At 38.3% G+C, this 111,416-nt stretch overlaps 1 protein-coding gene across 1 annotated transcript; it reads right to left on the bottom strand.

Moving 5' to 3' along the window:
- Nucleotides 1-1,046: 1,046 nt before the first annotated feature.
- UBE3C (ubiquitin protein ligase E3C) lies at nucleotides 1,047-75,660 on the bottom strand. Its single transcript, XM_027715500.2, has 23 exons — nucleotides 75,595-75,660; nucleotides 65,512-65,565; nucleotides 63,333-63,407; nucleotides 62,489-62,635; nucleotides 61,617-61,732; nucleotides 60,009-60,166; nucleotides 57,762-57,915; nucleotides 56,752-56,972; nucleotides 56,322-56,476; nucleotides 54,118-54,305; nucleotides 46,952-47,038; nucleotides 46,153-46,310; nucleotides 45,352-45,584; nucleotides 40,172-40,276; nucleotides 39,022-39,109; nucleotides 35,477-35,574; nucleotides 32,107-32,239; nucleotides 30,661-30,908; nucleotides 17,429-17,641; nucleotides 8,834-9,022; nucleotides 8,667-8,733; nucleotides 7,691-7,821; nucleotides 1,047-4,924 (listed from the first exon to the last, which is right to left on the bottom strand). Exons 1-23 carry the CDS (start codon nucleotides 75,658-75,660, stop codon nucleotides 4,754-4,756), a joined length of 3,255 nt encoding a protein of 1,084 aa, XP_027571301.1. The 3' UTR covers nucleotides 1,047-4,753.
- Between the last annotated feature and the right edge of the window lie 35,756 nt (nucleotides 75,661-111,416).

Raw genomic sequence — 111,416 nt, forward strand, 5'->3', positions numbered from 1 at the left:
AGCAGAGGGGTTGGACGAGGTGATCTCCAGACATTCCTGCTGACTGCAACCATTCTGTTCTTCGAAATGGATTTAACTGGTATATTTTCATAATCACTTTTTGCCTCGTGTTATCTCTCTACACTTGTGAGAAACTTAATGAGCTTTCCAGACTATCAGATACATACTGAAAGACAGGCAAGACACCTGGGCATTTGTTTTCTATTAATGCTACAAGTTATGAGATGCCCCACACGATGAGTTTTCTGTAATTTTACGTTAATCACATTTTAGTGGCAGGTAAGCTGAAGTATTTATGCTGCTATTTCTAAGTATTAAAAAACAAACACGCACAATATTAACTTTATAAATACTACAGTGGAACTAAAAGCGTATTTAGCAATGAAAATAAATAAGCAAAAGGAAGCAGAAAATTGTAATTATCAAAGGAGACAAAAAAATTAAACTGCACCTTCAGAGGAGCCCACATATGTGCTAAAATTCCAGAAGAAGCTGAAAGAGATGTTTTTGTACGTGTTTACTGACAGAGCAGCGTTCTTCACTATGAATTATAGCTTCTCAGGGTTTTTATCCATGGTGTTTTGTTCTAAGAAGTCTCTTCAAAGCACATCAAGTGATGTTAGTTAGCTCTGCTGTTTGAAAGACACACTGAAACAAAGCCAAACCTGAGAGCTGCAGCTTGGCTGACAGAGTGGGAACTTCACAGCTCAAAAACTGAAGGTACAAATCATTCTGAAGCAGTAGAATCATAGGACAGTTTAGGTTGTAAAAGACCTCTGAGATCATCGAGTCCAACCAGTAACCCAGCACTGCCAAGCCCACCACCAAACCATGTCCCTGAGTGCCACATCTACATGTCTTTTAAATCCCTCCAGGGATGGTGACTCCACCACTGCCCTGGGCAGCCTGTTCCAACAGTAGTAACTTCCAGATCAACGAGCAGTTAATATCAGCCTCTTTTGGAACCTATTCAGTATCATCAATCTTTAAAAAGAAAATGCCCAATTTTACTGTAAAAAACGAAAGAAAAGAGTGTTTCTGCAGAGTTTCAAGAAAACTCAAATTATTTTATTCACAAAAGCATAAGTCCATAAAAATATAGATATCCTGATCAGTTTTACAGACCATGTTCATTTCTTCTCTCCTTCACTGACAGGCAAAGCATTATGAAAAAAAAAGTAACAAGCATTTACATCACAAACCATTATTAACACAGAGTCATGTATATGAGCAAATGTTGTAGAGTTTTTGCATATAATTATAAATACAAAAAAATCACAGATCCAACAAAATATTCTTCTATTGTTTTTTCCTTTTATTTTCTGTGCTGTACTATTTTTCAGTGGTGAAAAGAGTATGTGCTGTCTCACTGGCATTTAACAAACAGTTTTTGGTATAAACTGAAATTTATGACCTCACTGCACTCAAAGTGTCTTCTTTGAATTCCATACCACGTTATAGCATCAAATTAGGATGTTTGTGCTATATTATTCAAGTGGTACAAAAAAACTGTCCACATTGCTACTAATAGCATCAGGAAGCTCTTCTTTTTTTTAAATTATGGAGCAGCCCACACAAAAATAACTGAAGATATCCTCACTGTTCAAATCAAACTTCTGTCAGCTCAGTGTTTACACAAGAAACTGGAGGAAAATCTTTCCTCTTTTGTAGATATACAAATGCTCCCTAGAAATCATGAAAGAGTTTTATGAAATTTATGCAAGTTTGGCTTTCGGGACAATGATGGAAGACAACTGAGATTAAGGAACAAGGCCAATCATTTATGTTGTGGTTTGCTGTGTTGTTTTTGTTTTTTTTTTTAATCCAGCTAATAGGACTAAACCCCTATCTGGAAAAATTTTCATTGAGATAAACAGACCAACTGCTAATTTTATTTCTTTATTCCATTTTTAATGCCTGTTAATTCTGTAGAGATGAAAAATTTGTGACCTCTTCCATCATACAGACCTCGACAAAAATGTTTTTAGAACAGGTTACAAAATTATAACCCCAAATTTATTTGAAAACAAAAAGCAATCATAAAATGCTGTCATTTTTCCAAAAACAAGTACTGAACTAGGAGGACGAAACACTGTAGTACAGAAATTTACTGTAAGGGTTATCTTGTACAGAAACCAACCCCAAACCCATAATTATTACTGCCATAACTCTTATGGTCAAATCTACAAGAATATTTCAGGTTACTTGCATGGTGTTTACTGCCTCTGCCTACCTAAACTCTAGGAGCATCACAACTGGGAGACAGTTTGCTCTTCTTCTGAAAAACAGAAAATCCAGTTTCACATAGAAACAATTCTCGCTGTATAAGTGCTGTGAGAGATCATTTCAACCCTCCAGCTCCTCGGGACATGACTAACTACACGCCTATGTTACTTCTCATACCTTGCTCCTTAAAATATCCAGCAACAGATCATGGAAAAGCAGGAACTTGTGCTTCGTCCTGACTCTCTGAAAACAGCTGGCAGAAGTGTAAGCACTGGTTGCCAAAGGAAAGCTCCCCACTCCTCTCACTGCAGTCTGAGGGAGGTGAAGCTGTTGCAGCACAGACTTCCAGCCCTGCAGAATGAAATCTGGGCTACAACTGTTCTCAGTGACCTGCCAGTGTCAGAATTTCACACTTACTGTACAGAATATACAAACAAGGTCACCGAGTGCTACATACCAAAGAAATAAAATGTCGGAGTATTTTCAGCCAACTCAAGTTCTCTAGGGAAGTTTTCTGCAGCTCTGTGATTCCTGCAGTTACACCTCTCTGCAGCTCACACTTCCCCCCCCAGCCTGAACTCCCTGTGGAACCCACTGCTTCCCTGGTCACAGACAGGAATAGTGTGCACTGTCTCCTTTTGAAAAGCAGAAAGCAAACGTTACCAGGACTTGGCATGACTCCAATACAATCTTCAAAATACAAATATTTAATAGAAAAATTTAATTTAATTTTACAAAATACAGATACAACACTACCCAATGTAGCAAAATAATGGAACTGAAAAATAATTTTAAAATATTTAAAGCATTAGGTTCTAAAATAAATAATGCTATCTAAAAGAAGTGTTCAGGTTTTGCAATTAGGAGGAGGCAGTTCCACTATTACTGATCTCTTTTTCAACTTCTTTACAAGTTCCATAATTTATGTAGAAAAATATACAAGAAAAGAATTTGGGATAAAGAATAGGTTGGGTATGTAATACTTAACATAAATAAAAAGCCTAAAGCAAAACCAAAAAGAAAACCAATTGTTTTATTTCTGTACATCAAGACTACAAATAGTATTTTAACACTTCATTTATTACCCAAATTAAGAAATTATACATTTTTATATGGTTACTAGTAAACATCTTAAAAGCACTCAGTTTTCCCACATTTAAAAGGATATTGCTGGTTACTGCTTATTAATTAGGAAATCCAGCAGAGTTTCCAGTAACAGCAAAATATTTTTTTGCATAAGAGATGAATACAAATTTGATTGTAATTTTTGATGATTTAAAATATAAAACTAAAGTTCAGAGGGATGCAGTTATGAATCTTACAGTCTGAACTATAATTCTTTTTTTAAATTGACTGCAGGTTGCATATGAAACCCTACGATGTGCCTACTACTAGAGGATCAGCTCCTTCCATATGAAAGCAATTTTTCCCCCAGATATCAAATTTTATTAAGCAGCATATTCCCACTTACTTTTCACAGTAGAAATACTACAGGGAGATGGATATAAAGGCTTTTTAATCACAAAAAAAAAAAATTAATTTGATTAGTTCTACGGCACAGATATGGTATTTAAGATGGAAATAAATGATAGGGAAAAGGAATGTGAACACCACAGGCTTCAAATATAAAAGATAAAGCCTGATAACTTTGGTTCAAATAATTTTAATAACTGTTACACGTATATTTTTCCAAAGTGATGATTTTTGTTTGTACTGTGTATGCAATAGGAGTCTGATTCATTTGAAATAAACCAACCAACCAAAAAACCTGTACGGGCGCAAAAGACAGAAACAGGACAGAGAAAACCTGGACACTCACATTCATTCAGAACAGTGTCCAAGTGGTAATGATGCAGCCAGGCTGCCAGGGCACTGCTGACTCATATCCAATTTTCCACGGACAAGGACCCCCAGGTCCCTTTCCACAGCTGGTCTCCAGCCCCTCATTCCCCAGTCTATACACACAACCACTTGGTGATTGCCCATCTCTCTATCACTTGTAAACGATTCCACAATGCAAGTAAAGATGTTAGGTTACCAGTAATGAGTATTTTCATCCTCAGTTCTGGGATATCTGCAAACATCTGCTTCCCTTCTATCTAAAAGATTAATTGCAGGATGTTAGCCCTGTCTCATCCCAATGCACTGCACGGTATGCAACTTTATTGCCAGTTTGTAATATTATTTATGTTTGAACAGCACAAAGCCAAAGCTTCATCTTTGGTTAATTTCACTGAGATGTCACTGTTCTTTAAATGTGCTCTTTCTTCACATAAACACAGAAATCAGCCACACTGCACACGGCATTCATTGTTTTGAATCATAAAGCGGTGTCAACATAATATTCAGTAATGAAAGCTAAGAAATCGTGTTTAGAAATGAAACCTATTTGAGGGCATTTGATAAGACACAAGAGCTGCAGAAATCTAGATAGAATTCCCTTAAAACTGCTTGGGTATGGGTGCTGCTTATAGAGTAGGCACTGGTTAGTTCCTCTGCAGATCATCCAAATAAGCATCAGTTCGACTCAGCTTAATTCAAATCCAGCAGCACATTCAATGGCATAAAGAAGTTTGCTTCTCATCAGATTCTCATCATAAAACTCAGGAAGCTTCAGCAAGTTCATGCAGGTACTGGCAGTAGGTAGCCTGTCTAAATCAGATCCTCCATTGTGAATGCAAAATGCAGGATATAACTCCTGGAAAATGCAACAACAACAAAAAAAACATATCAAAAAAAGATATACAAGCCGAAACCTACTCTGTAGTAGCTGGCACACATTTCTAGGAAGTAAATCACTAGATTAACACCTGTCACAATTACATACTCAAATAGCGTTTTCTTTCATTCCTGGTAGCACCAAAACCACTCTTGAATTATGTAGTACCTCGCTCTACCTTGTCCCCACCAAGATCCACTGATTTGCAAAACATAAGGCAATTTATTTGGCTCTAAGGAGAATATAATGATTTGTTATTGTTCATACAGTCTATCATACACATCTACAATGCCACAAAAAAAATAACACAGATATGCAGAGTGAGTCCATAATGATATAACCTTGTCCAATCCTGATTATTCTTCTGATGTGATAACACACTTTAAAATATTTTGTATGTAATATTTCATTGTTTTAATAATATCCCTTTTTTTTCTTCTGAGGAGTATAGTAAAAAAAAAATATTTATTTTTTACCTCTAAAGCACTGCTTTTGCTGGCAAGACAGTATTCGTCTTATCAAATGCCTGCCTGAGGTAAAAAAGTTCTGATTTTAGAAACTGGAGAAAAATTCCAGCTCCAAAGGCAAAAGGTCAATGAGATTCTAACCTAAATTACTGTTCAAATGGAGGCCTTAAAAGTATTTCACGGCTAAAATGCTGCATTTTTAGTGTTCCTTTCAAAATGCTAATTGAATTCCCCTACTTTAGCTTTAAAAATGGAAAAATGGAGTTCTAAATTGAAATGTCATGCCAAGGGCACCATTTGTTGCATAATTAAATACTATACAGCGGGAAAATGCAATAGTTTGGAAGTGAAAAGTATCATCAATTTATTATGTGACCTGATTGGAACTTAACAATTTTCAACCACGCTTTAATGATTTTTTTTTTTGTCCGTAACAATGACATTTTTTAAACTTATTAAACTTTGATTAGCTTTAGTAAATGTTATTCTGAACCTGACTCTGGCAGTGAAAGTTTAAAATTTTAAAATGATGCATAGCTAGACTGTGCTATCTATAAGCTATGAATGTTAAGACATTTCCTTATCTTAAATTAACATGTACTAACTTGAAGAAAACATGCCAGTTCCACAATATAAAGCATACAGAAGATTTCAGAGTGATAACCCAGAAATTGTGTTTCCCTCAGAAAAACACAGGACAAATATATTACAAGAGTGCAAACAAATTCTGAAGATCATCTACCATCAACATATATATGTTCAGTTATTTGGCCAGTAATACTCAGCACTCCTGTGGCTTCACACTCTTCACCTTCAAAGCATTAAACGACACACTGTCACAGGCTAACAGGACATTACTGCTGATGACAATACCAGTTACCCACTTCCTTTTCTGGCAAACGCTTCCTGCAAGCCCCTGGTTTGGTGGTAAATCCCTGTTAACGAGATACTACTGCAGTCAGTTCCATTTTTTCCTAGCCAAATCTGTTAAAAAGTCAGTTCGTGGCCTATCTCCCAAGTGCACACACAAACTTCAGCTTTCCACATTTAGCTGTGTCACCGTCAGCCTTAACATTTTTAGACTTTTGATTCATTTCCTCCATCTCTTCAAATGTCACACTGGCTACCTCAAAGCTGGGTACCTACATCTGCATTTCCTCCTCTCCCCTTGTAATTGAAGAGGATGACAACAAATGGAGACTTCTGTTTAACTGGTTTCCACACAGCTGTTTCCCAGTTCTCCCTCACACAACTGATGTGCACTGTTCTATCTTGGTCTCATCCTACAGTTTTCTAATTGTCCTTCCTGCTGTCCCGTTCATTGCTAGAGTCCTGTACAGTGATATTCACATGGTCTTGGGGAGTTTAGGAGAAATGCTTGCAGGCTTTTAAATAATCAGTCACGTAAATCAGTCAACGAATACCCTAGATAGGATTCACATGATTAAGCAGCCATCTCCATTGTCTCCATATCCAAATCCATGGATGCTCTTTACTGTTATTGGGTATCTAGTTAGTATGTTTTGTGGAGTCTAAGATGATGCATTTCATCCTGAAGTTGACACATGGAGCAGTCAGACAAATTGCCAACTAAAAGTGCCAGTTCCTCTCCTAGGTGTGTCTATAAAAGGAGTGTAGCTGAGCTATAGATTACAGATATTGAAGATGGAGGATATCTTGCCATCCTATGGTAACACCACCACACAGCACTGAATGCTCCCACATTTCAGAGGAAATGAAGTCCACGACTGGTTTTTAACCAGAATTTTGCAGTGCAGTGAAACTCATGGGTAGAATATCCCCAGAATTTAGTTTCAAAATGTCTTCACCTTGCCTTGGCCTCTCTTTAGTTTTATCAGCAGTAGACAAAAAGTTTTCTTCATACTTAAGCTTCCCTGTAAATAGCAATCTGGAGATAGCAGTAAAATATTTATCTACAAAGGGTACTGAGCTGTGACCTAAAAGCAGGTAAATGTGAATGAGAAGAAAACATAATACATGTCCTGCTTCAAACGGTTAATTTACGTGGTTCAAATTTAACAGCTGCTTTTATATCCTCATTTCTCTTTTGCCTGACTTAAAAACACTATTCTTAACTCAACCTGTTCCTTGAAACTGGTAGCAATTCTGCTTCTGCACAGAAACATGAAATGGCAGCAAGGGCCTTCAATGACACACAGCAAATGCTCTGTATCTGTAGATTCCTACAGATGAGAAAAGCTTGGATCAACATCTGCAGCATTTACAGAAACTTGCTAGGCAGCCAGAGGACATGTACCTTAAATCCCAGAAGAGGGGGTCGAGAGCAGCTTGTTACAAATTTGAGTAGTTTGCGTTTCTCTTCATCAGTGAAGCTTTCAACAACTCTCCAGAATATTTTAATTACAGGATGGTCTGCTGTGTAGCCACCTACAATGAGAGGTAAATGATTTACAGGCAGAATAGTTTTATATAACAAATAAATTCTTCAGGAAAACCTAGCATAAATCCTGAAAAGTTTGGGGAAAATACTGTAACCAGTAGGCTGATATTGCTAATTTCCAGTATCTACAGATCTCTGATCACTGCATTTTCAGTTTCATTGCTTATCTATGGCTACTGTATCCCTCAGCTTCTTAACAGAAGTTTTCTTCATTGAATCATATTTTGAATTCATTTAGTTTAGCATTTAGCTAATAACTCCAGATTACTCCAAGAGTGTGCAAAATCTGCAAGACCCAGGATGTTACTGAATGAATCAACTTACCTTGAGGAAAGCTCAGATGTGAATCGATGATTTTAGTAGCTACTTTTTGATTACATTCATGATAAATGCAGGGAAAGAATGAAGTAAGATACCTTGCATTTCTCACAAGGAAAAAATATGAGCTCTCTCTTCAGACTGTCTGAGAAATGGTAAGTATCTGAATGTGGTAATAAGAAACAACAATCCCAAAGTCATTTGCAGACTTATTTTCAGATCAACCAGACACAATCATTGACTACCATTAATTTAGAAAAGGAACACACTCTATTCACTCTAAAATTGCATTTAAGTGAGTGAATAAAATAAACTACATCTCTATTTCCCAGCATTTATAAAACTGGATTGTAAATTTAACCAATCTTCTGAAATTCAGGCCTGTCCACAGAGTTTGGCCACAGGTAACAAGAATGACCCTATAACTTTTTCTTAAAAGCTACGGTAAAAAGCAAGTTTATTTATTCCCAAGTCAGTCATAATACATGTTTTTATATAAGCAAAACATGCTTACCTGAATAATTTGTGAAAGATTTAAGATCATCCAAACTAATAGGAACCTGGGCACCAGAAGTCAGAACCTAACAGAGAAGGAAATTAGACCATTACATTACAGGCGAAAAAAACCAGGATTTATTTCTGTTTAAAGCAGTTGTTTTCCGCAGTTTTAAGCAGAAGTACCTGTATTTCCTGCTGATCAAACATTCGAAGCCACTCAAGATTCACGACATTGGCCAGTCCCTGACGGAAAGCCAGGCAGTGCTGCCGGATTTGTTTGTTTAACCTGTAGTCTGCCACCAGGTGGATGTAGGCGATGCGGTTGGCGCTGGTAACGGGAATGTCTTTTCCACCTGGCTTCAGCTCCACCACCTACAAACACAGCAACTTTAATTCTGTGTGCTGGAACCATAAAACTGAACTGCAAAACATTCTAGTAAGTCATGTGTATATTTGAGGTCGACTAGAATATACTCCATGAGAGGAGCCCCGAAGAAAAGATACAAGGACTCCCTGAAACAACATCTCAGCCTTGGCCATATTGATCACCATAACTGGTCTACTCTGGCCTCAAATCGGGAGGCCTGGAGACACACCATCTATAACGCAGCTGTCTCCTTTGAGAACACACGCAGGATCACCCTCGAGGAAAAAAGGCAACGCAGAAAGAACCGTGTATTGCAGAATACACCATCTAAGGAGTCTTTCTGCTGTGCCTTTTGCAATCGGATTTGTCTGTCACGTATTGGCCTCATAAGCCACCAGCGTGCCTGCAGCAAATGTGGATAGAGCCTTCCCAAATCTTCGTTCGCGAAGCCCAGCCATGATGATGAGAATATACTCAAGAATATTCACCTCAAAACAGGATAAAAGATGACGAGTTATGAAGGTTGGGCTTTGTTTCTGTTTACTCCTAAGAGCACATTCTATGGAATCCGGTTTTTAGACCTAGACCTTCAGCTGCCAATGCAGCTGATCACATGGCCCCATGTTTTATCACCAGAAAGCAGATTTAGCACAGTCAGAGCTCTATAATAGGAACAGTGTGTAATACTAAATTCACCACTCCAAGTCAGACAGAAACTGAGGTGAAAATATGCCCCTTGGTCATCTCACCCCAGCTTCACTGATGCCACCTAGTGCCCTGGAAGAAAGAGCAGCCTGTATAAGCACAGAGCTCACACACAGCATTCTCCTTCCCGTTGGATTAGGGTAGCTGTGTGGCACTGGCTGGATTCTTCTCTAACTGTTTCATGCTGGTGGATTCTGCAGGGTCACATTATGGTAAAAGCAATGTCCACTGAGTCAAAATTTAGATTCTGATACAAGCCTGATTTACAGAATGCTCAGCATTCACAACTCCTACTGCTGAAAATCTAAACTACACATGCTCTGTACATTCAGCAAAAGTAAAAAAGAAGCAAACAAATTTCTTTTTCTACTGAGAAGTTTAACTTTTGTCCTTCAAGTATGCCAAGGGACCTCAGAATGGAAGAGTCTTTAAAGAAAAGCCCCCAAACCAAAGATACTGTAATTGCATTAAGATCAAAGGATCAAGGGTAGTTGTTATTAAAACACTATAGGCCTTTGCATATTCTAGTCTTTACTGCATGAGGTTAATTTGGTGAAGTAGCAGCCCAATTGGAAGGGATTAATAGAGTACTAACAGGAGAATTAAAAAACCTGAAAAGCTGAGATACTGTCACCTTCTGAACTCTTCCAGAAATCATTTGTTTTTCTACACTCTGGAGTAACTTTTTTAAAACTGTGCATTTCAGTCTGTGATAATGATGACATCTTTAGAGCACAGGAACCAAACACATGAATAGCTCCTTTGGTAGCATGATACCTAGTAATGTGAGCTGTTCTAGTGCTAAGCAAAATGTGCAAAATGGTAAGATTAAAAATTCATAGTGCTTTTGAGCATTCAGATTTTTACTTGATTCATAGTTCTTTAAGGAGAAAGAGACCATTAAGACCTGTGAATTCTGACCTCCCAGGTAACACAGGCCAGAGGATTCTGTCTAGAGATTCCTGTATTTAACTTCATAAATCCATAGATGAGTTAGAGCACATTTTTTAGAGATAGGCAGTCCTGTGATGGAGTATCTACCACCTTCTTTGATAAGCTACCACAACCTGAATTACAAAAGGTGTTAAAAATATATCTTACTTCCCACTTTAATCCTTGGACTGCAAACTTCTTGCTTTTCTTAATGCCTACAGTAAAACACCTCATCCATACTCCACCATCTCTGTGTGCAGGTTGTACTGACTATGCTTATACCCTACTCCTGAAAGAATTAAGTAAAAGGAAGGTGTCAGTTTAGCTGTCACTGTTTCATACCCTGTACACATCAGCTTGGTCCCTTCTGAGTGAGTCCCCTTCAGCAAGAACCAGGGACACAAGAGGCAGGAGTGCTCTCCCTGCAAGCCAGCTGGCCACTCCAGGGGTCCAGGCCAGTGTCTGGGGCCACTGACGGGCCTGAGGGTGAGGGTATTTTTGCTGGTGAAGTCCACAAGGAGAATTATTATAAGTATGGGACTTGTTCCATACCACAGTGGAAACAGCTGATGAGATGGGGCCCTGCTTTCTCCTCTGCTACTGCAGGCAACAATGCAGTCTAGAAATGTACTGTGTTTCATCCCACGGCAGTAATTTTACTATCACTGGAATTTCAGTACTGTCCTATAGCTTAACCAGCTCCTTCCTTCCTCCTCAATTACATCCATGATGTATTACTGATGGGCAGCAACGTCATTAATCTTCCCAGAGACTTTTTTACCGAACTAAAGTAAGCTAGGTTTCTTTGATTTCCTCCTATAAAATACCCTTTTACAAAGTCTAACAAGATCAGAAAGCTTTCTCTTACTTATTCAATTCTTGTCCTCTTCACCTTTACAGTATCAGAGCTACCAATGATGTTCCACATGAACAAATCAGTGTGAGACCTCAACGCCACTAATACTTTGCTTTCTGCCCACTTACAAACCTTCTCTACTTGTTTTGCAAACTGCAGAATTCCTTGTTCTTTTGACACTACTGTACCCAATACAATCCCTCTCTCTGAGGTATGGACACACTGAATTGGGCCATATTAAAGTATATTTGTATCACCTAACTCATCAAGCTTCTCTTAAGAGTAGGAACATCAACAACAGACTGACTAATAAATATTACTAACATTTGCAAATAATAATGTCTGTAAGCTCAGTATTTACACAAAAATATGCTTGAACTAGCCTCTTTCCTAAAACAGCAAAAGGGAACTACTGGCAGGGTGATTTAGAAAACTGTTGTATTTTAAGATTCAACCCAGAACTAAGTGAAGTAAAACATCTGACCTTCCCTGCAGGTCAGCAAACACAAACAGGACATAGATTAATTTAAATTTGCATTGTAACAGCATTAGCTCCACAGTGCTCTAGGGATGTCAGGAAAGTTGTATTCATTCTGTAATAAAAGCTATTCTCTCCCTATAATGCTCTTCCTGAAATAAGAGAAAAAAAGTGTTGTACTCTTTCTGACCACTAGTTTTAGAAAACAAGACAAAGGGTGTTCTTTTTTAACAAATCCTATTATTCCTTTTATTTTTATATTTTTAATTAGCAAACCTTGATTTCTGATCCAACACTTCCGTACTCCCCTTCCTCCCCACAGCCCTGCATTGCCACAAGGAAGAGTACAGCACTCAGTTAACTGCATTTCCTGGGGTTTTCCAGTGATCTGACCATCCTTTTCAGAGTTTGTCAATGTGAGATTAATTTTACAACTGTTTTGTCAAAGTATCATCCAAGACTGAGACAAAAGGGATAATGCAGCAAGAATAATAAATATAGTCTGCCATAAAGGCTAAGAGGGATGTAAAACAGAAGACAGAAGACAGTAACACTGGGTGGGAGTAAAGCTACAGGAAATGTCGATGCAGTTCACGTTCCAGTCATTCAATGTTCCGTGGTGTTTTAAAGGAACTACTGCACAATACTGCACAATTCCCACTTAATTGTAAAAGTCAGGAATGATTGTTGAAGAGTTTCTTTTCAAAAAGCCACAGCACAACTTAATACATCTTAAAAGCTTTATCAGCTTATATCTTCACTTTTATCCATCCAATTTTCGCCACTAGATGGTGCAAGGCAATAAATAACACAGGTTACACGGGGCAGCCCAGACTAGAAACCTACAGACTTGTGTCATCACTTTAGTTTCTATTTCGTAGATCTAGAGTTTAAACAAACACACAAAAAAACCAGAAGCATTTTAACTTGGTTCATTATCAAAATCTCACTTATTAAAGGCAATCAAACCATACACATAATTTAGACAAGTATTCAGACCATTCAGACAATACCAGATAACTGAATTTGAAGCCCTACTCACAAAGTATGTCTTCAAATTGAAAAGTCACGTATTTTCAAAAATCTGCATTTTTTAGTACTGTGGACAGAAGTATTGCATCAGGCCTCTGACTGAAGGTGAGATACACTCCGAACAACAGTTGCCTGCACTTTGGATTTTCTTGGCTATGAATTCAATTATATGTTTCTGCAGGTACACACAGTAAAAATGTAATCAACTTATATTTATATTCTTATTTAGGAAAACCACCACAGTTTGTGTAAAAAAAAAAAGGTAAATCTCTGTTTTAGATATGACTGTAGTTCAAGTGAACAGTTCAGACAATCATTTTGAGTTATTATATCTGCTATTTTGAACATTATCATAATAATGAATGAAATACACACCAAAAATCAGCAAAACAGTAAATAACATGTTTGTCAAACAGAATTCAGGGGATTTGCCTTCTGACAAATCTGTCACAAAAAGCAGAATTGCAATGTGATGATGGGCAGAAAAAGGCAAGTCTCTGTTGGCAGACAAACTTTAAGCTTGCGGCTGCTGACACAGATCTGTCAGCTGTAGCTGCTTCCCAATCCAACAGACAAAAATGGAATATTTAGAGGACAAAGTAGGAAATGCTTCAGGAAAAAATATTTTTTCCTGTCATCTAAGTATTCTTTCCTTGTGCATGAAGACACTAGACATGTATCTCTTCACACAATCATAGAACCTCTAGTGCAATTTTACAAAGCTCTCTTACACAGTCAAGAACTCCTACAAACTTGTTGTCTGGACAGATGAAAATATTGTATCTTTTTTTCTTGGGCTCTGATCACTTTTTTTCCTATCACCTCTAAAGTTTCTTCCCCATTCTGAAAATAAGCCAATAAAGGTGGTTTTTTCCTTTCATTCCCTGTCATCTGCTTTCCAGATGTTCAGGCAGGAGATCCAGGTAGGAGATTGCATATCAGTGTCTAAGAATGCATTTGCTGTAAGTGTTATGAATCTGAGAAGGATCAGGCTTTGCTTCTGAAAAACCTCCAAAATAATTCATCTAAGCTGCTGTATCCTGTTACAGAGGTTGCCAAGACAGAAACTTTCAGAACTATTTTTAAGACTTTAAAATTTTCTCTCAAAGAAATTTAAAGGCAAAGAACTCCCCTTTACTGAGTCAGCATATTTTCAGTGACAGCAATGGCATTCACGCCTGTTTAAAAAGCCCAAGAAGGTGTCCCAACACCAACTTCCATAAGATATGGATTTCATAGGAACTGCTGCCATGTATATCATAGTGCTTTCCTGTGGATTTGTGCTTTTCCACTTTATTTATAGTCTTCTGATCACACTCAGCTTCCGATCCATGTAATCTCAGGAATCAATGCTGGAGAAGACTTGCTGGAGTACAGCATCTAACGTTTCTGAGGGGAGAGGAATGCACACTCGCAACCTCCTCTCTTCCCCTGGACAGCCACAAAACTCACCCTCCTCTCACTCAGAGAAAGGGAGGGTGAGAGGTCTGAAAAGAGAAGGTATTTTCTTGAATTTGTTAACCTTATTCTTATTGCAGACCTTTTATAACCATTTTATTACCATCTAATGTACAAGATAAAGGGAAAAATTAAATCAATATACATTGCTACTTGAAGGCACCTGACATCCTTTTGAGACTTTTTTACTGGCCACCATTTTATGCAGGAGACCCAGGCAGTTGAAATGTATGTTGGTATCACTGCATTAGATAGTTCTTTATCAAAAGCCAAAGCTATTTGGGGTTGGAAGATAAGGTTGATGGCATAGCTCCCCTAATTAGCAGGTCTAATGTGCAAATTATTAAGTACCTTTTTCAACTTCTGGTGAATGCACTTTGACAATAGTTTAATGGGATCTAAAAGCGCATTACAGGATTGGAATCAATACACTGATAATAGAATTTCTACCTTCTACTACTGACAGAGGCAATAGAGCCCCTTTTGAATGTGTCTTTCATTGCAGATAATGCTTTTGTGCCACAGTTGGTGGATGGACACTGCCACGAGGACAGCTATTTACAATGATAGATTTATGATGCATTTATTGGGCACTAATTTATTAAACACTAAAGTGGTTGTTTAGCTGAAAACTACACATAATGTACATTCAACATAAGGACTGCAAATTAAGCTCTTTTCCTAAAGTGAATTAGCCTTACCTTGGCACAATCAATTAGTATGCAGTGGTTACAAGTCAAATAGCAGACAAAATGTATTTACCCATATGAGGTTTATTAAGGTAATGAAATGAAGTATAAGAAGTAACTTCTTGTATCGAAAGGCAGCAGACAGTGACAAGAAGCAGGGTTCTGTTGAACTACACAAACATGCAGCCAGTGCCATAGAAAGATGGTTATACTTCATGGGTACAGTGTTCTCTCTCCAAGTATAAATACAGCAAATCAGCACCAGAATATTTATATTAACTTACATTTCATTTAGTAGCTCAGTAACTTACTATTATATTTAATCTTCCTTTTAAAATTATGCCAAAAAATTACAAATCAAAAGTCTTGATAATATGCCATAGCCGTCAGAGAATTTTAACAAACAAACTGGGCTTCTTGGCAAGAATGCACTTTTTACAACTTTTTGTTGCAGTAGGTAGATCTTGCAATATCTTTTAACTTGGATCTCCCCTTATGTTATTTCTGACCTATTTCCCTTTCCTATGTCCTTTTATTGAGGTAGGTTCTAACTTGTGTGGCTAATTTTTGAGGACATACTGAGTAGATGTATAAAGTATGGAAACCAAAACCCCTCCAGAAAATATTTGCTACTTTTAATTTTTTATTAGATACTAAACTGGACTACTACTAACTGTGACCAACAAAGCTATTATTTTAAGTGCAGTTAAACAAATGGCTTTAGAATTTTGACTTTCCCCTCCTTGAAAATCCCAGGTTATACTGGAAACTACCACCTCGTGTGCTTTGCAACCCAGAACCCAAACCTGGGTACTGCAGACCTCAGTACCAGTCACTTAAAGCACAGGGTACAGCAGAGCAGGTGCTTTAACAATGTGCTTTTTGGTGCATTTGTTGTACATGTCTTTCTCTCAAGTTTTTGAGTGTTTCTCTAAAGACAGAGCAGGTCAGATGGTTTCATATAGGGAGTGTAATCCACGGGAGAAAAGTACATATGTCATATGTTTACTGTTAAACATTACTTATATCAGGCAATTGTTGACTCTCCCCTGTAGTACACTGCAGGAACCCCAAATCTGAGATACTATTGTAAAACTTAATGCAATCCAGGTATTAGGATCTTCCAAAATGACAGAAAATGGATGACAGAAGAGTAAAATGAAGTCCAAGCCTGATGCTGTTCAAGAAGAAGTCTTGGCAGCAGAGAATTCAACCTAACAACTTCCAGGACTAGTTACTGCATCTCAGTGGTGCTGCTGCATCACAGAAGTTCTCAACTTCCCTGACCAAAGGGAAACCCCAGAGAACTGCTTAACTCCTTCTAGAGTCTCTGCTTCTTCCTCAAGAGAGGAGGCTCAGTTCATCACTGCTGCACATCACAGTGTGGTCAAGTTTACTTTTTTGAGCCAATTATGTACCATAATCCAGTATAAATAGACCATAAGTAGTACACCATTTTAAATCCTCAAAAATTAAAGAGCAAGCATGACAAAACGCTTTACCTAAGGAGGTTAACTGCATTAGCACATAAAGACAGGCTATTAAAGCTCTAGTGACATTTATTTCCTACTAAGAGTGTAAGTGATCTTTAGCACACACAACAGAGCAAACAAAAGCCATAATCAAATTATTCAGTACAATTGTATTAAAAAAATATCATACTTAAGCACCTAACTAACTGCTTTTTAGAAGCACTGAACACCGTTTATCCCCTCTGACTTATCAGGTGTCTCAACACTTTAAAAAAAGAGAGGTGTAAAAAGAAAAATTAAGGTCGGTCAAACTTCAGGCTCTCTACCTTGAAAATTACAGATAAAGGAGACAATGCTTATCTCACAATAAAGGATCATTTCTATAATTAGTATTTAAAACCATTTTGACGGCTAACTCCAACTCCAAAACCAGGCAGTACTTCTATGGTTTACATATCATCTAACTTTTGCAATTATTTCAAGTGCCATTGAAGAACCAACATAAAATATTTTGTTCAAGAAATTATCTCAGGCAATAGAACTTTGTATGTATGACTGTTATAAAATAATCACTGTAGTTTACCACAAGACTTTTAAGTCATCATCAAGTTATTTTTTTCAGTACATGGTTAGTTACTGTCTACTCCAAATCTTGAGTCAGAATCACAGCACCTTTAACAGTTGTTTTTTATCACATTTAAATTAAAAAATTAATTACCAAGGGTAGTAATGATTCATCAGTCATACATACATACACAAAAGAAATAAAAATTGAGAGCCATTCTTACCTGTGCTTCTCCAAGGTCATTATTCACCACAGTGAAGTTTAGTCCAAGTTCTTCCACATCCCCCTCGTAGCTCTTGAGAAAAAGCAAATTTTTGTACATTTCTGGATCTAATGAAGCTAAATGATGAATATCAACATCAGCACTTGTCCCAAGCAATTTTGAGAGGAAAAAACTAGCAAATGGCAACTCCACCAGCATATTTTCATAAAGAGCCTGAAAAAGAAAGCAATTAAAAAGCAGATCAGATTTTACTGTTGTACATGCAGGAATTCTGAAGGCTACTGTCTATTTCTTAACTTTTCTGTAATTCCTTCTTAATGTGGTGCCTGAGTAGGTTCTTCTGGTATGGGAATAGCCCAGATATTGCATGAATTTAAGAATATTCACTCAAAGTTTGAAATGTGTATATTCTTGTGAAACACTAAGGCCCCAAATCTCACAAATTAATTATGTGGTGATTTAAAATGTAAGGTCACTGCTTATCTGTCATTAATCTTCTTGTCCAAATCACAGAGATTGGCAAGAAAAGCAAAGTTTGCTAAAGGACAATGCAACTGAATCAAGAATGTCTCACAAAAAAAGTTAACATCTTTACTTCCATCAGCATCATCACAAGCAATATTTTTCCATTCATATAAATTGCTACATGTGGGATAGTCATCCCCTTAAAAATAACTCTGCAAACCGAGTACATTTTAAACTAATCCAAACTGTTACACAGATTCACTGCTGCACATTTTTGGTGCAATCAAACATGTCAAAATCAAAAACATGTCAAAATCAAAAAAATTTTGGCACAATCAAACCACCCCTCATTTCCAAGCCGAGAGCTTACCAGCTATGACTGTATCATACATCTAACCCTTTCTACACCTGACACTGCTACACCTGTCAAAAGATTACTGAACTAAAATTGCACCTGACCCAAATATGAAGCACTCATGAAAAATGTATTTTTATTGTAAACTGAACGTATCCCCAAGAATTTTCAAAAATGCACAGAACTCCAGCAATACCACTCTCAGTTCATCTACTGTATGAGCACATTTTGATGTCATGCAAAGCAGCTTTGCAGGTTTTTCATTAAGTCAGTAACAACTTCCTGACTGGAAGGAAAAAGTTCTTATGGCAGCTCTCAAAAGAAGGAGAGATGGAAACTTCAGAGCTATTCTGAATAAAGAACCATTGCTTTAAAAAATCCCAAAATACTCCCAGCACATGCCCTCTGTCCACAGCCATTCCCATTGTCCAGTCTGTTTGCCACATCGGCATCTCTCCCAAGGACAACCAAATCTTTACAGATCATTGCAATCACTGACAGGCTGATCAGAAAAGGCAACCCCAGCACAACATCACTGTAACATCACTGTTCTTCCCCTTTTCACTCTCCAAGAGCAGCGTTTTGGCATTACTTAATTCCTCCATAATTTACTGCAAACTTAGAAAATGAAGCACAATGGGGGGGGGGAAAGGAAAAAAGAATAAATGTAGCTCTAATCGCTCAATGATATTCCAACAAAGACGTTAAGAAAAATATACACAATTCCTTAAACTTTTGAAAGAACATTTCTATGAGGTGAGTTAGACCTTGCAAAAGAATTAAGAATAACGAGTTCAAAGCCAAAGGGTGCATTATATTTAGAGCCATATGATTTATTCAAGGTGTAGAAGTCGAAATCCTCATTTGTATAGTTGACTTTAAAAGCAAACTAGAGGGATAAATCATTAATTTGCAATGTATAAGGTCAGTGTTTGCTGTTCCTGCATTAGTAACAATAAAGCTATTGTAATTCCTTAAATATATCAAAGCTACCCGAATTTAAAATGGAATTCCATCTATGACTCATAAAATGTAAATGCAGAGGTGTAATTTTTTACACAAGGCAGGTTTAAGCCTTTAGAGCATTTAATATACAAGGACTAATAAATGATAGCACTAAAAACTATGATCACATCAGCTAAATGGATTATAAATTAAATTTCCATAATGTATGCAACTGAAATACAAATGTAGACATAAATCAAGGTATTTTCTAAACACAGGTTAATTACACAAATTCAAAACCTGTCTATTTTTTATGCAAAACAATCCACTTAGCATTTTTCAAACTGGTCTTAAGTCTTCACCACTTGCAACACTTGATCCTAGAAGCCTATCAATAATTCCTTGTCAGGAAAAGCAGCAATAGGTATATTGAAGAAACTTGTATGTTATTTTTCAAGTGTCTGTCTTTTATGAGTGTTTATTGCTAGAAATTGTGCCAAAATGATTTGAAATAAAAAGGATTAATTATGGTAGAAGCTTTTTAATATAAGTGAGTGCAGCTGCAATGCAATTAATGCAAATTGTGACGCTATCAGGAAAATAAATGTGAACAACATCACTGGCTATTTCTGTTTGCTGCCAAATAACTTCAGTAATTTACTACATTAAGAATCAATAAAAAAATAATGCATTTCAAATGCATCACTATTAATCTTCAGGTAGTTCCAAAGTGAACATTTATAACTTCATCTAAAAACTATATAAAGCATTTTTAAATAAACTAAATTGTACAGTTTGAGAATAACTTTAATTACTCCTCCTCTTAGCTAAGTGATTGCAATATTCAAAATAAAGTATTTTTGGAAAGAAGACAAACAGTAGTGTTTTAATTAGTTTGAAAGTCAAGCTGTTCTAACAAAGTTTAATAAAAAATGCACTGAAACTCTGGTAAATAAAGTCACAACAAACTTTGGTTTTCCAATTTACCTTCAAAGAGGTAAATTCCACCATTACAGCTCCAGCAGTGTGTACAGATGCTAAGAAATGCTGTGTACAACATAACTAAATAAACTGGAACTTTGTTTCCAGATTTCATCTAACTTTCCTTTTTCTCAGTCAGCATAAATTGATCAAACTACCTGTTGTTGCAGAAAGATGCGATTCCACCCCTTCCTGCCAGAGCAATGAAAACAATCAGGTTTTGCTGATTCACCTGGGCTTGTTTGCAAGTAGAGGTTGTACAGTAGAGGCTACAGGATCATTATAACATGCTGAATTAGTTCAAAATTTGCAGATTATTTGTGTTGTGCTTTGTTTGGGCTGTTGGGTTTGGGGTTCACAAAGTGGGGTGGCTGTTGATGGACACACATGGGACAGTATTTGAAGTTGAGCTTGCTTTCAAATCCAGTCAGAGTTTGCTTTCAATCAAGTCAGATCCAACTCATAGCCACAGCTGAAACTGGGTAGGAAAAGCAAGATCATTTGTTCACCACGAGCACAAACCTGGAGCAGCCAGCTGCTCATGGAAGTCCACCCTGATGGGTATTTTTCTCACTGAAGGTAATCCAACAGCCCAAAGGGAGATTTCAACTCCTTCCTTCTTTCTCCTTAGTGAACTGCCTTGGGGCAGTTACCTAAGTTACCCTATTTTAAGCTTAGGGGTTTTTGCCTGCTGAACTCCCAGAACTGCCTTTCTGCAACATCAACATAAAGGAGGCAGGAGCCCAGCACCAGTGACAGGCAAGGGAATGGTGACCACCAGAGAGGTACCAGCAGTCAGATTAATTAGCTGCAATATGAAACTGCATCTTTAGAATATGCTTACACATGTATGTAGTGGGTTGACCCTGGGCAGATACCAGGTACCCACTAAAGCCGCTCTCTCACTCTCCCTCTGCTCTTCCTCTGGCTGGAATTTCTTCTCTGCAACAACCTTCTATTCTTAAATATGTTATCACAGAGGCGTTACTATTATTGGCTCCACAGGACAGTAGAAGCTTCTAGCAGATTCTGAGAGAAGCCCCCCCTGTAGCCCCCCCACTACCAAAACCCAGCCACAGAAACCCACTAGAATGTACTTTAATACAATATAAGCTCGTGCTCTTCCCACAAAAGTTGTCCTCTGTTTTCCTCCCACAGCCAATGAGTAACAACACTGGTAGAAGAAACCGGCTTGCTCTTGGAGAGAGATGTCTTCTGTTTGCCTCATGAGAACTTCCTGTTCATACACTGCTCCAAGAGATCAAAGCCAGCAAACTGAACCAATTTATACTTTAGAACTAATCTCTTCTCAAACTTCAAGTACTCTCACCCTTTGGCCAGTTTCCTTTAACTCTGATGGGACTGATGCCATTCTATGATGGATTCTCTGAGAGTTCATGTTCCCAACTTTCCTCTCTGATGAGCCCCTGACTTGACTTCACTGTCTCTATCCTCAAGTCCCATAAACTGCAAGTGACTCACATAAGGCAAAAAATCCAAGCAGGAAGTCATGAAAGGAGCCATTGGTGGTCAAATATGGCATTAGACTTCTAGTTTCTAACGTTTAGATGTGGGGTCAACACAAACACCTTAATAGAGCCTATACAGAATTCTGCCTCCCTGAAAGGCTGGGATATTAGCATTCCAGCTGGACAGAAGTGCCACATTCCCAGGAGCTAAAAGGTTATGCCTGATGAAAACGACAACCAGGATTCCCCAGCACTATTTCAAACTCATGTAGGTTAGGGATGCTCTTTACACAAAGTTATGACATCTCTAGAAAACTAATAAAATAACTTAAAAGATTCTGAAACAACAAAACAAAAAAATCTGGTTTTAGGAAACAACCTATTTTTAGTACTCCTCACCCCTGTCTTCTCCCAGTTATGTCAACCCTTTTTTATTTTCTTACGATATGGTTAAAATAAGCTTTTTTCTGGTCAGAAGGCCAAGAGTAATTATTTCATTATGGAAAAAGCAGTATTCAGTAAAAGGAACTTCATACACCTCTCTCCCCCTTTGTGTGTGAGTGCCTGCAGAATATTAAAAATAATATTCTGCACACCAGAATATTAAAAATAAGCAAAATAGCAGAAAGCCTACTGTGGTTAATAGGCTTTCACTTCACATACTGTTTGAAGCCTATTAATTCCCTTCTAAATAATCTTGGCTACCCGGGATTACAGTACATTTGGACTGTAACTGATTGCAGCATGGTCTGGCTACAGAAGCCTTTACTCAGTTCAGTGACAAATCACAACGTGGGCATCTACAGTGATGAAAAACACAATGTTCAGATACTTATCAATATACTGAATGCATTCATTGAACATCTGTGATGTGGAGGAACAAGGAATGGTTCTTTAAGGCAAGCACCTTTCAGAACCCAGGTATGCCATCAGCTGTAATATATTATGGAATGAGGATCTGGGCTGGAAGGACAGCTGTATCCAGGACATAGGGAGAAAGTGACAGTTCTCTGGTCAAGGAGGACTTCTTATTTCAACATAATAAGAATAATGCCTGACTGGGACTATACATGGTAACTATCATGATATCATTTAAGTACTACATAGTCACATAAGGTTCAGGTATGACCCCAAGATTTAGGAAATGGCTCTTCAGAACGAAAGGATTTCATGCCACGTTTTAAATTTGGACAAAATTTAAGCTACTCCAGTCATTTCAGCCACATGAGCATTACAACACGCTGAATAAGGTTCAAATTGTGTAAACAAATTGACAGCTGAACTAGCTAAATCTCCCTTCCTGTGAGGCAGCTTTAGTGACTTTACTTAACTTTCAGGTCTACAATTAATTCTCTTCATTTATTATTTCTACTAAAATCTTTCTTAAGAAAAATAATCAGTCCTTACTCCTACTTTCCATTAATCCTTTACAACCCAGAACTGTATTTTACAACATAAACAATGCTAAAGTCATATGCCTAGAAAGATGCACGGCTTTTGGGCTGAGGCAGTAAGTGACTGAGCTTAAATTCAATTATTTCCATAATCAGCCCCAAAGACCATAACCTCTTCTATTTCAGTAATTTTAAACACTTACTATTAAATAATACTTAGCACTTACAGAGTGCAATAGATCTTCAAAGTTGTACAGAACCGTTAATAAAAATGATCGAAAAATAGCAAAACCATTAGAACTTCCTTCTACCTTATTATTTATACCCTAGAAATATCACACAAAGCCTTTGGGGACAGCAAAGCCTTTTCAACACTAATGAAAAAGATAAAACTAAAAATTTAACTTACATTAAAATTAACATGTACTCATATTTTTGAAGCATTTTTAAAGCCAGCATTTAGAATTTTATAGGTAAAATAATTTCTTAGAAATATGCTTAATAATGTGCTTTAAAGTGAGCAAAACCAAAATTATATTGTTCCCAATGCCAATATGGTAAAATAAAACTAATTCTCTCAGGTGTGTGTCACAATGCAATGTTTGGGAACTTTAAGTCACTGTTTTCAGCTCCCTGAGCTTTCCAGTAGCAGTCAGTCAGATGTATTTTTATCACCATATTAATAGGAAATTTGGTACATTATCCTCCCTATATCACTGCAAAAATTCACAGCTCACTTTTTGTTCAAATACTGGATGCCTTTTCTGTCTTTAAAAAAGTAGGAGTCCCAAACTCTGCAGCCAGATGTCTGTAATTTGGCTTCTGAGAGCTTTATTCATAGCCCCTGCAGCAGTGCCAATAGCATCAGATTTCAAAATAATTTTTTAAGAACAGAAAAAAGCCTTTTTTAAGTTGCTTTTACTTCAGATTCCCCACTCACTGGGAATTTGAAGGTCACCAAGTACAAGTTCATGGAAGTTCCAGAGATCTGGGGGTTGCAAGACTCAGGTGTGAAGGACCTGCTGTCAAATCTGCTGCAGTCGGTGCAAATCCCTGAAAGGCCTGGCAGGCGTGTGACAAGTACAGAACAAACTCCTAAATGACTCTTAAACACACCTGCAGAAAAATGTAAGGATTCATTTCCAAAGGCTCCACTGGAGCATATGAAGTGTAATGACCTTGAGTTAATTTTTAATTTAAAAATAGAAAGTCACGCCAGTATTTTTATTCTAAGAATTTAGGACATATTTAATTACAGTAATGTTTATTACCTAGAGAGTGCTTCAGACATGCCAGTGTTTGCTGAAAACCACCATTTCATCAGCTTGATACTTTCTTTCTGTTTTAATAAGAACAGTTATCTCTGTAACTTATGCCATATAAATGATATAAATTGCTATCGATGTCGTTTGGGGGGTTTTAAGGGATGGGAAAGGGAAGGACTATAGATACCTGGGGATGCTCTGGATAACTGATAGTTATCATTCAGTACTGAAGTTCCAGTAAAGGCTTAATAGATTTTCCTTGCCTCAAATTTAAACATAATTTAGGAAGAACTGAAGATAAAAGGAAGACATCTCCTCCTTATTTAAGTTTAATCTTCTGAAATACTAAAACACTTACTACTCTATAACTAACCTCTGGATATGCTTTTAAGATAAATCTGTATTTTAATAGCAGTGAAACTAGTCATTTTTAAAGACAGTTCAAACAGAATTAAGAATTTCAGTAAATATTCCAAACTTAATTGATTGAAATGGATTTAGGTGTTCCCAAGTGTGAAAAAAGATCAGGATACCATTACCACACACTCTAACTGTTTATTTATTCCCTGTCTAGGAACCTGATTTAGAGGCAATAAAATGCAATCAGTACACAAACCAGAAGCAGGAATCATCTGCTAATGGAACTTTTAATTGAGGAGTGACCACTGACATGAGGTAATTCTTTCCATACAGAACTCCTTGCAGAGACCTCTATGCACTTTATCACGGTAAACAATCACTAACATATGCATTAAAGAAAATTTAAATACATTATGACCCAATAAATATCACAATCCATCAATACACACTTTTCCTTCCTAAAGATTTAGAGTTAAAATACCACATTTCAGCAGTCTTTTAGCGCTAGACATATATTTACAAGGTTAGTACTAACATAGCTATTTGTAATCAAAAGATAATTGGTTATTTTAAATGCACCAGTACACAAAGGAATTGTCAAGCTGAATAACTGTGTCAGAAAACAGATTCAGATTAGTTTCCATCTGCATTCATAAATCATTAAATAACTTCCCTAAGGTATCAATTTTGCTCTCTCGCTCTTGTGTTTCTGCACGCAGTGTATAACTAAAGGACCATGCCAGTTCACATGGCAAATTCCTGCTTTGATTCCATTTCAGATGATTCAGGATTTTCCGAGACAAATGATCATCAGCTAACTTGCTTTTAAGCAAAATGCTGAGTCTATGAAATCATGTGCAGGGTAACTGAAATTAATAAAACAAAGAGTTTATACCAATTACCTCCTCTTTGCATCAGAATCACCAATTTCATACCTACCTTTCTAGGTACTAGTAGTATCAATTGTGGCTGCAGCACAAATCAATTGTGTACTGATCTAAGCCAAGCCAAAGTGGATTTAATTAAGTGGACAGTAAGAAAAGGGAAAGAGACTAAATATCATAAGGAAAAAAATCCCCATCCTTCAACAGTCAGAGAAGAAGTAGCAGTGAAGTGCTCAATACACCATCCTATCAAATACTCAAGTACACAAAACCCAGTGCTTGTTGTACAGTTTTCTTGCTATGTTGTCAGAAACATTCCCTTTAAAGTTTTAACTCCACAACTGCATCCTACTGATAATTTAAGAGTTTAGGATCTGATCCAGATCCTGCTGTGAAAAGACTCCCACTGACTCAGTCCATCTTAGATAAGGCCCAAGAATGATTAAGAACTACTTTTGTTTATCAGGAAAACAGATTCTACAGACACTGCTAGTGCTACAATTGTACCTCCCAGACAGGCATAATATCTTGCACCACAAACAAGCTATCACAGCTCTATTTAAAGTTACAAACAGGAACCATAAGGCATGCTCTCTAAGACACAGAAAAATAATCTAACCAATAATTAGGTCCCACATCTACTTCTAGGGTAATAAAATCTGTATTTGATATGCTATTACTCTTCAAAAGTTTAATTTTACCAAAGGACCTATTTTATAACTCGTTTTTTCAATTACATGTGTTTAACAACATTTAGATATGTGCACAGAACAGTCTGTTGTATCTTAAATCAGTATAGTAACCTATAAAAAAGTCATACGAAAATAAACAACTTAGACCTTCATCAATATAATATCCACCAGGCCATGGAAATTACTGACCTCCTATATACCATTAAATATTAATGATCAAAGACTAAACCTAGACTGTCTGATCTATCCATCATCAAAATAATGCTAAAATTCAAAATAAACACATCACTTTTTCTCAGTCTTTACTGCTTCTTCTACAAACATTCTTTATTTGGGTCCACAAAGGAAGAACTCAGTTCAAAACAACTCAAAAGACATTTTGTTCTCCATACTGCTTTCCCAACTGTTTAAGACAAAAGCTGGGGTTTGGCAAAATAAATTTAAATCTTTTCAGAAAACCTTAGTGTGCTCTCAGGACTGCATGTTCTATTGCTTAGAAAAGAGGATTTAGCACTGTATTTCAAAAAATAGATGTTCTTCAGCAACAGGAACGTGTGACTCACACGTGCTGTTCAATATGCTGGAATAAGAGAGTTAGAGATGGTAGAATTCAGTATAACCAAAGATGCTGAGTGCATTAAACAAAAATCTCTAGTGTCAGAAAAAGTCGCTCTGTTTAAGATGCAAAGACAGTCACTGCAAAACAAAATAAATGCAAGAACTAGTAGGTTTATGTCAAAAAGGAAGAAGAGGAAACCATAAAAATTATCATACTAATCTATGAATTTCCTGCCTTATTCTTAAACTAATGCTGATACTTCAAGAAATTGAAGCAAATTATCTTAAAAATTAGCTGCTTGATGTCAAAGAATTCCAAACACAAAGAATGTCCTTTTCCACAACATCTGTCACAGTAGCATCGTTGAATAAATGCAAATGTAAACTGAAAATGGGGAAAGATAATACAGTATATACAACACTGAGTTTAGGTCTAAATGTGGTGAAGTTCAGATGTTAATTCTCTGTCACTGTTCTACCAACCACTCTTTCCATGTTTGCAGCAGACCACTCAAGAATCAGTATGGAGAAAATCCTCATTTAATATTCCCAGGTGCTGCTTCCAAATTTCCTTGCTCTGGCTATGCTGCTTGAAATTTTGGCAGCCTGTCAAAATAGCAACTTTTGTGTTCTCCTGAGCCAAGTCCACTACGTTGCCAAACCTGCAGCAGGAAAGTCTGCGCACGGAAAGAGTTTCAGGGCTGCCAGAACAACTACTGCATGTGGAAAGGAAGTTAAACCACATCAGGTGCCTCCCCACAGCCCAGAACTACCTTGTAACAGAGGAAAAGGATTAGAACGTCCAGACCATCCATTCTTCTGGAAGACCACATGGGACAACAAGACTGTACTTTCCAGAGAGGACAAAAAAGAGAATTTGGGGCTAGAACTCCTCTGCCTGAGTGTTCCTGAGAGCCCAAAACACCTCTGGCTCTCAAGCAAAGCCTGGACTCTGGGAGTCACTGCTGTGCTTCCAGTGGGCACCAGTGAGAGGTTCAAGTTTCCAGCACCTCCGGTGGTGGGAGACTGTTACCAGGAGGGTGCTTGGTAAGCTGAGCTTTTACTTTTAAGGAAGAGAAAGGAAAAGGCTTAAAAGGCACCAATGCTAAGATAATATTTACATTTCAGAGTAAAGTCACTGAAAGTTGAGAAAGGTAAACTTTGGAAGTGTTTGAGTAGCTGTTGTTTAAGCAAACTCATTTCTGCTTCTTTTTTTAAGAATGATTTCAGACAACATGTGCAATTACACGATCACATGGTATTACTTCTACAAGACCTCATTCAGTGACTATAAAAGTTTCATGAACAAGCCATGCAGTTTACACACAGATTTTAACTTCTTCACTAACTACAAAAATACACCCCTAAATAGTCAATAATTTATCTAGGGTTAAAATAATTAACATGTTTTTGATACACTGTCTTTAAAGGTAAGTTTTAAATTTTCAGATGTTTCTACTTCTGAACTGACTAATTAACAGAGAAGATGCCAAGCTGTTAGAAACTTCCTGATAAGAAGAAAAACTGAATTGGATGTAACTCTATGGTACTGAAAGCTAAATGCATTTGGATATTACGATGAAATGGTTACCAAGAGACACATAAATTCTATAAATTATTATATTTTAATGTATTTGTTTTCTGATAATATTGAAGCTTCTTAGGTGAGAGTTTCTGGTGGCAGCACTCTTTACATACTGGTTTCCACAAATAAGAAATTGCTGTGGATGCCTGATTGCTTCCTTTGCATTATATCTATTTTGTTTACAAAGGGGCTTTTAATAATCCACTATTGCTTTCAAATAACTCTGTGCAAAGCATTAAATGGACACATTTTTGAAAACGGATGAGTGAGTATTCAATAACCTAACCAAGATCACAATACTGGCAGGTTTTGAATAGTATGGTCGTGCCTTATCTTTCTGTTTAATTCATTAAGTCTCTAAATACACTACTAAAAAGGTGTCTGTGCATCTGGATAGGAGTAATTATTAAGTAACACTGTCAGTTCTTACCTTACCTAAACATACTGCAAAATCAAAAACAATTTATGCTTTCAAAATGTTAAATAGTAGATCCTTGGATTTTAAAAAGACAAAAGTAAAACTATACTTGTAGCATTTTGTGAGATAAAACACATGTTGCAACTTCTGTCTCTATAGGATTATTTGAAATTCAATTACAGAAGGCAATGTGTTGTTTTGACAGAGGAAACTGAAGATACAAAACTACAGTCTTTTTTTAAATATTGTTTCAAGCCTTGCCTATCAGTTGATCCCTGCCCCATTCATAGATATACACAAAACATTTTTGTGGTGAAGTAACTTCCTTACAATACCACAGTATTTCCTTCCCCACTCCAAAAATGTATACATTCAGAAAGAACATAAAGACTTGGATATGTAACATGGGTCATAATTACAAACTATTGTATTAGTACTGAATCCATCTGCCATCAAGAGCAGGAACATCATTCAAAGGCTATTTCATCGAAAAGGCTGATTTGAAATTTCCACTCTTTAGGAAGTTTGGATATGGCAGTAGCTGGGATATGGCAGTAGCTGGGATATGGCAGTAGCTGGGATATGGCAGTAGCTGGGATATGGCAGTAGCTGGGATATGGCAGTAGCTGGGATATGGCAGTAGCTGGGATATGGCAGTAGCTGGGATATGGCAGTAGCTGGGATATGGCAGTAGCTGGGATATGGCAGTAGCTGGGATATGGCAGTAGCTGGGATATGGCAGTAGCTGGGATATGGCAGTAGCTGGGATATGGCAGTAGCTGGGATATGGCAGTAGCTGGGATGCAGTAGCTGGGATATGGCCTAAAGTAGCGGATATGGCGAAATCAGTTGACTGGCAACTCTCAAGAACAGCACTGTTTCAACAACTCAGGTTTGCCAACAACATCCTCTTAAATCACTTCCAGCTACACTACAAAGACATCCAACTGCATGTTAAATCTCACTGCAAGTGAGCAGGATTTTACCCTCCAAAATAATTCAGGCAGATAAATGGGACTTTTACATCTAAAATACCTTCAGTTTTAGATAGCTAAGTAACAGTCACTGTTGTTTTCTTCTTTTTCTGAAATGGAATTTGTATTCCAAATTTTGTTTCACATTACAAAAATTATTTCAAGGGCTTAGAATGAAATAGCATCAGTACTAAACCCGACCATAAAAGAAAATTGAATGTAATTGATGTCTGCAATGGTTTCTCACTTTTTGTCCTTCCCCCTTTAATTTTTCATCTAGCTCAACAAGTATCTATTAGCCTTCGAACATTCACATCACCAAAATATCAAGCATTAAAACTCAAGAAACATGCAAAAGGTACTAAACCCCAAACACATTAAGTGAAAATTAATTTGCATGTGGCTCTTAAGTATGGCAAATGCTGATGGCAGATTTTAAATGCTAGCTAGAATTCTACACTTTATACAATTAGAAACTTTTTAAAATATTACTGTCATATATTCCAAATGATGAAAACGTAACAGTAGTCATATTCCAAAAAGGTCTAGGTTAAAAATCACCATAAGCAGAGTAGACCTGATGCCTTCAATCAACTTAACTTTAATCAACAGGATATACACAGAAGCAAACATATGCACACTTTGCTCAACTGGCAGTCAGGATATAGCAAACCCTCTGTACTTCTCAAGTATGTAACTTATTAAAAGGAACAGAAATGTAGGTGATATATAGATATAATGTTCAGACACAACATCTCAAAGTTACTTTTCCTCAAGACTAGGAAAACCATTATTTTTTTCTTGTCTACCTGAATCCAAATAGAAAAAAACATTACTGAATAATTTCAGTACTGCTATAGCTTTATATTCTACACCACTGTTTTTACCTTTCCAAGCATTCTTCCAAGAAAGTAGTAATGTCGGGCATATGAGTCTCCAACGAGCATCTGTGCAGCAGGATTAGGGTAAAGAAGTCCCTCATTGGTGGTCTTAAAAAATCCCTGGTTAGGGTTAAATCCTGATTTGAGTAGTTCATTCAGAAATTCTCTGAAAATCCCACCACCATCAATCCCAGCTTCATCAAGACCATGGGCATTAAGTAAATGAACACGGATGCGCTTTTTTAGGTCAGGTTCTGCAGAGAAAGGAGAGAGACAAACTCAGATGCAACCATCTGCTTCAATTTTGTCTGGATAAAAACACATGTAACTACACATACAAACATATCTAATGTTATATTAAAAACTGAACTAGTACATAGTAGCAAAAGTCCATTACTGGCTTGAATTTTGGAATATCCAGTTTGTGAAACTCATTTTGTAGACAGGGTCTTGCTTTAAGAGTCATTGAAAGAAGAAGTGGAAAGACACTAGACAGAGGAAGAAAAAAAATCCTACAAGATACTTGAAAAAGGCCCAAGAATAATTTGAAAATTCTGTTTGTGAGTGCAAGATTCAGCTTCCTCCTGCCTGAAGGAGCCACCAATAAGCACTGCATTCCCATTGATTCTACAGAGCCCTGGCTCTGTGTGAGTACACACTGGACAGCACTGTATATACAGACTCAAGGAACCATTAAGGTTGGAAAAGACCTTGAAGATCATGAAGTCCAACCATCAACCTACCATCACCACCACCACGACTGCCACTAAACCATGTCCCTAAGTGCCATATCCACATATTTTCTGAACACTTCCAGAGATGGTGACTCCACCACTTCCCAGGTCAGCCTGTTCCAACGCTTTACACCCCCTTCTGTGGTGACTTTTCCTAATATCCAATCTAAACATCCCCTGGCATAACTTGAGGCCATTTCCTCTTGCCCTATCACTTCTTCCCCAGGAGAAGAGACAGACCCCCACCAGGCTACAACCTCCTGTCAGGGAGTTGCAGACAGTGATACAGTCCCCCCTGAGCCTCCTCTTCTCCAGACTAAACATCCCAGCTCCCTCAGCCGCTCCTGCTCAGATTTGTGCTCCAGACCCTTCACCAGCTCTGTTGTACCTCACAAATCCTGTTCAGTCCATACGTATATGCTGGCAAAGATCACCAAAGCAGAAAATATCTAATGAACTACACAGATAAATATACAAAGTACAGTTATTTGCACAAGTAAATGGGAAGAAAAGCCCCATAAGAGTAGGTTGGAAAAAGAATGAGACTGCAATAATCAGAAATTACTTATGTAAAAATGAGGAAATGTAGCTGTTTACGAACTTTCACACCTCAGAGTAGATATACCCATAACATACTAGTCAAGTAAGCAAATATGTAACTACAAGGTAAGAATAGTCATGTGTTATAAACAAGTCGATATCTTAATTGTAAACCTACCATTCTCAGGAGAAAGTTTATCATAAGCATCTTCATAAATATAATTTCTTCTGATAGTGACATTAATTCCATCCAAAAATGGCCCATCTCCTTGAACTTCTTGTTTATCAGCATAGATTAGTCTTTGAAAAATCTGTTGAAACGGGTGAAAAGAGCAATCATGTCATTGTGCAGATCTAAATATTCAATGAGAGATGGTTATTCACTACTGTTACTGTCCTTTGAGCTGCCTCTGGAAATCACTTTCAAGTGATTTGTCTTCTCTCTCACTGAGCTGCAGAAACTTAATACAGAGCAATGACCAAGGGGAGGGAAGAAGACGGGACAGATATGCAAAAAATTTCTTTGTGCTAAGATATCATCCTCAGTTCTTTTTACATAAAGAGGTTCATCTACAGACATTGTGCCAGTGATTCCAGTTTTCTCTCCCTAACTTTCAGAGTTCTGAAATGTAAAGTATTCAAAAATAAAGGGAAAAAGTCACATGCGTATTTTGCACACACAGAGCTTATCCTCAATACTAGTAGATAATTTTTTGTTGCCATTTGCAATGCTTAGGATCATTCCCAGTAATAAGAAATAAGGTATCAGTTCCCCTCTCACAGGCAGTGAACAAATAATTCAAAGCAAAAATCACGGATAGCACTGCCACATTAAAAAAAGAACCAGAGCATCAGACCAACCAAAAAAAATTATGCCAAGTGAAGTACAAATTGAATTTCACATTGTCCCTCTTCGAGTCTTCACAACAAGAACTTGTTCACCTGAAGAGTACCTGTAGTTGACTGTGCTTCTGTGCCAAGATGTAGCACAGGAGGGGGTTATCTAATGTATAATAATATTCCCTCCATTCAGGGAGTGTATGTTTACTGTATTCTCTCTTGGCACCACTACCATACTCAATAAATAGTCTAGTACATTTACCAAGGGATGTAATCTCCCAATAACATCTCAGACAGTTTTTAAACTAAGAAGATAAGGTGAGAGTCTGCAGGGATGTTTCAAACCAACAAATTTACCATGAAAGAGGAAATCTGACCACAGCAGACAAAACTGCTGTAAGGTTCCAAATCTACTGTTTCTATGGGCAATTGCTGTCGGTAGAGAAGATGCTCTCCAACTAGGAAGATTATAATATAGACAAAGCCAGATTCTTCCCTAAGGTACACAGAAGGAAGACAAGAGAAAACAGTCCTAAGCTGCAGAAAGAGAAACAATTAATGGATGTAAAGAAAAAAGTTCATAGTAAGAGTGATTAAGTATTGGAAGAGGTTACATGAGAGTTTGTGAAATCTCCATCTTTGGAAAGAGTCAAAACTCATCTGGACAAATCCTTGCACACCCTGATCCAACTCTGAAGTTATTCCTCTATGAGGAAGGATGTGGGCTAGAGCACCTCCAGAGGTTCCTGCTGACCAAAAGTTGTCTCATTTTACAACATGAACACACGTAGCCACAGGCACCTTCTTTCTATGTACAGGACATGAGAATATGCTCACCACCACTCTCCTTCCTGAAGCATGACTAGATACAGTTGTTACCCAACTCTAGATGGAAAGAATCCCTTGGAGATTTATCTCATAGCAAAACTCTTCTTGGTACTGAGTCTGACTGCTACATAACCCAGGGTTCATGCAGATGTTAGTTCTGAAAACAAGAACCTTAATGTATAACTGAAGCATTTACAACGATTTTTCATTTACAATGAAAAGTAAGCAATGCTGCCTGAAGCACCCAACACAGGAATTAACATCACCATAGGCAAGCTGACCAAAGTATGGCTTAAGTAGATGAGAACCAATGCACTTGATACAAATTGGATTCATTACCTCCCACAGGCAAATATTATACTGAAAGGCACAATCTCAATGTGCCTTAAGGCTAAAGAGGATAATATACCCTGGGGTCAGAAGGCTGAAGAGCCCACCATGAAACTGGACTCTGTAATTGCTTGTAGGAGTATCTGTTATCTGGTAATTCAAGGTAAAAATCTCATGAAGAAGTCAGAAAATGAAAGGACATATGGAACACTCCCCACACACAAACAGCATTGAGCTGTATTACCACATTAAATTACAGAGTAATAAATGGCAACTGATTAAAAGAAAAAAAAAACTTATTATGGTCTTGATGTGGTGTTTTCTTCCCTTACTGGAAGCTGCTTTGTAGAGGCAGTGGGAGACTCCAAAGGAATGTTGACTCCTCCTATGACACAAAAAGGACCATCCATATTTGGTCCACAATACAGTATAAGAGGATCTTCTCTTTGAACTATGAAAGTTCAGTCTATCCTTCTCTCCAAGCTCTGATGCAATGGTTAGTTCAGTTTTTGTGATAAAACCACACAAGGTTCTATTGCACCAGAGAAAGTTTTATGCATTCCAGAAACAATATATGTGCATCTCAACACAGCTCTGAGACATCCAGAGGCTGCAGGCAATGACTAAGTCATGGCATAGAAATTCCTGCCTGAGGTCACTTCCAATTGTTTCCCTGTAATCCTAGAGCAATACTACCAGACAGTATTAAGATGTTTGTTGGATAAACTGTTTCGTAGAAGCCTGGAAAAATCACTCATTTTCTACCAAAGTTGTCACTGTCTTTTTTGAAAAATACCGACTGGCTTTCCCTATGGAATTATTCTTCATTCCCTTGATGGTGTCTTGAAACTTAATGTTTCCAAGACAATTCAGGGAGCAATTTTTAAACAATTGATACTGTTGACAACAAAACCACTTAAAATGTGCATAACAGAGTAAAAGCTTTAAAAATACTTATGAGGCAAAAAGAAATACATAGTAGAACTAACAATTACATGTATAAAAATCTAAAAAACATCCAAAAGCAAATCCAATCAACCAAGTACAAGAATCTTGCAAGTTTTAAGCTACATAGTCTACTGAAGTTCAGCTACTCAGCTACGAATGCAGGAACTTAATTTCTAGGCATTATTTTTCCTGACTGAACATGCATTATCTCATTCTGAGCAAACCCACCCATCGCTCAAAAGCCTCCAGTTGTGACCTTGCCATCTGTTCCTTACGGACACACAACTGGTCAGTGCTCTGCAGCCACAAGAGGGTGCAATCACGTAGGTCAGTCATGGAACTGAGCATGCAAACTGCTGCTGCTATCTCCAATACATGTTTCTAATTCTAATGTAATTATTACAAAGGGCAATGTAACTAGTAAAATAAGAGGAAAGTTATTAAATGTTCAGTTGCTGTGAGCACTGAAGAAAAACAGTACAGACTGCCATAATCCTCTGCAGGGGATTGATCCAATTCCTACTTCACTGAGTGCTCTTTTTACACTTACTCAAAACAAAAAGCTAAAAAACAAATTGCATATTAAATTAGAAATTAGGTACCTTTACTCTTTCTTCAAAAGGAACTACAAAAGGTAGCTCTGTCAGAATTGCAAGTTGTCGTTCTTCAGATACAGACAGAGGTGCTGGTTCCAAACCCACTTAAAACAGAAATAATAATTTTAAAAATTTTGGAAAGAACATTTTTTAAACAGTTTATTTTGTATCATGTGACTCAATCTACTTTGTATAAAAATATATACATTAAAATAGTTTATTTACTACTTAGTCATACAAAGCCTTACCTTTCTTTAAACATTAGTTGCTACAGGCAAACTGAAATATAAGTAGTGAAAACACACAAAATGCATATAAAAATAAGTACTTCTGTATCTCTTTAGTTTATTCTTAAAAAAAAAAAAATCAATCTTCTTATTCCTGACATTTTAGATTTTGAATTAAGAAAAAAATACATGATAGAAGACAATTAGGAAGCTGTAATGATTTAGAATTCTCATTGCAGGAATACACAATATTCCCATCCTGATGATCAATACAGTTTAAAGTTATTGTGCTTTCAACTACATCATCTAGATTCAATCAAGTCATTTTAGGCAAAAAAACTAAGAATTAACCCAAATCTCATGAAACGAACAGAAAGCATTTACTGCAATGAGTTTTCTCTCCCAAGGTCACAGTGATCATATTAAATCCTAGTCACAGCAGAAATAGTGAAAACATCATCAAGAAACTGCATGATGTATTTAAGAAAAAAATACTAGAGAAGAATTCAAGAAGCCACAGCAGAGAGACTCACTCACACGTAGTTCCCAAGCTACTGTGCACCTCCTCTGAACCTTCTCATACCCACAGAGGATGTTTTTAGGAAACAACTCAAGTTTGGGTGATGCAGTGTAGAAATTATAATCCTGTTTTAACTTCATGGGAGGAAACTCAGCTGCTGAGCACATATCTGGCCATGAATTAATTAACTGCAGTCAGTATTATTCTCTGACTAGAAACTGTGGTTAAAGGTCCACCTAGGCTTCAGTCTACAGAGGAAACAACACCCAGTGTTGTTTCATTTTCCCCCTTAATAACCACCTTTCTGAAAAAAGACTCCAGAGTCTAGACTATTCATAGACCATATTACAAAATAAGTAAATGTTCTGTGTGTACTACCCAGTCTGCAAGTTCATGATGACAGTTGTAAGTTTTTTCCTTTGGCTCCTACCAGTGGTGACAAGCATCTTGCTGCCCTTCCGTAAGTGGACACCATCTTAATGTTCTTTTGGCTTTTTGTTTTTTTAACTCCTCAAAGCACTTTAAGTAGTGATATTTTAAGCACCAATTTAATAGGACATGACTCAAAATATCACTATACTTGATGTATATTCATTTGGGTCAGATTTCAACATTGCAACCCGATGGAATTTCTGATAAAATGCTTATCTGTGATTACCCTTAGTTTACTTAGTAAACATTTTTAATTAAAGCCAATGTATGCAGCCTATTAAGCTAACAGTTAAAAGCACTTTAAATAAAAAGTGCATGTACAGCAAAGGTAAACTACTACATGACTTCGGCAGTTCAATTATTTCAGTCAATTAGTCAATTTTATCTGCATTTCTCCATCACAGCTTCTTTCTTTAAAGAGAAATATGGGATGGAGTCATCAATACAGAGGGCATTTAGAGCTCACGAGTCTGCCATTTAAGTAAATGAAAAAGTACAAATAAACATGACCATATGTGATTCAGCAGTACTTTCATGCTAATTGGCTTTAACCCATATGGAGTCAAGAGGAATTAAACAAGTCCTGCACATTGTTACCTGCTTGTTTTCACACATTTATGTTGATTGCACTTTTTTTTTTAGCCTGATTTCATATGAAAATGAGGTTTACATGAACACACCGTGTCTGTCATCTTTCTTCACCATCTTGCCTCCAGCACATCTTTTGAGCTAATCAGCTGAACTTTAACTTTGACAGAGAATGGGATATTCAAAACCACTAAGCATTGTGAACATTTTCAACTGGACAGAGAAGAGAAATTCCTTTAGTGACCTGAATGCAGAAACAGCAAGGAGAGCTCTATTCAGTGTGTCAGCTTGTCTGACAGCCAGCCAGGAAAATGAGGGCGTGCAGCTGCTCCACTCCAAGCACAGCATGTGTATTCCTTATCCACCAACTGCCCAGAGCAAGGCAACTAACAAAATGGAGGGAACTGATGCTATTTTGGGAAAGAAGACAAGCGAGAGAGCTAAAGACACTGTATATATGAGGGGAAGGAGACTAGTAGCAGGAGAATGTGGAAGTATTAAGTGTGGAACAGGTCTGACAGTGGAGAACATCAAGACAGTATATGCAGCTGTCAAGAGTCACACAGGTCACTGGAAGAAACACGGATTGCTGATTGGAGTCTGTAAGGTACACAGAACACAGGCCTGCTGAAGCCTGGCTATTTTTGCTGAAACCACCTGCTTTTAACTCTTCATATTATCAATCAATTAAAATAGGTGATTTCCAAAGAAAGACACCAAACTGAAAAAATTTACTATTCAAAATTCTGAGGAATAATTACACCGGACTAACCAGTTGTTATCTGGCAACTACACTAATAAAGTAATCAAAGGAAACTTTTACCATCATAGCTACTCAAAAAAAAAGTATCATTATAAGAAGCCCTTAGGTTTCAACCTTGGACAAAGCTTTTCATTCTGTACAACTCTATAGCAGCATTCAAAGGCTGCAGTCCTCTCTACATGATCTACTGTATATGGCTAAGCTAACTCGAGCAGATTACATCATCTTGAAAGAGAGTATGGGCTCTTGCAGATAGATCATTTTGCTGCTTAAAGGACCCATTTTTAATTCATTATTAAACCTGCACAAGCATTAGTGATTTAATGATTATTTTACCTGAGCACAGCAAGGTAAAATTCTAGTATAGTGTACCTAAAAAGCTCAAAGAAACAGACTGTCTACATGAGAAAACATATTGGCACAACTAAGTTAGTGTAAATTTATCCTGATTGCTAAGTTTGTCCAATTCTCTCATCTTTCTCTAGAAGTATTCCACAAACCCCAGATATTTTGAATAATTCAGGGGGCTAGGTTTCTTATCTAATTAGAGACAATATTTATAAATAGTAATTAACATTTACCATGTTAAGCTTGTTACAGTTTAACACATAATGAAGATGCTTCTTTATAGTAAACAGTAAAAGCAAAACCTCAATTCTTTACATCTTCAGCAACTGCACTAATTTTCTATCTTATGCAATTGCATTTTATACATACTAATAGATATATTTTTAAAACATATTGTTTGTCCACCTCATCATTTCCCCTCATCCAGGCCAGCAGAAGCTTAGGTAAAGCTGTTATTAAATAACATTAATTATTCTAAAGACATACCCACGTGTATACAAATACACTCTTTTTTAAAATATGTGAAACAAAATTATGAAAGACTGCCTTGCTTTTGGCTACCAAGACTTTAATACAAAATACTCAACAGAGCTCTAGAAGAGGTAGATTTTCTTTGCAAAAGGCAAACTTATTTTGACTTAGCAAAGCAAAAATTGCATAGACAGTATCTTACCATCCAAAGTAGATTGCAGTGGTCCTATTCTTCCCATTCTTCTGACTCTCCAGACATGTCTGGCTGATGGCACATACAGCTGTGTAACCTAATAAATTAGCAGTATTTAACAGTTAAATATTATGTAATTACACATTATAAACTACTATTACATAGTAAATATATATAGCTGTGACATCCAAAAGCATGTCTGAATGCTTAAATATCTTCATTTCTAATTATTCCTCCTTATACTTGTATCTTAAAGCTGAGTTGCAAAATTAACAACAGTATAATATAATATAAAGTCCACCTATTTTTTTAAAAAACATTAAGTTTTGGTATTTAAGATACTAGAGAAGCTGAGTTTGAATTTTGAGATGTCAAAAAAATTCTGTTTACTTTGTACTGAGAATCAGGTTAGCACCAGAGTTCAAGAGTACTACTACTTTCCCTAAGGTGTGTAAGCACTATTTCCTACAAATTATAAAGAACACAGAGAAATGGGGATCTTAAACACAAGCCAAGCAAATGTGCAACCATAAAAAATAAACAGAAAAGTTCACTTTTAGCTATTCCATGCAAAGCTTCCAACTGTTAAGCCATCTAATGTGCAAGGTAATCTGAGGTGCAACTTGACTCCTAAACTCCAGGTTTTCGATGATTCAAAGGATGCACTTGCACTTTCATATCAGCTTTTTCTTTTGCACTCACATACACACTTTTTAAGCCCAATGTAATTTTTTTAAAAAGTTCTTAGAAAAAAAGTCATTTCAAGGTACAGAAAATGCTAATGAATTTTCTTTTATTTTGGAAGAGAATTTGGAGGGTGTTTTCCCCACTACAGAGCAGTCCTTTTATTTAGCATTCTTACTATGAGAAAATGCAATAAAATGCCACCAGATTTTCAATTCTTCTCTGTTACAAATGCAAATTGCTTACACCATTGCATTGTAGAGCAAGTTTTTCTTTATGGATTGGAAATGTGATTTAACGTAAAAGTTTCTTAACAGATCCAAGACTTTTATATTAGAGAAAAGCAACATTACTCCAGGTTTTAAACCACACAATCTGTTCAACATCAACATCAGTGATACTGTCAGGAATCAAACCCTCTACCACTGAAACTTTGGCACCTGTAAGGCTTTGTGGAAAAGGACGTGGCTCTTACCTTATCTGCTTTAATGTTTTCTTGTTCTGAGAGCCAGTGATTTGGTGGGCAGAAATTTCTCCTCGTATCTCTAGATTTCAACATTTTCACTAAGTTTGTGATGACCTAGGAGTCAGAAACACATCCATTACATTTAGCAATGTGAATGAAATTATACAGTCCACAAGCAGAGTAACATATGAAAATGTTACTTATTTTTAACTTACAAAAACTTGCTCTTAGACTTAACACCTTAGAATGCAAGTAAGTAATCATGGTTCACTTGTAAGTCATCAAAAAGAAAATGGCTTATTAAAGCCTCATTCAAAAAACTAATAACCACAACTTAGTAAGACTGCACACCTAAATGTTGCATGCCAGTTCAGGGAAACCTAAACAAATCATTACTAACATTAAATCACTTATTTAAAAACAATAACTTATACCATGTTCCTTTTTTTTTTTTTTCTGATATATGTTTTCAGTAATTAAATGTGTGAATAGATATATATTTTGGAAGAGAGAACTATACAGCTATCTTTCCTACCGTTCACTCCAAAACAAGAAATTCTGAACAATTTGGCTGATTTTTAGGTTTTCTTTGTCTACATGGAGAGAGATTCTTGATTTTTTTTTTAGGGAAAATGCTCCACAGAAGAAAAGAACTTCTGCTTCTGTCTCAAGACAAAGGTCACATCGATCCTTCCACATTAGGCAAATCTGAGGGATCAACTAATAAACAGTGAGTATTTCTGCCCACAGTCAATAAATTTGACTAACTAACCAGTAGAATGATGTGATGCTCTTCTCAATGGCCAAACTGTACAAAAGCAAACATCAACTTCAGAAAGGAGAGAAGGCAGAAACATTCAACTGCCAATAAAACATTAACAGCAAAAGTTACCTCTCTAAAGTAGATGAAAAATGAACTACTACTGGTGCTGCATTAACAAAATAAAGCATTTCCAGCTAAAGGTGTCTTGGAGTAGTCCAAGGAATTTGCTGATGACGTCACCTCACCACACACTGAGGTGATTAGCTGTGTGAAAAAACAAGTGCTGATATTCTTAAGGGTAAAGCTCTACATATGAAAATACACTGCAGGTTCTCTTCTTGTCAATGAATAGCTTTTTAGCATTTTCAAAGCTGGCTAAGAGAAATAAATATCATCTCACCCAGAAGCAACTAACAATTTATCAAATGAACTGTACCCTCCAAGTTCTTGTCTCTATTGAAGCAGATCCCAGCGTGACTAGCTCAGTTGTTTACACTGCACAGTAAATCCTACCACAAGATAGCTAAAGGGTTCAACATACCAGATTCTGAAAGTAAAGTCACTTCTGAAAAGGGCCCAGCCCAAATATGCCTGAAAGCAGACTGCAAGATGACCATTTCCACAAAAAAGGATGGCTACCGAATGGTCTTCTGGTGATTACCATAAGAAGTCCTAAAAATAGGTGTGAGGTGGCTTGTTGTAATTTTAATTTAATATGCACATGTATAGTGTATTATTGTAATGTTATTTTCAAACAAAAATGTGTTAGGTAGTAGCCCCTTAGTGTGTTAGTAAATTAGTAAGGCCTTTCCCAAAAGAAGGTACAAGCATTTACCTGAAAACCACCTAGTGACAGCAGTTTAACAAATTTTGGTTATCAGCTGAACCACAGGAGGTGATGATGCACACACCTGCACTTCTCCCAACCACAAGCACATTAGCTGAAACCACTATGTTTAATTCATTTTTATTCATAAGAAATTCAAATTATAAAAGGCAATTCTGTTACTGTTATAACCATACAGCCAGGAAATGAGAAAACTGAGCAGATAATTGGTTTATTCATATCTTTCTAACAAAACTGGGTGGCTGAGAAAAATAGTTATCATGGTCACTAGGGTGTCTTTGCAATTTTAGTATTTTCTTGGCAGTTTCCTCCAATCCCAGACCAAAAATAAAAATAAGTACAGATACCAAGCTAACAAGTACTCCACCTCAAGCACAACTGCCATACTTGGTTGCATATGTATGGGGTGGCATACCTGCTGTCCAAAGCTGAACCACATCAGGCCAACACTACATAAACCATAATTAAGTGGAATCAATAGAATATTAAATTACTAGCCTAAAAAGACATTATCACTGCCACAATGAACAGCCCTCTGTTTTGCAACTTGTAAGTACAGCACTTGAAAAATTAATAGAAAAAAGTGTACACAAAGCTTTTCTGAAATGATCTTGTTAAAAGATAGTGGGCAGGTGTCAAGAGTAATAGAGTTTAATGGGCCTTCTAAAGGATTCTGTGTCTAGATGCTACACAACAGACCTTTTAACATTCAGTTTTTAGAGTAACATCTTGAATGAAGACAGAACAAAGAATGCTATTAAGGGAATTGTCTGATTACACAGGAATTTTCATCACCTTGCCCTTATAAAATTCAGTGCAGGTCAGATGACTAACTGAAACTCTGTGGTCTCATTACCATTTTAAGTACAATAAACATTTTTAAAAAGGAAAATAAAATCAGAAAAGACTATCCATGTGAAGACTACATGAATAAAGTATTTTACAAGCAGCTAGAGAAATCCTAAAGGAAGCTGAATCAAATTAGGTGAGATTGGAGCTACTCCTGCAGAATGCATGGGAACTGAGAACACTTGTTACCTCAACTCAGGACTCCTTTGTAAGAAATTTCTGAAGTATGTATTCTATTGAAAGGGAAGATGCAATGCAATAAATAATATAAAATGGGGATTTCTTTCTAATAGTGCCAAGTGCAAGTAACATTTAAACTAAAATTCAGCAAAATTAGCAACTTGATTTCATAGGATTAACTCAAGATAGTGAAATAATTACTTTATTTGACAAAATTCATTTTCATGTACTCTTATAACTTAGGCTTCTCTATGGAATCTGTAACAATTGACTACACCACTCATTATTACATAAAGCCAAAAATACGGGATTCTTCTGAATGAAGACATTTGCCCATGTAAATCTTACCAATGACCTCCAGTTTGTTAGCAAATATGCACATTATTGTCAGCAGCCTCCCTGTTATCAGATTTACATTAACCTTGCAGAAGTAAAGCCTATATTTGTGTGTACACATGTGTGAACATATATAAATATATATGAATATATATATTTCATTAATTTCATATGTACACGTATGTATTTCATGAGACACCAGAGGCATGGAAAATACACAAAACAAGTGTGGGGAATTAAAAGAAAAAAGGAAAAAAAGAAATTAAAAGCACAGATAAAGAAGGGATGTGCCTTTTTGTCTGCAGGCAGCTTGCAAAAGCTTTAGCAAAGATAAATTTAATATATTTTATATATATACATATTTGACATAATGCAAAAGAAAGAAAAAGTATTTTCTACTTAAATTTATAATGCAATACTTTAGCTTTGTTTTAATGATTTGGAAGAAGGTATTTCTGCCTGCTTATGGCAAGAAGCTGTTTTGAGGCTGCCCTCAGGAACGACTCTGTGCTATGTACAGTAGCACATGAGATTAACTTTAGCCGTGTTCAATTTTTATCTGTAATGTTTCTGAAGAAGTAAACAAGGGAAGCTCTGCTACCAGCTTCTTTCGTGGGTAGAAAAGACATATCTTCAAGATTTACATTTCTAATTCAGCTAATGGAAGGCAACCCTGGCTCCTGAAAACAGTAAAAGTACACCAGGTTTAGACAGTTCCACTACAAGTTTAATTCCTGACTGCCAAAGTGGGACAGAATAACTCAGGATTTTACATCTTCCTGGATCACAGCACAATATGATCCAATTCACCTGAAATCTGTGCAGCCTACACAAAGATTGATTAACAAATTAAAGCAAACAAATAGAAGATGGCATGATATGAACTGCATACATGAAAATACCCCTGTCATGCCATCTTTCTTAGAAAAGTAGACACATTGAGGTTTTCACTTGTGACCTTTAAATCGAAAGTTTATTTGCAATTTAAAGACAAGTAATTAAATTAAATTGTGCAAACATATATTAGATCAATCTGTGCAAATTACAAATTCAGTGGTGCATTAGGACTGTATTCAATGCAATCAAAACATTATCAGTTACTCTCACTGCTATTAATGCTTATGCTCATAAGTGAAATGTGTTGTAAAATCAGGCAGAATAGGCTGGATAGAGGCTATCTTAGACTTGTAGAATGAATAAGCATTCCTTAATTAGCCCATCAGGTTAAGTGCAAGCCTTAATGGGCCTTTCCTAAAGTCTAGCATGACATCTTTCTCCAAACATGGCCAAGAAGAAAGTTCCATTAGCAATATTAATACAAGCTTAGTTGATCATTTTCATTCAATTAACTTCTTTCAATTAAATAGATAGCTTGACAAAAGTAGTGATAAAAGACCTGAAGGGACAGCTGATGACTCGAACTGAACATTAGTGTGCGAGAGGTCACCAGTATTAAACAGACTGTAAATCTAGCATTCAATTTGGAAAATGCATTTCTTCTGCTCCCACTTCTTTAATGAGCAATTTTAGCTGACTGGATGTGTTTGCTGCAGAATTTTCATGACGAGTCAAGCACTCCTTTTTTTTTCAGCAACAGTTATATTAGGGGTTTTTTTTCTGCCAACGTTTTCAGCTTCTCTTAACTCATGTATTAGGTAGGATGCCATGGATAAAACCAGCAGAAATATATTGGTAGGTATCCAGAAAAAACATACATTAAGTTCACATTTTCTAAGCCAGATTCACCTTCCCGTTAATATTCCGGCAAATCCAAAAGGAGTAGTATCAACACATTTTAGTAGAACACCAACCAAACCAATACAGCATGGTAGCAAATTAGTGAAGTCTCTAATACAGAAGTTCCTCAGCAATCATAAGATTCTCTTAGAATTTCACACCTACATAAAATTATGATGACATGCTTAAGTACCTTGCTGAATGGGAGCCCAAGTTAAACCCCATATTTTATATAGTAACTTTTTTATAAACAAGATCAGCAAGAAAATTAAGAGTTGTCAGAAGAAAAAAAATGTGTTAGTTATCACAATTAAGTTACTCAAAGTTTAGCATATATGCCAAACAGCAACCTTCCCAAATCCATACTCCTTGTTACAACAGCATTAAAATTAGAGAGAAAAAAACAAGAAATCTCCTACCTTTGGCAGAAGCCTGAAAACTGTATCTAAGTACATTCTGAAAATTGACACAATTTACCTTGAATAACTGAATCCATCTTTTCTGCTCCGTCTGGATACATTGCTGCATTTCTGTATTTTTTGTTACTCCAACACTTCTAAATGCTGCAATATATTCCTCACGGACCTCTGGCTTTGTTTCTGGGTAAGCCAACTTTATGATTCCTAGACATGCATCTCGAAGGCAGCGTGATAATATTACAAGCTCTTCTAGTGTAAAAGGCATCATTGATGATTGTCTTTGACCTACAGCTACATAAAACACAAGTTTAAGTTTCCTTAATTGACTTTCTCTTAATTATTGCATTATTTTAAAACAACACTTATTTCATTGTAACTTTAATATTCACACACAAAACCTAAAGGCAGAGAAAAGAAACATCACCCAAAAACAGAATCAGTAAACATTTATAAAGAAGATCAAGTCTTGGAACTCTTTGCAGTCACAATTATTTTAATTACAATATCCTCTTGTTCTCTTTTGTGATTCCTGCTGTGTTAAATTTACACATTAGATTACACGTTGAGTCCAGAAGAAGTTCACTCTCTTCACTAACTCATTAAAAATTATCATGATTAATAACTTCCATATCAGACCCTGTAAAGCTACAGTTCCCGATGTGCAGACCATCAATTTTTTTCTATTTTTTCTAAATGCAATCACCATGAAAGCCAGCTGACAGCTGAGTGCTCAGGGGACCATCAGCAAGTCAGCCCAGGAGAGCCTTCCTCAGATGTCAGCAAATCACTGCCCAGGGAACTCCAGCCTTACATTAAAACATTTTGCAAAGCAGTGCTATTTAGGAGGCTTGAAACTCACCTTCTATTGGATCACCAAAGAATTCGTTATCATGAATAGAAATGAGTGAATGACTAAACAAAGAACTGAACAGGTAGAAGAGAGGGATAATTCGGCTGGAGTCTTCTAAAGACATTGGAGAGCCTCTTGAAATCACTTGGAGGAGTGGCACCATAGACCTTAAAATATAAAATGCAATATAAAAGAGCTGTTTAATTAAATATGCTAAAAAATATTACCTTCAGCATTCTAGTAAAACAACATGGTAGTGGCTCCTACAGCAAAACAACAACAGTGCTTCCCAATAAATACCTATTTCCAATCCTTGCAAAATGAGCTTACTCTTTGCAAGTTCTTGTCACTGAAATCTCAGTGTCTCCATGATGGATAAACTTTGGCATTATCTGCTACAGACTGCAGACACTTTTGAGACACAAAGCAAGGAGAGTAACTGGTCTGCATGTGAGCACTGAATACATCTGCAGGTCCAATGCCTCAGCTCCTGGGAACATGTTTCTGCCACCACCAATTTCTGGACAAGTCAAAATACGCAAAATAAAATTTGCACGCTTGGGATGAAGGACTTGGGGCTTTGGTGTTGGTTACACTGATGCTAGTAAGCACTTCAAAAACTACAAAATACTCAACTTATTTTAAATAAGTATTTTCTTTATTTATAACTGTCCAATTTCCAAGATTTTGCTCTGTTTTATGAAATCATAGGAGGTAAGTAATCATACCTCTAACTGTCCCATTCCCTTTTCACTAGATATGCTCTATTTTAACAAAGACTCAGTTTCAGAAATGGCACAATACATACCCTGTAATCATTCGTGTAGTCATTGAAGATATCAAATACCAAAGATGCCTCAGGAATCTGGCATTAAAGGCTAAACTATAAAGAAGCCTGCAAGAGGAAGTTCAAATAAATTGTGTCTTCCAAAACACCGTATTCACAAAACACAATGCTTCTGTAAGAACTTTTCTGTCAAGCATTTTTCAAAAAATTAACAATTTAAATTTATTTTTTCAAGATGAAAGTTCTTATTCTGATCAAATCTGGTGAAAGCCCCAAAAGCTGAAAACCAAGCATATAAATCCTTACACTTAAAATACACAGCTTTCCATTAGTTCAGCAACAAACTATGCAATATGAACCCAAGTATGCAGTCTCCTGCAGAATTCAACACACGTTAATAAAAATAATATATACTCTTGAGCTATTTATCTGGGACTTTTCTAATTCTAATACAGAAAATCACACCAAACTAGTTAGCTGATCACTTCTGTGGTTCTTCTAACATTAACAAACAGCAACTTTTGCAAAAGGTAGATTAAAATATCTTAATTTATGTCAGAACTATTGATTTAAAATTATGCAGCAATTTTACTGATATACTCTGCTTGGCAGATAGAAATAGAACAACATAATGGAACAATGTCTGCCAGGACAGCTACACCTACACTAATCCATCTGTAGACAGAAAATGGTTTATACACCTGTAAAAATAAATGTGTAAGTTCACCAGTAAGTTATACACAGGACTGACTTGACCATATTATGTCAGACATGATTACAGCACGATAAACTTTTTTTTAAAAAATGAGAAAGAAAAAGCTTCCTGGAGTGAAAAACTCTCCCCCAGCTGATTTTTTTCCCCTTGTAGGAAGTAACATATGAGACAAAATCATTTGAAACAATGCCTTCTAGGAAACCAAACAGGATTCCACTGACTAAACAGGCATTTTTTGGGTATTGAAGAACAACATTCAGTTAGTTATTCTAAATTCTACTTTCCTAGGTCTCCTAATTATTATTAGAATAAATAAAGGAAAACAGATACTGAGATCCATGTCTCCTCTCAGTGGTCAGTAGCTTTTTAACATCAAAATTCTCTGTGACCAAACACAGAAGAAGTAGGAGGCTGGAAAATGGGAGTGGAGAGGGGAGACCACCTGCCTGAAAACACAATATTTATTATGGACCAGGTGGATAAATCAAAATTTGCCAGATGGCAAAAGGAAAGGAAGCACACATTTCATTAAGGAAAAAAGTAAAATATCAATAAAGACTTAAAAACATTCGAGAACGAATGAATTGCCACTTAAACCAAAGACATCAAATAAAAACCCAAACAAACACACAAGAAAACCTCCATCCCACTCACAAACTGCACAGTGCCACATGCCCCTGGGTCCTCACTCACTGCCTTTCCACAAGCACAGCCTCTCTCCTGCATCCCCCCAGCCGGTCCCTTCATGGCGCTCCCAAATCCAGCCCCACAGAAAGGAACTGTGCGAGGGTCAGGGAACATGAGGAAGGGCAGAACTCCTCGCTGAACTGAAAGGATTATTTCACAGGGACAGGGAGTTCTGGAAGTAGAATGGGGACATGTAGAAGAAGGGAAAATGAAACACCAGCAACCTCTGCTTTGCAGGGCGTCCCTCGGAATTTTAAATGCACTGCTCAGGACCTTCAGAAAGAGCTGGAGCTTCATATAATGGCAGAAAAGCTGCACGTTGGTGAGTACTACAAAGTTTGAGACAAATGTGAAGCAACTGCAGCTAATGCCAGTTTAAGATAAGTTTTATTGTAAAATGAAGTTCTATTTTAATTATGTGGAATTGGTGAAAAAATTCAACCCGAATTTGATACATGGGAATTTTACTTCCTTCTAAAGTCACATTATTTTGACATTTGGGTGAAAATTATGCATTTTCATGTAAGGAAGGGCTTATTACACCTAGCTAATTTAAAATAAGGATTTGTATTTTAACGTTTAAATATCTGAATGATAGCTCAGATGTCTTGGTTTCCAAAATGAGAAATTTCCTCAGTGACCTTTAGTTTTCAGCCTCATATTTGAAATGAAAAGTGATTTGGCACAGTGCCATCAGGTCTCATACGGTTTCCAAGTGGAAACTTGTTAATTTGACAATCATCCCTGGAAATTATGTAATAGTTTTAGCAGAAATGAACAAACATTATGGACACTGAACCTATCATAATGTAATTCATTTTTTCATTCTAGCAATATTCAGCAATAATGAAGGGGAAAAAAGGACAAACCTTAACACCTTATAATAATAACCTTTGCCTAAGTTTTAGCCATTTTTATTCCATATCTGCAGACAGCCAATTGCAGCAACTGCTCTATTTCATGGCCTGATTCCAGAAATGCTGAATGTATTTAACTTTCACATTTCCCTTTCCTGAAAATCTGGTTAAATACAAAAATGCAAATTTGGTAGAAGATGGTATCATACAGCCTATTTTGTTAAGATGAAGCAGATGAATTCATAGGTTCTAAAGTTTCAATTCTGAATTTTCTGTACTGTGACCAGAAAATAAACATGAAGCTGCAAATTAAACCCAGAAATGGTGAATTGGGCCTTGTGTTACAAAAGTTTTGCATCACTAGATTCACCTGAAATATAATCCATTGCAAAAGTAAAGATGGTAGAAAAAAACTGCTACCTTCCCACTCCAAGTACAGAAATTGGCTTTCAAAGTTGAAGATAACAATTGTAACAACAACAACAAAAAAAAAGCAAATCAAAAAACCAAACAAAAAAAGAAACCCACCACAAAATGCAAGGATGACTTTGAAAAATTTGAAGAAATTGGCTGTACCAAAGTTTCAAAATTTTTGGCTTCACACTGGGGGGGGGCGACAAACAAACAAACAAACCAAACCTGAATAAAACCCCAAAACATTAATTAAAAAGTAAAAAATAAACATTTGAGAATTAAAATAGGTCAAAATCCACCTTACTTGGTCTTTTCCCTTGGCAGAGAAAAACGAGCACCTGCTTAAAAACAGCCTTTCCAGGTAGAACTACGTTAACATAACACAGTGCAACAATTCCTGATAAACTGCAGAACATTACAGTTCTCATATATCCTGAAGACAAAGCCCTCTCAATCCACAAAGTTTAGAGATCGGTTAATATAAAACTTGAATGTCCATAGAGTCTTGATCACCTTTTCTTTTGAAGAAAAAAATCACCCCCACAAAAAAAAAATAAAAATAAGAAAGTTCAGACAATATTTCTTTTTATGTACATTTTTATAATCTAACTCAGGGGGTTAATTTTCAATATTTGTACTATTCTAAAAATAAACCAAGTGGCTAAAGTTTAAATCCCTCCCATTTGGGGGTTTTGTATTTTCTTGAAAATCTCACTGAATGTCACCAACTTCTTTATTATGACATCATTAAACATGTTTTCTGTAACGGACTCATTAACAGATTTTCTGTAAAGTCCAATACTAAGATTTAGCACTGTCATTTGGGAGAAGAACCATTTTTCTGCTACCAGAAAGGATAAACTCCTTTCAAGTGAAAAAATGCACACTGCCTCAGCCACAGGCTATGACCGAGTTAAATTCAATCCAGTGATTTCTGTTAAGTATCAATTTTAATCATACCAAATCAAATTATCTGCTCCCAAAAGTAAGTACATAATGATCATTTATTTAGAACCTTGTTTCTCTCTCTAGGTATCTAATTGTCCACAAAGGCCACATGATTTATGTGTACTTGCCAGAACAGAATTCTGGGCACCTTTGGTTTAAAAAAAGTGTCAAATTCCTCCTGTGCAATGGGACAGATTAAATGACCCATTAAGCTTAATTTAGCTGAGGCACCACTACAAGTTAATTAGTTAAAGGCAAAATTTTCAGTCTGGGTCATAAATTGGGCCCAGTTTCCCACTGAGACCATTTAAGTTAATGAAGAGAATACACCAGAATGAGAGGAGCTCACACAGCCTGTGACAGGTCACTGCTGCCCCGGCAGCGGATTTTGCCACTCCAGAACTACGAGTACAAGGAAGCAGCAAAGCCATCCTTAAACAAACCACCCTGCTCTTCAGGCTGCTTTATGCTTCAGCCTCACTTCTTACTGGACCAAGGACGTAGAGCAACGCTTAAAAAAATAAGTTAAAACTTCATATACAATGATTCTGGTTTTAAGAAAAACACAACACAGGGTCAGAACATTCCCTAAAGAATTACTCCAATAGCTTCATGTAAAGCCTAAATCTCAGCACACATATGAAGACAGGCTGCTCAGATTACACCAGAATGTCATTTTCCAAACAATTTTGAACTGCAGGTTTGAGATTAGCAATGTTGTATTAATTAAATAGTAGTGACACACAGTCAGTATGAAACTGCTGAACCCAGATTAGCGATCACTCAGGGGCACTGATCAGACTGACAGCGACTCATGTCCCAGTACAAGCACAGCTTCCATCACTATTTAATATTCAGCTGTGATGACTTGAAGTCTAAAGTATTACATTACACCCCTAAATCTCTTGCAGAAATAGAATTTACTATTTATTTAAAGTATATTTTGATGAAAAAATGCCTTGCAGGTCTCTCTATAATGTATAACTACGCTCCAAGACTCAAGTTTTTTCTTTTTAGTAACTGTACTCAATAATATCTATCAACTTTACAGTGAAAAGACAAAAGCTCTGTCCCTCTGAAAACAAGGACAATTCCTAATGACCTCTCTACAATCAGGATTTTATTCTACACCTCTCATCTGTGTTACTGAACACAAGCTATAGTTTGGTTATTTCTATAATGTGACCTTTTTCTTTAACTGGGCTTGACTGTGTATTTCCAGAACCTATTCAGAATTTCTGACAACTAACCAAAAGAAATGTGTTTTTACAGTTATCCATCTCCGGATCCCACTGCCCCCTGTAGAGAGTCACAAATGCACTTCACAGGCTCGCTCCTTTCAAAACTACACTGTACTTTTGGGTACCTTGGTCTGTTCTCTCTTGGTCTCTGCTGCAAAATCAAGGAAATACTGATTTAATTCAACACCTATGTTCCTAAGACTATACTGTACAATATCATCAATCACCCAAATCACAGATGTACTGAGAAGTCACAAGAAAAAAAGCATTCAGCTTTAACAGAGTGACAAAAGTCTATATTATGAGTTTCTTTTGTTCAAGAAGGGAAAAAACCTCAGACCTATCAAAAGAATGCAGAGACTGTTGTTTTCTTCCTTCCAAAGCCTGTGTTAATCTTAGCCTAATCTTCTTTACAGTTATTGAAAAGTGATTTCCCATTATTATTACTCTCTTTATTTAGCATGTCATTTTGCAGATTTGCAGCCTTTATGTTTTTAATTATCATTGTTTTCTATCACAGTTGTAAATGCTGTTAAATAAACAGATAGAGTAACAACTCTATCTTTTAAACCATTTGACCCAGCCTGTTTTCAAACAGAAAGTAAAAGAGCATTATGGAGCTCTTAGATGATATTAAAAGTAATTTGAAATAAATTATTTCTACTTAACTATTTCTACATGGTTTAATTAAACTGCTATGCATTACTCTGCATATTAAGTAATTTAAAAGTTAGTTTCAAAACAAGTGCAGCATCTTTTAAAAGTCTATCATTAAATTTGATAAAATTATTGGACAATTAAAAAAAATCATCAGGCAATTAAAAAAGTGGAAATTAATGGCAAAAAGTCTTTTAATTGTCTTTTGAAACACTACAATATTTAGTATCTTTAAAACAAGCATCAAATGTCTAGAATAGCTGCTTAGTAACCTAGACTAGGTCTAATATGCACTGAGAATAGGACAAAAGATTGACACCTCCTGAAATGACAATCCCTGGAAAACCCAACACTTATGGCTGACTTAGAACTAGTAACTAAATATCTACTTCAATTTATCAAATATCTGTATGAATTTAACTTCATTTTGTCCATGGAGGTAATTCCACTGGTATCACTGACACAAATCTTAGTATCTCTACCACTTATTTCTAAAATTCACCTATTTGAGAGCTATTCAAAAGTTAAAAATTTTAAATTACTTTCCAATAGAAGATGTTAAGAAGAGGCTTTCATAACTCCTGAAAGTATCCAATGTTTTAAATAGCTTTTTATCACAAATAACTGCAAATACCCAATATGGCTTCTCAGGAAATAGATGCCATACTCATACAATTAAAGTTCTGTGACTTCTTTATTCATTAAACACCCTTTTCCACACAGTCCACCAGCAAACCTCAAGTCAAAGCAGTGATGCATTTAAGCTCAGTAATTACTATCCAAGGCAATGTACTACGTGCAACAATAAAGCAGGCACACTAATTCAAGTAGTGCTATGATCTCCAGGTCTCACATCCTGCTCTAATGCAATTAGTCTACAAAGAACTAATTACCCTAATCGAGCAATCACAGTTTCACTGACATCTTACTTCCTCTAACAGCTATAAACACCACTGGGCTAAGATAGCACCTAATTAGTTTTCTGTATCACTGTTTACAATGCAGTTTGAATTATATTTACAACATTCCCTAAATACTTACTTTACTACCAGCAACTACATACTTACTCAAAACTACTTACACCAGAACAGTGTTAATACTCATGCGGCTCAGGCTGATAATAAAAAGGTGAAAAATCTCCCATTGTTCTGACATTTGTGGTTTGCAATCTTTGTAAAAGAATACAAGTGAACATGTCCTTTATCTCCATCTCAGGTGCCAAAGCCCTTTCCAAACTACAATGGTTTTCAATAGCTAGGAACTATTTTAATTTGTAGCAAGATATTTTGGCTATAAAGAGCTAAGAGAACAAGTTGGTTTCAGTGCTCAGCGAGATAGAGACTGTGGAATTCACAGCACTGAATGTTTTAAAAACAAGCTACACCAATTTCTACTAGAATTACACTCAACACTGCCTCTGACAAGGGAACAGATAACATCCTTCCAAGAATCTTGAGAGGGCACAATGAACAACGAGAAAAATAAGAAACAAAGACTCCACTCTTTGGTTTGTGGAGAATTAAGATTTAAATTCCAAAAATCTAATTTATTTCAGCTGGCCGTAAAAGAAAACACAGAAAAAGCCCCACAAGGTATTTAAAACAAGTCTATCTAATAAAACTAATTTCAGATGTATTACAGTTCAAGATCACTATTATTTACACTTGCCTGACTTTTGGCACCATCATTCGGTGTTGCACCATTAGTGTGTGGCAGATTGATGCCATCAGGGTAAAGACCTCCTCACTCGCTGAGTCTCTCCAAACCATATTCAGCAGAGTGTTTGTCTGCTGCTTCGTATCCAATTTCTTTAGACACTCCTCAGTTATGTACTGAACTGATATTCTCCCATCACCCTACAAACACATCAAAGAAAGGTTTGCTTTTAATTTTTTTTTAGTGATCAAGTATCCTCTTTTTGATAAAAAAAATAATACTTCTAAATTTTACTAGAACATGAAGTTTTCTTGTACAGTAAATACAATGGAATCACACATGTATATCCCATTCTTAAAAGTATCAGACCCAAGAGCCATGTTAAACCCCCAGGCAGGCAACTGATGGGTTGTGGTATCCATCTTTCACTTAAGCCACTGGAAATACTGCCTTTAATGTAAGTATGTTCTGTAACACTTGGGTACAATAAGGAAAAATCATTTACTGGCATAAAATATGTGAATAATCATCTCTTCCCACTGATATCAGTTAGCATTGGACATGAAATCCAGAAATGGATGTTGACTGTAAATTCCTTTACAAACAGTATTTCACTTTCATAATCCATGGGTTAACAAACAGCAACAAACTTCAGCATGGTCAACACATGTCTGGGTAGGGCCAGAAGTGTGCCAAAAGGAATGTTTTCTGTTGGCATAGAGTTGAGTCAAGCTCAACATTTTCTTTTCCTTATTTCCTATCTTTATCTTGCCCCCAACTGAGTAAAGTAGTCTGGCTTCTTGAAAGACTCAAGTTAACCAATTATAAATTTTTAAGAAAGAGGGGTTCCCCACCCACCCATCTTTTTTTTCCTAAGACAAGCATGCATGAAAATACAGAATACATAAAAAATTCACAGGAGAAGCATGCAAAAACATATTGCAATAAATAGTATTATTTATTCAAAGTACTCCTTAGAGCAGACATTTTTCTAATTTACAAATTAGTGTAAGTTATCTGCAAAGAGAAATTTATGCTTTGTTTTTACCTAATCAGCTCTTAAACATTACAAATCTCTAAGCCACGAGTAGAATCTACCAATATTTACATTGCATACAGAGTGTGTATCTGGCAAATTAAGTATTTTATTCACTCTCTCATGGTAAAGATTTTGGGGTATCAATAACACATGGCATCTAAAAACTCACAGCTAACAGGCTGCAAGTGTTCCCCACAGCACAGCTGTTCCTTAGAGGTTACTCTCAAAATCAATGTCTTAAAAATGCTGCATCTTTCAAAAATGTACATCACCTTCCATGAAATGTAAGTGGGCATTACAGGAACAGTATCTTTTAGAAGAGCTGGTATGCTTTTGCTTTCAACACATAACCAAGAAGCCTTAGAATGCCTGAGACAAAAATCCAGAATTCTCAGCTTATTGTAGGGAAGCAAAATAATTTCAATTGTTTTTTTTTAATGAATCCTAAATATGATGAAATTTTACATACCCTACAAGGAAAGCCTGCACATTGCCCAAGTCCTTTGAAAGGCAGCATCTTCTGAAAGATTGTTGAATCTACATCTAACTTTGGTTGTTCAAAGCCCTGACACAATTATTAGGAGGTTAAAGTTAGAACAGATTTATTCTACTGCAGGAAGTTTAAACTACAGTGAAAAAGTTCTATTTATAGCACAGTCTCTATACATTATTACACAAAGCAGGTGTTTCCCCTTTGAGGGCTTTTGAGTTAGTGGATATACACAGAGTTAATTCCACAGGGTAAAGCCTATAGTTGAACTTGTATTTCCAAGAGAAAAAAAAAAAGGAAGAAAATACTAAGTTGGAATATCAGGTTTGTGTGCTTCCTGATATCTTAGCATCATCATGGAATTAAAGAATAGGCAGAGTAAAAATTCTCTGTAAAATACAAATTTAAAGAAGGTAAGTTTAAACCTTTATTTTTTAAATAAAATTCTGTCCTTCAGCACACACACTATCTCTAGTTTAAGACCTCTTATTATAGTAAAGGATTTGTTTTTAATGTAAGCAACAAGTTTCATTTGCTTACAGTGAACAGTCATCTATTTTTAAGGAGAAAACATGTTCCCTTCTACACATAGCTAGAAAAATACAGGACTTAAGAGTGATCATGTTTTTGCCTATCTGTGCTACTGCCATAACACAAATTCTTTCAAAGAAATTTTGTACTGCTTACTGGCGTGGTTGTCATTTTACTGATCTCTTCATCCTCATCTTCAGAATCACTGTTTGCATCCTGACAGTTTGTACCAGCAGCAGACACAGGCAGCTGAGAGAGAAAAGTTTGGAGTACCCTCAAATACACAAGAAGTCCTTCCTCTGAAAGGGATCCTACAGCATGTACATTGAAAGAAAAGATCATCAGCCAGATCACACCAAACTATAAAACATGTTTTACCAGAAATACCTCACCAAAACAAGTTATGCCAAATCTTATCAAATCAGTGCATTTTTTACCGAAAAAGGTAAGAATAGAAATAAAACAGATCTCTCCAACACTTTTCCCCACGAGATGTCCTTTTTACTTGGTAATGAACCATGTCATAGAAATGCATGACATATTAACTCCAATATGAAACAATCAACTGGCCACTCAGTCTGCTCACCCAAATATGTTTCTCCAACTGTTAACACAAAGTAGAAAAGCCATGGGGCTTGATCACTTCGTCTTGAACATCCACTTTCTGTTAATAATAGTGCATTCAGAAAGAGTTCATAAGGGAAAATGGTCTGCACGTCAGCAAGCGCTGGAATGATGAAATGGAATATCTGATCTGTAAAAGGTGCTGCCAGAAACTCCTCTGTGAAGGCTGCAAAAATCTGCTGCCTGAAAAGAAGAAAAATTGTTGTTATGGAAAACATAGGCAAAATTTCCCACAATGATACACAGGGAATAATAGATCAATTTGCAAGTCTGCACACATCCACCAAGAAGGCTGCAAAGGTGTGCTCCATTAATCCTGACCTAGTACACCAAATTTCTCAGATTTCTCAAAAATTAGCTCCTTACACTAAATCCTTTTCCTGATGATCTTACATGTAATTTTACCCCCTAAATGAACTCACAAAAACCTATTATGACATTATACACATTGTTTATAATATCAAAAAAAAATCTAAAAAGTGCAATTAATCTTTACACAAATTTCTACTTTAACACAAAACACTACTGTACGTGATACAACCTGAGTTTGATTTCTGTTCTCTCTGCCTACATACCTGACTCTTTCTGCTTGTAACCTGACTTAGTTATTTCTCTCCATAAACCTCAGCTCAACTGTCACAAAGTTCCTTTTAACTCTAAAATTCTTTTCACCTGCCCTTAGCTGCATCTCTGCTCTCATCTAAGCTTTTCCACACCTGTGTTCCTAATGTATCAAGATACCTGCTATTCTCTGTGCTGTTTATTGTAGCATCAGCATTTTACTGCCTTTTTCTTAAACACACCTGAAACTACATTGTTTCACTGATGTACAGCATTACCAAAAAATCATCACTATTGCAAATAAATCAACAAACTGCACTGAAAGAATGGCTAGACACTCAACAACAACAAACCAGGCACCTCTGACTACAGCAAATAAGTACAGAAATATCTAATATGATCTTTATTTACCTTGCACCTTCTGGACAGGAGCTATATGTAAAGTGCAATGGCTTCAGAACATTCTCCAGAAGTATTTTTGCAATAGGGACACGAGAAACATCAGAATACTCAATACTCGAGGGAAGCTTATTGTTAATTAACAAATAAAGCGACTTGTAGTAGCCTGCAAGCAAGAAAAATCACTTTTAAAACACAGTATTAGTTTTCTACTTTTCCATATAAAACAACTTAAAATTAACTTGAAAAACACTTTACAATTCATTGTATGAAGCTTGACTTAGGAAGACATTTTAGAATAGTCTAAGTCATATTCACATAATTAACGGGCTATATCAGCAACCTCTTTGGAAATACCCCATTATAAAATCATTCATAGAGATCAACATTCAGAGTCACTTTGATTTTCAAAGACCAATGAACTCTTGCTGATGAAATGAATAATTTGATTTTTTTAAAATAATGACCTATGAAAAAGATGTTCTCTTCTCCTTTAAGTGACTGTAGTCATATTCTATCCTTCCACTCTTCCAGAAATGACAGATTTTCCCCTCTACTCCGAAGCATGACTGCATCATACAAGCAAGAGTCCTGCTGGCAGAATGTCTCAATTCTATGGCCACCTGGCCTTAGCAGACTGAAGAATACAATCACTGTTTCCAAAACAGGGCTCTCAGACAGTAATAAAATGCATTACACCATCCATGCCATAAAGACATGTGTAGAGGGTAATTCGTATTTGTCTCACTGAAGTACAAATGGAATCACACGATTTCATTCTTCTTAAAGCAGCTTCCCCTTGCTCAATGAACTCCTAAACTAAGACCCAGGTCTCACAACTACAGGAACCACCTGTAAATGCAACAAATAAGTGTCACATCATCGAGAGTCCAGTCTAAGACCCTTTGTTGGGGACCACCTAACTTGGCATACAATGCAAAAGGCAGGAAGTCCTCATAAAGGAATAACTCAGCAATGCTGACAAGAGACATGTGGAAGATAAATTATATGCAAAAACATATACTAATAAAAGCCGATAACAGATTCTCTACAAATTAAGCATAATAAATGATTTGGAGACAGAACATTTGTAGCTGCAAAAAATGCTTCTTTTTGTTTTCATTTGAAGTCATCAGAAAGCTACATTTTAGTAAAAAATTAATGATTCTGTGATCTCAATAACTTTCATGTACCAGTTGTGAGAATTCATATACTAAAAGAACAAATATATGCATTTTGGAAGATATATCTATTATATAACAAGTTAGTGAGACAAACATAAATACTACTATAGTTTTTGCTATGCCAGGGTGAGTAAAATAAATGTGCTACAGTAAGAATAATTATTTTTCTCACAGTGACTTGAACATATAGTAGTTAAAACCAAATCCTTAGTAACAGGATAAGATAGTCTAGTCTACAGAATGTACTGTAAAACTTATATAGAATTATTCCAACAACTAACAGACTGGAAGGTGCTCTTTCTGCATTTTACACCAATGAGGCTGGATCTGAGATATTTATTTCAAAACGTTTTTGTCTTTTCTCCCTATCCACAAGTTTTGCAAACTCTACTGTATCAGAAAGGCAAATTATTTTTTTTGGACACTCCCAGAATAAAAAAGTTTCTTTGAGACAAAACATAATTTTGGTGCTAACTACACAATTCATTAACTTTCAGTATGTTTGCACAGGTGTAACCCATTGCAGTTTAGCAAACAATATAAATCAAAGCCAGGTCACCATCTCTTTGCTAAGGTGTCTGTGGTGTCGGCAGGATGAAGAGGTAATGCCAATTTAGAATAATAATGAATAGTAATATTTGTAGAGAACAGTACTGCAACACAATGACTAACTTTTACAAAACTAAGGCTTAGATCTGCCACAGTGTGTTCATGTGTCCATGGGAAACTGTGTGTGTGTGTGTGTGTGCGTGTGTGTAAACAGCTACTGGATTAAAACTTTTGTTAGGCAATATCCACCTACTCTCAAAATCTGTTGTAAATGTCTGTATAAATAACTTGATAGAATATTCAATTTATAAACAGAATTTCTAAAGAAATCAAGCAGTAATTTCTCAAGCAGTGATCTCACTACAAGCACAGTGTCCATCTAGTGTATAGGTTAATGTACGCAGCACTTCATTCATCGTGTCCGTGGTTAAAGCAAAAATGTGATTAAACAACGTGGTCTTCAGGTGTTACACATTCTGTTTAATTTCTGAGTATTTCCCAGAACTTCTAGTTCCTATCTACTCACCTTTATGAACCATGTAGTGCAAAATTTGTTCAATTAATGATGTCACATAGCTGACATCTTGTAAAACAGGCAAATACGTATTCTCAGATGAAAATACCTCAAGCATTCTCATAGGAAGTGCAACATTCAGACTGTCATCATTGCAATTCTGCAATAGCCTATAAATGAAATGAAATTAAAATTATTCAACAAGATATTTCTCGTATTTCACCACAAGCATATGTACAATGATTTAAAACTAAAATTACAAAAACCCTTTCACATTCACCTTTAATTAACTTATTTCTACGTGGTTTCCAACTGTTCTCAGTAGTTTAGCTACATCTTTTTGTTGGCATCTTTATAATAGTAACTGATTTTAGGGTTTCTATGATATGGCACTCTACCTGTAAATCCTATTAAATCCTACTAAATTCTCTCAATGATTTGCAAGTTTGGAGGTCTACTGCATGAACTAGAAGAGAAGCAAAGGATAATTCATGTTTTTTCATGAAGACATAAAAGCCCCAGAGCAATATGGGCTGGGAACAAATGCTAGGGAACATCATATGCATAACTAACACAATATGATAGCCTTGATTACAGACTGAAATACTAAAAATCCCATCCTTTTAACAACTGCTGCTTACGTAACAACTATCAGTGACCACAGAAATGATGAAGATTAAGAGCCTTTTTAGAATTCAAAGGATATTTAGTGTGAGATGTGTATAGGTAGAGTCGTCCTAACAATGTGTTTTCTTCCCCATCCACATTAATAGCTGCATTTACAAAAACACAATTTCAACTGTAGTGAAAAATGTACAATTCAATGCAGTGACACCACAGCTGTGTCCCACTGCAAAGGGACTTTGAAACCCACCACTCAAGTCTTCTTTAGTCTCTGGTGTCACTGTTTATCATACAGTATACACACTTATAAAAACACAAGGTTCAGTGACTTAAATGAAACATTTTTCTAAAAAAAAATTATTTTAAGGCTCTGGATAATATAACTAGTTCCTATTACTGATAAGAATAAATACATTGTTTTCTAAACCTAGGGTTTAGGTGCCAGATATTCAAGTCACCTTAATAGATTTACCCTCCTGTGATCCTCCCACTGCAAATAATAAAGGCAAAGCTGAAGCCAGTAATGTAACTGATTAATATGCCTTTGTAACTTCCTAATATGCCCTAAATTCCCAAAACAGCGTGAGGAAAGGCACCTTAAATAATATTAGTATTGGAACAACGTGTATCCAAAGCATATCCTCGAAACACAAGTGTACCTCAGACAATAACTTTGAAACGCTATCAGTTCCCAAGAAAACCTGGTTTCCACAAATATTGCTAAGGAAAACAGTTAAGAGCATCCTTAAGCCTATCCTAGGAGAGCATCCCTTAAGCACGTGTTGAACTTGAAAGCCAACGGAGTTTAAGAACATTCCACTGTTCGACACAGGGACAAGTATCCAATGCCACGGCCCACACACATAATTAAACAGTCCTCTCCATAAAATAAAGTTACATTTAATACTTCACCTCCTGCAAAAAGAAACAAAGAAGTGCCCAGAATAATTTCTGAACACTTTTTACATAGCAGAACATAGAAAAAAAAGAATTTACCTGCAACACAGCCCCAACAGTCTTTTTATTTGGAATAAGCAAGTAAGTCTGTCTGGACCATCCAACTGCTTAACAAACTGAGAACTCTGTTTAATTAAATTCTGACACAACCATACCTGCAACAAGATATGCACAAGTTTACTGTTTTGCCTACTGCAACTCAGACAGTAATATTTCAGTGCTGTTGTAGATACCTTTGGAGGACTTACAAAACACAAACTCAGACTGAATCATGTTCAGAGTAGAAAAAAACCCCATTGTTACAAAACATAATCTATATGACTGCTAATACTAAACTTTCAAAGTTAAAACTGAATTGCACTTACAAATAACTTTACTCTTAGAATGAAGTTATCTGTTAATTTTTTTTTTATAAATAGTCATAATTCTTTAATGTCCATTATCAATAGCCACTATGAATCATATTAACTCATACACTTGGGAAGTTGTCAGTGACCTTGCAATTGATATGCCAGCATTATTCAACAGTGAGAAAAAAAAAATCACCCAAACACCTTAGGAATGACTAGGGGGCTAAGTGGAAAATATGGTTTAAAGATAAAAATTTTAATATATTATTTTTAAAAAACTAATGTGAATAATATGCCCAGGATTTTTCAGGCTTCATTTCACATATTTTGTGCACGTGTATGTGCACGCACTTGTAAAATCTGATTTTAAGTTCTTGTGCCTAAATGAAAAACAGCAGAGTGCAGACCAGCAAAAGCCTGAACTCTTAAAAAAATAACTCTGAAATTAATTTAAGTGGACAAAGGCTTTTTTGCATCCCTTCAAAATCTTTTAAGTAAAAGACTACTTTAACAGTGCATGAAACACAAGTACTATGGCTCAGGGTATGTAACAGTACTCACCAAACGCTTGGAATCCTCATTCTGTCTATAGAAAAAGAGTAACTGGCGGACTAGAAGAGTCAAATTAGCTCCATTAGCAGTGGAAAAGGTTCCTCCAGATTGGGCCAAATTAGCACAGCGATCAAATTCACTTCTTTGGATGGAGTACTTAAAAATAAAACATGCATCAATATGTCAATAACGGCTATGATTTAAAAGAGAGATGCAAAATTTTAAAACCTTCGTTTCAGCTTCTCGTCCAAAGAGGTCGCAAAGTAATAAAACAGAGATAACACATATTTATTATGAGATCAAAACATACAGAGGGTATCACAGTTCCATTCTGTAACTCAGAAGGTACACATGCAACAAATTTGTTCCTTATCAAGAGCATCACACCAAACATTTTAATCTAATTTACTTAAATTAGAGAATTTAAACAGATAAAACTCTCTCTTAGAAGAATCTACCCAATGGCACCTTAGAAAGAACAACTTTTTGACTCAAACTACCACCTTAGCTACACTGGGAAAAAAAATTAAAAGCTCCACTGGTGTGTGAAAGCTCTTAATATCTAATGGTTTTCATCTGTTTTAATCAGCTAAAAAAACACTGCATGATCCCATTGAGGTCCAGCCACGTCCATGCTTTGTAGAATATACATCCATCTACTAAAATATTGAGTTTCAAATGAAAATGTCAAGAGGGGAATAAAGAATTTCCACTTTGTGAAATATATACTCAAAAAGATTTTTCAATTAAATTATTTACATTCAGAAAGATTTTTCAATCAAATTATTACTAGAAAGTCTCATTTTCAGCAAAACTGTTTAACATCTTTATAAATAAATAAATAAGTACTGACTTGATGTTTTCTGTCTCTGTACCCTCTTACAAATGACTGGATTATTATTGCATTTTTCAGCCTCCGCCTTTCTTCCTGTAAAACAAAGCAAGAAAACTGAAATCAACATTGTGGGACTGACTCTGATTTCTGCCATTTTACCAAATATATTTGTATTCAAAAGTATTTTTTTAAATGAAAATTAAGCAGCGATCATTAGTTAAATAAAGCATTTTAATGTTTGTATCCAGTACACATAGATCAGTGGGAATACTTTCTAAGTTTTTAAGGGCAAATTTACCACTGAGATATTGCAAAAGAATTTTTAATACTCAGTATGTAATACTATAAAAATCAAAATAAACATCGTATTATTTTGTATCACTTTATTATTAATGTATTTTATAAGACAAAGTTTTAATACTATGTTGAAGAATTCATCAAATTCTATGACAGCTTTCCTCTTCCTGCATAGATCAGCTAACACTGAAGACCCATTTATTTTTTTCCATTCCAATAATATAAAATTATTATGATGCTGACACACTTAAGATATGGGGAAAACAAACAAAAAAAATCAGTTACTTGGAGACAGTACCTCTGTCAAAAGGAAAATGAGGCTTAAAGCTTTAAGCTCAGGAGCACAATATGGAAATTAATGAAAATTGTTACTCTCTTCTTCAAACCAGACAGATCAAGTGAGTACTTTTTATGATGTGTCTTCCTCAGTAGCTGGAAAGGGTAGGTAAAATCATTCCTTTACAATGTCTCACTTTCTGAGGAACTGAAAGCCGGCTTGCTTGAGGTGCTATGGGAAGAGCACTCGGAGGGCTCCCTGACAGCACCCTCAGCACATCCCATCACAGTAAATATCTGCAGGAAGTGGCTTCTGTAATTACGTTTCTAACAATGTCCATATAGATTCTTAGGGGATAAAAGAGGGAAGTAAATAGTTGCTCATGAATCCAAAGCGACAAAGCAGTGGTTGAGGAAGGAAAAGTACAAGGACTGAGAAGCCTGCTTTAAAATGAGAAATTTTAACCTAATCAATCCTTGAACTACAACAAGCCTTTAATTCTGAGGGCCACCAAGCAAAACAAAACATAGAAATATTTTCCTAAATTTCATTAAAATACACTTACGAAAGTTCACACAAACCTTCAACTCACAAAACCTTGATTTCTAATTTATTGTCCCATGAAGACACATCCAACTTAAGAACATAACCTGGAGTGACTGAGAAACACCAGACAGAATTGCTATTCAAGGTCTACTTCATTTTTCTTGAAAACTCTGGTTCCTAAAGCAACTTCTCTGCATAAGCATATACTCAGAGACTGTAATTAAATCTAAAGCATTGACCAAAATCAAAATTTTGATAGGCCAAAGGCTATTTTTTTCTCCAAAGTATCTACAGTAAAAGTGCAATCAGGAGAGAGTTTCAATTACAGCAAGGCAGTATCTCTTCATAACCATAATGTAAGGTTCAACTAAAACATAGATATGTTCCCTTTTCTCTAGGTATGGGTTTTATCTCAGAATACATAATTGTCAATTAGCGACCCGTAATTGCAAAGGTTTTAAATCTGAGGTCGCTGCTAAGATTCTGCTACAGGCAGTTTTTAAAAATCCATAACTGATTTTATTCTCAGAGGAGCCATTCATTTTGTGAGAATGTGCCACAGAAAATCGTTGTGTGCACATGTGTACAAATACAGATGTCAGTAAACTGCCTCTGCATTGGCTTTGCAGAACACAGAATTAAGCAACGGAACGGGTTACTTCGATGTATGGAAAAAAGCCTGTGAACCACAAAGACTTTTTACATACGTTGGTAAGGCCTCATTGATCATAAATTTGATGCACAACACAGAATTCTGAACTAGCTGGTGAAATCCTAGTAGTTCCATACTTAAACTTGGTCCATAATTGTACACCCATGTTGGGAAGAAAAAAAAAAGCAGTTAATTGTGCTTGAAAACTGAGGAGCCATTGCAGAACTTGTGCTTAATCTAGTGAGGGTCAAACACACCTTTAAGGGTTTTGCCAATTGGAGCACGCTGGAAGACCACACAGAACTTGCAAACTGAAACAAAACATTCCTGACCTAAGTATGAACTGCAGCAGAAGTACTTTGCACTGCAAATGTTACATCAAATTAAAATCCAGTGGGCATGCAAACGCTTACAGGCTACTTTACCTCTCGTTTTCTCCTTTCTTCCTGAGTCCGATGCAGGAGAGAAGCCTTTTCTTCCTGTAAGACACAAAGACACTTTCCCATTTTCATTCAAACACGATTCAGCTGCCTTTGTGACATTTAATGTAGACTTCACTTCAGGGATTATTCATAGTACATAAAACAATGGAGAAAAGCAGGTGTTAATAATTTTTCTTGCTTACAAACATAAAATGCAGCCCTCTCAAAAGAACAGTGATGGAGGGAAGTTCTGCCCTTATGAAAAGGGGCAGGCAAACAGCAGCAAACTGCACTGATCTCTGTCCAGGTTTGTGTTCTCAGCATCCCAAGAACCTCAGCAAACACCACCTATTTAGAGATGACAAAGTAAGGTCCCAATCCCACCAGACAGTACCAAATGTCTGAGTGTTTTCCTTGCCTGGAGCACACCCAGGTGCCCACAGCAAGTTGTGGCATGTTCAGAGCAATCACATCCTGTCCCAAGGCCCCATGCTTTTGTCTAACTTGCACAAAAGCACGAAGCTCTTATATTTACTTATCCTTTTCCTCGAGAAACTTGTCCAGGAAAGGTGTCAAGAGAGACACATAGCATAAGTGGCAGGATTTTTTTTCTTTTAAAATTGTGAACTCTTCACCTAAATTAAGGAGAGAAACTGAAACTTTCAGGGCAGCGATCTCTCCAACAGTGAAAAAGAAAAGAATACTTAACTATTCATGAGGCCTCAAAGAACAATACCATTACAATAGAAAAACCTGTGCATTAGCTTTTAAACCACAATCATAAATCAGTACACATGGATTACACATATCAACAAAGCTTTACCCGCAAGAATCTCTTACTGTATGGTTCTGTGTAATTTCCAAGAAAATATAAAAAATAATTCAATTTTGATGAAGAGAATTCAGCTCCCACTGCAGACAAGAGCTGAAAGTACTATGGCACCTTCCCAAATCCAGACTAAAATACACAATAGATTTTAGGAAACTATTTTCATTTTTTTGCCACTGTTACACATATAATGACTTCCTTTTTCTCCCTACGTCCTTATTAGCCTAGAGAAGTTGAGAAATAAAACACATTCAAGCTGAAAATGTGTTATATTTGAATACATAAAAATCAATTTGAAGTTGGCAAACAAATGTTTATAAAATACTGAACCACATCCGAAACAACTGTGCTGGGATACTTTCAATGTTTACCAGCAGTTACAAAAACTGAGGGCAAAACTCTTCTGCATTTCTTTTTAGTTGATACAGAGGAAGCAAAGTCATGATTCTCTTAGTTCCTCAGGATAGAAAATACTCGTAACACAGACCACTGAGAGAGTGAAAAACACATGTAAAAAAAGGAATTTGAAGTTGGTTTTGTATCTCAGATCATTTATTGGAGCAAGCCTAAGGAAAAAATCCCACAAGAAGGTTAACCATATTTTCCTCTAAAGATGGTATTTCTGGCCAAAGACACCACTAACTGCAGCTACTGCCCTCTAAAGATAGGGGGTTTTTCCACGTGTTAAACCCAGTATAAACAAATCATAACAAAATCCATACATGAGATGATTTTTCTCCTCTCAAGCAGTAGGAAAGGCACCAGGTCTACTTGGTAACATGAGGCAAGAGGGTCTGACCTCACACACACAAAAAAAAACCAAAATAACGTACTAAACTAAGAAATAGCTTCAGGACTTTTTCAACAGTTGATACAAGGCAATAAAGTTGTTAGTAAAGTGCCCCTATTTAGAAGTGATCGTTCTGCAGCAGGACTATGTAAAGAGAGAATGGAGAGAAAAGGTAGAACACCACACAGAAAAAGGAAGCAAATTTCTGCACCTAAGTGGAGAAGAGAGTGGTACAAAACACCCCAAATAAACCCAGTAAATGCAAGTGATTGTTAGATAAAGGAAAATAAGTGGTCAAAGGGCTTATCAGAAACAAGTAATTTTAAAGCACTTGAAGGACAAGGGAGATACAACAGGACAAAATATCCTCACTTAGTGCATCACCAGCTTTGCATTGATCAGGAATTGGGTCTTTTTGAAGAAAGCACAAAAGCTCAAGTTTTCAGTCAGTCACATACTTGCTTTGAGTACTTGTAAAGAAAAACACCAACTTGTTAAAGTATAAATTAAATACAATAGAGGAACTGTCCTAAGACAACAAAATATTCAGGTAAGTAAATCCCACCTTTAAAGAACTATTATGGGTCAAGTAATACTGTTGTTCTTGTTCACAAGACACACACACACATCATAACTATGGCTAAAGATTATATTTAAATTAAATCCAAGAGAATATATCTCCTTCAGAGTTATTAAACCAAACTGGAATACAGTCTCTTCAGAAATTAAAAAGTAAGAGTACATGTGCAACAGAAAAAAACCTGCTGTGGGAAAGATATCAGAAGAACTATGAAACAATCTTCTTCACCTACAAGGGCCATTCTAACAAAATTATTTCTTTTGACAGCTAGATGCACAGTCTTCTCTGAAATCCTCCCTCAATTCCTCCTTAACAACCAGCACCGTGGAAAAGAGTCAAACTCAGCAGCTGTTGCTCTGCTGTTTGTGAAAGACAACAGCATTAAGGTGAGTGGGGCACGTCTGACAACTCCCACCCATCCAGTCGCTGAACCGCTCCTGGCTACAGCCGCTGCTCCAGCACCTCTTCCTGCCTGTCAACAGCCAGAGCTACTCATGGAAGAAGATGGTCTGACATAAGTCCCAAAGATCACGCCCAGCTCACTCCTACTCCCCACCTGCCTTGCCTCACTCCTGTGGTGGTCATGCCATGTTCTTTTTTCACCTGCCAGACAGGCAGATGGCTGGTATAGAGTCTAACATCAGGTATGGAGTCTAACATCAGGTATGGAGTCTAACATCAGGTATGGAGTCTAACATCAGGTATGGAGTCTAACATCAGGTATGGAGTCTAACGTCAGGTATGGAGTCTAACGTCAGGTATGGAGTCTAACATCAGGTATCTATCAAGGTAGACAGACAGACAATTTAGGGTGAACGAAGCAAGATTATTGTCTTGACTCCTTCAACCTTAATTCAAAAGGAGTGAAAAGCCACTTACTAAATCACAGTCCTGACACTTTTTATGATGTCTTCTTCCTTCAGGAGCTTGTCCTCCCCAGTGCAGAGCAGGGAATACACTGTTGGTGACTTTCATGCACCGTTTAGTGCCTTTCTAGCAGCCCCTTTCCCACCTGCTGCTTTCTCCAACAGAAGATACCGGTAAAGACAACCCACCTCAGGCACTCCCACGCAAGGTGCAGGACCATGAAAAGCCCAATCTGAGAAGTTTTCTACACCAAATGTGTGAGGCATCACACAAAGAGACAAGAAAGCAGAGAAACGGCATGGGACAGCAAAATGCAATGTGGCATTACAGATGATGACTTGAAAGGTTAAGACAGAAGGGGGAAAGAGGTGAAAACAAGGAAGCAGATGGTGGACAGCATACAGACAGGAAAACTTGAGACTGTCACCAAAGAAATGTTAAGTAACATTTGAAATGTTGCTCTGCACATCAGGACATGTATGTATGTACCCTACTATTCATCACAGCAAAGTCCCTAGTGGCACCATTGCTGTAACAGAGCAGCTGATGAGAACAGTCACATAACAATGTCAGTGCTACAGAAACACCAATTAAATCCACAATGAAAAAAATTGAAATGTTTTCTTGTCCTCGTTTTGCTGAAATATACTCTGTTTGCAAAAACATGCCTACAGAACCCCTAGCTTTTACATATCCCAGACAAAGACTGAATAAGGTACACAGATATACAAATTATTCTTTTCGTCCTGCATGTTAGCACTTTGGCTTGAGAGTGATAAACTTTCAGCCCTCTTGGTTTAAAATAAAGGTTCAGAAAAACAAAATGTATACATAATTAAATCTTTTCAAACAATTCTAGCATTTGTTGACTTTTTTAAAATCTCAAATTGAACACTTCCCGACAGCCGTGTTAATCGAGCAAATAAACAGCTCCAAGCAAATAAATTTAAAACCTAAATATGCCAAATACAGACAAAACTGAATAATTACTTTCAGGTACTGGCTATCCGCTGAGCATATTTTAAAAAAATTAACAATAACACACTGAAGCAAAAAATAAATATTATTAATGGTTGATATTTATTTTTAAACAACCAGGATTTATTTTAGTTAGTTAGTTGAGAACGCTTCCTATTCAACATTACAACAGATCATGCAAAGTACAAGGCACGACTTTTTATGAAATTTACTTGGAAAAACAAATAAGCACTTGATCTTTTAATTTTTGGGAACAATTATAAAAATTTGTATGGTTTTCATCTACAAAATGAGGAACATGAATTTAGTTTGAACCACATAACAAAAAGTAACAACTCCCAAAGTAAATGAAGTGACTTAAGCAATTTATGGAATAAAATTCCTTTCAGCACAAGTATTTAATAAGTCCAACAAATTTGTAGAGAACCGATGAGGACACCGGAAGATGTTCCCCACCTTCTCAACAACGTTTCTATTTCCCAAAATTATTTTAGACAAGATGAACTCCAATTGGTTTTTTTCTGAATAGTAAAAAAAATTTGCACTTTAAAAGACTTACAATGTCTTCAACTGGACCTCAAGTTAAACTCCATTGAACACGCCTGACTAAAACATGCTCCGCTGTTTGAAACATTCTGCTTTGAAACAGTTTGTGACTCTCCTAAATCATGATGTAAATAACCAGATATACGTTTATGCATAGAGAAGACCATCTTCCAGAAGAAGATATTTTGAACTACACCCAGCAGAAGGCATTTGGCCAGGGAAAGCCCGACCTCACCAGAACAAACGTCACAGCGCTTGCTAGAAAACATCTCAGCATTTTGGCCAAAATTTTACTGTCGGATGTCGGGAGGATCTGGAACCACTTCTATCATGGTACCCAAAAAACCACACACAGTGGAACCAGGACTTGACTGGAAACAGGAGGCTCCAGAGGCCAACTGAAATGCAAACAAGTTGTTTTTACATTTACACTCAGTCTGTCTCTGAGGTTTTTAAGGTGTATATTGAACATGTACTTATACTTGAGTGACTTCTAGTGGGAAGTGTCCCTGTCCATGACAAAGGGGTTGGAACTCGGTGATCTTTAAGGTTCTTCCCAGCCCAAACCATCCTATGACTTTTCACTTTCTCAGCAACAAGCAGGAAAAAAAAATGTATTTATAAAAATGGTAACTTTGGTTTTAGATATGAAAAAATAACTCATAACTGAAAATAGCAGCACAATCACTGCTGTCAGCTAACTACAACTGCATCTTTTGTAGCTTCTTTGCAAATGAGGAGAATTTTAAATGTTACAGAGAGGAAAAAAATCCCCAAGAACCTAATATCCGTTAACTATATAGTTTCCTACTGACAGTCATTTTACAACATGATAGTCTCCTCATACTTCCACACCACAGATCTGAAATTCAAAAGGTATTTCAAGACTTAGGCTTTCACATTTCAATGTTCTGGGCAAAACACAGTTCTGACTCAGAATGAGGTATGTACCTGTATAAAGATCTACACCATATGCTTTAAGGGGCAAAGGTTTTAGGGAGCAAAGCAGTGCAATTCTTTCCCATTATTCAAAAATAATCAGTGAATTTATAATTGTAGTCTAGAATTCCTGCACTATAAATCACTGGCATCATTTCAGTTCCATTGTGACATGGTGTAGGTTCAAAAAAGTTATTACAAAACACTAAATTCTTCCTTCCTGAAATTATTAACAATTTTCCTCAGTCAGTAAGAGAGAAACAAAACTGGTTTTTAACTCTGCCCCATCATTGTTTATATCCTACAGACATCTACCATGATAAGCAATCCCAACCTTGGCAGATCTCTCCATGCCCTGGCAATCTTACAGCCTACTGCTTTTAAAACATTTTTATTCCACAAGAAGCTACTTCATGTGTAGAATACAGACAACAAAGAGCAAACAAGGTACTTCTGGAGTTCTACCTCTGCACTTCAGCTAAGAACAGGGGGAAAAATACACAGTAATCTAATGCTTAGTGTTATGCTACTAGTTTAAGAAAGCGCATCAGTAGCTACTAGAATAAAATATAAACAATCTTTGTAAACTGAAGATGTCTTATTATTTAAACTGTTCATATTTTAAAATACAGATGGAATCATCACTATTTGCTCATTACTAAGCTTCCATGTGTTTCACAAGAAAACCCCCAAAATATAAAAAACCCCAAACTCTATGAAGTTAGTTTCACTTTCAAGACAGTGCTAACTCATCTGTATTACAAATTCTGAAAAAGGAAGGTTTTTTTAAAATCATCTCATAATATACTATAATTTAAAAATCCTCTATTTTAAACAGTCTTGGAATTTATAAAAGCATGGTTTAGATAGCTCAAGTGATACCATAAATTTTTCTTATTAATATTCTTTAAACCATTTTTTCTGTTAAAGACTTACAAGATGTCATTAAATACATTTCACAGCGTAACCGAATGATGTGGAATTACGGAGCCTCTTGAACATCCCTTGGGGGTTCCCCTGCACGGATCCACTAAAGGATTGCTACCTTAATGCTAAAAAAATTAATAAAGGAACACTAGGCCTGACTGTACCAAATCAATTGGTTAAACCAATTTTGCACTATGACAACAAAAGTCCAAGTTCATGTTAAAACCAGTGAAACCTGCCAGCTGCCACCAGAAGGCAGAGTGACACTCCCCCTTGCAGAAACATGTTCTCTACACCGGACACAAAGGATGGGCTGGGAACCACCCAGGTGAAGCACCATCTGTTCCAGTCCCCTGCACAGTTGGGTTGTGTTTGTGCAATGTGAACTGCACCCCAAGCCAACTCTTCAGGCACAGCTCCCTATTTCCTGCCTAACACACCACGGACACTCAGCAGCCACAGCCTCACAGGCAACAACTATTGTCCTGTACAAAAGGTCCATGAGTAACTCAAGACATTCCCATATTGAACTCCAATAATAGTATTCACTCTCGGGAACTACTTGACTTCAGAAGTAAAACCGTATGTTTTGCCAGTTACAATGGACCTAGGTCTGAAATTATCTTTTGAAAAGCCTCATAAAGCAGAGAACTGTGTTTTGAAGGTGACAATAAGCCACCCCAAAAATGAAAGTAAATAAATAATAAAAGAACCACTAACATTAACTTATCACATCGTAAATAAAACACTGTATCTACACCCTCAAATATACATACAACAGTTCAAATAGTCCAAATGAATCAGCAGATTCTTGAAAATAGGTATGGAGGGAAATGTCCAAACACTGGCAATAACACCTATATTTTTACATTTATGTACAATGCAATATTATAATGCTACAATAATATTCCTAAAGAATCAGTCACAAGGATAGTCATTTTGAGAAAGTTAATTTGCAACCCAGGACAACAACAAAAACAAGCGATACTTAAAAATCACTTTTTTTGGCAGAAGGTTTGGGTCGATTGATCCACAACACACATGAACACAGGATGTAAACAGCGGAAAACTGACCTGAAGCTCTGGTTTTGTAATCCAAAAATGCCATAAAAGTTAGGGAGGAGAAGGCACACTAGATTCAGTACCTCTCTAACTGCCACAGTGCCACAGGTCCCCAGTTATGTTTTTATCCTTGTGCCTGTACTGCCAGAACTCACTGACATCAGCCCCTTCTGAGGCCTAGGAAATGCTACAGACACACTTGCGGTGTCAGCCAGGTGTCAACACGTGTGAGCCGTGACCAACACAGTTACTGTTTGCAGCTGCAGTTACACCAGCAAAGCCACACTTTTAATGGGTCAGTTTTTCTGATCACTGGTTTGGTGTCATGTTCACATCGCACTCCACTGGCACCTTTAGCACTGACTGGCTCCTCAAAGGGGCGTTGCTGCTTCGTGCTGGGACGGGTTTGCTGATGTAGCTGTACCGGTGCAACAACAATTTGGGAAACTTCCCCAAACTGGGCAGAGGGTTTTCCTCAGCATTAAGCAGCCTGCATACAGATGCCACCACTATTTCCGAGTTGTGCTTTATTCTACCAAAGGAACCACAGTAGGCAGCACTAAGTATCCAGCTGACCATCAAAAGCACGGCAGAGGTGCAGCGCTGGAACTATTCACTGTATCTTTCTAAAATTATACCCCATTTGGGAGGGGGCAAGTGCGCTTGTCAAAGATCCGGGGTTTTTTAGCATGTGCACAAAAAGCTGAAGGGAAACATTTTACAATTTGGCCTTCTGTAAAAATGAAGCCTATAGTTATGAGAAACATGATCACAGGGAGCCTATGATGTGAAATAACGAGAAACTCGTGGAACCCACACAAACACTTCCCACACCAATCTCTGTTGCGGGATGTTTTAATAAAATTGCAGGTAAACTGCATTTTAGAAGTAATTTTTAGTACTGTTTAAATACATTATTTCACTAGTACTGTACCCAGTTTCTGAAAATAAGCAGCTATTTCAAGGGCACGATGTCCTTACAGCCATGATGCCCAAAGCTGTGTGTGACTGATTTGCATTGATGCAGCACAAGCACTTCAGTGAAGCAATGCAAAATCATGAAGTCTGTGGACCAGTCAGTATCAATCTGATCATGGAATACAATCTCTGTATTGCAGATAAAGGCTATGCATCAATTTCAGTTTCCAGTCCTTTACCTTTTAATATTTGCCCTCGGAAATTTATACCTCTCTAACATTAATCAATTTGTCCCATACAATTAAAATAGGCTTAATTCTGATGAATTTTCATTATCAAAAAGTGTAAAAGATGATGTTATGACAGCTGTTTACTTCAGGAAGAAACACTATGAGCAAATCAAAAGTTGTAAAGTACCTAAAGTGTACAACTGAGGACCAGGGTGTGTTCTGCCAATTCCTACTTCAGCTGGGGAATATTTATGGCATTTTGACTCATGTAGTGCCACTGTATGTAGCCTAATGAACAGAAATGTCATGAGATAAAGAGAAGATGAATCAGAGGAAAAGCTGCACAATTTAAATACAATTTTGTTACACATTCTCTTTGTGTTAAGACAATACACCAAAATGCAAACTTCACTGTGATTTTAATATCACATAATGTAGTATTTTAGCCCGCTTCCTAACTGTACTGCCAAAAGTTTCCAAGAACCAAACTCACTTATAGTGCACAATAACGAAAATTTAAGATTTATTTTTACTCCATTAAAATTCAAAAATACTAACGAAAACACTCATTTACCTTCCCACGCAGTCATCTCCAATGACAACATGGGGATCTTTATTTTCACACTGAATTAAAGTGACCCCTAGAGATCAGGACACTTCTAAAAACACTTGGTCCTTTCTCCCGTTCCTCGGTCCTGTGCCCTTCAGTGCTTGACTAAACATCTGACTACCCTGTCCAATCAGCAAGATCTAAATAAACCATCCCGCTCCTTTCCCATCAATAAATACAGGAGATCCAATAGTCTGGTACAACTGACAATTAACTCACCCTGCACACGACAAACTGACTGAACGTAAACTTGACGGAGACCAACCGGGCAGCCCTGGCTCACGTGGATGAACCTCCCCCAGCAATTCCAGTGACTCTCGGGTTGTGTGAGGCTGTGCGTGTGTGTGTGTGTGTGTGTGTGTGTGTGTCCCACATCGCTCCAGCCAGGCGGGTGAGCGCCAGACATTCCCTCTGGAGGGAAATGACAGGAGTCCTCGCCCCCGGGAGACCGGCTGCTCGGGAGGTGCCACCGGCCACGACACCCCACATCGATCGCCCTGCTGGGGGGACGAGCCAAGGAGACATTTCCTCGCTTCCCACAATTCTCACCACACTATAAGCCTGCGACGGTGTGTGCGTGTGGCCTGATTATACCAAAAAAAAAAAAAAAAAAAAAAAAAATAGTAACACAGAGCCGGGGAGATCGGAGACAAACATATCATCAGGAGGGAAGGGTTTTTCCCCCCTCTATTAAACCTTAGTCATCGCCGCTCCCGTTCCTGAAGGCCCGACGGTAAAAACACCGATAACACAGGGCGGGGGGCGACGGAACCGACACAGACACAGAGACGGGCGGGCGCCTCTCCTTACCTTCCTACTCGCTCCTCCGAGGGACACCTTGGGCCTTGTTTTGAAATCCCCTTCAAAGCTGAACATGTTTACAGCTTATCCCATGGGGAGCGGGGCCCGGCCGGCCGGCAGGGCCGAGCGGAGGGGCCGCACGAACCCCCCGGGCTGGCGCCCCGCGGCCCGCCCGCCCCCACGGGGCTGCTCCCCCGTCCCCCGCCTTCCCCCCTTCCCCGCGGCCTTCGTTATCCCGGTCGCCCCCTTCCTGACCGGCGGCGGCGGCTGAGCGTAGTGGGAGGAGGGAGCGGGAGGAGGAGGGAGCGGAGGAGGGGGCACTGGGAGCGCTCCCGCCGGCCGTGCAGAGAAGATGGCGGCCGCCCGCCGCCCGCCGGGCGCGCTCCCGACACACGGCCGCGCCCGCCGCCCCGCCCCCGGCCCGCTCGGCCCTCGGCGGGGTCCGGGGTGTCCCGGCTGCGGGTGTTCCTCCGAAACTTCCACGTTCCCGCTTTCCAGAGGAGCTTCGTGCGGCTGTGCAGGGGCGGTTGGAGCCGGGCTGGGCTGCTGTGCCGCATCCTGCCTGGATGGGCCGTGCTGAGGGCGAGGACTGAGCTGAGAGTCCAGCCCGGCTTTGACCAGGACTGCCTTCCTCAGCGTCAGTGGGCTGTGGTAATGCACTTATTACCCCCCCCCCCCATATATATGCATATAGATATAGATATATAATTTATACTTTTTGTAGGGTAAGCATATCACAGAATCACAGAATTAGCTTGCAAAAGACCTCTGAGAGCATCGAGTCCAACCTATGACTGAACACCACCGCATCAACTAGACCATGGCACTGAGTACAACATCCAGTCTTTCCTTAAACACTTCCAGGGACAGTGACTCCACCACCTCCCTGGGCAGCCCATTCCAATGTCTAATCACCCCTTCCACGAAGAAATTCCTCCTAACTTCCAACCTGAACATCCCCTGGCACAGCTTGAGACTAAGTCCTCTCAACCTGTCACTGGTTGCCTGAGAGAAGAGACCGACCCCCACCTGGCTACAACCTCCTTCTAGGTAGTTGTGGAGAGTGACAAGGTCACCCCTGAACCTTCTCTTCTCCAGGAAGAGAGGGACATACGATGGACCTTCCTCATTGCAAAGACTTCATGACCAGTGTGCAGACTGAACACTTAAACACACGGGTACAGGCTTTTGTGCTTATACAGACAGGAAAAATACACTCAAGAAAGTGCAAGTGGGCTCTGCACAGGATTGGGACATCAACACCTGATGAAAAGTAGAAAGAGAAAAAGGCTGTAAAGTAAAAGCAGAATGCCTGAATAGTGAAACGACACCTGAGGCTTCTTTACATTTCTTGGCATGTTCTCCATTTTTCAGTGCAGTGACTACATCCTTCCAAATCCAGAGGTGATACAGAACAGCAATAACAAAAAGTAGTTATTCAGTCTGCCAAATCCAGCTTTCATTTCCCTCAGTGGAAATTCGACTGAGACCTAACTTGTGAATTCTCACATTGGCGTATCACAACAAACAAATGGCAAGGATCCATGTCAGGAGAGGATGTATGTGCTTTGCAGCTGTTCATACTGAGAGCACAATGGAGTTTAACCAGTGCCAAGATGACTGACAAATAAAATATTTCTTGAGATATCTTTGGATTTGGATGATTCAGAAGAGTTTAAATTTTAAAATTTCAGACTTTTCATAAGGGAACAAGTGCTTAGCAAGAGTAAACATTAGCCCAGCATTTCCCCAGATAACATAGTCTCAGTATAAGCAAGCCAGGCCTCCTTAAATACTGTTTACGAATGCAGATGGAGTATAGGGTATTGTGAAATACAACATCAAATGTTTGTTGGTAGTTTCAACACACTGCATTGCTGATGAAATATCCCACCGCTCTATGTGGCAGCGATAGCAGGCTTTATTCCAAACGTGACAGAATTCTTTTCAATTGGACTTAAGCCTTGATAAACTTTGTAAGTCTCATACAGAAAAGGACTAGTCGAGGTGTCCCTAGCAGTTAATTCGGACATTTTCATTAGCACAGAAGCAACCTGTTAGGTCATGAGTTTGCCAATTTTTGTCAGTAGCAAAGCCAGCTTAGGGATGCAGTCTCTCCTCAGGTAAGAAGCCAAAGAAACATGAAACTGCAGAAAGTGGGGTTTCTATTAGACGGGTTTTGACTAATACACATTTGACACGTTTCAGCTCTAATTTCAGCAGGACACGAGACCCTCTGCTGACCCTGGCTCTTACCCAGCTAATAAACGTCTGACAAGTCTTGGTGATTTCTGGAGTCCCCAGCACAGGAAGGACATTGGCCCGTTGGAGCGAGTTGAGAGGAGGCCACCAAGATGATCAGAGGGATGGAACACTTTTCCTGCGAGGAAAGGCTGAGAGAATTGGGATTGTTCAGCCTGGAGAAGACAAGGCTTTGGAGTGACCTAATTGTGACCTTCCAGTACCTGAAGACAGCCTACACGAAAGATGGAAACAAACTTTTTGCAAGGGCGTGTAGTGACAGGACAAAGGGGGATGGCTTCAAAATAAAAGAGGGTGGGTTTAGTTAAGATATTAGGAAGAAATTCTTTATGGTGACTGTGGTAAGGCACTGGCACAGGTTGCCCAGAGAAGTTGTGGATGCCCCATCCCTGGGAATGTTCTAGGCCAGGTTGGATGCAACTCTGAGCAACCTGATCTAGTGGAAGGTATCCCTGCCTATGGCAGGGAGTTGGAACTAGATCTTTAAGGTGCCTTTCAATCCAAGTCATTCTATGATTCTATGATTTGCATGTGCCCCTGGAGGCCACTCGAGGTATAGTTTTATTAAATAAACACTTATATAACAGAATAAACTGAGTGTTTGTATCTTGAATACAGTGAATTTGTGGAAACATAAAAGAAATTGTAAATGTGTTTTATTTTACATATACATATTTTTAGGACAAAAGTCAGAAAACTCAATGTCACTTAGTCAAAAAGTCAGAGCAGAGAATGCTTTGATATCCTCAGGGAACAGCAAGAACAGGGTTGCTCCATGAAGGAAGTTGAGTGGATGCCAAGTATGACCCCAGCACAGGCCATGCCCTCCCAGGTCAGAATGTAATTCCACCGGATCCAGAGCCAGAGGGCAGAGCCTGGCAAGGGTTACACAGGGTCCACTGACAGCCCCAGGCAGGGCGAGGGGATGAGTCCAGAGAGGCCAGACAGTGCTACAATGTAGGTGTAGGGTCCATCCAGGAGGCAGGGCTGGAGACAGGTACACCTGAGCTTAGATGGACCCATGAGCAGTGGGCTGAGTGAGTGGGGGTCCCAGCTGAAGTCGTTCAGGGCAATTAAATCCTGTTGGTGCATCCAGGGCCCTGACAGACATATGCTCAAGGATCTAGGAATGCTGCTCTTGTATGAATGCCACTTGCCTCACCTGCTGCAATGAAGTTAGCTCCATGTGCAGCTTCCCACCTTTCTCATCTCCTTATCTCCTTATCTCCACCACATTTTTTGTGTTGTCCTAATCATGGTTCTCTGTCCTGTAATTGTACCTTTTTTTGCCTCTACAGGCTGATGTACACATTGCTCCCAGGTACAGATGGTCTGCAGTAGTCCCATTGTTTATCAGATGCAATCTCTTAATGTTTTCTTCACTCCCTGAAATTAAGTTTTTCAAGTGTGTGCAAATACCAGCTTTTCCTTGTAAATGCACACCACAGAAATTAAAACAGCAACACAAAGATAGTCACAGTTGTCAAAAATATGTGTAGAGTGTCATTCAATCCACATTAGAGAGAAACTTCTGTAGAGTCTCACCAGGACCTGCCTCTAGGTACCAAAAGACAGGAAAAATTTGTGCTGCCTATGTGGATGTTGTAAGATCCTTTTTCACTTTGAGTGACTCAGAGCAAAGTCATCTTCTAAAAGTCTCTCGTTGACACTTCTAAATGTCTCTTGTAAAGCAGAAGAAAAAGGAATGAAGATTTGGTGGGTAGCAATAATAACAAGAAAAAATAATTCCTTCTCAACGTTGACAAAGGTCTCGAGTTGTGCTGGGTGCTAAAGATAACATAACTGAGATGACTTATGAAGTTTTAAAATTATGGAGCTCCTGGTACCTTAATGTAAGTAGGAGCACACCGTCAGGGAGATTTTATCGTTTTTGTGAATATACATTCTACATATTAAAACAAATCAATCACACTTAAATTTTAAAAAGAAAAGACTATTTAAAAGGAAAATAAATATTACTCAGACTATTACATATCCCCTTTGAATGAACAGTAGTTTATATCGACAATCTTTTTTTATTCTCAAACTAATCCCCAAACAATTTAACTTCTGATGCATTGTCCTTCTGGCCTCATTCTGTACACACAGTCCTGATTTAGACAGGGTAAGCAATCAAGACTGTATTTGGCAATTGTTCAGTTCTGTAGGGTATGATGGCCAAATTGTCACCATCTTACCATTACTTTCCATTCCCTATGTAATTATAATAAAGTGTCCTAAACTTTTTTGCTGACTTGCTGAACTCAGATGAAAATCTAAGATGCACTGACAGCACTTCATTATGTGCTACATTATTTCCCAAGATACAGAAAGATTTTTTACAGGAGTGCATAATAAATGAACAGTAAATAAGTTAGAAATACTTTAATTTACAGGAGATGAGGCTTGATATTAGTCCAAATCCTGTGATAGGCCAATATCTGATTTCTAGTAATGCTTTTACTAAGGTTTGCTATCATATGGACTGACAGTGGGAGGTAATTTTTTTTTTTTTAATTTATTTACTCTGGGTAAAACACTGAAAATTAAATCTATTCTATCAGAAAAGATACTGGCAAGACTTTAATCTAAAAAGCACTTCACTTAAGCACTTCCTTTAGTTAAATCTGAGTGCCAACAGACACTGCCAAGGAATGAAGACATTTTATTTAAAATTACACTGGCAAGAGACCATCAAATTATCCTTAACATTTTCATTAAATTGAGATACAGATATAGTTAGGATAGTAAATCTTTTCAATACAAGGAGTTTATTCCTGAGCCAAGGCCAGATTCAGCAGTAATTGTAGGAACTATTAGGACCTAAAGCCTCATCTACATTACCAAAACAACTGTTCAAGGCTTTAGCCCAGTTTTGAAAAATGGACGGGCTCCATCCTGTGCTACAGAGCCAATCACATCAGCAAGCTACAGTAATACATTTGGATTCCAGTCTGGGGCAATCATTCCATGTTTTGTTTGCTTGGTTCAATGAGATTTTGGGGGGTTCCATTAGAAATCTTCAAATACTGGTTGCGTGCCGTCCACGTTCTTAAGGCTGTAAAACAGTCAAACAAGTGGTACCTTTCTTGATGTGGAAACCACATTCCTCTAAAGGAATGTTGAGTTGAGGAGACTGAGGAACCTTATATGCATAGTTTCTAAGATGAGAATGTTACTGTCCTATTGTGTCAGCTTCTCTATAGTATCTACACAGCACAATTTCCCCCCTGAGATGCCTATATTTCATTCACATCTTCTGATCGAGCAAGATATTTATTTTTAGCACCCAGTGAGTGTTGGGGCTAAGGGCTTATTATAGTTTTATAGCTATAATTGCAAGACATTATTATGTTATTTGACAAGTGTTAGTTAACCATAAATCCTATTTTGTTTTCTAGGGTTTAAAAATATAAACATACTACTGTTGCAAAGATGTTCAGCTAAGTAGCAAAGAAAAGATTAGGATGCTCTTTTTCAAGTTTGCCTAAAAAAACCCTGAAGTATCTATTTATTTTAGTAGGAATGGAGCATTCAGGATCCTTAGATGTCTTTGAAATCCCAATTGTAAAGAATTGCCCTCAAGTGAGAACAAATATAACTTCATATTTACCTTGTTATCTTTGGCTCACCTTTAATACACCTGGAAGATTTCCCTATATATAAGCATTATAAAAATGCTATTCCAAGCAAATTCCAACACGTTGATTTTATCCTGACAGAAACGTATGTGCTATGGGCCAGTACACATCCAGCTGTTGTTAAAACATGTTCCATTTCATTTCCTATTTAAATTGCTTGGAGTATTTTCACCCTCCCTTGGTGCCCACGTAAACAAGAACCTTATCAAAGTCAAATCTTTCATGTGGTTTCAGGAAAACCAGACCAGATTATTTCTTTGAATTAGGTCACTTGAAGTTCCCTGTGATCCAGAAAAACACATACACACATGCACACTTAACATGGAAGTGGTTTTTTGCAAGAATTCTCAAAAGAATTTAAAGAGGTCCTTCCTGACAAACTACTCATAATTACAAATGCAAACAGTCTTGAATGGCTGAAGAAGATCCCAGTACACCCCAACCTTTGTTCCTTAAGTATGAACACTCGGGTTATTTGTTGTAAAAGGCTTTGGCTCTTGTGACAGTGAAAAAAATGAATGAAAACACAAGCCAATATCATGCCCACTTGGAAAATAAGTTTTCACTGACCAGTTCTTTCGAGATGGGGGTGGCCTTCATCTGGAAACAGATGGAAATTAAAGGCAGTTGGTAAGCTCATATTGTGAGGACTCATTCAAAATGTATTGAAGAGGCACAACTTATGATCTCGTGGAAAATAATTAGAGAAAGCAAGAAAAAAAACACAGAAATCAATTTAGATAACTAAGAGGAAACAATAGTATTCTGATATTTAAAATTAGAGAATTTACTATTATTCTTTTTAAATTTACTCAAATTAATTTTCTGCACAAGTGTTTTAGGTTAGTCCTATATGAGCTGTATAGGTTCTTCTCTAATCTTAGAGTTTGCATGGCTCAGATCCATTCATTTAGCTTTGCCATTGATAAAAATGAACATGGTTACACTGAATTCAGTAGGAGTAAAGACAGTTTATGCTGCCTTAGAATAAAGTTCCTGAATTTTACTCCTACCTACTCATATACTTCTTTTATGACTGAGATCAGTGTAACCTGATTTTAGCTGTCTAAATATTAGGCATCTGGTCTAACCTCTTCATCTAGACCTCTCAACACAGAGAGTCACTTCCTTCCTCCTCTGAACTCCTCTCTTGTAACAGGTTTAGGTCACTGGATGTGTTGATTGACTGAAAGTTCATGATGAGAGTAGGCACTTGCCATGTGTGAGGCTGAAGTTAGCTGGGGTGAGTTCACCCTCTGTGTGACTCAAGAGAAGCCACACAATAAAGAAGAAATTTATCCTTCCTCCTTAAAGAAGCAGCAACGTTGCCTAGACACTTCTAAACAAACTTTAACACGTAAATGACAAATGAGCAATAAAATTATTCAAGATTACTATTAGTGTCACAGAAGGATGTTGAGAAAAGTGCCAGAGACTGTTGAATAATTCCTATTTTACTGATTCGAAAGGCTGCAGTTAACATCTACTGTAAGAAAAAGACACAGAAATTACATTTGTCTTCTGATCTCTGCCAGTAAATTTGGATTTTCAAAATACTGTTACGAAGAGGTGAAGGTGCCACAGCCAGGATTCAGGAGATGTAGTTTTACATGCCCAACACTTCCACTAACCTTCTGTGTAGTCATGATGTAGTAAGCTGGCTGGAAAACATCTGTGCACAGAAGGACCCGGGGTCCACCTAGGCAAGAAGCTGAACATGAGTCGCCAGTGCACCCTTGCAGCAAAGAAAACCAACTGTGTAGCAGGTTTTATTTACTAGAGTGTGGCCAGCAGCTCGATGGAAGTGACTCTTCCCTTTGGCACTTACGGGACAGCATCTGGAGAGCTCTGTACAATTTCGGGCTCCTCAGGGCAAGAAAGACTTTGAAATACTGGAGCAAATCCATCAGAGGATCAACAAGGTGATGAGGGGCTGGACTGTATGATACAAAGAGAGGCTGAAAGAATTGGTTTTGTTTGGCCTTGAGACCAGAAGCTGAAGGAAAGACCTCAGTGCAGTTTATAACCATCTAAGGGACATGTACAGAAAAGGTGGAACCAGACTCCTCTTGAGGCAATGGACACAAGTTGCCACAAGGGAAATTAGATTATTTCTATTAGATATTAGGAAGAAACTTTTCGTGCTGCTAGTGGTCAAGCACTGGAACGGGATGCAGATAGACACCTTGTGGAACCTCCATCCTGGGGGACATTCAAACCTGCACTGCACAGTGTACTGAGCAATCTGTTGCCCTGCCTTGTGCAGAGGGTTTGAAATAAGTCCACAGGTCCCTTCCAATCTCAACTCTTCTCTGATTCTGTGTTTCAGTTTCCCTAACTAATAGTTATGGTGTGGTTGTTTACATCTGACCTGGTTGCCCTGAGTTCCCTTTGACATCACTGCTGTGACTCATCCAATGCTGACTTTACAAGGAGATGCACAGGTCCATAGTCAGTGTTATTGCTCAATTGCTGAGATATATCTGATGACAAAGGGGAGTCTCCTCTAAGCCACAATGACTTAGTCATATCAGTCACACACTCCTTAGCTCTCTTTCACGTTTGCAAAGCCGAGATACTCCTACCTAAATATTTTTTTGAGGAAAACTTCTGTTAATGTTTGAGTCTCACTTGGAGACTGTGATGTTGGCTGCTATGTGTGGAAAGAGGAAAAAAATAAAGGCTTCCAGACGATGACAGCACCGTGGCTCCCTCCTCCCCTAAGCAATGCCAACAATAATTTTAAATCAGCCTTTTATCTTCAAATGTATTTCAGAGCCACTTCAGAGTGAGAAGAGCTTCTTAACATATGAACTTTCAGACGGCTGGGTTGAAGAAAATATGGAGCTTTCCTTTAAACGATTAGAGACCATTTTGCTAATCAATTTTTGTCAGGCGCCTAGAAACATTTTTCATTATCAGATTCCTAATTGTCTTGAACACTACGAACTAATGACCTTTTATCAGTCCAGTTTGGGGCACTCTGATACATCCCTGCTCAAATTAAATAAATCACAAACCTTAATTAACAAAAACTGGCGTGGCTGCAAAAGCAATGAATTAGTTTGTACGCTATCTGAGGGATCACAAATGTACAGTAGTTACAATTAATGGATTTAATTTTAAATGCTAGGGCTCCTGCATGAAAGTGCCTGATAAGTCCATCCCGGCATTCTTATTACTCTTTAATTATAATTGATGTACCTGGGAAAGATGTCAGCAGTGTACATTTTAACACAGGTGCTTGTCTCCCTTAAGAACTCACAGTCCTTGCTTGAAATAGTCAATGATACACGACGGGGTTTTGATGAAATCCAAATTTATTAGGGTTATTAAAAGTTATTAATTATTTGGCACTGTAGAGATGTAATCTAGTACTATTTTTTAATAGACAGCTTTATATATTTAAATTTCAGAATTGAGGTTTATTTTTAGTTTAAAACATTTCTGTACCCCCTGGTCCCACTCCTGCCATTCCTGTTTCTTGCAGATTTCTCTTTTTTTTCCTTCCTTAGGCTGAGCTCTTATCTTCTGAACAGATATTTCCAGCTATTTTCCATGCTTTTTTTCCAGGCTCAAGAGAGGTCTTCACAGCTCCACTGTCACTGTTGCTGTATGAATCAGCTCCCAGGAGGCTCAACCAGCAATGAACAGTTAGTCAAGTCTAAAAGATAAAGGCAGCTAACCTGAGCAGAAGATAAATCCATCTTCTGTAAAATGACATCAAGTCCAATGCCATTGTTTGAGGTGTCAAGCTTGAACTGAACAAAAGTGGCCTGATAATTATTTTCCAGAGATAGTCTTCTGCTTCCCTCCATCCTACATGTGACCCAGTAAGCAGGGGTGACACCAGGCACAGATGAAGTCAACAGCTGCCCAGGGCAGGACAGCAGCTCTGCTGTTGCTTGGAGAACAAGACCAGCAGCTCCTGCCTCTACAGGAAGACACAGGGCATAAAAAGTGGCAACAACAAGGAAGGAGGTAGACAGTCCCAAAAGGAGAAATCATTGCTTCAACCCCTCTCTCCCCTCAGGAGCAAAGCCAAGATCTGCATCCCAGTCTTCTTCCCCACTTGGTACTTTTACCTTCTCAAAGTTGACTGGACCACACTCCCGCCGTTCATTCCCAGGGCATTCCTGTCCAATTCACAAAATCTCACTGTGAGACACCACCCTTTCCCTGAAGGATGAGTTTAAAAAAATTATTTGCTCTCCAGTTGACTGGAGACACAAACCTTATGATAGCTTGTCCTTCTCTTATTGTCTCAACTTCTGGACTTATTAGACTGTAGGAAGACTCCAGCAGTCAGTTAAAGAGGAAAATTAATTCTCTGATTATAGAGACTGGAAATGGCAAGTAAGTGTGGCTCATAAAAAACAAGAGGCAATTAAAATTAATCCCATATGGATTTCATCATTGACTTTACAAAAGGTTTGTCATTGACTTTAATACAGTCAGAATTTTCTTAATTCCTTTAAAAAATATTTTTAAAGATGTATCATGATTATTGGGGTCTCATTCATAATTTATGAATATTCTTACAGAATTCTGTAACACGGGTATGACCATTTGCTAAATTTTGTGTATTATGCATCTCCGGAACACAAACCCATAATACAAAAACTAGATTAGATGAATTGAATAATGGATTTAACATCTACAAAACTGTGTTTTGTATTAATTATATACTCACTTTCATCAGTTCCACTTTCTATGCTTACCAATTAGTCCCTACAGCAACTGGAATCAATAACAGTAATGGATGGTGGAGAATAAAAACAAAATACTTTTAACTGAGAGATTGAAATTTGCCTACAAGCTGTACTTGCTTTGCACTATCTAGTACCCTAGTCTTAAGCAAATAAATATTTTGGCCAGATAAGAATGCGTGTTTGATCTCTTGTGGAATACAGGACATGGTATTTGGTCCATTTGCCTCTACAGTGATCCTTTGGACCTAGGACTTGAAAAGGCATCGTACATTTTGCATTCTGGTCCCCTGCTATCACAGGCTTCATACATATAATCCTTTGCACAAGTTTCTGGAGCTCCATCCTAGGAACACTTTGGCTGTTTGAAGTAGAAACTGATGGGTTTCCCCCTCAGGAGTTTGGCCAATCCCCATTTGAGTCCATTTATCCTTGTGGCCTCTGTAACATCCTCCAGCAGCAGAATCCTGGTGCTGCATACCTATAAATGCTCTGTGGGTGAAAATGTAACACCCTTTGTTCCAAATTTTTTACTTGAGTATTTATTAGGTGTCCCTCAGTGTTTATGTCTTTTCCATTTTCTTGACTAATCCCATTAGAAGCTGTTGCAGAATCTGGCTGATATGGAGCCTAAAACCATTCTTCTAATTTGCAGCCCAGCTCCCTTCATGGCCAGTTTATATCCATTTATTCTTGCAACAGTGTTGGTCTCTGTCTTATCTGGTTTGAGTGTTGATAGACAAAATCTTTTTTCTGCCCCATCGAGTTTTGCTAGGCTGAGCAAGCCTTGCTCTGCTGAGTTAGGTGACGTTGCCAGAAACAGGCTGAGTCAACTTATCAACCTCTTGACATTTAAAGGCATGATTCTTAATTTTTTTCTTCTCCTCCTCCTCCCTCTCTTGTCCATGTGTATATTACCTGTGGAACTGGTTCTGGCTCGTCTGACCTTTCAATTTAGCTGATTAAATCAACAGAAAAATAACCCAGAAGAAAATATAAAGAGTTTTCTGCTGGTTTGGGGAGCTTGATCTCGTACTTGAGGGTGGTCAAAACTGGGCTTGTTCAAGCTTGTTCCAGGAACCACTTGTAAGATCAGCTCCCCACTCCTCTCATTGTCTCATTAACCCTTCTCCACACTTTTTGTAGAGCTGGGTGCTGTGCTGCAGAGCAGGTCTCCCCTGTCATAATGAAACTATCCCTCTTTGAAGTACTTCTGTGAACGTGTTTCCATTTACTTTTCTCATCTCTGTATAACACTATTGTCTCCTAATAGTCCTGGTATTCACTGGTACATCCTGATCTTCCTTTACCTCAGATGTTCTCAGTTTATGAGTTCAGTTTGCAGCAGAAGTCCCTCTGAGGGCTCTCCTAAGGCAGGACACTTTTGCACAATGAAATTTGGACTCAGTTTTGGATTCCAGCACTTTCAGTTATTCGGTACTTTCTTTCTCATGGATATTCAGATTCATTTCATTATCAACAGTGCTTCTCAAATTTTTATTTTTGTTGAATTCTTCATGTGTGTGTCACAGTCATTGACAGAAACATTGTACAAGACAAGCCACAGGCTGGGCAGGCACTAGAGAAGATCCCTGGTGACCCCTCAGCTTTGACAATTTCTGATTGACTGAAGTTTTTCTTCAGTAAATGGGGTTTACAGTAATTTTAAGAAAAATATAATGTCGTAAAGCAGACAGATTATGCCAGACAACTTGACCTTGATTTTTTTTCCTCACCGTCCAAAGTAACATAAAGGCTAAAGAAGAGGAAAAGAAAAAAAAAGAAAAAAAAAGAGTAAAAAATATACAGGTTAAATACAATCAACTACTGTGCTCCTCTTGTTATTTTTGTTAGTTTGTGTGAAGATTTTTTAAATTGGATTTATTTCCAGGGTAGACTATCTTTGAAAGGCTTCCTGGAAAAAGTATATTTTAAAGTTAACTTCAAGTAAATAGAAGGTCATGAATTTGTTCCAAAAGGAGACTAGTCCATGTATCTGATCTCTTTATTGCTTACAAATGTCATCAATAATTTTCAGGTGACTATGCTATTTGTTGTTATTTATTTGGCAGACAAGTAAATCCCCTGATTCCACTTCAATTATTTTTAAATTACAGTGACATGGTATGTTTAACATGGTTGGGAGTCACCAGGTAATATACCACAGATAACCTTCAGATATTAACTGACTATAGAGATAGAACAACAAGATTTTGAATATTAGCTAGTTATTAGCTGTAATTAAGTTATTTTTAGAAACAGTTCCTGACTCCACCAAACTGGCATAATTCCTAGGTAAAGCTCCTGTCCTCAGAAGCCACACAAGCAAATAAAACACCGTGGTATGCAGAAAAATATACAGCCTTTGATACGTATTTGTTGGCCCTGCACTGTCCACTATGTATCTAGTATGTAAAACTGGAAAGGGAACCAAATTTTACAGATATGTTTAACTTTTGAACTCAAGAAAAACTGTTTACTTAGTTTCAGACTGTTGCTGCTCGAGTGACAGTTTGGCAGAGCAGTCTAGTGGTACACTTGATATGCTACAGCAATATGTCACTGCTGATTGCTGCATAAAGTATCTCTGGTAACAATTTTCCAAGACAGAACATCTTTTTTAGATTTTGATTTTAAGAATATTAATTGCAAGTGCAACAACGAGGCCTGATGGAAAGTAATGTTTTCCATAGCATAACCTTGGTATCCAGGAAAAAATATGAAGAAAACATAATTATATTCAAAGAGCAGTTACTGCTATATTTGCATTAACCTTGCAATTCTCCTGCCTACAATGCATATATAATGTATTTAACCCTGCATTTGATCACGAAATATGATGAACAGATCACTGTAGCAAAGTGCAAAAGATGATCAGGAAATGCTCGCTGATGGCCAGCGCTGATGGAGTGTGGTGCAGGATCAAATGTTGCAATATGAAAACAAGAAGTATAGCTGCAAAAATATACAACGTGACAGGCAAGGGAAAACAAGGCAAGAGGGAGAAATGTAAAAAATTCAAGCTATTTTGATCATGGTAGATCATCTAGAGACTTCCTGAAGTTGGTGTTTTTGAAAAAGTAGTAAAAAGCAGCCATTATTTTTGAGAGTTTGGGTCTAACAGAGAGTGAGGGAAGGCTGAAAGTATTTATTACCCTGAAGAGACAATGCAGGGCCTGCCTGGGATCCTAAGATTGGGTACGAAAGCACTAGGAGAGATCAGCAGAATTTAGTGCAGATCTCCTTGTGTCCTCTTTCCTGTAAACAGGCTGGGCTGCAAAGGGTCACTTCAGCATGGAAGTTTAACCTATAGATGCTGTCAGTAGTTTTGCAGGGAGGTTGCCTGTTGTTCCTGTTCAAATACAGCAAAGTTATTGAATCCCACATTGACTGTATTTGTCAACATTTCACTCTTCATTGTTAATCCATGATGCTTAAAAAAGCTCTGATTGGTGTTCAGGCAACCAAGTGAAAGATGCTTTTGGAATTAAAAGAATATACATATGTGGCTGGTATTTACACCAAAGCTAGCTGATGTCACGATTGAAATGTAGTTTCTACATTTCAACTTGGACTCAAGTTGATTAAGCCACTGGGGTAAAAGATGCTGAAGTAGCCTGGTCCACGCTTGGTACTTAATGAAATTACCAAGCAGGTTCACTTTTACCACTGCCATTAATTATAAAACTTGTCTTTGTCAGACAAATGAATAAATGCAGAACAATATGGACACAATTTGAAAGTTAGTTCACAGTATAACTCAAGTGAAGCTAGCTCAAAAAAAACCTACAGGAAAATATACTCTGTTACCTCTGTAGCAATGACACTACTAAGACTAAATTAAGTCATAGCAGTTATGGACATCGACCCCTGCTAGTATCAGACCATAGTTAGCAAATGGTGCAGTTTTCCATCATCCAAAAGAACTAAAATGGTCATCTTTTGTATTTGAGCATTAAAACTGGATGAGCTTATTTAACTATTTAAATTTTGCATCATTCCTTTACAATTAGTAATCATCTTGAGCTGTAAATAAATTCAAAGACTTGTCATGTTATTTGATATGAAATCACCAAAATGCTTCTCCATTGAAGTTTGCATTGGGATATGAACTTCAAGCACAAATTTAGATATTTTTGTACTACAGGAAGCTGCAGTTGACTACAGTGTGTTTTATGAAAATTTTCAAATGCATTCATCTAACACCTTGTATAATATAAGAAAATTGACATTTGGGGGTTTCATTGTTTTTTTATTTATTAGTGGATGGTTCTATCTATAAAAATGTCTGTAACAATATTAAAAAAGTACGAGGCTTTGGTCATGTTTACCCTGTACTGATGTCTCCACATGAAAAGCAGTGTTAAAGGTAAAAAAATACATTTCAGAGATTTGCTGCTGTGAAATCTGGCTACTGGACTGTAGCAAAACAAAGACAGAAGGTACATTCCAGTTGTATGAATCTGCTAATGTAGCATCTCTTATGCAGTGGATTTATTGTTCCTTTTTTAATTATGTTCGTGGCAAGAGCAGTATACTATTTTTAAATTTTGGCAGTTTAAAAATCATATAAATTTGGAGAAGGACTGAAAGTTGGTTTAGTAATATCTTTTTGTGCCTCGCCTCTGCAATCTGCAGGTCATCATGTGGGTGTTCTCACTTAATGTTCCATTGATTATTGTTGTAGAAGAAACACTGTCTAATGTGACAAATTAATCTAATCACAAATGGACTTAAAGTTTGGAGGATTCATGGATTAGATGACAAATACTTAAAAGGCAGCCCATCACTTGGGTTTGCGTGGACATTTGTTTTTAAAATAGGAATGAAATTGTTTTCTAATATATGAATAATAAGATGTCTCTGTCCCAAAGTCTTAGTCATAGGAAACCAAAGCCATTAGTTGAAAATGTTAGATAAAACCATTACATTATGTTCTAACAATTTTTAAAGCAGTTCCTTTGGAAAATTTTATTGGCAAATAAAATTCTTTTTTGGACCTGTCTAACAGTAGTTTTTGAAGTCTACAGGTTGAAAAATGACCCATTTGTAGATTATTCTAAAATCTAGGACATGGACTATTTTAAGGTTTACTAATGTGTAATTGTTGGCTTTTATAGAGTCACCACAGTTTTATATTCCAGAGCTTGCCATATAACACTCTTCCCAAAACGTATCTGCTGTAAATTACTTTCCAAATTAGTTTGTCATAAAGTTTGAGGGTTTTTTTGTGGCAAATACTGCATTATGCAGTTGATTTTGTATTCAATACTTGTGAAGAATAAACTATACACTGTATTCCTCCAGGACAAGTCACACAGAGAACAGCAGAGATAACAGATTTTATCAGAGGGGTAACTTCATCTTTGCCAGTTGAGCAGTTCAGCACTTCACTGAGTTATAACTCATCTCCTACAGGGTGAGAGCTTCTTGGCCAAAGAAGCCCCTCTCTACAGTCCCATAGCCACAGTCTGAGCCCCAAACTTGCCCTTTTTCTGCCTCCCTGCCATCCTGCCAGCTCCCAGAGCAAGGGGCTTTGTGGGATTCCCAAGTTTCAAAGTTACAGCTTCCACAGTTCTAGAAAAAAGCTTGAAATGCAAATCAACCAAGGATGATCATAAGCCAGCAATCAGAAGCACTCAAATATTTATGGATTTTGTTATAATTTTTAAGTCATGCAAGGTCTTTCAAGAGAGCTTTCAGAGTGACCCAGAGTCACTCTTCCTTCATTCCCATGGAGGGGGAAGTGGGAAGGGATTCTCCCACAGTGATTTAAACCCATCATTGCTGCTTCAGTGTACCAACCTCATACAGCAGCTCCAGGGCCATGGTGAAGATGTTCAGCCACAGATTTAATACCAGAGTACCATGAGAAATGGATCTGACAGCATGTGAATAAACCTAAGGAAATCCACCAGCAATCCCACACCTTCCCATGAATGATCACATGCTCCACAGTGCAGGGAGGTGGTGCCAAAAGTTCACATAGTCCCACAGTGGCTTCTCCCAGTTAAGCTATTTTAGATATATATGATTTCTAACTACTGTACAAATCACTCTGTGGATGTGAGTGAGCATCATGTCACATATTACCACGTATAACAAGTATTATCATCCACTCATAGAGAAAAAAGGAGGAAATGGAATGAAACAGTCTCAGTAAGGGCCAGGAATTATCCCTTTACAGGGCAAAGATTTCCTGAAATTTTCTTCTTTAAACGGGGCTTATATCTTTTTTTTTAATTTTTTCATGACATTCAGGGAAGGAAATCTGTTACATTTATGAAGTCTGGGCTCCATGTGAAATTTTTTTAGGGTATGCTATTATTTCTTTTTTTAAGATTACTTCATCCAGCTGCTGGCTGGACCAGCAATCCTTGCAGCTGATGAGTCAGGACATCACAAGAGACAAGAGGCTGGCAGCTGTGGAGATGATATGTCAGGTGGCTTCCAAGGACTTGTGGTTTTGGATTTAGCAGTTGTTTCATTTCAGTTGCTGATGTTTGATAGATAAGGCATAAGCTTTTACTTCCACCCTTGCACCTGTCATCATAGAAATCACAGCATGCACCTTCCAAATTACTCAGCCCACCTTGGAAAGACAGAAATGACCAAGATAGGAAATCTCTGCTAATTTTAAGGTGATAATGAAGAAACCTTTTATTTAAAAAACAAGACAAATTCTTTCAGTGTTCTCTAGCTGTTCTTAAGAGTAATTTTCATGTTGCTTTTAAAGCACAGGATGGAGTAATTGGGTGTTCTGAAAGCAGAGAAAACCCTAAAGAAATTATAGAGGTCATTTTAACAATCAAATCAGTTGTGATTGATACTCCACACTTTTATACTTTCTAATCCTCATAGAGGAAACTTCAAATGACAGAAATGTCTGATGAAAGATGGCCATCAGCTGGGGTTTCCTTCTCATCTGCAAGATTTTACATGGAGGAGATTAAATTGGCTGGCTTCACAGCCCTATTTCCTCTTAAGTTCAGTGCTCCATTCACTTGGTCACTGCCCACCATTTGCTAACTTATAGTTGGGAAATTCCTCACAAATTCAAGCAGAGATGACATGTGAGAAATCCCCCCAAAACCCTTTCCTAAAAAAAATAAAATACTTTCTAAAAGTGTTAAGTGTATTCTTTACTGATTTAAAAACATTGAAAAATGACAGGAGGTACCAGTGTTCACCCACAGCCCTCTGCCACTCTGGTGCTGACCTGCAGGAGCAGATTTACACTGCAACAATGCCCTTGTGTTCCAGACAATACTCACACCAGATGGACAGGGTGAAGCAGCAAAATGTGGGGCTTTTCCCAGCATGGGGAGGAGCTGTTCTGACCTTCCAGCCCCTCAGGTGTCCCCAGGATGGGAAATGCTCTGCCCCCAAGGCACGTGTCTGTCCCCATCCCCTGTATTCTCGCTCCCATGTAATTAGAAACACGTACAGCTAATCTGCACCCACAGGTATTTGCCCCCTGTGTTTGCTGAGAGAAACCTGTGCTCAGAGCTGTGGCCTTCCACTCCTTATTTCCTTCTGCCTTGCCAGTACCTCTCTCCAAATTCCTGCAAAACTGAGCTGCTCCCAGTGTTATCCTTGAGATCATAGGAACATAAAAGGAGGCAAAAGGTATGATGTTGGCTCATGCCAGTTTTTGATCCTTCTGATGGTTTTCTAGTTGGTTTGCATTCCTTTAAGTTTGTGCTAACAGCAGGTTTTCAGCTTTGGAGACTCTCTGTTTAAGGCAATAGAGCCACTTACAGTGTAATACTGTCAAATGCAATAAGCTGAGTAAGGTTTACAATGTCTAAAATCAGGGTTACAGTGTTTTGGTGGTCTGGATTTCTTTTTTTCTGTTTCTTTCAGATCACATCTGGTACAGTTTCAAAATTTTTTCATCTGCAAACTATATGTGGAATGAGAATGATAATAAAGCTACATCTACAGAACTTGGGCTGATAATGAATAAACCAGAGCAGAATCCAAGGATCTGGGATGGAAAGCATTGTGATTTTGTTAGATAGGTTTTATGCTGACTTAGTTCCCAAAAGTTTAGAAGTTGGGCCTCAGCTTAATCCAGCAGGATTTGGGTCTTTTATTATTTTTACTTCATTTTTTTCCTAGGTTTTTACAACTTGAAGCTGCCACTCAAGTTTCTCTGCAGTTTGGATAACTCACACAGGAAGGGTGAGGTATTTTGTCTGCCAGAAAACATCCCCAATTCCCCCGACTTCAAAGAAGGCCTGCCTGGATCCTGATGGTCTGCCTTGCTTCTTTGTCAGAAAACTCTGCTTTTCACAAGGTTAAAGTACTACTTTACAAATCCTGTTTGTACATGATGATAGTACAAGAGGGCTGGATTAGCCAGTCAGGCTGAGCTGTGATCAGCCTAGAGAAGACATAAGGACAAAGGAAACCTGGACACGGTCATCCTAATCCTTGGACCATGAGGCTGTTCCTCATTAATCCCAGCTGCCTGTGGCCCCCAGGATTTATGGTTTGCCATAATGGTGGGATTTTGGCTATATCCCTTTTCCTAGGAATGCATACAAAGGCCCAGGCTAAAGCTGACTTCCAGGGTCTTTACAATGTTGAATTGCTAAAAATAATTATACAAATTATAAAATAAAATTAAATGTCCCCTCTCCTCACCACTCCCATTTGCATTGATGCCTGATGAAAACTTGTCAAAAGTTCTGATAATCTGGAACTGGTGTCTGTTGTGGTGCTTCATCATCATTTTGTGCTTTCCTACTTCTCTCTTTTCTTCAGCTCTCAGTGTTAGAACTTTCTGTCTCAGTTTGGTAAAACATCCAGCACATTGGGACTCAATGTAGACAATAAATATCATTGCAGCAATAATTAAAATTAGAGGCCAGTGTCCCGTACTGACAGGCAAAAATGTCAGGTTTCCCTATTCAGGTAATTCCTGAGAGAAAGCAAAAGCAAGGTCCCTTTCCCTTTTTGGCACTGAGTCACTGATGTGACTTCAATTAGACATTTCAGGAGCAACAAAGATTATGATATGAATGCAGTTTAATCAGTCATTTTACAGCAGCAACAGTGGCAATTAGAAGTGGTTTAGTACTTTTAGGTCAAGATTAAAAATGATAGAATTTATTACTGCTGATTTAGAGATTAATGTGCCAATTAATCAATTGCTCAGCATAAAAAATTGACAATTCATTGACATTCTTCTTCCAGGCTGGCAAACTACTGTTTAATGGTAGAGGATTTAAAAATATATCTATGGAGCTAAATCAACAACTCCTTCAGAAGAAATGCATATGGGAAAGAATAGGCAAAATAAAAGTACAGTTGAGAACCTTGGCAGTTTTCATCAACACCTGTAGCCATGGGGTTATTGCAAACTGAAAACTCAGACACAGCATTTGATTTTTGTGTAATATATAAACCTACCCTGCAGCAAGCATCCCAGGCTTATTCATAGGCAGTCTTGGAATCACCTCCTCCCAGACCTAATTTGGTTGTTTCCTTTCTTAAGGAGTTGTCAGCAGGCATCTGGGGAGAGTGGAATGAATGAATGAGTGAATGACAGAACAGGCAATTCCTCCTTAGTTTTCTCATTGGGCTTGACCATTCCTACACTTCTCGTCTCAAAATAATCCAGCCTGCATATTAAACCTGGGCTCCAAAAGCAGCCATTCCCACCTGCTGCCCTGTTTTGATGCCAGCAGTCAGAATAGTCTGGAGAGCTGTTTCTGATCTATACAAAATCAGAGTCAAGCTTTGAATGGTGCCTCCAGAGCAGTGTTTGGGCTGGTTCTGGAAGTAGCACTGAAGGATTTAACAGCCATGAAATTTTTGTGAGAGGGATCTGCCCTGAACTGCCGGCGTGATTCCCGCCTAGCCCAGGTGGGATAGAGACTATTGTTTCCAAGGTGCTGAGAAATCATTGTGCTGCGGGCTGGTGGACTCACTCTGGTTTCTCTACTCAGAAAATACTGTCTCAGTGCATCCAAACAATGTAGCTACTGTGGCTTCATAGTGCTGTGCTACTCAGCCAGGAACACTTGCACCTGTGCATACTTGCAGAAAGGAGAAAGAAAAATAAAAAGGAAGTCAAAGATCCAAATTTCTTTTGATATGTGTATTCATACACACAGAGAAATTTTATAAATGAAACATGCTACAGGTTTTTTTTGTTATTTGAATTAAATCTACCAGTAGGATATGGAAGAGCAAAAGAGAACTTTTGCATTTAAATATCTTGTTAATGTCTAGAAACCAAAACAGTCACAGAACAGCAATAAAGAAGCTCTTCAACTCTTGCTGGAGGATGTCCATAAAGAGGATATAATGAAAAGGACTGCCCAAATGTGCAAGGATAATATAGTTAATGTATTACTTCTTTTATTATTTTATCATCTTTCATTAATTGCTGGCATTTTTCCTGCAGGAACTGGTTCCATGAAAAGGGCTTTTAGTCAAATGTCCTAAATGAAACAGCCACTTAGAACCCAAGAACAAGGTTGAAACAAGGTTCACCTGACTTCTCTAAATTACACTGGAAGGGTGAAGATTTTGGTTTTTGGTATCCTTATGTCAGGACTGAACCAGACCCCACAGAACAATGTCCCCAGGAGTACATCTGTGTCTGTATTCTGGAGTAAAGACCAGGTCTCAGGGCGCTAAAAGGCAGTTCCATCCACCTTGCTGGCTGTCAGCTCACCTGGGCTTGGGCTTTAGCTGTCCTTACTGAATTCAGATAGAACCAAGCCTGGGGTATGTGCTGGCCAAGTAGGTTGCAACATTTTTTACCCTTTCTAGCCAAATGGCCAGCTCAATGCTCAGGCACTGAGCAGACTCCCTCCCGGGAATCCTGGGCTCAGCTTTGAAAAACAAGAATGAGGTTTGGCCAGTGCAAACATTTCCCCTCAGAACTGACTACTGAAGGTCAAACAGCTTCTCCTATGAGCACGTTACTGGGACAGGAGAAGCAGCATGGAGGCAACGTCCCTGTGCACAGACAGCTTTAACAGCAGGGAAATGGATCTCCAGGTGAAACAACAGGGAGCAAAGGCTGGTGCCCACAATAGGATGAGTTCATCAAGGTCACTCCTCTACCTCTACTGCTCGCCCACATAGGTGAGAAGGCTGCTGTGTAGGAATGCCCATAATGAGTACAGAGGGTCAGGTAACATTTGAGAAGACCTATTTCAGTTCTGTGCCATGAAGTTTCCGTGTGTGGGCAATTCAGAAACGAAGTCCAAGGACATCCTGCCTGCTCTGAACTCTGGGCTAAGTCCAGTGAAGTCCACAGAAACATTCCTGGTCTACCTCAGTGGGCTTTGAATCAAGCGCTTCATGCAGGAGGGTTTGGATAACTTCACTTCAGAAGCAACAGTGACCACAATGACCCACCATCCTACCACCCACTTAAGAATACTCCTGTCTTCTCTTCCTAACTTACAGGATCCACAAATACACTCCCAAGTCCAATGGTTACCCCCATCTTCCTCACTAAAGAAAGATAATGAACTCAACTATGTCAGGAATATGGAAATCACTGATCACATGCAGATGTCACCATTTTTAACTGACTGATTTTTATTAAAACTCAGGGAGAGTCAGATATTTCCCAGAGTTGAACATGAGTCCTTCCTTAAACATGAGGTGGCCATTTTATGCTCCCATTGCAATTGTTCACTATTCTTCTGTAGCAGAGACCTTTTTTCCAGCTACCAAAGATTCAGCTCACATTAAAAACATAAAACAGCAAGGATATTCTGAAATTTATGGAGAAAATGTCTGGAGAAAAACCCATTTGCTGATACTGGAGTAGGCACGGTAGAGACAACCCAGCAAATCAGAAGCAGCCAGGAACAAAGAAATATTTTCTTTGTCAGACCAAGTTTTATAAAAATCCTGAGCTTTTGACCTTTAGACCATAACAACTGATTTTAGTGAAATTGCTCCCAGGTTGCTTGACAATAGTTGGGAGGAGAATGAATCCATATGTCTTCACTTTATATTAATTTCTAACACTGTCAGGAAGCCTAAGGGGCTGCTTTACCCCAGGCAGTTTGCACAGCATAAAAGAACAATCCCTGCCTCTTGCACAGGTTGTGTTGCAGCTTTTGCTTGACGATTCTAGTTAAAATATACTTAGTTACCTGGATTTGACTATATCTAGTTAAACTGATATAATATGCAAGGGAAACATAGGGAAGTGTTGATTATGTTCATTAAGACTGTGCCAGTTTGTAACCTTCAGGTTTGAGTCTCTGAATCCTCCCATGCCTGCTGAGAGTTTGGTGTCAGGATGCACCAGAACTGAACAGAAACTTCTCAATTAAATCCTTTCCAGTTAACGAAATGTTTGGCAGAAACACGTCAGTTTGGGAGAAAATGTTTCCTCGCTCTTGGTTGGAGTTTCTGACCAGAAAGAGGAACAAAAAAAATGATTTGAGGACTCACCTGCCACAAAGTGAAAGGGAACAGGTCTCATGCACAAGCAAGTGCTGGCAGCTGCCAGATTTGGTTAACAAGGTCCATGGAGAAGACTTGGTGCTTATAGCAGAGGCAACTGCTGCTCATAAATAACTGCTAAGGCAATTGCTGTGTCACCTGAGGCAACATTAAGACCATCAGGCATGTCAAGTTCATGGGATCCCATCCAAAGCCTTTGAAACATAAGAAAGTCTCATTAATCAAAGTAACTTCAAATCATGAAGTTAACTGTTGATCTGCAGGTAGGGAAAGTGAGACACAGAGCAGCCATGTCCTGTCACAGTCCCAGTCACAGGTAACATCCACCTGCTTACAGAGGGTATTTCTGCACGAGAAAAGTAAGAATGTGAAGACAGTTTCTTGCTGGACAACTTTAACCCTTATGTTTTGTTCTTTTGCAAGTCATTCAGAAATTACCTGGGAGCTGTCACTGCATAGTTGGGTCAGCGGTTCCAGCACATGTTTACAGATTAAAAAGTTATCTTTCATGGAGTATTTGCTGTCTCTGACATGTGCCACATGGATGATAGATTGGCAGGGTGAAAACTCTGAGCATGAGAAATGTGATGATTCACAAGAAGGGCTGTTCTTGGTAAAGAAAATGAGGTTTCCCACTGGCAAAAGTTGACCATCATGTGGTAACTCGGAACAAGGGCAGAAAACTCACTTCCTCCACAGGCACAAGCAATACACCACTCTGTCCCTGAAGAGCAAATTAAAAGTTTCCTTAGGTTGTTGAGATCAGGGATCCAGAGATATGTGCTGTGGTTCCTCTTCCTCATTGACAGCAGTAACTTCCACTGCTAATCCCACTAAACTGAGCTTTTTCACTTCATTCTTTAGACTCGGTAAATAGGGTTGAGCAACCATCCTTTTTCCAGGGATTTGATTTCAAAGCTCTTGCAGTTTTTTCTTCCATGCACACTTTCAGTCATTGCCAACTTTTCCTTCTTTTCTTTCCTCTCTTCCCATTTCCAGATCTGGTGGGACATCAAACGTTCTTAAGCTTCTACTTTTTTAAGGGCTTGGCACAGAGATATCATCTTGATCGCTGTGGCCCCAGAGTAAATTCAGTAACTCTCTTCTGCTACGGCTTCCCCTCTTGAGAAGAGGCTCCTTTTCACTGCAACTTTTTGCTGACGGTGTTGCTTGCTTTCTCAAGAGTTTAATAGTTGTAGGCTTTGATAATTTTTTCCCTGCTTGCCAAAACCCAAAATATTTAAATGCTTACCTTGCCTCGCACAATGGAAAGAACCTACTGTGCTTAAACGTGGGTTTAAGAGTTCAACATCTAGGCAAGAGGAGATTGCCAATGTTTTAAAGTCATTCATTTCCAAAACAGAGGGGAAAGCAGTTCTGCCATGATCTGTATTTTATCATCTAGCATGTTATTTGTAAGCCAGGAGGACAGAACGGACATTTTCTCTCTCTTGTATTGGCCAGAATAACTCACAGTGCTTTTTAAAATCAATTATATCACGTAGCAGGTTTTCAGCGGTTCAGCCTGGAGCTGCTGTCAGATCTTAGAAAACAGCACTGCCAAAGACCTTGGGGAGCCCTTGATCCAGCCCCAGGGTGTGATCAAAAATATCTATGTAAACTCTGACTGATCTTTTGCTACCCTAATCTACTAAAAATTATTTTTCTGCATCAGACTTCAAGCCCTTCCTTCTGAATATATCCCTTCATGCTTTACAGGCTGCTCATGCAGGAGAACTGACCTCCCTGATACAACCTCATCCATGGTCAGAGTCTGAATCTGTCCATCACCTTCAGTTCCAACCTTGCTGCTTAGCTGGAGCAGAAGGTTTATTCTTAAGACTTTGGTGTCTTTTAATAAAACTGAAAATCCCCAAAATACATATATTTGATGCTACGTAGTTGTGTTTTCCCTATGGATCTGTTTTGGTATTGGAGGGTTCTGGAGGTATAAAAACTACAGCTACTCTTAAATATTTTGAAAACTTTTTGTAAACTTTTTTTTTTTAAGTCAGAACAGGTGGTTTTGTAGAATCTGAACAACTGTACAGGCAACAAATCCATAACCCTTTCAAAGACAAGATTTCTGAACTCCTGGGTAAGTCTCCAGGTCACAGCAAAACTGCAGATGGAAAGTGGTGCTTGTTTTGCTCCTGTTCTGTGGATGCCTGAGACCAGATCCACTTCCTAGGGGTCAACTACAAAAGTTATGACTATAGGTCTAAGAAAGGGGCTGGCCTTGGTAATTCCTACCTTTATTGGACCTTTTTTCATAAAGGTGGGATACAAAAAGATGACATACGAGAAACTGGAGAGGCATTGGCTGTCAGTCCCAAGTGAGGAAATTTGTTCCAAGAGAACAATGAAGTCCTAGGAAGTGAGCCCAAAACCAGATTTTTGGAAGGGAGGCACTATTTCTGTTGGAGTGGGACAAGTGATCTATAACATCTATTAACTAACACCTCCCCTAAATAAAACTTCACCAGAAGCTTTGATGGGCCATGCTTTTTTTCTACTCCTGTGTTTATTTAAATAGGTTGATTCAATTCCAGTGGTGAATGGCAGTAAAGGTGAAAACCTCAGCAGTGCCACTAAGTGAAAAACTGTCCTGCTCTAGCAAAGTTGTTCCCTTCAGCAACCCCATCTCTCACTGTCCTACAGAGGCAGCTGCTGACAATGTGATGGGGAATTTTGCAGTAGGTGACTCTTCAGCCATATACACCTATACAACAGAGAATTTGCTCAAGAATAGACTTGGTTAACAAGCCCAAAATACCTGCAGATAGTCACCTGTGTCTATTTGTATATAAAATTGTCATTGCATTACAGCCAGCAATGTTGCTAAAGGTTAATTACTTAGATAAGATAAATTGAAAAATCTATGTTCATTTACAAATGGACATAAAATGAAGTCTCAATGATTATAATTTATTTACACTGTCAACTTAGATGAAAGCATATTTAAAAATATTGCTGAAGGCTGGGGCCCTGGGGCCTGATTCTTCAAACCCTCACCCTTTGAGTGGCACCACTTGAGTCAAGAGCGTTAAGAGAGAATAAGGTTTGTGTTTTGCTGAGAAATAAAATGGATCTCATTTAAGAGTAGAGTACGTCAAGAATTCCTTCCTTGCCCAGAAGTCATGCATATTTAATTTGGATAGTCTAGAGCATTTTTGTGCTACAGTAAATTCATAGCAAATATAAAGAGACACTATATATTTATTATTCCAGAGAGACTTGTAGATGGATTTCACCTCACTTACCATACCACAAGCAAATTATGTTGAAATCCTTCCAAGATCTGAAATGATATGTTTATAAATTCTCCTTATTGAACTCTTGGCCTCAAGTAACTTTATTATAATAAAACATTTACGTGTTCTATTTATTTATTTATTTATTGAAATGCTTTCTGTTTACTGTGAGAGAGGTGGCAGCAGTTTGTAATTTCACATCCATCAGCTGAATTTTATGCTGCAAAACAATCATAAAGCATAAATGCACCAAATAAAAAAACAACACCCCAGTGTATCAGATATGTAATGAATTTCTGCATGTACTGTTGTTTTCATTATGCTGATTTACAGCCACTTTAATGTACCCAGTCTTCTTAAACAACTTAGAGTTGATTGTTCTGGAACTAGACTGCAATTCAAGATTACAGTGGCTCTTTGCCATCTTTTAGGAAAATTCTAAACCCCTCTGGGGGCAAACAGCCTTGGATTAAAGAGTTTGGGTTACTCAACTTACAAATGATGTTCCAGCCACTAAAACTAATTGCTCAAACGTGGTGGAAGCAAAATCAACACCACTGGAGCTGGAGACAAGCAAGCAGTGAGGGATCACAGTGTCCGCAGGCATATCGGTCCTGAAGTCTTAAGAATTCCTGATGCGCTCAAAGTAACTTTGCTTGAGGATTTGCCTTTAATGAGCTGATGCAGTTCTGGCATTATTGTGTGTTATTTGTATTCACATGCAATAGCCTGGCACAGTCCTTCTTGACAGTGGCACATTGGCTGGTATGTGCAGGCAGGAAAACACGCAGCGTAAAAGCCTTGCTGCAGGAGGACAGAGCTTTCCAGCAAGGTCAGTATTTCAACCACTGCCCCAGGTCTCCAGAGGCTGGAGGAAGGAGAACCTCCTTGAAAGAGTCAATATCCATGTACCTGCTGTGCTTCCAGGAAATGTTTGCATCCTTCAAATAGCAGAGGAAAAAAAAGCAAGTTTATACATCCCAGAGACAAATCAATGTCACTACAACCCCGCAGCCCTGTTAGAGAAAAGCGTCCCCCCCAAGCTTCATTTTCTGTTCACTGCCATAGGTTTGATCCAAGGGTGGCTTTTAATATCAGTTTCTTAGAGTTTCCCATTCACTACATCACAATGCCCTGTGATGCTGGTAGGTCCACAGCATCCCTGCTATGGATGGGGTGCCCCAGTCCCAGCTCCAGAGCCTGGGAGCTGCCCAGAGGCTGGAGCCTGGGTTCACATAGCTGGGCCCCTCCTGTCCCACCAAGATGCCCCTGCTCAGCCCCCAATCATGCTAGGGAGTGATACATTTTCAAGTTACAGAAATGCTTCTTCAGATGTTACTCAGTGGTTCCTTGGCTCAATGAGCATGAGGCTAAGCCAATAACTGTTTGTCATAACTGTGATTAAACCAAATTTGCTGGTTAATAGCAAGGACTGGGAAACCGATTGTTAAACTTAAGTAGAAAACACCCCACAAAACCTTCTTCCTTAAGCATCTCCAAGTATCACTGCTGTTGCAGTCGCTGTCACTGAGTTCCTCTCCATCTCCCTCTGCTTTGTCAAGACAGCTCTGAGCAGCACCTGGGACTAAGCAGCAGCCACTGATGTTGCAGGTGACAAAATCTCCCAGATTCATTCCCAAATCTGACTTTTCTGCACTGGTGTGGCCTCACCTTGAATACTGTGTGCAATTGTGGTCACTGCACTATAAGGAAGATATTAAGCTCTTAGAGAGCATCCAAAGGAGGGCAATGAAGACGGTGAAGGGCCTTGAGGGGAAGCTGTGTGAGGAGCAGCTGAGGGCATTTGGTTTGTTCAGCCTGGAGGAGAGTGAGAGGAGACCTTATTGCAGTTACATCTTCCTCAAGAGGGGAAGAGGAAGGGCAGGCACTGATCACTCTGTGGTGACCAGTGACAAGACCTGAGGGAATGGTCTGAAGTTGTGTCAGGGGGTGTTTAGGTTGGATATTAGGAACAGGTTCTTCCCCCAGAGGGTGGTTGGACACTGGAACAGGCTCCCCAAGGAAGTGGTCACAGAACCAAGGCTGACAGAGCTCAAAAAGTGTTTGGATGATACTCTTGGGCACATGGTGTGACTCTTGGGGATGGTGCTGTGCAAGGCCAGGGGTTGGACTTGATGTTCCTCGTGGGTCCCTTCCAACTCAGCATATTCTCTGATTCTGTGATTTTCTTGCTCAGCACCCTCTGCTCCTCTTTACTGCCCAGCACCAGCATCCTTGCAGGAGCAGCCCCTGAAGCTACAAAGCCAAAAATGCCAGCAGTGACTGTAGCAGGAGTTAAAGCAAGTGCTGCACTAGAACTTGCTGCCAGAAATGTGGCTGAAATTACTACTACTGATCTCTCTTTTAATCTTATCTCTTTTACAGGCTCTCTCATCAGCTTCTCAGTGAGCTGTAAGTATTGTAATAACATTAATTAGGTGTCCATTAGTATCACAGATATCACTTTTCATGCAGCATTACGGAGATACGGATTTAGAAAATGTCAATATTTTCTTTCCCTGCAATATGTTAATCGTGCTGCAAGTTGCCACATGAACAGGCTTCATGGAGGCTGTGATATTTATGCTGATTTAACATTTACAAGCCGCCAGTCTGCCTGGGCACTGCGCTCTGCACAAACGCATGTGAAAGGCTAATGGGCTGGACTGAAAAATGTGTCTGACTTAAGTAATTTTATAAACACTTTAAACACATTAGGACACTTACACTGCTCTGCAGACACAGGGCCTGGTCCTATTCGCTGTCAAAGTGGTGGCAAAATTCCCACTGCTTTCCCTGAGACCCAGCTCACTGTGCCTTAACTAAACAAATGTGCTATAAATGTGCAATAAATGTATAGTAAATGTGCAATAAATGTAGAAAATGCAGAACCATTTGCACCCATAGCGGAGAATGCCTAAAGTATAAGATACATGGGACCATGCCTGGGCTGGACTGAAAGCCCATGATGTTGAGGAGCATTTGAAAAAGGGTTGATTGCTCCCCTGTTCTCAGGATAGGTGCCTGCAGTACCTGTGCCGTGTTCAAGCTGCCTCATAGATACTTGTATGTCCTGTGATCCAGTTACACATACTGTGATCCCCTTCTGGGCTTAAGGCTGGACTAAATGGACATGTGACAGAGCTCCTCAGCTGGGCTGCAGTGTCGGACAGACAGGTGGATCAGGGCACAGACAAGAATGTTCCCTAAACTTCACACTGCAAGGAGGTAAGATGATGGGACGTATCAACTCATGCCTCTCAAACATATTATCTTCTTAAACACAGGTCAAGTTACAAAACATGTTATGTGGCTTCACCATCAGCTTTTCCTTCCCATCAGCATCACCCTGCCAACTGCCACTCCAGTTCTCCAGCCACCCTACCCTTTTTCTCCATGAGCCCCTGAGTCCCCAGAGCATCACCCTCCTCATTCTTCACCTCTCTCCTTTGCAAAAAGAAAATTCAGCAAGGCAGAGGCTGCTGCCCCCACGCTGCTCAAGGTGTCCTCTGGGCTCCTCATACTCTGCCATGTCCCTTTACAGACATCTGTTCTTCCCCATTTGTGGCAGATTTCTGGGCCAGGAGACATTGTGTAGGTCTGTGTTTGCTCAGGACCAAATGCTGTTGGGATTGATCCACCACAGGAGCTCCCAGATCTGGTGGAGCTCAGTAGTTGCTCCTGCTGCTGATGGAGTTTGTACTGGAGGAGCCTGTTGGTTTCTTTCCATGAGAGCAATTTCTGTAGATATTGTTTGGTCCTAATGTTTGTATCACAGTATCATCCTCATTTTGTAGCACTTATTTCATGTAGTCCTGACATGATAACAATGTCCAGTTAATCTTGCATGGAAATTTCCTTTCAGGGTCCATTGGTCTGCACTGATTTATGCAGACACTGCTTTCTTGTGTCACTGTGAACTGCTCTCCATAGATTTTCTGTGTCATTGATTTGCCATCATCTCCACAATCCAATACAATTTTCCTCCACTTGCATTTGATATTCTTATGTTGACACCAAAGACCTGCATCACTAATATTGTATTAACATCATTTTGACATGGGAACAAATCCTCATGCTAATAACATTTACTGATAATAACTCACCATAATGCAGTTACCAGTAATTTGCTTTCAGAGGATTAAGTCTTTGGACTTGACGTTCACACATCCTCTTCAAAGTGTTCCTGATGATTGTAACCTGCAGTGCACCTTCCTCTCTAAATTGGCACTAATAACCGCAATGCCAAGAGTTTTATAAATTGGATTTACAAAGACATTTTCAAGTAAATATTTAATCCTCACAACAACCTAGGCAAGAATTACAGTTCCCATTCCGTATAACAATAAGCTGGAGAGGTTTTTAAGTTTGCTTTATGAAAAAACAGTAGACAATCCTTGGAGTAAGCAATAGCCCAAGGGCCATGTCAGTTATGTGGGAGACTCACAGCCTGTCCGCTCCTCCACCTGACCCAGACAGGCTCCAGATGGCTGCCCTGACCTGCTGGCCATTCCCCATTCAAGGATCTCATTTTCTGTTATAGTCAGAGATTCTGGCTCAAGCCCTAGCAATCTCTCTCAACAAAATTTAATCAGTACTGATATGTTCCCATGAAAAGTTTCAGTTCTAATAAATCAGCATTTTCCAAGAAAAAAAAACATCTGCTTGGAAAACTCCCAGCCCACTCACATCTCTGCTATTAGCTACAGAAGGTCAATATTATTCTCCATCATCAGGACCACCTCTACAGTCCAATTTTTTAAGAAAGTGAAACTAAGGTCTCAATAAAGGATCTATTTTTTTTTTCAAAAGTGCCCAAATGATGGAAGACCCCAGCAATTTCATAGGACGCCTGTTCCAAAGTCATTTGTAAGCTTTTGAAAATCCCACCCCAAATCCATCATTTTGAAGTCTACTTGATTTTTAAAGTCTGCAGTTCAAAGATGCAGCAAAAGCTAAACAAAAGCTTATTTGAGACCACACAGCGAGATCATACTGTCCACACTGGGGTGAGAAGAGAAAGTTTTGAGCACTCCTCTCCATCTGTGGGTAGGGCAGCAAATCCCAGCTCTTTGCAAGCCTTGCTGGTGAAGGCAGCTCCTTTTTCCCCTTCACAGCCATGTATGTCACCAGCCACAGTTCCACTCATTTACCAAAATAATTGGAACTGTACAAAGCCAGAGCAGGGCTCCTGCCAAAAGGAGATGTCAGGGCCATTACCCAGAGATGCATTTCAGCAAACTTCACTGAGCTCAGCCAGCAGAAGCTGTGGATGAAACCACTCCTTTGTGCTTTGTCCATTGGCTGAATCATGAAATCACAGAACCATAAAATTATTTGGGTTGGAAGGGACCTTAAAGAAGTAATAACTTCCAAACCTGTCGTGCTCATAGCCAGCTGAGAAATTTTGGGGAAAACAAAAGGATTTCCCGAGTTGTCCACAACCCCTCTTCTACTTGCTGAACCAACCTACTCAGCTGAGAGCTTTAGGAGAGCTCAGTATTAAATTGTCATTTTGTCAATAAAATGTCATTTCATCAATAGCTCATCCAGGTGGACAAATGTTTCAGCATAATTAATTCGACTGATGCATTAAGGAATGTTGTACACAATATTAATCAAAAAGTACTGTCAATATAAGGGCCATATATAAACCCAGATAAGAAAACTACAAACCTGTTTTAAAGATAAGCTCTTTTTCCCAAAATGATCCTTCAGTCTAGGGAGATGTGGATTCTGCTGTTGAAAACGCCACTGAGAAAACAGCATGATAGACCATGGAAATATATTTAATTCCCCAAACTGCTTCCTTATCAGCAGGGCATTACTGGAATATGAATTTAAATTGTACCATCTGATATGCAGGGATCTCTGAGACCAGATCCTTAAAGGAAACAGGATTTGTGTTTCTTGGGAAATCCTACAATTTTGACATTTGTGTTTGTTCTAAGTAAAAAATAAACTGAAAAATGTTGTAAAACTTCCTGAGAAAACATGGCTTTGAAAACATGCCGTCAAGTCCAGTAAAAGCATTTTCTTGCAGCACGAATAGAAATGCTTCTCCACGTTAAATTTTTACAACGTCAGATCTGCAATGAAAATCAGGTTATTTAATCCTAGGACTGTCAGGAATTCCTCTGTGAGCGACTGTCGAATCGCAGGGCAGTGACCACCGCTGACCTCTCCCTCCCGACGCTGCCGCACTCCTCGCATGGTGCTCTGCAGGTGCTGCTGCCTCTCCCTGCCCCACTAGCCCTCCCCATCCCCACATCACACACCTTGACTCTTTGCTCGTCCCTCCTCACCTCCCACCACCCTCTCTCCTCTCCCATCTGTGTCTCCGGGGTCTCCCCACCCGCCTCCATCACACCCAGCTCTGAATTTCCCCGCCAGCCCTCGCTGCAGGTGCGGTACCCGCGGTGCTCAGTGAGCATCACACACCCGGCTCTGTGCTGTCACCGGCTCCTTCCTCGGCCCGTTCCCCTCGCTGCGGGTATGTCTGACACCTCACTCCTCCGGTACCGGCTGCTGCAGCCCATGGGAGGCAAAAAAAAGCAATGATAGGGAGGGAAATGCTGCTCAGATTCCGACCAGGGTTATCTCCGAAGCAAAGGCAGCTCCCGGGAAATGCAGCACAGGAGGCTCCGTAGCTCACGGAGGAGCCACTTTCGAAAGTTTTATGATTTGCCCAAAGGCTGGGTTTGTGGGATCAATGACAGGAGGTGTGCCCTGCGCCAGGGGGGCCTGATCCCTGCCAGCTGCGGCTGTAAATCGTGGCTCGGTGGGTGTGCAAACACCCTCACTGGAAAGACTTCCAGCAGGGTGAAACAATAACAACGTTATTGCTTAACCTGGGTCTTGGAAATGTCTGAGCCATTTTTGCTGATCTAAAGAAAAAAATAAAAAGCAGGCAGATATTTCAGATATTCAAGAATTTCAGCCCACATTGATCAAATGTGTGAAATCAGAAGTAAGCAAACCCAAGTCTTAGAAGGGGTGTTACAGGCATATTTATTTACTGACAAAGTCAGCAGCTCTGCCAATGGTAACAATAATTCAGACAGGAAAAATACACTATTGCTCTCACTCTTTAGAGAGATACCTACCAGTATGAGGCTCAAGGGGACAATGCAGCAGCATCTACAGGAACTGTACTGGATTTCACATAGACAATATATACGAATATATTCAGAAATTTTTCAATTCTTTTATTTGCATGATTCATTCTACCACAGAAGTAGCTCCACTGTAATCAGCAGAGCTGCATGAACAAAGCAATTTAGTTCTGCTCTTAAAATTAAGCATTTTATTATGAAGTGAATAATATGAATTTTAAATTATTTTCTTGCCTTCTATAAACAGCATCCTGTTCTAGAAATTTGCATCAGGTATGTTATTAATTCCATTACCTTCTTATAATTATTTCCCATCCTTAACATGGGATATAATTTGTAGCATCATGCAATTGATAATACGAAGTGTTATCTGTCCCCAGAAAATTATAGGCGCCAAAACAAGTTGTCATATGCCAGACAAATAAGCCAGTAAAGAAAAGAAACAGCTTAGATTTATCTATTTTATTTGTGTTTGATATTTTCAATGTGTCTGCATTTTAAATGTATTTTAATGTAAAGGTTAATGGAGTTTTAATAAAGGGCAGATGGCTACTTTAATTGCAGAACACCCAGCATACTCTTTTAAAAACCTCTTTAGCTGGCTAGACAGATAATAATTCTGAATGCCATTAGAAAAAGCAGAGGTTTGAATCAAATGATTCCTCAAACTTAAATTTAGTATTAAACCAAAACTGCAATCACTGTACACATTTTGCAAAGAAAAATTGTATTATCAATATATTTCCCATCAAGTCATCCTGTGAACTCTCTATTATCTATTATCTATAGCTAAATTATATATACTAAAGCACTAAATGTTCAAATTCCTGTTATATATTGTTTTTCAGCCAGGTGTCAACTTTCAGCCTTTTTTTTTTTAATTCTCTAAACATTTTGCCAGTCACTCAGTCTCCTCCCCACTTCACTAATTTGATTTTTTTTTTTGCAAGAGCATGATTCCTGGATCATGTACCGTTATGCATGCGCGTCACAATCCCTGGTATGTGTCTTAAAAACAGAAGAAAAATAGAAGGAAATAAAAAGCATGAGCTATTTTGTACTAGGCCCTGTGCCAGGCAGAGCCTCCAGAAAATACAGTGAAAGCAAACTGTATCTATGAATATCTTCAGAGCAGCCAGTTCACTGGGAGTGGAAGGTGGCCAAATGCTGTGCAGGAATGAAGAAGCCACAGGTATAAATACTGTGGGGCTTATCACCAAAATAATTTGATTCTTTGAGTATTTAGAGTCAGGTACTTCAAAGTGCTAATTAAATCCTCAGGAGCTCTGATGTGAATCTGAAGGCACAGCAGAATGACCATGTAACACTTGAAATAATTTAAACCGGACAGCAATTTTCTGCCTTGGAAATAATTTCTCTAACCTCTTCCTGCCCCCACTGCAGACCCCTCTGCACAAGCCCATGTACACCATAACCATCCCCATCACCCTCTGAAATTAGCAGTTACATTAACAAGGTTTTGAAATATTGTCTGGAATGTGGTTTGGGGCTCTACAATGGAAGAGAAGTAAGTTTTATATCATTTTATGAATGGGCATTAATCAATGCTAAATCACAATGAGAGTCTTATGGAACCACATATTACAGTCTCCTAAATCGCAGGAGGAACTTGCCATGATTAATGTCACTACAAAGACAATTGATACAATCAATAGTGAGAGCAGTTCACATTTAGGTTTTACGTTTTCAAGCCCACCATGGATGGGAGAGACCTTTGGAGCCCAGGCCAGGAAACAATAGTATTTGCCACATTATTAATCTGCCCTTATGATTCGTCTTTTATCCTTCCTGGCATTTATGTTGTTCCTCTGACATGCACACTAGAGGCCCAAACAGTCACAGAGCTGAACAGCATGAAGGTGAAGAGTCTCCATGTGTACCCTGGAGAGGTGGCAGGTATCCCACTCTCCATCCATCTGTTATTTCCCCAAATAATTCCTCTAAAATTAATTGCAAGAAGCTCTGGCTGGCTGGAGAGGGGATCCTATGGAGGCAGGGCTGGAGATGGAGGCTGGAATCACTGGAATATGAAATCAAGGCAGCCTCCAATATCTGTGGACCCAAGGTCCTCCTGGCACACTCCCATTTGGAGGGACCAGTGACACAAGGTGAGTTGGGGACAGCCAGGTGCAACTCTGCCTCCTACAGGGATGACCCTGTGCCCGGCTTTTCTTTGCCCAGGCCCACAGCTATCAGGGAGAGGCTCAGCATCACCCCAGATGTGGGTGGGAGGCAACTGCTCTGTCCCAGGTGTTTAAGCACAAGTCAGTGAAGGACTGCCCAGAAACCCCCAGGATGTCCCAGGGACCTGTGTACAGACATGGGGTCAGACATGCAGCCCCCACAGTGACCCCCAAGCCCTCATGTGTTAAAGGG

The sequence above is a fragment of the Pipra filicauda genome, unplaced genomic scaffold (assembly GCF_003945595.2).
Source record: "Pipra filicauda isolate LSUMZ 115617 unplaced genomic scaffold, ASM394559v2 scaffold420_size638996_pilon, whole genome shotgun sequence".
In the NCBI taxonomy this organism is placed as follows: Eukaryota; Metazoa; Chordata; class Aves; order Passeriformes; family Pipridae; genus Pipra; species Pipra filicauda.

Coding starts and splice junctions, on each gene's coding strand:
- UBE3C (XM_027715500.2), bottom strand. CDS start 75,660: ATGTTCAGCTTTGAAGGGGATTTCAAAACAAGGCCCAAGGTGTCCCTC. Junction 63,408..65,511: donor AAGAAAGGAGAAAACGAGAG/GTAAAGTAGCCT, acceptor TTTGTTTTACAG/GAAGAAAGGCGGAGGCTGAA. Junction 8,734..8,833: donor TTGATCAGCAGGAAATACAG/GTACTTCTGCTT, acceptor CTTCTCTGTTAG/GTTCTGACTTCTGGTGCCCA.